We start from the raw sequence: 144,179 nt of genomic DNA, 5'->3' as shown, positions 1-144,179 counted from the left end.
TTTTAGAGTGTCAGCAAAGCGAAATTCTAACCTTGCCAACTTAACCATTTACATGTAACAGGTCACTTCTGAGAGGTATGGTGAGGGTTAGGTCAGATTTGCTTTAAAAAAAATAGCTTCAGAAGAATGAAATGAAAATGCAATCTCATTAAATGCATGTTGGCATCACAGTTCTTCTAAGATTTCTATTTGGGTGTCAGAAAATATGGGCTCAAATTGTGGTCATAAATATTTTGTACTTGTAAATCAGAATTTGTATGTGTAAAAAGAATTTGTGTGTGTGTAAAAAAGATTTGTATGTGTTAAAAGAATTTGTGTGTGCGTAAAAAAGATTTGTATGTGTAAAAAGAATTTGTGTGTACGTAAAAAAGATCGGTATGTGTGAAAAGAATTTGTGTGTGTGTAAAAAAGATTTGTGTGTGGACTTGGCCAAAAAATACGTGTGAAACTCTGCACTCAAGTTTCAAGTTACAAGTACGAATTTTGACCCCAATTTGAGTCCATACTAAAACAGAAAAAAATTCCATTACAAGTGTGGACGGGAACCTAACTCTTACACATCTGCAACACTCAATAGTAACCTGGTGGATGTTAGGAGGTCAGGTATAAACTCACTTTCCCTACTTCATACAGTTTTGACTAGCTTTCTATTTGACAAGGAACATTTCTTTGAACAGAGAGCTGTTGTCCTGCAAATACACACCAAAGGGTTGGAGGCAAATCCTGCCTTGCAGCATTTTCCTACCGCCAACCCAGATTTCATCTATTTCATCTATGAATGCTAAAATAAGAGGATCATTCTTGGCATAATAACAATTTCCACAGGCCTACCTGCTGAGTGTAATTCTGCTGGTGAGAAGGTTTTAACCAGATGCTAGACAACTGCAGATGCTCTGAACAAACCGAGTGCTCGCAACACAAGTTTAATCATCATTAACAGAGAGTGAAGTAAATTACTTTAATGTATGATTTTAAGGGATTTAGTTGGTCTCATTATGCAGAGAAACTCATAATGAAAGCAGTAATAGAACGAAATCTTTATTATTACAACCAGCTAACAGCGTGGGTCAGTTCACTGAGGCAGAAAATGGAACAAATACTGTGTTCAAGTGGTGCAAGTGAAACTTGTGAATTCCATCAAATATATAGAATACTTGAGATACATTTAAATATATGCGTTTATATGTGAGAATTGCAAGTCCTTAACCTTTTTCAATAGTTAGTTTTTTGTCCTGCTTGTTATTTTTGGTCCTCTTCCCCCCTCCTCACCAAAGTGGTTATGGCAGATGACCAGCCCTCCCTGACCAACTGGAAGAAGTGGTGAAAGTCAGCTGTTGTTGTGAACTGACTATAGAAATGTAATTCAGTTTCATTCAATTCAGTTTCATTTATGTAACTCAAATTCACAAGAACAGATGCCCCAAGGTGCTTTACATTGTAAGGTAGACCCTACAATAGTACATACAAAAACCCGAATAATCAAACAAATCTCTTTGAGCAAGCGCTTGGTGACAATAGGAAAAAATCTTCCCTTTTGACAGAAAGAAACCTCTGGAAGAACCAGGGAGGGCAACTGGTTAGGGGTGAAGAGAGGGAAACAGTACAAAAATCAAGCTATGTGAGAGAGAGTCAGAATATAAGTGAATAAATAAAATTGAACTGAATAGTTTGCATCTCTTTTTGATTCCCATTATTGTTGTTTCTCTTTGCACAATGTTAAATCTAGTAGCATTTATTTTTATTCTCTTTACAATCCTATTTAAATGTCTTTGGAGTAATTTTGTCACATGCCTGGTGTTGCATTCATTTATGTTGCTGTGTTGGATCCATTTTCTAGTCACTGTTTTGTTACTGTTTGCTTGACTTTCCAATAAGCAAGCAGGAACAAAACAGTTATGTCAAACTGAAGCTCTAGATAAGAACCCCCATTGCCAAATGACCCCCTGCGTGCCCCATGTAGTCCCATTGTGTAATTACTCTTATGAAGCTTTTGAAGTGTATCTGTTGTTGTGTATAATAAGAACACAAAATGTGATTCTTTGGGGCTCAAATTAAAGGTCGCAAGTAGTTTTTTTTCATTGGCAGCTTATTTTCACAAATACTGCGCTCCAGGCAGAAGATGAACTTAAGACCAAATCTTGTGTTAGTGATTGTCTGAAATCAGAATGTAATTAGAAAGCAATGTGCAAGTGATACAATGTACTCCTCTCCCAGAGCCTAATCATATGTAGTTAGTAATTAGTCTTTCAAAAGGTGCTTTATTGCCTAAAAACTGAGTAGTAATGAAGGGTAACATAAAATATTAAAATTTTCCTTCTGTTGGGAACAAAATGCATAAACACTGAGACAGTGCATGACTAATGACTCGGGGTAACTTGCTTATTTAACTGTTTTGTTTATTATGTCCTTACCTCCAAGTATGAACTGTGCCATCATTAACCTACTTCTTAAACCAGGCAAAGATCCCACACTCCCATCCAGCTACTACCCAATCGCACGGACAACCCAACTGTGAAAGCCCCTCACTTTATACAACCTCTAAGAACAGGACAGGTCACTAACATTCTGGAAACTAAAGATTTAAGAGTGAACATAGACCTTTAAATACCCCTCAAAGCCCTTGCCAGAAGTTTAGAAAAAAATCATTCATTCATAATACGTCCTGATCAGACAGGTTTTATCAAGGGCAGACAACCAACCAATAATACACGCAGACTAATTAATGTAATAGATTATTGCTCCATCAAAAATTTGGAAACCACAGTTGTCTAGTTAGCTTAGGTATACATTTTTCCACCAAGCTCTCAGACTTGGCTCGATTCAATCCTAATTCTCTACTATCAGTGGTAGAAGATTATCTCACACACTGGAATACTTTACCTGTATCACTCATGGGAAGAGTCGCCACAATTAAAATGATGGTTCTGTCTAAAATAAACTAAAAAGACTCAAACATCTTGAATTTTTTTATGGAAAAACAAACCATAAGTTTGAAAACTCCACAAAACCCAAAACACAATGGCGGTCTAGAACTACCAAACTTTTATTATTTCTTATCCAATAGATTGATGCATTTTGAAACATATAGCAAACCAAGCTCACTATAGAGCCCAAGGCTGGACCTAGAGCGAGCATTCTGTGAAAAAGTAGAAATCTCGAATCTGCCTTTCATGAGCTTCAACATTTAGCATCAGAACTGCTTTAAAAGCGTTAACATAAATACCTTTCTGACAGTCTTCCGAGGGACTAAAATAACTAAATCTCAATTTGCTCAGTGTAAACTAATGCACATTTGGAACAATCCAGATATCTGCCAGGAAAGAGAAGGACTATATTTTCCGTCATGGCAACAAAAGGAAATGAAAAAAAAATCATTAAAATGTTATTCAAGATGGAAACTTTATTTCATTTCAGGAACTCATATCAAAATATGGAATCAACAGCAATAGGCGTCTTGAATATCAGCAGCTATAATCCATAACACAGAAGAAATTTCATCTCAGTGAACTGAACTTACAAATAACTACTTGGGTAGCAGAGTTTTTATATTTCAGCACCCATAAATTGTTATCAAAAACATGTGAGTTCTTATTTAAAATTGATCATTCAATCTCCCTCCCAACCACAAAGATCTTTCCATCAATCCAGATCAAAACTTCTGGACACAAATATGTTTAATGAAGTGCTTTCAAAATGACTAAAAGCACCAACTTGTTATGTGAGGGCTGTGTGCAGGCAGGAATGGTGGACCCAAAGTGCAGATGCTCGGAGGCAAAAGGTGAACTCAAAACAGCTTTAATGCTGAACTCAAAAAAAAAAAAAAAAAAAAGGTAACAAAACTGAGACTCCAAATAAACTCAGGCAAGCAGATAGAACACACAGCATAGTAAATGGTAGATTGCAACATGGACACAGAGAAACACAGGGCTTAAATACACAGAAGGAGCAATCAGGGAATGGGTAACAGGAGGGAAACAGCTGGGGCAAATCAGGCCTAACGAGACAAAGGAAGCAAAACCAGACGCATTTACATGAGACACGGACTTTCAAAGTAAAACAGGAAACATTACACAGACTCACAGGCAGGCACTACAACAGAGGGAACAGAGACATGGGACCAGAGCAGACAGACACTGACTGGACATGGGGAGATAGCAACAAAGGATTACACAGAGACATAAACCATAAGACAGAACTCTAACAAAGAAACCAAAGACTAGAAATGATAAATAATATAATAAACTCAAAACCCTGGGTCAACGACCCATGCATCCTAACAGTACCCCCCCCCCTTAAGGACTGGCTCCCAGACAGCCCAAACCTGAACAGCAAAACAAAAAAAACCCAAAAAAAACAAACAAACAAACAACCCAACCAGGGTGGGTGGTGGGGGAAACAGGACGGAGGGGGTCGCAACAGAAAACAAAAGCAGGCCACAGGAAACACCAGAGCCTAAGAAAGTAGCCCAAACACAGTTCAGTTCAGTTGTGCCGACCACACGGAAGGCAGTGGCGGCGACGTGGAAACAGTTCAGGGGGCCGACCGTGCGCACGGCAACGGCGACGACAATGACGACGATGTCCAGCCAATGTCCTGGAAGGCGGCCGGACAGGACGAGAACGTGCAGGCCGGACAGGACGAGGTGAGGCAGAACCACACAGCATGGAGAACTCAGGCGCAGACGAAGCAAGACGGGGTGAGGCAGGACCAGGTGACACTGAAGGCGAAGACAAGGAGGCAGCCGCAGGCGAGGGTGACGAGTCGCAGGCTGGACCAGACGAGGATGGCGCTGCAGGCGACGAAGGCTGGACGGGCCCCTCGGACCCTCCAGCGGAGGCAAACAAAGGCTGGTGCGGTTCTCCAGAACCCCCAGCGGGAACAACAGATGAAGGGCGGACGGGCCCCTCGGACCCTCCAGCAGAAACAGGTAGCTGGACAGGCTCCTCGGGCCCTCCAACGGAGACAGAAGGCTGAACGGGCCCCTTGGGTCCTCCAGCGGAGACAGAAGACAGCTGGAGCGGTTCTCCAGAACCCCCAGCAGAAACAACAGACGAAAGCCAGGCAAGCCCCTCGGACCCTCCAGCAGGAACAGGTGGCAGAACAGGTGACTGAGGAGAGGAGTGGCGGTGGCGAGGGCGCCGTTTCCTTCGGGATGAGGGAACAGGAACTGGTGGAGAAACAGAGACCACGTCCTCACCCTCCGACCAAATAGCTGCCAGGAAAGAGGCTGGTGAACGGACAGGCGAACAAGGTCCCGGCTGGCGTGTGGAAGGAGAGGAAGTCCGTGGCAGCGTAGAGGCAGGTGAGCAGTGTATGTGGCACTGGGGCAGCAATGAGGAAGAGTTAGTGAGAGAGAGAGCAAGCTCACTACCCCTGACTTGCTCTCTCCACGCAGCTATAGTGCTGCCCAGCTTTGTGTCCTTAGCAAACTGGGTAAGCTGAGGGTTATGTCCCTCAGCCCGACTGCCATGGTCCTCAAATCTGGGGATTGGGCGATGCGGTCGAGCAGGCTCATCATCCGCTCCATCTCAGCGTTGTACTCCGAGGCGAAAATGTCTGCGGGGTCCATGTTCTGGCCGCGATCTTCTGTTATGTGAGGGCTGTGTGCAGGCAGGAATGGTGGACCCAAAGTGCAGACGCTCGGAGACAAAAGGTGAACTCAAAACAGCTTTAATGCTAAACTCAAAAAAGGTAACAAAACTGAGACTCCAAATAAACTCAGGCAAGCAGACAGAACACACAGCATAGTAAACGGTAGTTCACAACATGGACACAGAGAAATGCAGGGCTTAAATACACAGAGGGAGCAATCAGGGAATGGGTAACAGGAGGGAAACACAGCTGGGGCAAATCAGGCCTAACGAGACAAAGGAAGCAAAACCAGACGCATTTACATGAGACACGGACTTTCAAAGTAAAACAGGAAACATTACACAGACTCACAGGCAGGCACTACAACAGAGGGAACAGAGACATGGGACCAGAGCAGACACAGACACTGACTGGACATGGGGATATAGCAACTAAGGATTACACAGAGACATAAACCATAAGACAGAACTCTAACAAAGAAACCAAAGACTAGAAATGATAAATAATATAATAAACTCAAAACCCTGGGTCAACGACCCATGCATCCTAACACAACTTATATCTCATACAATACAAAACCCTCCACAGAATGCACTATACAGGACAAAGTATGTTATTATTGCAGTCTCTCACCCTAATTTTTTAAGTACAATCTATGAAAAACACTCATACATAGACACCTTTTCTCTCTCTCACACACACACACACACACAGCAAAATTGTATATATGTTTTTGAACCTCCTGCTGGTTTGTCTTTTGGGTGCTGTGTATCATTTGAGCATTCCGTGTTTAAAAAAAAGCAGCAGTTGGAGACCAAGCATGTCTGTTTACTTCACCCTTGACTTTTTCCTCCATTTCCATTCTTTTCTATTTCTCTGCTGTTTTCTTATCTTTGTTCAAATCTGGCCTTTATCCCCTGTCTGCTCGTGCATAACATCCACCAGACACTAATATGAATAATGAAATAAAGTAAATAAATAAAACAAAAACAAGAGGAGCCTGCAGAGAGTCTACAGTGCTCCTTGAGGGAAAGCAAATATGTCTGGCACTACAAAGCATTCAGACAATACTTCTGCTTGCTACAACTGTTGGACAGGACACGTTTTTAAAAACACAAAAAAGTAAAACTTAAAAGAGATAGATCTAACATTTCTCATCCTTCATGTTTATTAAAGTGACTTTCACTCAAGATGTGAGGCAGTTTAGACTCTGTTTAGGAGAAAATTGGCACATGGCATTAGGTTTTCATTTTCACTCATATCTAGCAGCATTTGTGAGCTCTTTCAGTCAACCAACTGAATTAAATGTAATTGGAGAAAAGTGTCAAGAACAGAGCTACCGATCTTTTTGTCTTCATTCAAAGGCATTTTGTCTCCTCTCTCCTCTTCTTAGCTACAGGAAAGCTGTGAAGACTAATTTATTTCCATTCCACTAATAAGTATGACTGAAAGCAGCAAGGTGACAGTGCAGTGCAGCTTTTGTACACCTAAGACCCACAAGTTCAGTGACTTTGTGTTTCTTTTAGGGTATTATGCTCTTGTAATTGTAATTGACTATATCCAAAAGAATCAATCCAATAATTTCTGAGCTGTATTGACATATATCAACCTTGTGACCAATTCAAATCAATTCAGTTTTATTTTTATAGCACCAAACCACAACTATTGTTGCCTCAAGCTGCTTTATATTGCAGGGTTAAGACCCTACGATATTACAGAAAAAATGGAGAAAACCCCAACAATCATCTGATCCCCTATGAACAAGCACTTTGGTGACAGTGGCAAGGAAAAACTCTCTTTTAACAGGAAGAAACCTTTAGCAGAACCAGGCTCAGGTAGGGGTGGCCAACTGCCATGACTGGTTGAGGTTGACTGGATGAACACAGTACAAACACATGCTGTGCAAGAGAGCCAGAGATTGGTCCTAACACAGAATCCTGTGGAAGTTAACCTCAGTGTGTGAAGAGGACTCTCCATTTACATGAACAAACTGGAGTCTAATAGATAGATATGATTCAAAGCACTGCAGCACAGTACCTTCAATACCTGCTCTAATCACTGTAATAAATTAAACATACCATATGATGCAGTATCCAACGCCGCCCTGAGGCTTAGCACTATAAGCACAGACATGAGTCTTAGGTTTAAGCTTAAGTTTATAAGATCCCCATTAGCTACAGCAATGCAGCACATATTTTATGGGCTCAAAATGTGGTCATAAATATTTTGTACTTGTAAATCAGTTTTGTACTTGTAAATCAGGATTTGTATGTGTAAAAAGAATTTGTGCGTGCATAAAAAAGATTTGTATGTGTAAAAAGAATTTGTGCGTGCGTAAAAAAGATTTGTATGTGTAAAAAAGATTTGTGTGTGTGTAAAAAAGATTTGTATGTGTAAAAAAGATTTGTGTGTGGACTTAGCCAAAAACCCCCCCTGCAAGTCACAATACCAATTTTGACCCTATTTTTCTTCCTTTCATCTGATTGGTCAATGTCATGTCAATCACAAATGTAACAATCCAATCAGAGAACAGATGGGTTTGGCTGTCGGAGGGGCGCTTTTTTTGAACTGCAGGTCTTTGAAGGGAATAAATGCCCTTTTACATGCCAACCCAGCGTTTTCCTTCATCACCACAAAGGAAAACAGTCTGTGGCCGTCCGAGTTTGGTGATTTTTGTGTCAGAGGTCTACGTGTTTAATACAGCGCTGCGGACCGCGGGGGGGGGGGCAGTGTTTTGGAAATGACAGTCTTCATTACAAAGCTTTCTTCGTTATGAATTAGCATACATGTTTTTATTGAAGATTTGAAGAACTAGCAAAAAAATCAGAAACTCTTGTAGAGGACATAAAGTCAGAGATAGAAACGACAAGGAGCAGGTGCATCTAGAGCTGCTGCAAAAACCCACAGAGCTCAGCAGCCAGTGCAAGAAATTCTGGATCGTTTGCTTTTAGTTAGCAGTTAGCATTAGCAGCACATCCTGCGTCCGATGTGAAAGGACCTTTATGCTGCGCACTGTGAGTCACAGCAGTGGTCCCGCGTCAACCCTGACTTTGTGTTAAACTAATCCTAAAGTAATAATGGTATTTCTAACCACTGATATACCACAACTTTATCCTTTCAACAGCTGCTGAAAGTTAGCGGACCTAGCTGCTATCGGATATTTATATAGAGATCCTCCAGCTTCAAACTGTATTACCCTTCAAGGACCTGCAGTTCAAAAAAGTGCCCCTCCGACAGCCAAACCCATCTGTTCTCTGATTGGATTGTTACATTTGTGATTGACATGACATTGACCAATCAGATGACAGGAAGAAAAATAGGGTCAAAATTCGTACTTGTAACTTGCAGGGGGGGGTTTGGCTAAGTCCACACACAAATCTTTTTTACACATACAAATCTTTTTTACGCACGCACAAATTGTTTTTACACATACAAATCTTTTTTACACACTGTTAAAAGATTTTATTATGTTTATGTTTAGAAGTACATTTCATTTAAGGTTTTCTAGATGTGTTTGCTCTTTTTACTAGAGAAGTTACATTGTGCAAGCTCAACAGGAAGCCTGCACACTGTGCAAGCTCAGCAGGAAGTCTGCACAGTTGTATGTTATCTCTTCCTGCATGTTTCTGAGACGCAAAACATGCTTGAGTATAAATAAAGGCTGACAACTGCTCCAGTGTGTGAGTCTCCTTCGAGCTCTCACCCGTGTGCACGTTAATTTGTAAAACCTGTCTGAGTGTCATTTATTCCAACCTGAGTTGCATTACAGGGAAACTCCTCACATTTCTTGGTCCTCCGAGCCGGAGGAACTTAACACTTTTGTGTGATCCCACGGGAAAACCTCATCGAGTCCTGACGTCGTGAGAAGCCCGCGCTGAAGTATGTCGACAGCTCCTGTCTAGGTACAGGATAAAAGACCAGAGACGTGAATTCGGGTTCTGGCCAGCGTTTTTAGAAGTGGTCCACGACGGTGGGGGTCGATGAGGAGGACCTGACAATCCGGCAATAACTCAACAAGCAGGTGAATATTGACACTCTGAGACACGTTGCGTAAAACCGTGTAAGCTCGCCCAGAGGGGCTGGTAGCATGTAAAAGCTCGCCTGAAGAAGGCTGGTAGCATTTTAAAATAAAATAGAGCTCGTCTGAAGTAGGACTGGTAGCTCCCCTATAGTGGGTAAAGTTAGCGCGCGCATAAAGGTATTTATTGTTTTATTTTTGTGTTGATGGAATAAGTTGATTTTACAGCACAATAAGGAGGCTGAACTATTCCACTAATTTCTTTACTGTTGGCCACCCAAGTACTGGTGAAGAGAGAAAAAGGTCGTGTTTTATCACGTAAAGCTGACACCGCTTTTAAGAATAGCTTGAAAGTAGAAGGCCGTGTCAACTACCTCTCTCGATTCTCGTGCCAGAGAAGGTGCCGCAGTTGTGTAGTTGTAAAGGATTAAAATGGGTAACGAAGCTTCAAAACTCACTGCTGATGAGCAGTGGTTATAGAAAAAATGTCCAGGCGCTGGACAAATTAGTGCATGTAGATGGAGAAATCCAAAAAAAACTAAATGTCCCACATGGGAGGGAAAATGTAGCCCCTCCGCATTGACTAAATTAAAAGAAACCCTCCAAGTAGAAATAAATACTGAAAAGAATCCAAAAAAGAAAACAAAACGTATTCAAGAGTTGCAATATTTTAAAGCATGGAAAGAGGAGGAAGAAAGACGTGGTGAAAATAGACAAAAAAAAACAAAAGAAAAAAGAAACAGCGTTACAAAGCCCACAGCCACCCCTTATGTATCAATGCCGTCAGCACCAGAACCGCAATCAAAAAATCCGTTTATCAACCAACCTAACCCCTATGCTCAAGCCCGAAACGCATTAAACTGTATGACTGTAAATAAAAAGCCACAGGAAGACATAGGGAAAGATCCGTCAGGCAGGGACATGGGAGGAAGTGTTGACCCCCCAGGACCCTCTGAATTATTCCCAATGATAGCCACACCTAATCCTAGATTTGGACAGCTGACCGGTGGTGCAAATAATGAGCGAAATGAGAACCCAAACATATTTGTTTTTAGACCATGGTCACAAAAAGATAGACAGAATGTACTCAAAGATGTCCCACCTTTAAATGAAGGCTTCATACAGTGGAGAGAAGCTGTCGAGTTAATTAGAAGACAGTGGTATTTAAATGGCCATGAAATGCTCCAAGTGATACAAGACTTGTTAGGATTAAAAATGGGAACAGTGAGGGAAGATTTTACAGGATCAGACGAACATGGTAGGGCCCTAGCTCCTGTATCTGCTGACTTACAAACTGCCATAACACACTTGTATGAGCGGATTAGAGTCCGCCTGGCCCCCAGAGCAGATTATGCAAAAATAGGAGAAGTAAAACAAAAGGAAGCCGAGACAGCATCAGACTTCCTCGACCGGCTACGCCCGGTTTTTAGACAGCGTTCAGGCCTAGATTATGAAGAAGGCCCAGAGAGACCATACCAACAGCAATTAAAGAATGCATTCTTAAATGGTCTCCTTCCCCCAGTTAGAGCCCATGTTGAAAAACACTGGGTGACAATGAACACCGGTAACCTAACAGATGCTCTGCAGTATGCAGAACATGCAACCCGAGTGCTAAAAAAGAAAGAGAAAGGAGGTGTTTTCACTGTGGATCCTGAAACAGGATTCGTGGCATTTGCTGGTGGATACAGAGGACAGAGACAGGGACAGCAGAGGAACAAAGGAAGGAGAAGAGCAGGTTTCAGAGAAGATAGAAGGGACAAAAATGATAGAGACAATCGCTGTTATAACTGCGGAAAGGAAGGACACTTTGCAAGAGACTGTAGGAATAGAAGTGAGGATCAGAGTAAGTGACTAGAACAGGAAACAGAAGATTAAACAGAAATTTTCAACATAGAACAGTTGCTCCTAGGTTCTGAACACAAACCCACAGTAACAATCCATGTCAGTGACCAACCTATAACCATGTTATGTGACACTGGAGCATGTAAAACCGTGCTAAATCAAAAGCCCAAAAATTTTAAATACTCAAGTGACACCCTGATAGTTAAATCTGCGTCAGGCCACACCAGTGTTAAATCATTAACAGAAAGGATTGTTGCTAGTACACAAAGAAAGCGGCAGAAGTTGTAAGAACCAATGTATATATGACCCATCCTGCCCAGTCAACCTTTTAGGGAGAGATGCTTTAGAAAAACTAAAGATCGGTGTAGTGCCAGGGCCAGAGGGCATGTATGCTAAATTAATGTTGCATGAAGAGCAAAGTCCTGAGGCCCGTCAGCTTACTGTGTGTGAAGGACAGGGTGAACCCCACTATTATTGGACACTAGACCTGCCTCCATTAGAACCCTTGTAGCATATAGCAAATCGCTATTTGCCAACTCATTCAAGAAAGCTAGACTTTACTGATTACCACAACACCTTAAGGTTCAAACAAAGCCCAGGTCATGACTCCATATATGACCAACAAGTGCACAGACTAGGACCACAGAAACTAACACTGCAACACCTTTATGTTACCCAAAGCGGCAACGCAGTGTGTTCTGTAATACAGCCAGAAAAGGTACAAGAGCTAAACAGGATGCCAAAACCACATGTGTCAGTAGCACGCAATGACAATACAGACTGGAAAGACTTAGGCCGCATCCTCACTCAGGTTGAAAGGGACAGATATGAGAAAACTGAAGAAACACATGAAGGGTGGTTTCAGGGCCGTAGAACAGGATGTATGAGGTACACATTAGGGTGGGTACTCACAACACAGCCAGCAACCCACATGACTGACTGCGCAGATGCACACATGCACGAAGTTAGTGAGGATTGATACACACTCTCTTTAGAGCAACATCCAGAACTAGAAGAACTACCTGCAAAGCTGTGGTCTATAGGACCGACAGACGTAGGACTAATTAAAGGAGCAGATCCTGTTGTAGTAAAAACTACCACAACTTACAGGCCAGTAAAACCACAGTATCCCCTCACAACAGAAGCCAAAGCAGGAATAAAACCAGTAATTGCAGACATGGAAAAGGCAGGCATCTTAATAAAAACAACTAAAGTAACCTGTAACACACCTATTTTCCCAGTGAAAAAAGCAAATACGGGAAAGTACCGTCTAGTACATGACCTCAGAGCAATAAATGAAGTAACAGAACAAATCCCGCCTGTGGTAGCAAATCCACACACACTCCTGAATCAAGTGACCCCCAAGGAACAGTGGTTTTCAGTTATAGATCTGTCAAATGCATTCTTTTCTGTACCACTGCACCCTGACTCGCAGCATCTGTTCGGGTTCACCTTTGAGAGTCAAAAGTACACATACACAAGGTTACCTCAGGGTTTTCAGAACAGCCCCACCCTGTACGCAGAGGCTCTAAAAAAGTCCATGTCACTGTGCACACTCCCCGCTCCGGGGCAGTTTCTCTTGTATGTAGATGATATACTCATCACAGGGTACACACAAGCAGACTGCAAAGCAAACACAATGACAGTGTTACACCATTTAGTTGAGCAGGGCCATAAAGTCTCACAGCACAAACTACAACTGTGGAGCCCAAAGGTCACATACCTCGGACACACACTCACAGGGGAAGGGAAAACACTGTTAGACAGCAGAAAACTAGCAGTACAAAATGCTCCAAAACCACTCACGAAGCAACAAATGATGAGCTTTTTAGGTCTTTGCAATTATTGTAGAAGTTGGATACCTGAATATGCTTCCTTAGCTCAGCCTTTGCAGAATCTAATTTATGGTAAAAATCTAGCACTGAAAGATAAATTAGAATGGACACCAGAAGCAGAAAAAGCGTTCAGCAATCTAAAACTCGCACTCCAAACACGTACAGTTTTAGCATTGCCAGATTATGACAAACCTTTCTACTTGCATGTAGACGGAGGTGCAGGCTACATGAAGGCTGTTTTAACGCAGGCCTTCGGGGAAAAGCAACGTCCACTTGCGTTTTACTCGTGCAAATTAGACTCGGTTGCATCAGGTTTGCCTACGTGCGTGCAGGCCTGTGCAGCTGCAGCAGAGGCAGTTAAAAAGTCTGCTGATATCGTTCTGGGACACACATTGATTATCAAAGTCCCACATGCTGTAACCTCCATTTTGTTGCAAGCAAATTTGTCTTATCTCACACATGCAAGACAACTTTCCTATGTAGGCATTTTGCTTTCACAGTCACATATCAAAATTGAGAAGTGTGGCCAGTTAAACCCCAGCACACTTCTCCCCACTCTGCAAGATGGTGACGCACACTGCTGTATAAAGAAGCTAGATGAGGAAACAAAACCACGCGCTGACATTTACAGCACACCACAAGCTGGTTTCGTTAACATGTTTGTAGACGGTTCAGCGTTCAAAAATAGCTTCGGGCGAAACTGTGTAGGTTATGCAGTAACCACAGCAGACACAATTTTAGAAGCAAAAGCATTAACTTCCTCACACTCTGCACAAAGTGCAGAACTTACAGCTGTTATACGTGCGTGTCAGCTGCATGAAGGACAAGACATAAACATACACACTGACAGCCAGTACGTTTTTGCAGCAGTACATCATTTTGCAAAAATTTGGCAGAATAGAGGTATGATTACTTCTACTGGCAATCCAGTGCAACATGGAAATCTTTTAAAGGCACTATTGGAAGTGATAACATTGCCAAAACAGTTAGCATTATGTAAATGTGCTGCACACCAGAAGGACAACTCAGAGGTCACTAAAGGCAATAACTTCGAGATCAAGCATAAAAGCAGCAGCACAACAAACAATAGACACATTAATGTCTGAATCCTCAATGCAAATATCACTTGATGTGCTTAAAAACGAACAAAAAGCCGCACCAACTGCAGAACAAAAGAAATGGTTAAAATGTGGTGCACAGCTAGAAAATGATTTGATGACTTGTAATGGTAAACCAATACTACCAAAATCCCTACACAAAACAGCAGCATTAGTGACACACGGTTTCACTCATGTGTCAACGGGAGGAATGATAGATATACTTTCTAAACATTTCTTTACTCAAAATTTCGAAAATTCAGCAAAGGAATTTGTCAGAACATGCATGATTTGCCAAAAACATAATGCACAGGGAAACCTCAGACCAAGAAGAGGTAACTTTCCCACACCACCTCATCCTTTTCATACAATCCACATGGATTTTATTGAACTAAATGAATGCCAAGGCTCAAAATACGCTCTAGTGATTATAGACGTATTTTCAAAATGGCCAGAAATTTATCCAGTAAAAAAAGCAGACGCCATCTCAGTAGCAAAATGTTTGTGCAACCATTTCATTCCAACATATGGCATCCCCACTCTGATAAGATCAGACAATGGGACACATTTTGTTAATGAAGTAATCAGCAAGGTCTCTGAAGCACTAGGATTCAGCATCAAACACCACTGTGCTTACCACCCACAAAGTGCCGGACTAGTGGAAAGAACTAACGGCACGATAAAACAGAGACTGAGAAAATGCATGGAAGAAACAGGGAGACCATGGCCTTAGTGTATAGGCCTGGTAAAAATGTGGATGAGACTGACACAAAGTTCTCAGAAACTCACACCTTTTGAAATCATTCACGGTAGACCATTTCCACTACCAATCATAAGTGAGCCCATAGATAAGTCAATAAGAGAAACTACACTAGCTGAATGGATGACTAAATTGCTTGAAAATAAAGAGATTGTACTAAACAACCAACTGCCGAGTGATATCTCTCCAGTGTCTTGCAGGTTGAAACCAGGTGATTGGATCCTGATCAAAGTACTCCAAAGGAAAAATTGGAGCTCACCAAGGTGGGAAGGTCCTTATCAAGTGCTACTCACCACACCAACTGCCTGCAAAATAGCAGAAAGACCGTCCTGGATTCATCAAAGCCACTGCAAAAAAGTGAGTGACAACCTAGACGTTTAGACGCTGACACCCCTAACTTCTGATGATCTATTGGTGAAGGGAGGGCTGATCGGGTACACCCCGCCCTCTACTTCTTGCCGGTAGTCTACTCATCAGAGGTCACAGGTGTGTCTGGTCATCATGAAGACGCTCGTCCTCCTAGTGCAGGGCTCTAGACTAACTTTTTGACATGGGCGCACCGGTACGCCTAACGTAAAAAATTTAGGCGTACCGGCACAAAAGTTAGGCGTACCGGCACAAAAGTTAGGCGCACTCAAATTTTTCAACCGCTTCGCTTAACACCGCAGTTTTACATGTGCACCTTCTTTGGGGGGGAAGTCCATACAGACAATATTCATTTCTAAATTATTAACTAACAATCTTGTGCTTAAAGTGCTTTGTCAATATTGTAGAAAATGTTAAACTTAATCATCATCTTGGCCTCCTCTGACGACCTGTTTGCTGTTGCATGCTGCTGAAAGGCAGTGGGGAGAGGGGACACTTGGGCAGTGCATTTATTGCAGCATAAAGTGTGTTTTCTGGATACACTGCTGCTTTTTCAGCATTCAAAGATTGATGGCACCATGTCAGAGCTGGCTATGAATTTCAGACGGATCAGTCCTTAACTTAACACAAAAGTTATCAATAGTTCTTTTCATCTTTTCTTATTACCCACAGCTACATCCACTTCTCTCAGGCCTAGGCTGCTCACTAGGGCTGGGTATCATCACTGATTTCTATAATCCATTCGATTCCGGTTCTCAAAGTCCTGATTCGATTCAGTTTAGCCTCAGACAGTCAGAAATATTATAATTCTGATCATTTATCAGTACTGACACTTGTGAGACTTCATCAGAATTGTGAACATCACAGCAGATGCCTTTGTGTCATAGTAACTGAGAATAAAACACAGAAAAACATGAAGGAGATTTTCCTGGTCTGACTTTTTATAGCAGATAACCTTAAAAATATTCTGCAATATTGTGCAATTTTGCATAATTTTAAGAAGTTTAAATTTCTTCAGTATTGAACAGCAGAAATTAGGCTTTCTTGTCGGACGTCATTTACATGAAAAAGAAAAGACAGCGCTGTAAACAACGGTAGACTGGTGGGTAATAAGCGAATGAATAATCCAGAAAACAGAGATTTGAGACGGGAAACTGTTCTTGAAGTACACACAGGGAGCTGTGTAGGAAGTGTAATTTTTATCGTGGTGGAAGCAAAACAGCAAAAGTCAGAGGGAATTCATGACGACATTGATCAAATGTGAAGCGCAGTTTGCTGCTTCTTTTTGGCTCGGCGAATTTTGGTTGGAGAGACAAAACCTGCAGCTCAGAATCAGCGCAAAAAGACGTAAACACAGCGCGGACCCGACGCATCAGAATCGCTAAGCTCCGACAGCGTGTCCGTGTTCGGGCCGTGGGGTGAGAAAGCCGAGAAAGACAAAGCTGATTCTGATGCGTCGGGTCGCTCTGTGTTTACGTCTTTGTGTGGAATCCGTTAATGAATTGATATCGCCTTATTAAAGCTACTCACCTCCCTCTTCTACCTGCACTTTCCACTGGACCACGGCCAATCAGAGAGGTCCCGCCCCTGACTATCTCTGATTGGTTTAGTCCACGATAGGGGCATAATGTGTGTCTGTTGTTGACCACATGGAGAGTTGCAGAGATTTTTTTTTTGTTACCCAAACAGGTGCAACCAAATGTTGGTAACAGTTGGTCGCACCGGTGCGACCAAATGTTTTTTTTTAGTCGCACCACGGAAAAATTTGGTCGCATTTGCGACCAAATTGGTCGCACTCTAGAGCCCTGTCCTAGTGGCTAGTGTTGCACTCCTGGTGAGTTTATTGACACTCACCGGAAAGAAAGAAGATGAACAACACCACCTGCAGACAAGATGGACACATGACAACTCACACCTCCGTGACATGACACAAGACCGCATTCACCCATGGATGAATAACGCATGGTATCGCTACGTACATGACAGAACTAAGGGAGAGCCTAACAACACTGCATGTTACGTCTGCTCCCACATGCCAAGCACCTCGACACATCCCACCTTTTATGGAGACTACATGAATAAAACACAAGCCAAGTGCGCTGCCAGTTTCGTGGGCATTGGCTATCAACATAAGAAAATCATCATTAATGAGACAAGCTCTACCATTCACTCGCTTAACCTGTTTAGTATGTTTACGGGACCACCACAATATGAGTTGATCACCACTGAAAACGCTGGATTAGATAATGGAACGTGTGATCAACTTTTCTGGATCAACTTCAACGTGACGAACCGGAACACATCCATTCACTTCCCAGTATTCTTGGACCAAACCCCAGGGAAGAACCACTCCATGTGCTACCGGCAAGACAACGGTAACAGACCGCTTGGAAGCACCACTAATTGTAATCAGATCGCTGGAAATGGAGAAGGTGCCCCTGTGAACACAGCCAACTGCTCTAACGGCACTTACTGGGTGCAAGGAATGGCCTGGCTATGTGGACAACGTGCTTATTTCATACTACCCCCAGGCTGGACCGGAGTTTGCGCTCCCATCTTCATATCAGATCACACCTTCAAAATAACTGTGGGAAACACTACGATGCCTCGACGACAACGACGAGACGTCTCTGCAGTCCAACCACACGACCCGATCTGGGGATCAGATGTCCCCCAGGATTTCAAGCTCTGGATCACTGGACAGAAAGTGGTACATGCCCTGTTCCCATGGGTCGGAGTTGGGAAACATGCCCTGCGTATCGAGACATTGGACTACCGTTTTGGACTTTTTCTGAACGCTTCATGTAAAATCAACGACAGACAGAATCAAGAAATTGACGCTCTGCGCATTGCAGTAATGCAACACAGGGTAGCATTAGACATGATTCTCGCTGAGAAAGGAGGACTATGTGTCCTCTTTAACAACACATGCTGCACATACATTCCAGATAATGTACACTCATCCAACATGACTGATGCTCTGAAAACACTTAGACAACTCAGGGATGCACAACAACAAGACTATGTTACAAACACAGAAGACTGGCTCACGTGGTTGTTAAGCGGCTCTTGGAAGTCCCTGCTGATTAAAGGACTTGTTTTAGTTGGTGTTCTACTATTGTTATTATGTCTTTCCACTTCGTGCGTCATACCTTGTTTGAAGAACATGGTGTCAAAAATGGTAACTGCTTCAATTAATGCTTACATCACCCTACCACAGAATGAAGAAGATGATAATGAGATAGACATTTGGATATAACATATTCACAAAACCCACTAATTAATGATGTCCTGGCTAAAAATGTTTTACAAGTGGCCATAGACTGATACAGTGTTAGTGAGTTGCTATGTATACAGGGAGTGCAGAATTATTAGGCAAATGAGTATTTTGTCCACATCATCCTCTTCATGCATGTTGTCTTACTCCAAGCTGTATAGGCTCGAAAGCCTACTACCAATTAAGCATATTAGGTGATGTGCATCTCTGTAATGAGAAGGGGTGTGGTCTAATGACATCAACACCCTATATCAGGTGTGCATAATTATTAGGCAAGTTCCTTTCCTTTGGCAAAATGGGTCAAAAGAAGGACTTGACAGGCTCAGAAAAGTCAAAAATAGTGAGATATCTTGCAGAGGGATGCAGCAGTCTTAAAATTGCAAAGCTTCTGAAGCGTGATCATCAAACAATCAAGCGTTTCATTCAAAATAGTCAACAGGGTCGCAAGAAGCGTGTGGAAAAACCAAGGCGCAAAATAACTGCCCATGAACTGAGAAAAGTCAAGCGTGCAGCTGCCAAGATGCCACTTGCCACCAGTTTGGCCATATTTCAGAGCTGCAACATCACTGGAGTGCCCAAAAGCACAAGGTGTGCAATACTCAGAGACATGGCCAAGGTAAGAAAGGCTGAAAGACGACCACCACTGAACAAGACACACAAGCTGAAACGTCAAGACTGGGCCAGGAAATATCTCAAGACTGATTTTTCTAAGGTTTTATGGACTGATGAAATGAGAGTGAGTCTTGATGGGCCAGATGGATGGGCCCGTGGCTGGACTGGTAAAGGGCAGAGAGCTCCAGTCCGACTCAGACGCCAGCAAGGTGGAGGTGGAGTACTGGTTTGGGCTGGTATCATCAAAGATGAGCTTGTGGGGCCTTTTCGGGTTGAGGATGGAGTCAAGCTCAACTCCCAGTCCTACTGCCAGTTTCTGGAAGACACCTTCTTCAAGCAGTGGTACAGGAAGAAGTCTGCATCCTTCAAGAAAAACATGATTTTCATGCAGGACAATGCTCCATCACACGCGTCCCAAGTACTCCACAGCGTGGCTGGCAAGAAAGGGTATAAAAGAAGAAAAACTAATGACATGGCCTCCTTGTTCACCTGATCTGAACCCCATTGAGAACCTGTGGTCCATCATCAAATGTGAGATTTACAAGGAGGGAAAACGGTACACCTCTCTGAACAGTGTCTGGGAGGCTGTGGTTGCTGCTGCACGCAATGTTGATGGTGAACAGATCAAAACACTGACAGAATCCATGGATGGCAGGCTTTTGAGTGTCCTTGCAAAGAAAGGTGGCTATATTGGTTGCTGATATGTTTTTGTTTTGTTTTTGAATGTCAGAAATGTATATTTGTGAATGTGGAGATGTTATATTGGTTTCACTGGTAAAAATAAATAATTGAAATGGGTATATATTTGTTTTTTGTTAAGTTGCCTAATAATTATGCACAGTAATAGTCACCTGCACACACAGATATCCCCTAAAATAGCTAAAACTAAAACAAACTAAAACTACTTCCAAAAACATTCAGCTTTGATATTAATGAGTTTTTTTGGGTTCATTGAGAACATGGTTGTTGTTCAATAATAAAATTATTCCTCAAAAATACAACTTGCCTAATAATTCTGTACTCCCTGTATATATAGGAGAAAAGATCAAACAACAGGAGAGAATGTTGAAAGATTTTATTATGTTTATGTTTAGAAGTACATTTCATTTAAGGTTTTCTAGATGTGTTTGCTCTTTTTACTAGAGAAGTTACATTGTGCTAGCTCAACAGGAAGCCTGCACACTGTGCAAGCTCAGCAGGAAGTCTGCACAGTTGTATGTTATCTCTTCCTGCATGTTTCTGAGACGCAAACATGCTTGAGTATAAATAAAGGCTGACAACTGCTCCAGTGTGTGTCTCCTTCGAGCTCTCACCCGTGTGCACGTTAATTTGTAAAACCTGTCTGAGTGTCATTTATTCCAACCTGAGTTGCATTACAGGGAAACTCCTCACACACACACACAAATTCTTTTTACACATACAAATCCTGATTTACAAGTACAAAACTGATTTACAAGTACAAAATATTTGTGACCACATTTTGAGCCCATACATATTCCTTCTTACATTTTGACAGTGCATTGTAAGACAGACATATATATATACAATATAACATTCTGACAAGATAAACCTCACATACACACAACAAAACAGCTCCATACAACACAAATTAGACCTCATATCAGGGTACATAACATAAGACTTATGTACCATGGGTTACCACTGTAGCACCATGTCATTATACACACACATAGAGACAGGCTGGAGCCATTCACTCTGTTCTGTTCTGCCCTGACTCCAACTCTGTTCAGTCTCAGTGCGTCTCTGCTCCTCCAGACCCCAGCAGCTACTAAAATAAGGAAAAAAGGTAATTAGTGTGACAGGCATCAGCTGTTTCTGCCAGCATGCTCTTCCCTCCCCCTCCCCCTGCAGCTGAGCCCCAAACCGCACCCTGCCACATACTCCCATCGCTTGGGGAGCCTATGGATAACTTTGAACTTAAAAGCCCGTAAGGCCAGATACCAAGACATGATTCGGGCATTGGCATCCTTCATGCAATAGAGCCACTGCAGCGGAACTTGATCTGAACAGAGGGTGAAAGACCAGCACAGGAGGTAATATCGAAGAGAGTCAATTGCCCACGGGATCGCCAAGCACTCCTACTCAAGTATGCTGCTGACTGCAGGTTTCCCCAACCTTATAAACAGTACTTTTGCACACTGACTGAAACTAGCCCGCTGAATGAACAATGGGCTGTTAGGTCAGTTCCTGGATCATTAATATACATATTGTCATGTTTGAGTGACGAGACATTTCTCCCACTGAAAACGTTACATCCAGATGAACAGAATCAACCTTTTGCGTTTTGAAAGAGTCCATTGGGTGGGAACCAAGAGGACTGATGCTCGGAGTCCACATCCTGTCGTGGCTAAATTCGGACATTTCAAGCAGAAGAAGTAGGTCAAGATTCGGAGCTGGGGGCTGAAAGGAACAGACTTTAGTGTAATGACCAGTCTCCCAAAGACACAAGGTCCTATTCCCAGTCCGACGCAGCTTCAAGCAGATGGGCTTTCATGCTGCCATCGCCGTGAACTGGCTCTACGTCAATGGACAGCTTTACTGCGACCCCAGCACCACTCCTTGATTGTATTAACGCCACTCCAGATAAGTATCTGCAATATTTTTTTATTCTCTGCTTCTGCAAATCTTTGCATATCTGCATGGCACAATCACGTGCATACACACTCAGCATCAGCATGTCCACTACAGCAACACAGGGCACAGACACATAGAGGACACACACACAGGCACGCACACACTTGCTCATATAAGTTAATGGGCACACACATAATTAGACAACACCAAGCACCACTCGGGTCTACGTACTGCACTCTTATTGAACCTCACACCACACTTTTTTACACCTGATGGACTGTTTTTTCTCATTCATTTGAGCATCACATGCAGTGTGCAACACTAGGTACACACACGACGTAGTGTTTTGTAGGAGAAACGTTTCGTCACTCGTCCAAATGACTTCTTCAGTCTCAGCTGACTCCAGGTTTCCCCAATCTTATAAACAGTACATTTGCATAATGACTGAAACCAGCCCACTGAAGGAACAATGGGCTGGGAGGTCAGATCCTTAATCTTAATTATGCAAATTCTCATGACCATTGATCAACAACCACTGACCAAAACCCACTGATCAAAGCCCACTGATCAATGGCCATGAGTACCATTCACAGAGAGTTGGGGAATCGCTGCAGTCACAGCATTGTAAGATGGTGAAAGATGTACCCTTAGGCCCCCTCCTCGATTCAGAGATGGTCTTTCCCTTTTCACGTAAATGGCCCCCTTGATTCCACGCTCAAACCAGCATTCCTCCCTGTCCAAGATGTGTACATCCTCATCATTGAAAGAGTGTCCACTGGCCTGCAGGTGTAAATAAACTGGCCTGACGATGTTTCTCCCACTGAAAACGCTACGTTTAGATGAACAGAATCAACTTTGGGGGAAAAGTTTTCCGGTGGATAAGAACCCGTAGAAAAGTACATGAAAATCTCCTCCCATTTGCTTTCTTTTTTTTTTTTTCCTTTTTTTTTTTTTAAGAATTGCTATAAATGAAAAAATAAACAAGGAAGGAAGTCCTTCAAAGGTTAAATACTGGCCTTTTAAAGAAATCCACCTGGCAACTGCAAACTATAGTATTTTTGTTATTAGATTTAGAGCATAGGTGTCTGCCAGAATATGTAAAAAATGCCAGAATATGTAAATAAACTACCTGGCATAACTGAACATTACTTTAGTCATGGCCTTAACTATTACATGCCCTTAACTTTTACTAAACCACTTTACCAAATAATGCAAAGCAGGTAGGCAACGTGACAGAAGTTAATGCAGGTCTTACTTTTTGCAGGGCCTCTTGCAGTCACATTATAAAATGCTAGTAAAATTATTTCTGAGTAGAAATATGAAAAGACAGGCCAATTTGTGTATTTGGTTTTAACGGGTCAAGACAAGCTTGCATTTCAAATTAATAATGCAGATTTTGGTTTCATCATTGTTAAAAGAAAATTGTACATAATGTGATCAGCTACATGAAATGTGTTCTTTTTTGGATCACTAAGCAAACCACATGTCTACGTGACTTCTCACCTAATAACTCTTGTGATGATGAACTTATTCAGCTACTAACCGCTTCCTGTTTTCAGAGAACATTCAGATGTAGAAAAGGGAAAAACCCGCTGCTCTGAGTGACGCTGTTATCTTTGTACACACACACACACACACACACAGACACACAGACAAATATAAATAAAGCACGCAGACAGTGATGAGACGCAGGTCTTGCGTTCCATGACTGCCCTCGCGAGTAAAAGACAACTGCAGTGTTTGTGTTTTCTAACTCAGGTGTCTCAGCTGAAGAACTACGGGGTGATTTAAAGAAATCCCCTGTCAATCATCGACTACATTCTTGATACTATTTTTTTGTCTTCCCTGAAAAGTGTCTGGCAGTTTCCTCACCGACTAAATTACTTTCATGAAACTGCATTTCTTTTTCCAAAACTGCATTAAAAACGGCTAACTGTGTAAATGCACTTAAAACTGCAAGTGATTTTGATTAAATGTAAAATAATCAGTGTAGAAAGGACAGACTGAGAGCAAGTTTGAGTGTTATCAGTGAAAAATTGCAGATCTTTGTAAGGACTGGTAAAACAGTCACCCTGGAATGTTGAGAACATGAAGACTAAGATCCGGACCAGCATAGGATCATCTTTGCATTCCTGAACCCTTTCTGACTACAACATGCAGAAGGAGTCCAGCCTCTACCTAGTGCTGCGTCTCCATGGAGGAAACAGAAAGAGATGTGTGCCTATTCCAATGTCCAAAGCACTCCTGATTCTATGTCTCAATTCATTAAAAATAAAATTCCAATAAAGTTTACCATTTGTAAATTTTACCTTAACTAAAACTGAAAGTTCACAGGTTTGGTTGTCTAAAATTTGAACGTTGATGAAAGCAGGATAGCTTCTGTCACTTCTGAACCTTCCACTGGGATTTTTTTTTGTACCACTGAACTGGAAGGTTCAGGAAGGTACATCACAGATTCATACATGAGCTAAAACTGCTTCAGAAAATGTAATGGGTCAAATAAGGCATGCTGGTGTTGTGATGGCATGCCATTGCATTGAACTGATTCTTTCATTAGCTGTGATTAGAAGGCCAAGATGTATTTTATATAAAAGTTCAAATTTAATGAACACGCCGCTGCATGCTATCATTTGTTTTACAAATTGAGATTTCATATTACAGAAAGTACTGCATTATACAGTACATTAAGTATCATTTATTCTACAATACAAGTAGGGAAACTCTGGGGAAAGCATTTCCTGACAAGAAAATGAATTGCATGAACGCTGTTATGACAAAAACAAACCAAAAGCTTTTAAATGGATGTTTCTTTTTTTATTTTTTATATCAGGGTTTTACATCAGAAATGTGCATAAACATGTAGATCATGCTTGACCACTCATCAAATACACTGACCTATTAAACTGACCTATTCATCAGTGACCTAATTGCTTCAGAGAGGGATTGTGCATTCATTAATATGCTTTGGTTTTTATCATTGGAACTACAAGAAGCTGGTTTCCAAAGCAGACCTGAGAGCTGATAATTAAAAAAAAATCACTTAAACGATGTTAGACATGATCTGTGATCAGTAAGCAACACTTTGCACCTTTCAACATTCTTTGTTTTTACAAAATGGTTTCAGCACAGGAGTTGTGAAAGTGATCTTGCATTTTCCTGCAAGATTCTTTCTCTATTTTAGGCAGTGGCCGGTCATCAGACAGGTAGACGTTGTGCTGCTGCTGTCTGTAGTGGAAGCCAGACTCCTCGCAATCGGACTCCACACGGATGCTGACCCTGGGCACAGGCTGGTGTTGTGGGTGTTGCAGAGGAGGGCTGAGGCTGAGTTCAGAGTCGGCACGTGAGGGGGGACAGGAGATCTTCAGGTGCAGAGTGATGCTGAGGAACAGTGGTGATGGAACACTTTTACTCTCCATACTCTTTCACAGTTTCTAATTTTCCAATGTTTTAGGAAATCTGACCTCAAACTGAAAGTGCAGTCCTGCAACAAATCATCCCTTTGTAATGTATTTCTATATATTGCCTATTTTTATATATTTAAGGGTATTTATTATCATTCATTTTATAATTTCTTCTGGCTAAAACATCTTTTTATTAGTACCAAAAAATGAAGCTTTATATATATTTCTCTACAGCGGTTGGCAATTACCCTCTGCAAAATGTAACCAAAGGTTTAACCACTGAGGGGCAGTGTTTAATAAGTTGGAGTGTTGAGGGTTTTTCATGTGCTGTTGTTCTTTTAACTTTTAATATTTCTGTATTGCCCCATGTCCTCAAGAGGCTTTGCATTGCACAGGTCATCACTGTAAATGAGAATGTGATCATAACATAGACTGTATATAAATGATGGGCATAGCCACTGTGTCAATAACTAGTGATTACTCTGTGCCACAGTGGCTACATCCTGCCAGAAAACTTGAATGTGAGTGTTTTTGGTATAACCATCTGGTGTTTTGAAGCTGGAAACAAAGAGCACGGGGTAGATCTGACTGTGAAATTAAGGACTCAGGCTCATAAGCTATCAACTTGTAACTGATCAAATCAGTCAATGAGTGTATGCTCGATAATTCTTCTGATTCCAATATTGACCATAATTTATATAATAAACTTCATGTTTTATTGATTGACCTGAAACTAGCAATTGAGTTTACAATTTCATGAAAAAAGAAATTAAGGAATTCATAATTATATATTACCCTCTCGCCCCTGTGGGTCCTCTACAAGAATCCTGGGAGCTTGAGGGTCCTGCACAGCATCTTAGCTGTTCCTAGGACTGTGCTCTTCTGGACAGAGAGCTCAGATGTTGTTCCTGGGATCTCCAGGAGCCACTCGCACCTAGTGCTCCAATTACCACTGGGACCACTGTTACCTTGACCCTCCACATCTTCTCCAGCTCTTCTCGGAGGCCTTGGTACTTCTCCAGCGTCTCGTGTTCCTTCTTCCAGATATTGCTTTCATTCGGTATCGCTACATCTATCACTACCGCCATCTTTCTCTGGTTTTCTACCACTACTATGTCCTGTTGGTTAGCTATCACCATTTTATCTGTCTGTATATGGAAGTCCCACTGGATCTTAGCTTGGTCATTCTTGACCACCATAGGGGGCGTTTCCTATTTTGACCTCAGAGCTTGTTTCTGTATATTATGCCAGCCACTTGGTTCTGGTGTTGCCCTGCATGGCATGGCGTGTATGCCCTGCCTGCTAGCATCTTGCCCCCGGCTGTTATGTCCTGGATTGTTTCAAGGGCATCTTTGGACAGCCTGCACCTGAGGTCTTGCCTGGTGCGATAGACCCCAGGCTCTATGAATCTTGTGCTCAGAGCTTGTTCCTGTGCTGCCATGATTAGCGCCTCTGTGCTGTCTTTTAGTCCAGCCACTGGTAGGACTTCTACATGTCAGCCACTTCATTTATCTGCTGGTGGTACATGCCGTGCCTATCCTTCCATGATGGTTTATATATATTGTGGAATGCCATTTGGGAAAATTTTATATATATAAATTATTTTTAAAAAGTCTGAATATATAGAATGAACAATGAATATATTGATTGAAACATTTATAATATAAGATATATTATATATATTACCAGTCAAAAGTTTGGACACATTCTCATTTATTGTTTTTTCTTTATTTTAATGACTATTTACATTGTAGATTTTCACTGAAGGCATCAAAACTGTGAATGAACAGATATGGAATTATGTAGTAAACAAAAGAAGTGTGAAATAACTCAAAACATTATGGAAAGAACCATTTAGCTAAGTAAAAAGAAAAGACAGTCCATCGTTACTTTAAGAACTGAAGGTCAATCAGTCCAGAAAATTGCTAAAACTAAAAGAATCTAAAATATAAAACATGTTTTGAGTTATTTTAAAGAGTGCAGTGGTGAAAACCATCAAGCACTATGATGAAACTGGCTTACATGCGGACCGCACCAGGAAAGGAAGACCGAGAGTCATCTGCTGGTGAGGATAAATTCATCCAAATCACCAGCCCCAGGAATCACAAGTTAACAGCACCTCTGATTAGAGCCATAATGAATGCCACACAGACTTCCAGTAGCAGACGCATCTCTACAGCAACTGTTCAGAGGAGACTGCACGAATCAGGCCTTTATGATCTAATAATGAAATGGACATTAGACCAGTGGAAGGCTATGCTTTGGTCTGATGAGTCCGAATTTGAGATCTTTGGTTTTACCAAAGAAAAGGTGAACGGATGGCTTCTAAATGCATGGTTCCCACCGTGAAGCATAGGAGGAGGAGGTGTGATGTGTGGGGGTGGTTTGCTGGTGACACTGTTGGGGATTTATTCATAATTGAAGGCAAAATGAACCAGCATGGCTACCAAAGCATCTTACAGCAACATGCCATCCAGTTTGCGCTTAGTTGGGCCATCATTTATTTTTCAACAGGACAGTCACCTCAAACACACCCCGGTGCTGTGTAAGGGCTATTTGACCAAGAAGGAGAGTGATGGAGAGCTGCACCAGATGACCTGGCCTCCAAGGTCAGCTGACCTAAGAGTGTGCAAAGCAGTAATCAAAGCAAAGGGTGGCTTATTTGAAGAATCTAAATTATTAAACATGTTTAGTTTCATAAACATGTTATTTTACACTTTTTTTTTTTTACTGCATAATTCTATATGTGTTCAGGAAACACAAAATGGGTTAATAATTTAAAGCTATTCTGTAGCAATGGAGGGTGATCAAACCTTGAAATGTGGTGTTACTAATTCCTACAGGTGTTCCACTTTTCTGGATTACTTACAACTCTCTCTGTCTGCATAAAAGCAGTGTTGAAACGCACTGTGGTACTGTACCCTCATGAGCTTCAGTTCAACAGTATTCTACTTCAGAAAGTAGTGCGTTGCTACAAAAATGGCGAGAAAAAGGCAATAAACAGTGGAAGCGAGACAGACCATCATAACACTTAAAAATGTAGGTCTTTCCTACAGAGAAATTGCAAAGAAAGTCAAGGTGTCAGTGAGTACAGTTTCTTTCACCATCAAAAGGCACTCAGGAACTGGAGCAAACTCTGACAGGAAGAGGCCTGGCAGACCCGAAATAACAACTGAATCAGAGGGGACAAGTTTCTGAGAGTTAACAGCTTGCAGGATAGGCGGCTCTCAGGACAACAGCTTCAAAGCAGAGCTTAATAGTGGTCATAGTAAGCAAGTCTGTTTCAACTGTGAAGAGAAGACTTCGAGTTGCAGGTTTGACAGGATGAGTTGCAGCAAGAAAGCCATTGTTAAGATGTCAGAATAAGACAAAGAGGCTTTCCTGGGACACGAAACACTGCCACTGGACTACTGAATACAGGAAGTGGGTATTATGGACTGAAAAATCAAAATTTGAAATCTTTGGTTCATCAGGCAGGATCTTTGTATGCCAACGTTAATTCCAATTGCTTATTTGTACTATGCTTTAATTTCAGAGTGGAATGATGATGATGATGATAATTTTATTTTTTTTTAAAATGGAAAAAAAAAAGCTTGTCTGTCTTTCTGTTCTTTCATTATAAAAGATGGATGTAGCTACTGTGACGTCCTCCATTGGTTTCTAAAGTCTAATACTGAAGTCTCAATACAATTTCCACTATTACCATCTTTTTAAAAATTGATTTATATCTCATCATAACAAAACAAGCAGTAAAAAAACTAATAAAGAAAGAAGTTGGCTGAAGTTTTCAGTGCCCTCTTTCACAGATTGTATTTGTCTCTGTCCACCAGGGACCCTCAACATGTTCTTTTTTTAAGAATAGTATAAACCTGATCCTATGTTTCTCTGTGCTATAGTGTTTAGCACAGAGCTAACTACCAGATAGCATGACACTAACCCTCAAAACATCACTGGTAGTTTTTCATTTAGTTTTTGTTGTTTATCTTTTACATTCGAATCCAAAGTTACTGTACAGTATGTTGCATATACTTTTTTCAAATAAGATTTCAGTCACAACATTATCTATATAGATACCAACTGTATAACTAATTTTCTGCTAACTTCTAATCAGCTGGATCTCGTAAATCCTCTCGGATTCCTAAATGCTGCAATTTATTGTGACACCTGGGGGATGTTGTTATTGGAGCTAAAATGGACTGTTTTTAATGTATTTGAAATGGCTAATGACACCAGGCTGAGTGGACTGAGCTGTATGGACGCACATTCAGTCAAAAGCTTCACTTCATCACAAAGCTTTGAGAAAAGATAATTGATTGCAGGACTGTTGTATCAGACTACTAGTTTGAGCTAAACGGAGTGTCATGTGCACATAAACAAGATGTAGGTGTAGTGTGTGTAGTGTGGGGGAATAAAGTTATAGTGGTCTTTTCTTCATCTTCTGGTGTTAATTAGTTTTGAAGAGTTTAAAATGATTTCAATGGACAATTGTGCAATAAGTAATTTTGTTATTGAAGCCTGATTTCTTTTAAGTGTTATACAGTTGTGGGAAAACTCGGCTAAAATTCAGTGAAAAGAATAAAATAAAAAATAATAATAATTGTTGCAGTCACAAACTTACGAGCAATATTTATAGCAGGAATCAGAACAAAGCTATAAAACAATTGTCACGTAGTACCAATGGCTCAGATTTCACTCCTATTGGTGTCAAAATGTCACAGGCGACAACACACGTTTTGCTTATAACGTCTTACTGTTAACAAAATCACAAAGTTACAGTAATGGAGATATCTGTCAAATACCAAACATACAGATCTGCATAGAAATAACAATAATAATAATAACAATTAAAATGACAGTTTCATACACTGCACTACACAGTTTCTATGAAAGCGCACTGAATTACATCTCCTTTGTCTATATACGCCATTGTCTATATACTGTATATCTTTCCAATACAGAAACATTACAAGCTTTCAAATATAAGCTCTACAAATAAAAATGCCTAAGTCTATGATAATCTAAATCATCACCCTACATACTAGGGATAGAAATACAAGTAATACAGAAGCTGATAATTCAATGAAATGTGTGTTTCTGATTTATAACTGTGTTTTGTGGCCCAGAAATAACAGTTTTGTCCCCAATGTTCCTGTCAGGTGAATATATCAGATCACTGTAAGGCACGTGCAATTTCAGCACACAGTACCTGTGGTCTAGCTCATTTTGATCAGATGTGACTGTCGAGTAGGGGTTCATCTCCTGTAAGAAGCCACATGCACACATACGGAGAGAGAACATATGCACAAAACAACACCAAACAAGCATACACAGGCATGTAAACACATAACATAAATACAAACATAGAAACACAAGAAATTAATAAGTACATTCACTGAAAACTGGCAATTACTGTGCATTACTTCAACAGTCAAAGTGAAATCTACAAAAGATCCACTTTCACAAACAAGCTCAAATGCTTTTTGCACCTCATCTGTGTTAGTTAATAACACTGAATATTTACAACATAAATTATGCTGACACATAGGTAATAGAAATGATTAGTGTACTCACAATCTGAGGATAGGCTTTGGGTGGGAGAGTTATTTTGGGAAAGGTCTGACTTTGAGTAGGGCTTTGTGGTCTCCATGTGAATCTTCACTGGAGGGTTTGCAGAGCTGTCAGGCTAAGTGACAAAAAAAGGAAGCAGTTGGCATGCAGGAGAAATTAGAATCTTAAAGGATAAGACTTGATGTTTTTATTAGAGACCTTAAAACCCAGGTACACCAGCATATAGCAGCACGCAGCAACCATCACTCCTGTTCACAAGTCATCTACCTTAAAGTGTCTCAGACCTATCACCTTAATGTCTGCAGTCACGAAATGCTTCGAGAGGCTGATCCTGCAACAAATAAAGGCCTCCCTCCCACAGAACCTAGACTGTCATCAGTTTGCCTACAGCGCAAACAGATCGACAGAGGACGCCATTGCCACAGCCCTCGACACACAGCAATCTGCCACCTAGAGCAACCAGGAAACTATGTTGAAATTCTGTTCATAGAATACAGTTCAGTGGTCAGTACCATTATTATTCCTGGAATACTGGTTGACAACCTGATTAACATCAGTTTACCCCCCTCCACCTGTGCCTGGATCAGGGACTGTCCACCCAAGACTGTCATCAGGCTGGGCCCTGGCTGCCCCAGTCTGCATGCCAAGTATCCTTGGGTAAGGTACTAACCCCAAGCTGCTCTCTGATACATCCATTGAGTCGAGTAGGCAAAAGGATGGTTCCACAGTGTGGGGCCTCAACTTTAAAACATGGAGGAGGAACTGTGATGGTCTGGAGCTGTTTTGCTGGATCTAGGGTAGGTGACTTTTACAAAGTGAGGAGCACCCTGAACCAAAACAGCTACTACAGCATTCTGCAGCGCCATGCAATACCCTCTGGTATATGCCTAGTTGGACGACAAGATAATGACCCAAAACATAAGTCCAAGCAGAACTACCTCAGAAAAAAAGAACAAGATGGTAAGTTCGAAAACATGGAGTGACCAGCACAGACTCCATACTTAAACCCCATTGAGTTGGTTCGGGATGAACTGGACAGTAGAGTGAAACCAAAGCAACCTTCATGTCGCACACATAGGAACTTCTGCAAAAGATATGTGAAGAACTTTCTGAAGAATATTTGATTTCTATTGTAGAAAGAATGCCACAGGTGTGTTCAGCTGTTATATCTGCCAAAGGTGGCTACTGGCAAAGGTGGTTGGCCATCACCATTTTGTCTGTCTGTATCTGGAAGTCCCACAGTATCTTAGCTTGGTCATTCTCGACCACCATATTGACCTCCCATGTCTACCTTGGGACTTCTGTTTATGTATATTATGCTGGCCACTTGGTTCTGGTGTGCCATGTATACCCTGCCTACAAACATTTTGCACCCTGCACCCATTATGTCCTGGATGGTCTCAGTGGCATCTTTACAGGACCTGCACCTGGGATCTTACCTCGTATAGACCCAAGCCACTATGGATCTTGTACTTAGAATTTGTTCCTGTGCTGTCATGATTAGTGTGTCTATGCTGTCTTTCAGTCCAGCATTGTCCAACCACTGGTAGGATTTCTGGATGCCAGCCAGTTCCTCTATCTGCCAGTTGAACATACTGTGCAGGGGCCTCTCCTTCCATAAGGGTTTCCCCTCTTGCTCCTCTTTCTTGGGTTTCTGCTGTCTGAGGCAGCCCAACCTTATGTGTTAAAAAGGTGTTGAAAATGGCCAAACTCCTAAAACAGAGCTTTTCCCTATCTGCTAGTAAATAGATCATCTTTATTGTTAATCAAAGATAAATCAAAGCTATAAGTCTGATCAGTATATTAGTAGAGAGATGTCTGATTATTGAACTATCTGGTGTCTAGATTTTGTGTTTGTAGTCATGATCCATCATCCATCAACTTTTTTATTAAAGTTTTAGTTTGAGAAGATAACAACTGTGTCATCAACCCCTCATTATATTTTTCTTCAAGAAAAATAATTTTAAATGTTGTGAGGGGTAAACACAGAATTATGATTCTTATGTGAATTTGCTGATAGTTAATTATGCTCAATAATGATCAGAACACAATCAGTAAATATAAAGACGTTTGAGTTTGGCTAAAGATGATTAATAGGAATAGAAAGTAAAAAAAGGAAAATAATGAGTTTAGAGACAGGCGTAACTCGGGCTTAGCTGACAGCCTGTGAAGAAATGGTCTTGAGAAATATGTGAGTAGTGTGTGTGAGTAAATGAGAGCACACACAAGACACTACACTCCTGCTACACTGCCTGACTTGTAAAGTGTTTTATTTAGTGAGGAATATAATGTGTATATTCTATAGAGTAAACTGTGATTGACAAACAAAGAGTTTTAAAGAGAAACGTATTTGAATTAAAAGGGACTATGCTAAAGTGAATGTGCTAATGAAATCTGAACTGAAGCTTATTCATATGTGACTAAATGGTCAAATGGAATCGGATTTTCCATGTTACAAGAGAGAGATAGAAAGAGTGAACAAGGTGGGGCTGAACATCAGTGAATCATATGCACTTATTGGGATGCCTGGAGGCATTCTGGGTCAGTCTCCAGCGCCCTGCAAGATGAGCACTTTGAAAGATTGGATTCCATAAGTTCACCGCTGAAGATTCCAGCAGAGGGGACAAAGGGAGATTTGACTCTGTTCCTGCTCATTGCCGTATCGGAAGATAATTCTGAAAAGGATTTGGGCTTCCATCATTTTCCAAGTGGTTTGCAGCTTCCTAAGACTTTCAAAGTTTTCCCTGTTGATTATAACTTTGAGAAGATGTAGGATCTATCAAAGAATTATGTTTTCCCGATTATTTCCCTTAAGACAGAGCACTGACTTGTAACATAACATCAGTGCTGGCCAGCTTGGGGGTCACTGCACCAAGTGCGCCAATTACCACTGGGACCGCTGTCGCCTTAACCCTCCACAACAATACTTTGGAACTTCAGGTTGGGGGTTTGACTCCTGACCAGGACTAACAAGGACTGCGTCAGGTGTTGGGAAACCAGGACACACTGATGAGAAATATCTCTCTCTCTCTCTCTCTCTCTCCCTCTCTCTCTCCATATATATATACATATATATATGTACATGTATTACAAATATGGCGAACTTACAGAGGCTCAGTGTTCCAACATTCAGAAGAAGGAACTGCTCTCACGGCTAGAATGACATTTTTTAAATTTATGTTTTCATGTTGTAAATTCTTTTTTGAATCCACATGCTCTATGTGCCTGTTACTTTTCTGCTGGAACACCTGAATTTCCCTAATGAGGGACAATAAAGAACATTTCTATTCTATTTCTATTCTATCTCAGCCATATTTAGATCTCAGTTCCAGCCCACATCAGCTCATGGTTCAGCTTATACCCTTCCACAGATTTTCAAATCTCAGAGAGGGCCGTTTCAGTTCCTTCAGCCGCAACAAGCTGCTTTGCAACCCACATCCACTCCTGCTCCTCCACTTACTTTCATGTCTGTTTTCATGGATGATCGCTTTGGTCTGTGCTGGGTTTGTGACTGAACTGAAGAGTATAGTTTATTAACTGTGTTGCACAACTCAGTAAAACATCTCCCCCAGGCATGAATAGCAGAGGCTTATGAGACAAGAATTTCATTTTTTTTCAGTGAACTGGGCAAAGTTAATACTGCTGATAGTGACCAAGATAAAGATAGTAATAAAAATTTGATCAATAACACCAGGCTTATCCTTTAAAGCCATTAATGGGCATCACTTGTGCTTCTACACAGCTGTCAAGCAACCCTTTTAGTATAGACAAAGACTTGGATGAAGCATAAATACAAAGGGTACACGTAAGCAAACGCACTGTTTCTAAAGGTTGGAACAAAGTGGGAGAGGTGAAACATGTACTGAAAAGATGATGGACAGACAGGAAGGCTGTAGTAAGAGGGAATGGAGTGCCTTTTCAGCAACACTGTGGGAGAGGAGAAACATACAGTATTAGTTAGAGAACATAAACCCAGGATCGACACATCCACAGCAGATGGAGTGACACACACTTAAATACACAGTTAATACTAAGAAAGACAGATCCACACTTGCCAAATAGTGCATTTCCTCACCTCCTCATCACTCTCAGGCTCTGGTGCTTTCTTGTCTTTCTTCTTCTTCTTCTCATCTTCCTTCTTCTTCTTGTCTTTGTCTGGCAGGATATCATCCAGCCAGGCCAAGTCATGTTGTGAGAACATCAAATCCAGCAGCTTCCGTACAACCATGAGACCGAGAATCTACAAAACCAGGTAGATTAACATTATCTTGTCATTGCTGTAAATTGCAGCTATATAAATAATACAGAATTGAAGAGAATAGTACTACTACTAATACAATTATTATCATCATATCAGTGAATGAGGGCCAGTGGCTCAGTAGCAGACTTTCTGAAATAGAGGGGCCTGGGTTCATTTCTAAACAAAGCAAGTTACCAAGTAAAAATGATACTCCCTGGAGAGATCATTTTAAAGTTGGTTTTGATGTGACAAAAACCAACTTGTTGTACAAGCCACCATTGATTAAGAACACTGGTGATTTACAGTGGCGGATTGTACATGGTATCATTGCGGTTAATGGTTTTGTGTCTATCATTAAGCCTGAGGTTTCAGATAAATATTCCTTTTGCTCAGTAAGAGAAACCATTTTTCATTGTTTTTTTACAATGAAAAATGGATTTATTTTCAGTACTTAGTTGTATTTGGGAACATTTGGAGAATATTTTATGAAAGTGTTTTATTTTCATGTTTTTATATGACAAAAGAAAGAAGAAAAAAGGACGCAAGTTGGAGGAGGAGGCAAGTTGTATACAGTGCTTTGAGTGTTCTGGGAGCATAGAATGATGGTATGTAAGAATCAGTCCATTTACCCAAACAGAAGAACACAGAACACCCTCACCATTAATGGGAAGATGATGGCCAGAAACGTAGACTTAAGGATCCAGAGAACAGCCAGACACACAATCTGGACTAGGGTGAAAAGGTGGACGCGTCTCATAGGGACATGACGCAGGAAGGAGAAGTCTGGCTGGTGTTTTGGTGGCATTAGATACAGCTTGATGCGCTCCCAGAACTGGAACAAAGAAAAGAAGAAAATATTTTCAGGTATTCTTTTATTTAGTGGTTTAGAGTTGAAACAAGGATTACACCAGTCTAGCAAGTTTGGAAAGAAAGTGTCTCACTCCTCATCCTAGATGAGAGGTGAAGTGTAATAATGAAACAAAAGCTGGCTCACTCGACCACAGGCACAATGGCTTCAGTAAATATTGTTCGAACACTTTGAGGAACCTTGAAGTCATTTTTGACCAATATATGTCCTTCAATGCACGTATTAAACAAATATGTAGGACTGCTTTCTTGCATTTGCACAATATCTCTAAAATGAGAAATATCCTATCTCAGAGTGACGCTGAAAACTAGTTAATGCATTTATTACTTCTAGGCTGGACTACTGTAATTCATTATTATGAGGAAGTCCTAAAAACTCCCCAAAAAGCCTCCAATTAATCCAAAATGCTGCAGCAAGAGTACTGACAGGGACTAGAAAGAGAGAGCATATTTCTCCTGTATTGGCTTCCCTTCATTGGCTCCCTGTTAAATCCAGAATTGAATTCAAAATTCTGCTCCTCACATACAAGGTCTTGAATAATCAGGCCCCATCTTATGACCTTGTAGTACCATATCACCCCATTAGAGCACTTCGCTCTCGCACTGTAGGCTTACTTGTTGTTCCTAGAGTATTTAAAAGTAGAATGGGAGGGAGAGCCTTCAGTTTTCAGGCCCCTCTTCTGTGGAACCAGCTTCCAGTTTAGATTCGGGAGACAGACACTATCTCTACTTTTAAGATTAGGCTTAAAACTTTCCTTTTTGCTAAAGCATATAGTTAGGGCTGGACCAGGTGACCCTGAATCCTCCCTTAGTTATGCTGCAATAGACATAGGCTGCTGGGGGACTCACATGATGCATTGAGTTTTTCCTTTTCAGTCAACTTTTTCACTCACTATGTGTTAGTAGACCTCTCTGCATTGAATCGTTCTTGTTATTAATCTCTGTCTCTCTTCCACAGCATGTCTTCTATCCTGTCTTCCTTCTCTCACCCCAACCGGTCGCAGCAGATGGCCGCCCCTCCCTGAGCCTGGTTCTGCTGGAGGTTTCTTCCTGTTAAAAGGAAGTTTTTCCTTCCCACTGTCACCAAAGTGCTTGCTCATAGGGGGTCATTTGATTGTTGGGTTTTTCTCTGTATGTATTATTGTAGGGTCTACCTTACAATATAAAGTGCCTTGAGGCGACTGTTGTTGTGATTTGGCGCTGTATAAATAAAACTGAATTGAAAAACTTAAAGCAGTCCCGTCACTGTCTTCCCAAACTCCTTAGAGCCTGGTTCTAACAGAGGTTTCTTCCGGTTTCCTGTGTAAATCATAAGGAGTCATCAGGGGTCAAGCGGTCATTGGTTTTCTGTTTTCTCTGTAATATTGTAGGGTCTTTAGCTTATAATATAAAGCACCTTGAGGCAACTCTTGTTGTGATTTGGTGCTATATAAATAAAACTGAATTGAGTTTAAGTGCTTTAATTGATATGCAAGTTATATAATATTAGAAGTTATTATAAACTAATTAATATCCATAAGCTTGTACAATCTGGCCCTCTGAGAAAAAACAAAATTGTGGTCCACCTTTTTCTCTTCCAGAAAATAATAATAGTATAACATTTGAAAAAGCAATTTGTGTGAAAATGTGACACATTACAAACACAAATTACTTTTGAGTCTAGACATTCTTAGCAGTTTCTTATTCAGCTGCTATTTCTGCCTATCAAGTAAAGGTCATGTAATGTTTGAAAATTAATTTGTATACACTGAAAAATGCTATGCATGTTGTTATTCCTGTTTTTTTCTTGTCTGAATTTTCATCTATGCACAACTTTCTTTTAGTATATATAGTATAAATCATATAGTACATATAGTTTCCATTAAAAAAAACATATCTATGTATTTTTTGTAGTATACCTGGATGCCACTAAGTGAAGCCACTCCCATGTAGAGGAAGACACCATAAAGGACAGGCATGGGGATGTACTGAAACAAACAGAACAAAAGTTTTAAAATAAAACCACAAGATGCAATGAAAAGTGATCATATAAACTTATCATATAAATATCAGTCTCATCTGCAAACTTACCTGAAGTATAGGTGCAAGAAAGACTGAGAGTCCTGTTAGAACAAACACCAAAGTGCCTGTCAACCTCTGCTCTCTGGAAGTGAAGAATCAAAAGCATAGTATAAAACTTTATTCTAGGTCTACAAAAAAATAGATTTAGGCACCAATGAGAAACCACACAGACCTTAATTTGGAATGAGGACTCTTTTATATGCAGTATATCTTTCAGATCACTGTCTTAAGCCTTCCTTCAAACAGCCAGCAAGGTGACACTCCTCTGGTTCCAAAAGTATGTTTTACAGAATTTATTCCCTCATTTTAGTCCCCCAAATTAATTCCATCAAACTTAATTGATATATTAGCAGCCTATGAGCATGCAATGTCTCTTCGTCAGCAAGAGTCATTTGGTTTCAAAACACCAAGCTGGTGATGGTTAGCTTTTTTTTTTTTTTTTTTGGGGGTCTACCTGACTCAAGGAACTGTGGTTGCTCTCCAGGGCGCTAGATTCACTCTCCATCTTCAGTGAGTCGATATGAGCAATGGAGATAACAGTGGCTGCTACATACCATGGCATGCCCACGAAAGAACACACGGCCATCAGTACACCTACCCAGAACAGGTCCAAGTGGTAGCCACAGCCTTTCTGAAATTGGGTGCAATAACAGGAAATTACCCAGAAGTTCCACTCCATGTAATCCTGAACTGCATAAACAGTTCAAACATTTAAATGTTAGTTACCAAAAAGGCCAATAATAAATTTGCTTTAAATTTGAGAAACAAATCATGACACCTTCATTGCTGTAGTATAGTATTGTATTGAAGCAGTAGCGTAGTACTGTTACAATTCAAGTTACAATTGTTCAAGTTGTAAACATGTATTTTTTCTTGTCATTACCTTCCCCCTCATGACCAGAACAATTCAACAAATATATGTCCAACTGCAAGCTACTTACCAGAACCGATATCTATAATTTTTAACGTTTAGGCAGAAATTAATTTTTTATGTACGCTATATATTTATCTCTTCTGTGACCATTTCATCTTAGGTGTTTGCAGACCTTTAATTTGTTTTCCTTGCGGTTGACAATGACAGCACTAATCTGCTGGTCCATGAAGATGAGGATGGTGACCAGAAGAGCAGGAACGAAACTGGCCAGATACCACCACCAGGGGTTCTTACCAAAGGGCATCACCAGCCAGCCCCGGTCACTACGTGTAGGCTGTATAACAACAAAGAAGAAATATCTTATATTTCAAACCTATATAAATACAGTGAACCTACCATACTAGCAGAAAATAGTGAAAGAGGAAATGAGAGAATTGTGTTACGTTACAACAGCAAAATAAAAATTGCATTTTCTAGAAAACATCAAAATACTGCAGTATCTGGTATAATTTTTAGTTATACAGATGATTAAATGCTCATCAATCAATTAGTCAAGGCAGAGATAACTGGCTCGTCTCAGCCACTATGATGATGTGTCAATTTCTTTCTAGACTACAATTTTTAAACCCCAAAATCTGTGTTTAGCCATTTTATTTATTTGCTTTAACAGGGGTGGAACATTAAGGATTCACCTTTTATCAGATTTGACCGATAATAGTGATTAAGGTGGCATTTACTGATATTTGTCTATTATGCCATATTACTTTTGCATTGAAGAACAGAGACTTAAATGGACACAAAAAGGGGAACATGGAAAAAATAAAGCAACAAAATTGGCCAAAATTTTATTTTAGACACTGAAAAAGAATTGCACATTGTATCTCTGTATGTTTTATAAACATGCACATGATGAGCTGCACATATAAACGATAGCATATTTATGTAGCTTAGATAATTTCTATGGGTTTGTAAAATTCCATTCTAAGTGGGCCAGTGCCATACCTTAGTTAAACTATTTAAGTCTTTTTTCTTTTTGGTGTTAAATTATTTTTAAAAAGTAACTGCAGTTGCCATACACGCTCATTGGTTGTTTAGGTATACCTGTTAAAATGCACACACATCTAGCACAAATATCTAATCAATTAATCATATGACATAAATCAATTGATTTAAGACTGTAGACTTGGTCAAAAATTATTGTAAAATGTTCCCTGGTATGATGAGTGATTATTCTTCTTTGATCAGAATTTGGCACAAACAGCATGAAAGCACGATTCACTCTTGCCTTGTATTAATGGTTCAGGTTGCTGCTGGTGTAACTGCATAGGGGACCATTTCCTGGCACACTTTGGGGACTACCTGACAGCCTACCTGATTATTATTGCTGACCATGTCCATCCCTTTAGGACCACAGTGACTGTATCCTAGTAGCAGGAGTTGGTAGCACCTGCTACTAGCATAATAACGAAGGAGAAATTTTCAGCGTGAAGCCCCGAGCAGCTTAACCTAATTGCAGCATAACAAAGGAAGGATTCAGGGTCACCTGGTCCACCCCTAACTATAAGCTTTGTCAAAAAGGAAAGTTTTAAGCCTAAACTTAAAAGCAGAAAGTGTGCCTGTCTCTCGAATCCAAACTGTGGGCTGGTTCCACAGAAGAGGGCCCTGGAAGAAGAAGGTTCTGCCTCCGTTTCTACTTTTAAATATCTTAGAAACCACAAGTAAGTCCACAGTCTGAGAGCGAAGTGCTCTATTGGAGTGATATAGTAATATGAAGTCTTTAAGATAAGGCCTGATTATTTCAGATCATGCAGTCTTGAGATCATTTACCAGGTGCCTCAACCCCACTCACCCTTGGGACTAATAAATTCTATATGACCTTACTCACATCTTGCATCAGGTGACCTCAATAGGTCACATGATAGGGTGAGGCAAGGTCTCTCAGTGATTTCACCCAAAACCTCTGATGGTAATGACCCATGCCTTTTTTTTTTTTTTTCGCACATTGGCTCATCTAATAATGCACATCATTAATAGTGGGTCAATGACCACCTTCTAAGGGACAACCTCCAGTAGGGCTTTAATACCTGGAACTCTTCACCTTTTGGTTTAAAAAACTGAAGTAACCTCCTGCCTGAGAGGTGAAACATATTCCAAAAGTTTAAAGTCCAATTGCTTTAGCCTACCATGAGCTGGATGAATGAGAACCTATGTAAACATATTTTCCACCACCTTGTTGAATCTATTCTACAAAGCATTAAGACTAAAGCTAAAATGGGGTTTACACTGCAAGGCATATCTAATAAAGTGTCCAGTGAATGTTAATCTGGAATAGTTCCCTCTAAAGAGCTATACATAGATGGCGATATTGGAAGCATAATTCATATCATGTTGAAACTATAAGAACTTGACCAATATGATAACAAGAATATAACAACAACTACATTAATAAACCTGCAAAGTTATTTTCTGACCATTGCTAGCATGCACCCAGAATTAAGGAGGAATAAACCCAAAATTAAACATATATATATATATATATATATATATATATATATATATATATATATATATATACACACACACACACACACACACACACATATATATCTATATATCTATATATCTCTATACATATACACACACACATATATATATATATATATATATATATATATATATATATATATATATATATATATATATATATATATATATATATATATATATATATAGATATATAGATATATACATGTGTCAAGGACACAGCACGTGTGAAAATCAGTAAAAACTTTATATAACCCACTATTTTTTATGGTTTTTAAACTTCACATTAATATACTAGGCCTTGGGGGACATGAGTACCATTTGATGCAGAGTACTATTTGATCTTCACAGTTAAGGCTCAAGGTCAAAGTTGATTTTGGGAGAAAAAAAATTCAAGGAAACATATTGAGTAACTTATTATATGAAACGGCATGGAGAGAGATGTATTTCTATTTTTTCAATGCGACGACCTATGATGTCAGAATAATGCCATGAAGTTCCACAAAAATCATACACTGCATTGGTAAATGGTAAATGGACTGATTCTTATTTTTTTGCTTTTTTACTCTACCTGACCATTCAAAGTGCTTTATACAACAATATACTTTTGAAATATATTAAAATCTCAATTTTTTACAGCTTATAGAAGCCAAAGATTTTAGCCAATTCTGGTCCAAACATATAGGTAAAGATAACAAAACATAAGGTCAGGTTCCCACAAATTAGGAAAAAGCTTTAGTTTCCATTGAATCATTTCCAAACTTTAAAGATTGGGGACATAAGCCCTTTATTTATTTGAGCTCTTCAAAAACTTTTTTCTTTTCCACTACAACATTATGACTTCATAATGACACAAAAAGATTAATATACTGCAAAAGATTTCCATATTGTTCTGACATCAGCACAAATTATCTACGAAAGCAATGCCAATGTCATGATTGGGGATTTCACCATTACCAATGCTGACATCAGTATAAGTTTTAGTATAGCTCTTGCTGTTTGGGGGGAGTTGGGCTCATTGAGTGCTCTTGTTAGAAGTATAAATATTCTTTGAAGTGACAGAATACATATATATTTTAAAAAAATAATTTCGTGAAAAATCAAATACCTTGAACTCTGTTGGCACGATAAGTTTGGGTGTGTCTAACCCCATCAGCATATCGAGACCCACAAAGGACATAATTGACATGAAGATGGCAAAGTCACTGATTAGCTTCCTCAGCTATAGGTCAGCCCATAAACAATAACACAAGACAAAAGGAGGGCAAAGACAAATGTGCACAGTAAAAGTGATGATGGGAAACATACGTTCAAGTATAAGAAAGTGGTAGATACATGAGGAAAGCAAGACAGTGAAAAGAAAAAAGAGATTATTTACTCAGTTAAAGTGTAAAATTGATAAATCCACACACTCCAAAACCTGTTTAGATCTGTAAAAACTACATTGCTGAGGAAAGAAATGAGTGACCAGCAGTGTCCTAAGAACAAGGTCTGACAAGATGGGAGAGGTATTTAGGAAAGGGTGGACCTTGAGTTCAGTGGGTACATGCAGTTTGGGTGTGTCCAGCGCCAACAAACAATCCAACCCACAGAAGACCAGGATAGAAATGATGATGGCAAAATCACTGATCAGTGTGCGAAGCTGGAACACGTACGTGGAGGCAGTGGGGGGAAAACAACATGGAGAGAACATTCTGGTAAACATATGGAAGTGTAAGGTTGGTTGTCTGGATAAAGAGCACGTACTGTGTAGGTGAAGTTTTAAAGTAAAAAGCTGGCAATATTCTACATTTCTAATGAGTATATTTAGATGGACTAAGTAGGTAAGTAGACAAAGTACATATAATTATACATATACATATGTACATATAACCATTCAGATCCCAAAAATAGCTAAACAAGCAGATCATCTCATTTGAAGAGGCTCTAAAACTAGCCTTTTAGTCTAAGTGGCTGATTATAGTAAAAATGAGTTTTACAATAGCCTACTTGGTTGACCTTAAAAGGAATATCACCAGCCTTGTTCTTTAAATGTCACTACTTTGATGCTGTAATTATAGGCATAACACCAAATTAAAGGAAACCAGGATTTCACATGCAGGAATTAAAGGCAGCCTGGGAGAGTTTTCTTCCTGCAGTTATTGAGTATAAGGATTTGCTTACCTTTGTTGGGAAGTAGCGGCTAAACTTGAACTTCTTAAGAGAAACTGTCATGGAGTAGGTGCCAAAGAAGAGGATGAAGGACATGAGGGCCAGGTCAGGAACATACTTACAGGAGTTCCCCACCAGCATACCACCATACTTCACACATTCTTTCTTACTCAGCTGACTCCAGTCCAGATCTGTTAAGTTAAACTAAAAACGACAATGGCAGGAGAAGCAAAAGTAGAGAATCGAGAGGATGAAGGACGGGGGGGTTCAAGAAACCAACAGATGAGGAAGGAAGAAGCATAGCAGAGAAGGGAAAATTGATGGATAGGTAGCGGAGTGGAGAAAAAGCAGACACAAGAAAGAGAAAAAAAACAAGCAATAACAAAAGAAAAAAATACAACACATATAACTGAGAGCCACAGTGCTTTCTGATGGCTGAATTAACACCCCTGTCTCGGCCCATATTTATCAAGCAACTGAACTCAATCATAGGAATCACACTGAACTTCATTCAGGAGCTTTACATTATTTTAAAAAAATGTTGCCACGTAGAAGAAAGCACTGTATCCCAGCTTTATGAAATTTAGAGTTGCAAATTAAAAATCATGATGGAATTTGTATCATTTTCCTGCTGCTTTCTGTGGAATAGACTAATACAGGGAGTGCAGAATTATTAGGCAAATGAGTATTTTGTCCACATCATCCTCTTCATGCATGTTGTCTTACTCCAAGCTGTATAGGCTCGAAAGCCCACTACCAATTAAGCATACTCATTACAGAGGTGATGTGCATCTCTGTAATGAGAAGGGGTGTGGTCTAATGACATCAACACCCTATATCAGGTGTGCATAATTATTAGGCAACTTCCTTTCCTTTGGCAAAATGGGTCAAAAGAAGGACTTGACAGGCTCAGAAAAGTCAAAACTAGTGAGATATCTTGCAGAGGGATGCAGCAGTCTTAAAATTGCAAAGCTTCTGAAGCGTGATCATCGAACAATCAAGCGTTTCATTCAAAATAGTCAACAGGGTCGCAAGAAGCGTGTGGAAAAACCAAGGCGCAAAATAACTGCCCATGAACTGAGAAAAGTCAAGCATGCAGCTGCCAAGATGCCACTTGCCACCAGTTTGGCCATATTTCAGAGCTGCAACATCACTGGAGTGCCCAAAAGCACAAGGTGTGCAATACTCAGAGACATGGCCAAGGTAAGAAAGGCTGAAAGACGACCACCACTGAACAAGACACACAAGCTGAAACGTCAAGACTGGGCCAAGAAATATCTCAAGACTGATTTTTCTAAGGTTTTATGGACTGATGAAATGAGAGTGAGTCTTGATGGGCCAGATGGATGGGCCCGTGGCTGGACTGGTAAAGGGCAGAGAGCTCCAGTCCGACTCAGACGCCAGCAAGGTGGAGGTGGAGTACTGGTTTGGGCTGGTATCATCAAAGATGAGCTTGTGGGGCCTTTTCGGGTTGAGGATGGAGTCAAGCTCAACTCCCAGTCCTACTGCCAGTTTCTGGAAGACACCTTCAAGCAGTGGTACAGGAAGAAGTCTGCATCCTTCAAGAAAAACATGATTTTCATGCAGGACAATGCTCCATCACACGCGCGCCAAGTACTCCACAGCGTGGCTGGCAAGAAAGGGTATAAAAGAAGAAAAACTAATGACATGGCCTCCTTGTTCACCTGATCTGAACCCCATTGAGAACCTGTGGTCCATCATCAAATGTGAGATTTACAAGGAGGGAAAACAGTACACCTCTCTGAACAGTGTCTGGGAGGCTGTGGTTGCTGCTGCACGCAATGTTGATGGTGAACAGATCAAAACACTGACAGAATCCATGGATGGCAGGCTTTTGAGTGTCCTTGCAAAGAAAGGTGGCTATATTGGTCGCTGATTTGTTTTTGTTTTGTTTTGAATGTCAGAAATGTATATTTGTGAATGTGGAGATGTTATATTGGTTTCACTGGTAAAATAAATAATTGAAATGGGTATATATTTGTTTTTTTGTTAAGTTGCCTAATAATTATGCACAGTAATAGTCACCTGCACACACAGATATCCCCTAAAATAGCTAAAACTAAAAACAAACTAAAACTACTTCCAAAACATTCAGCTTTGATATTAATGAGTTTTTGGGTTCATTGAGAACATGGTTGTTGTTCAATAATAAAATTATTCCTCAAAAATACAACTTGCCTAATAATTCTGCACTCCCTGTACTTTTAAATAATGCTTAATGGTATTATACAGTTTTTTAAAAGCTGTATAATAATCAGGGTAGCCATCAGAAAAATCTGCTTTAAAAACACATGCTTGACTTCCAGCCAGCCGAGGTCACCTATAGTCAGTATCAGTACACTGATTCTGAGTATTTAAACACTCTAAAATAACCATCTTTAAACACAAGTCAGCTAAAGCTATTCATTTAATGTAGGTTAATAACAGAGCAAAATTTCATCATTATTCATACAAGAATTGTGAAGCTTTGAGGATCTTATCACACACTATCATTGTTCAAGTTTATGAGTAGCTGGACCCAGGGGAAGAGTGCGTACGCTACATGGCGTGTGCTACCAGCCATATATGATCCTGTGCATAAGTAAGGGTGAAATGCAGCAATCGCTTCACTCAGAGGATTGCAAATCTGCAAGCCGGCTCTATTTCATGTTTGCTCTGACCACGGCACTGACCATGCTGGAGATGTTGATGCGAGCCAAAACTGAATCAGAGGACACGTTTCTGAGAGTTAACAGCTTGCGTGATAGGCGGCTCACAGGACAACAGCTTGAAGCACGGCTTAATAGTGGTCTTAGTAAGCAAGCCTCAGTTTCAACTGTGAAGAGAAGACTTCGAGCTCAGGTTTGACAGGACGAGCCGCAGCATAAAAAGCCATTGGTAAAAAGTCAGAATAAGGCAAAGAGGCTTTCCTGAGACATGAAACACCACCATTGGACTACTGAAGACCGGAAGAAGGTATTATGGACTGATCAATCAAAATTCATCAGTCTGTATATATGTATGTATCACTCTTACAGTAACTCTTTAGTAGTAGTATCTGCCATCTGTAGGCGAACTTTAATGATCATATTTTTTTTCTCTTGTGAATATAGAGCAAAATATAAAAGCTCGTGTTTTTGCCTTTTAACATTAATGAATGCTATGAGTGTCATTCAGGAGGTCGTCCACTATATAAGATTGTCATTAAAACTGTGGCTGCTCCTGTCTACATCGCAATCTCTCTATGTAATATACTTACGATGAAAAGTAGTTTAGTCTCGGCGAAAAACTTCCTGTGTGACTATGGCATGTAGTATAAAAGGAGGTATAATTTTAGATCTGGTAAAACAGAGTTATACTGACCAGCATAGCATTTTGTGGTTGGAAAAAAAAGAGACATCTAGAACTGTACATCATAGGTGTAGCTTCCAAGTCTAAAAATTAAAGCCAAAGTGGAAGTGTCTTAAGCCTCAGCAGTTCTTTCTAATAGCCAGGTGAGGAGTCAATGGAAAAAAATAGATTTTGGTTTCCTTAATTCTCTAATGCCAGTAAAGACTTTAGAGTGAGTTAATGGACTCCATTTCAAGTTGTTTTGAATGCAATGTGATATTCATTTTTTAAAATTATGATCCTTAGGAGTGTCCAGAAGGATGAAGAAATGGGTGGGCCTTCCTTGACAGTTAGTGACAGGTTGCTACTGATTGAGCATGGACTGTCCAGAGCCTCCCCTCACTCCAGTGAAGAGCAAAGATTGCAACACAAACAACATTTAATTCTAGGCCACAAAAACTTGACTTTGCAAATCAATGTGAGATATTTTAGTAACAACATAGAGTTTATGCACACAACATCATAATTCTAAATGCATTAAATATAAACCATTTTGTCTGAAAAAAAGCCAAAGCAATTTGTTAAAAATGGATGACAGCCATTTTTTCTAAATCAAAAGGGTTCACTTTTGTTTAGTAAATGACAAAAAAATAAATAAAAGTTAATTATGATTAAATTAAATTAGGATTCATTACATAATTTAAGAAAGCTGAAAAAGTGTTTAAAGTTGGCAGATCTAAAGAATTATTGTCCCAGGCTAACTTCCTTCACTAAAATGCTTGATAAATAGGGGCCTCAATTACTTCACTCAGTCTTCAGTTCAAATTTGTTCATATCATACCATGTGCAGATCAAAACAGCCAAATAAACTGAGATACAAATTATTTTCACCAATGGGAATAATGAAAATTCATGAAAGTGAAGCCAATTTCACTCTTTGCGGTCTTCTGTCACTTACCAGCAGAGTCATATTATCATCTGCAAGTGGAGCTGAAGCATTCAAGCCCAGTGCAGGTGCTGAAGAGGAAAATGCATAAGTTGAAGAAGAGAAAGAAAAAAAGAATGAATGCTGGATAATATAACAAACAAAACAAATTTCCCACGTGTGGGACTAATAAAGGTTATCTTATAAAATGTAAAGCTTTAAGTAATAGTCAAAGGAGTTTGCAAAGAAAAGCGTCTGGACTTCTTGAGTTGCTTGAAGACGTTTCACCTCTCATCCGAGAAGCTTCTTCAGTTCTAAGGTCAAATGGCCGAGAGTCCCAGATTTAAACCCAGTGGGAGTATCCCCCCAAAGAGGGACAAAGGACCCCCTGGTGATCCTCTAATCACATGAGCCAAGGTGTGAAAGCGGGTGTGGCCACCTCCACAGGACAAGACTCAGCAGTCCATCTGCATCTTAAGGATAAAGGACACTCTTTCGAGGATGCCAATGTTCACATTTTGGACAGAGAGGACAGATGGTTTGAAAGAGGAGTGAAAGAGGCCATCTATGTCCACTGTGAGCGACCATCTTTGAACAGAGGCGGTGGTTTACGACACCAACTGTCTGCCATCTATAATCCAGTTTTGAGATCCCTCCCCAGACGCCTTAACGCCCACTCACATCCTGGGCCATCTGACCTCAGGAATTCACATGATAGGGTGGGGCCAGGTTTCACAATGAGCTCACCCGAAACCCTGGCTGATTGGGACCCACACCCGCTTTCACACCTTGGCTCATGTGATTAGAGGATCACCAGGGGTCCTTTGTCCCTCTTTGGGGATACTCCCACTGGGTTTAAATCTGGGACTCTCGCCATTTGACCTTAGAACTGAAGAAGCTTCTCGGATGAGAGGTGAAACGTCTTCAAGCAACTCAAGAAGTCCAGACGCTTTTCTTTGCAAACTCCTTTGACTACGATGACCTGGATGACTGAGAACCTTCACAGACTTTAAGTAATAGTGTTAATAATGCAATATAACTTTCTATATCCCAGTTCAATCACAATTTTTTCATTATATTGGAATGTTTACAAGAGATATTTAGATGCGTACTCACTTTTTTAGTGAGCATTCAAAAATGAAGCAGAAAAAAAAGTACACAAAATCATGACAGAGTAAAAACTAAACACATGCTTCTTATGCAATCAAATATGTCCATCAGGAACACAGACAACCAAACATGTTTTAATATTAGACAAAGATAAAATAAATAAATACTAATACAGTCTTTGAAATGATGATTTCATCCCTTAAGGAAAAAAAAATATCCAAACCTACCTGATACAATGTGAAAAAGTAATTACCCCTCCTTGTAAATCAAGTTATTTCTCAGGCTTTGGGACTTCACCAAACCATGGTGAGAGCCAAGATCCACAAAGGAAAAACAATTTGGAACAGTGGTCACTGATTTCTTAACAAGAACATTATAGCCATAGTCAAACTTGGTGGTAGTAGTGTGTAGGCTACTTGAAGACCTGGACGATTTACATAATTGATAGAATTAATGAATTTTGCTCCTGAATCCTGAAGGAGAATATCCAGCCATTAATTCATGTCATGATGCTCAAGCACACTTGAGTTATGTAGCAGGACAAAATACACCAGCAAGTCCATCTCTGAATGGCTCAATTAAAAAAAAGAAAAGAAGGTTTTGGCGTGGCCAAGTCAAAGTCCGAACTTAAATCCAATTTAGATGCTTTGGACTCAGATCCAGAGCCATAAGAAAGATTCTCTGGTAGTTATCGCAAATGCGTGATAGCACTTCTTGCTGCCAAAGGTGGCACAACCAGTTATGAGGGGAAAATTACTTTTTCACAGATGGTATTGATTATTTTTTTTTACCTTAGCACGTGCAATAATCATTTAAGAACTGCATTTACTCAGGTTATCTTTGTCTAATGTTAACATTTGTTTGATGATCTGAAACATGCAACAGTGACAAATAGGGGAAAAAAATAAAAATGAAATCAGGAAGGGAGCAAATACTTTTTCACAGTATCCTAATAATTCTTTGCAATGCATTTAAAAAGGTAGAGGGAGTTCCTAAGTCTATTAATGATGCTAAAAAGTAACTTAATTAAATGTATCCAAAATTGATTCCAAACACCTTATATCCACACATTGTATAACACATGGACAAAAGTACTGAGCCATCTACACATTGCCTACAGGGGCTGCTCAAAACCCCATACAACAAAGCTCTTGGTGCACTGTGCTGCTGTTAACTTTTGGTTTTTGGGACGCTGCAGTCAGTGCTGGGAACTATTATTTAATGTGAACTAGTGACAACACTCTGTAAATGTACATGGTTTGTCACTTTATGTCAAATTTGCTGTAGTTTCTAAATGCTTCCACTTTGCAATAAATATCATTTATAGATGATATTGGATATTCCACGATCATCTATAAATGATTGTGAAATTTAGTCTTGGAAGGGATGAAATTTCACAGGTTGAAGTGTTGTGCCAGTGACATCCTGTTACATTACTATCCCCAAATTCAGTGAACTAATTAGAATAACCCAGAGCCAGGCAGACTGCATGGCTAGGTCCCTTACTTTTATACAATTGTGGCAATGGGACCAAAAACAACTGAATTCAAAAACTAAGAGATGTGACCTGGTACTTGTGGCCATTAAGTGTGTATGTCACATAACAATAATAATAATAATAAATTTTATTCGTGGGCCACCATACAAAGCACAGAAGACATCATCTTCTATGTTTTGTACGACATCATCTCATTGCTCGCCCTTTTTCCATACTGACATGGAAAGACCAATATCAATCTCATGGGGATTTCTGATATAATTAGATATATCAACATACAATTAAAGGAGCTCAGCATTGCAAATGGAGTGGAAGCAGGAAGAAACAGGTAACCCTCTATATTTCCAGAGTTCAAAGACACAGCAATCAAATCCTCTGATGCTGATGTATTAACAAGCTCCATCTCATTTCTGTAATCTGTACCTGGTCATTAATGTCCACCCCACCCACAATAACAGAAAATAAAATTAAATAAAATATTAACATAAAATAATAAAAAAAATAGTTTGAAGACTCACCCTGGTCTGGAGCGATGCATTCACACTTATAAGCTGTAATGTAATCAGGTTTGAAGCCACGGTTGATTGGGTAATATTTAAAGGCGCCGACCTGCGAAAAACAAACCATTTTTCTCTTTGTGTAACACCTAAATTCCCATTGTAATTCTTTTTTTTCTTGCACAAGATATTTTTGCACAAATGTATATTCTTCTACACAGAAGATTGGACTATAACTTGTATGCATAAAATAATAATTTTTATGCACAAGATCATCTGTTTTCCTGTAAGAAACTTATCTTGTGAGAAATATTTTTTCCTACAAGATAATTATCTAGTGTGTGCCAGATTTTTTTCGATGTCAGCTTACTGGACTTTATGGGCTCTGTACTATGGTGCATCAAAAGTGTTGTGTCTCTGTTGTGTTAAATGTTTGCAGAGTGTACGATAAAAGGAGATGCAAGGATAAAAGCAAAAAAACATTGGATGCTTAACCATATTAGATTAAAGAATATTACCTACCATCTTCTTGATTGCATCAGAAATGAATATAAAAGAAATGAGGCTGGAGAAACCCTCCTCCGTGAACCGGGTCATATATTTGATGATGTAGCTAGCATCTGAAAAAACCAGTAAAAAACACTGCAGACACGAGTGAAGGCCAATCCACAGACGAAGCTCCATATAGTCCACATCATTGTTTCTGTATTGACAATGATATAAGGTAGAGATGTTTATGTTTATGTTAGACTTTTTTTTTTATATAGAATTCAACTGTGTTCTTGTGCATCTTACTTGCTGAACTCATAAAGCAGTTTTTCAAAGATGAGAATGGGCCCAGTTGAACTCAAAATGATGAGAGGCTGTCCTCCAAACAAGCAAAAGACACTTCCTGCTAAAGCAGTGCCAAGAAAACTCTCCATCACTCCCTATGAGAAAAATAGGGAACAGATAATAATAGGTCAAGTTTTGTGCTATGTGCTATGTATTACTTTGCAGCTCTCTGACCTGGTAATTGTCAGTAGCATCCCCTAGTAGTCCTCCAAAGGTGATAGCATTGGTGATGCAGCCTAGGTAGATGAATAGCACAGCAGAGATGGACTGGATATGGAAACCATCATAAATATCACTGCAATACCATGGGATCTTCCGTTTGATATCCAGCCATAATCCACCACCAATCCTGGTTAAACAGAGTAGGGTGCTCATTTAGAAATGCAGAATTAAACATACTGTAACTGGAGTAGTATAATCCTTTTCAGTTATATACCTCCCAGTGAATTTCAGCTCCTCTCCCAACTCATGTGGGGCTGGAAGCTCCTCATCTTCACCTCCAGCTGCTCCGCCAGCTAAACCATTCACCTGACCCAGCTCATTCAAGTTCAGCACTGACTTTCTGGGATGAATGCGATAGAGAAAGTAGGTTTTAATTCAACTCTGGAATGTTAAATCTCCAGTTTTGACATATTGTCATTTTACATATTATTTTTTTAAAGTCCATTATGGTTTTTAATGTACAAATAATAAAACTGTTTTATCTAAAGAAAGGGCTTTGGGAGAACATGAAGAAGTGGACATTCCTAACATGCACCAGATTACTGGCACCCAATCTAGGACTAGGGGTATTATTTGAACTGGTTAGCAACCTTCCTATTTGCCATTTAGCTAAAATACATTCCAACAGCAATATATCTGAGGTCAAAATTAAAAGGTAATTTCATGCACATGCCTCGTTTCTGCGGATGGAACCTTTTTAGGGGGTTCAATACGGATCTTGGGGTCCCATTCTCCTGGAGGAAGGACAATCACTTCATCCAGAAACTCATCAACACCTGCAATCAAGTCTTCACGGTCCCTTGCCTTATAGGCAACATCACTAAACAACTGAAAAAAAGAAAAAGAAATAACTCATAAAATATATTTGATGCATCCATATCCTGTTGGGTTAGTGCTAGTCACTTACATCATCCACCATGAGTGTAGCAATAGCTCTGCCAATCTCGTTGTAGGATTTGGTTTTGCCATGAGGACCCAGAAGAATGAAGAGAAATCTGCCAGAGGGGGAAAATGTTGATAAATTGGTAAATTAATAAATTCAAAGACACACCCAGATGACAGTGAAGCAGAAAGAACCTACCTGGTTGGTACAGGAACCTCAGTAAGCCCCCCCAGAGTTGTAGCTTGAGCCAAGCGTACAAAGGAGACAAAGGGTTTATCCAGAAAATCAACTTCACCAATCAGGACATTGGATGCTTCTGCATCACGAGGTATCTTCTTCATGAACTTATTCTTAAGCTGTCAAACGAAAGAATAATGCAAAGAAATGAAACCTTTGGGCTAAATGCAGGAGTGTAAGATGTGTTTCAACATAGTTGACATTTTGTAGTTGCTTATGCATGTCATAATCAGCTTGCTTAATCATGTCTATCAGTAGCTAATCAGGTCACATGAGCTAAGTTGAACAAAATGCAACAGCAGCTGGACAACAACAAAGCTCACAAAACTTTCTTATTGACTTCTTTTTTATTGAGGGAACTCCTCAAAAAAACATTTTGACAGATAGTGTCCTGTGGTCCTGCAATGAAATTTCTTGTGACAGATTTGAACAAGTAATATGATAATATGGTACACAGATGTAAACATTCAGGATCTATAGAGGCTGAGTCCTAGATTTTCCTCTATCCCCTTGAGCATTTACCATTTTCACTTGAGACAGCACCAATAAGAAGATGATAATGAGGGAGAATGAAAAGTACTGTGAAGGGGAGAAATATTTTACTGCTATTATTTGTTGCTATTTTTATAATCATCATTACCATTTCATGTTAATAGGGATGTTGCATTCAGATGCACTCAGATGTTCAAATATATTGGTATTATATTAGCCTTTATTACAGGTCCAAGAAGAACCACTTTAAACGGTTGAGTTGAATCTATAATTTAAATGTTTTTAATGCTTTTATGATCTCAGTGTAGAGGGCAGAGACAGGAAAATACACTCTGTGCCAAAATGAGACAGGAAACGCGTCTGCAGAGCATGTTTTTGCAGAAGTGAAACTCAAGCCAGAGTTTAAGTGCAAGCCAAAGAGCAGGGTGTTATTATGCATGTATCGTTGAGACACACACACGCTTAGTTAGAGGGATCACTGATAGGGGAAAGTTCAAATTGCTTTGCTTGGGGTTACTTTTAGACTATATTAGGAGGAGCAAACATATTGGCAGATCTGAGAAGGAAAACCTGTGTTATGAAAATGATTTTAATCTTTTATACATGATTGCATTTGAGCTTATTAAAGAGCTGTGGCTCCTGGTCACGTGAAGGTCAGAAGTGTAACGGGTGAGATGTGAGAGCATTTAAGGGCGAGACATATACATACAGACACAAATAGTGAGAGGTCATGACACGTCGCGGTACACAGCATGCACGCGCCACGCCGCACGCGCACACACACACACATACACACCATGGTAGATCTATTTTGGTAGGGCAGAAGTGAAGATGTGTGCCGACGTACTTAGAGGAAGTGCACCAGATGAGCGACAGCGAAGACGAGCTGAGGGGAAGCACCTGGCGTTGACCCGAAGAAGATGTTCTGTTTTAGACTATGCTAAAGTTCATGGAACATTTTGTGGTTTGGATTGACGTAAGCTGTACTATTGTCTGTTTTGCAAAAGAGGGGGCTTTGTTGTCCTACTCCTATAAAACCTTGTCTAATGATTGTAAGTTCAGTTCGACGCTGAAATCTGCACAGCGGTCGGACTCACACATGTGTTTATTAAAATACTGTCTAATTGCACACCGGACCGGATCTGTGGTTATTAATGGATTCTTCTCTCAACATTGAACCCCAACATTTGGGGGCTTCGTCCGGTGAGAGAGAGGGAGGAACTTTGAGAGATCCGGGGTCCGTGGCAATTGGACGGGCAGACGGTAATCAGTGGTGAAAGTGAGCAGGCATTCCCCGGGGCATTTAAAGGTAAGACACTGCCTGTTGAAATATATTTCCAAAAGGTGTCACATTGGGCATGTCAAATTAAAAGCCTGGTCACTGTAATTACTGGTGAATGTCTGTTTTTTAATTTTGGTGAAGTTTTCATGAAGTTTACCGGTTGAAGTAAGGATAATGAAGTATAAGTGACAGTACTGAGTAATGAGAATAAAGGAATGAAAAGAGAAAGCAGTTGGACTGCTAAGTGAACTCTTAGAATGATAGGGAATTTGGTCATTGTGTGGGGTGAAGCCCCGTTGGTCATTTGATCTACGTGTGATGGTCAGTTCGTGGGTTCAAGTCCCTTATGTCCACAACGGGAGATCTGCCTCAATCTTGATCCTGTGTTGGGTGTAGATTGTTGTTTCAAATTATTCTAAATTTTTCTAGGACGACAGCGGCGTCTGTTAAGAAGCGCATTTTCTTGGAGGTAACGCTCCCTCCTGGATAAAGACGTTTATCCTTGACCTAGCGGCGACTAATGGGATAGTACAGTACGACAAACCGGGGAGAACTGGGGAACCTCCAAAATTGCTAGGAGTTAGAGTCTCCTATTTTTGCGCTTATTGGGTATGCTGGCAAATTAAGTTAGGTTTAGAAATCTGGACAGGACAGTCTGGGACCGCCCTGGTGAATTGAGCACAAAAAGTCTGGGACTGATCGGTTGGAGCCGTTATGTTATATTATCGAAATTACATAGGAGTTGAAAAGGCCTAAAAAAATCTGTGCAGTTGTAATTAAAGACGTCTGTAATATAAAATATGAGATCTATGAGTAAGATCAGTCTCTGTGTCAGTAATGCACAGCCGGATGTGCACTGATGGTGTGTGTAAATGCAAATGAGCAGCGGGGACGCGCAGAGAGGGTGGTTTCAGTTTCGACAGTATTGAGCGTTTTGCCAATTTTCCTGTATATAAGAGGTTGGTTTTGCTTATTATGAGAGTATGAATACAGTTTGAATATATTAGTGTGGATGTATAGAAAATGATTAGAAAATGACTGAATTTTGATAGATGTATATTTCGTGAGCCATAAATGTTGGTGTGTTTTATTTTTCAGTTATGTGTGTGTGGGGAGAAGCGGGGTGTGAGACGGTGAGAGGTTTCAGTTTTCTTTTTCTTTTTTCTTTTGACTTGCTCTTTCTGATCATGGAAGGCATGTCCAAAATACTCGTATGAAAGCGTATTTTGTGTGATTTTAACCGTGTGAATGCTGTCAGTATTTGATTTGAGTGACTCTGCATGATTTGTCTGAGTGAGTGGAAAATGGAAGTTTGAGAGAGAAAAGGCAGTGTGTGTGAGACGAGTCATGGCGTCTGAAAGAGGTTAGAAACATTTAAAAGTGGGTATGAAATATATTTCTTTTGTGATGAAAAGTAGGATGTTTTAAAGTTTGAAAGTGCTTTTAATTCAAGAAATCTATGAGAGATGTTATGACAGGTTGAGTTTATTTTTTCCGATTGAAAACACATAAGTATATACACTTGGGAAACCCAGTTAAGAGATTATTGGGTGACTGATGCTATAAAACTGACCTAAAGAATGGTCCTGTGTGTGAAGGAGTGTTGATTGTCCTGATGTTTGAAAGAGCTCTATTTAAATGTGTGTGAGTGAAATGAAGGTGTATTGTTTTTTAGATCAAGATTTAGTAGAATTAAAGAGGGTTTTTAGACTATAAATATAAAGAGAGACAGACTCTGCAGAGAACAGGAAATAGTGAACAGGAACTCTGCATGCCCATAAAAAGGAACTGAGTGTGTACAGGAAGAACACAGAGAGACAGATGAGGCCCATGAAGCAAATGAAGCCTTTAAGAAAAAATGAATATAATACTAATTGTATGCTTTAGTGTGCCAATACAGGTGGGCATCTTTCAACTTTGCAACCTTGAGTTCAGCAACAGAAGAGCAGATTAACAGAATTGGGAGAAAATAAGCCAGTCTTTGGCTCGAAATTGTGCAGCTTGATCTCTCACTTTGTCCCTGAAACTGAGAAGAAACTCAAAGGACAGTCAAGGACAGTCAATCGCCTGATGAAGACCGACAGAACATCGTGGACTTGAATACAGCAGGCAAACGACAGTGCCACTGATCCATTAACACTGATGACGACTGACGACCAGCAGCAGCATGTAAGAGTAATGCAACATGTACTGTGAAAATACAGGCTGGGCAGTTGAACAGTGGGATAAAGAATTGTGGAAGAGCACTGGACATTGAGTGATATTTTGCCATGCTGGGACTTAACTTAAAAGAAAAGACTGTAAAGAAACAGAGAAGAAGACAACAGCTGAGTTGAGACTGTGTTTGCTGGAGCTTTGAAGCACGAACAGGACACTGTGAATGAAAAAGAGACCGGTGAGAGATGAAGCTGGACGAGTTGGACTGCGAGAATATAGGATATAATTGGATTGAAAGTTGAAAGCCTGAACTCATGACTGTTTAGGGATGTCCACCACAGCATAACAAAGAGGTAAACACTAGAAAAGGTAAGAATAATGAAAGAAATAATTGTCATTACCTTAATGAATAGAAAACACACATACAAATTGTTATATGGGAGATTATTTTTGAAATGAATCAGAAGTGAGATAGTTTGAATCTAAAGCTCAGTGGTGAAATGCATAAATTAAATATGAATATATAGGATGCAATGAAGAAACAGCTTACACGTAGTGTACATTAACATGAATACATAGCAAGGCAACGAAGAACTCAATGAATTAATTCAATGAAGAAGCAGTTTACACTCAATTAACATAAAATGCAAGGAAGAACACGCTTACATGCATGGCATAATTGGTGTTTCTGATCAGAGATAGAGAAATGGGTCATTTAAGCACTTGTGGTAATAATGAAAATGTCTTAGTTTTGTTATTTTCAGGAGTAAAGCAGACTTGGACCAACTCTCCAGCTCCAGCAGTCGGAAGAAAGTTAGAGGTTAACATCAATGGATAAGTTAAGGCAAGTTTCTGGTGGAATTGTTCACAGAATGATGTGTCCAGGAACCTGAAAAGCAAGCCCTAGCTCCTGGCTGAAGACCAGGAGGGATTTTATTTAAGGTGGGAAATCAAAAGTTTCGGTTAGTAATTCGGGGAAAAAGAAAACTGACTGCTTAACTGGAGAATTGGGAAGGAGTTTGGGAGACTGTGAAGCCATAGATGCAAAATAACACATACCCATACACACACAGACAGAAAATGCATTAACCTTATAAAGACAAGCTCCTGAAGCTTAATGAACAGATATTGATTAAAAACCTGGCCAAGAACACAAGCATATGCAATGAAGATCTGCTTGCTGCTTGTATGAGTGGGAGAATGGTGTAATGGTTAATACAATTGATGGAAAGATTTAAAATAGATGGAAAAAACAAAAGAAAAGTGTTTATAAGAGTGACTCAGGAGTGCTCTCGTACTGAGTGATCAAAATCAGTGATTAGTATAGAAAGAAAATGAGAATAATTCAATAATGTGATAAGGTCTAAACATGTATTTTTCTTGTCAAGTTGGCTGTTGAGCTGTGTGTCTATGCAAATTAGCTGGGGCAGAGACACTTCCTGTGTGCGTGTGTGTCGGAGGCTTTCAGTTCAAGAGAGAGCGGTGGCTGTTGAAGAGTATTTGGAGAAATATATAATGGTAAAGTATCAGGATATTTGATTACGGTGGTCAGGTCTGTTCAGAGGGGCAGATTTCGACAGGAAATTTATAATTTAAGGAGGATACGTTGTTGAAATTGGTTTAGATCTTATGCTGAATGAACACATGGCAAAGTGAGGAAGGGAGACATTGTGCAAACGGTCTTTGATCTTTTGACGAGGTTTTCGGTGTGTTGAACGGGTGAAATTTAAGATTGTTTCAGATTTTTGAGGCTGTTGTTTTATTTCGAGAGAGGGAGTTTGATTAAGACATGGATATGTCTGAGAGGGGCCCCAAAAATTTTTTGTAGTAGTAAGTGCACTCAGGAAAAAACCTGTCAGGTGATTTTGTTTGGTACTTTGATGAGCTAATAATCAGCTCTCTTTTTTCATTTTTGTTCTAAGCAGGCCTGGAAGACAGTGAACGGACGGCGTTGACAAAATTACCAAGTACGAAAATCAGGTGGGCTTTACAGAATTATAATTGATTACAATCAGAGACTGAGTGGCGGCAAGTCTCTGTCTAAAAATGATTGCAGCGTGTCAATCCAGTCAAAAATATAGAGAACTATTTTCCTAAAAAGGAAAACGAAATAAAACAAATGATTGAGCTCATTTTGCTGATGTGGAGCATCTGATGACGTGCGCGGAAGGCTGCAGTATCAGCAAAAACATAATGTGTGAATGCATGTGAGTGAATGTGAGTGATGGGACCAAGAGGGGAAATAAATAAAAGGTTGACAAACAGGACAAGTGGGAGACTTAAATCTAGGGATGCTGATTTTGGGATATTGATGTGTGCTGTGAGGTAATTATTTACTGGGGTTAGATTATGGGATTACATTATATTGTTGGGAGAATGCAAAATGCTAAAAGGGAAACACTGTTTGATGAGATTCAAGTTACCATTAACTGAGGTAACTCATGATTAATAACTGTTTTGTTTAAGGTTATTTTTGTCATGACACAGACTGGATCATAGAGGGAGAGTATGAAATGTAAAGTACAGGTTTTGTTTCCAGGAAGTTCCAAGGATCCAGAGTTCAATGGAGCAACGAGTTGGAGAAGATTTGACATGATGATTAAATTGATTTTGTTCCTTAAACACAGGTTTTCAGGGCTGGAGCAAAACACCGGAGAGGAGAATTGCTGAGCTGTTCTGAGAAATGAAATGTCCATCCATCCTCATCCGCTTTATCCGAAGTCGGGTCGCGGGGGCAGCAGCCTAAGCAGAGAAGCCCAGACCTCCCTCTCCCCAGCCACCTCCTCCAGCTCATCCGGGGAACACCAAAGGCGTTCCCAGGCCAGCCGAGAGATATAATCTCCAGCGCGTCCTGGGTCTGCCCTGGGCCTCCTCGGTGGGACATGCCCGAACACCTCACCCAGGAGGCGCCCAGGGGCATCCTTGTCAGATGCCCGAACCACCTCAACTGGCTCCTTTCGATGTGGAGGAGCAGCGGCTCTACTCTGAGCCCCTCCCGGATGGCCGAACTTCTCACCCTATCTCTAAGGGAGAGGCCAGCCACCCTTCGGAGGAAGCTCATTTCTGCCGCTTGTATCCGCGATCTCGTTCTTTCGGTCACTACCCACAGCTCGTGGCCATAGGTGAGGGTCGGGACGTAGATCGACCGGTAAATTGAGAGCTTCGCTTTTACACTCAGCTCCCTCTTCACCACGACGGACCGGTGCAGCGTCCGCATCACTGCAGCCGCAGCACCAATCCGTCTGTCGATCTCCGGCTCCCTTCTCCCATCACTCGCGAACAAGACCCCGAGATACTTGAACTCCTCCACTTGGGGCAGGAACTCATCCCGACCCGGAGTGGGCACTCCACCCTTTTCCGGCTGAGAACCATGGCCTCAGATTTGGAGGTGCTGATCCTCATTCCTGCTGCTTCACACTCGGCTGCGAACTGCTTCCAGTGCGAGCTGGAGGCCCCCACCGATGAAGCCATCAGAACCACATCATCCGCAAAAAGCAGAGATGAGATTCTGAGGCCACCGGGTGGAAGCCCTCCGCCACTTGGCTGCGCCTAGAAATCCTGTCCATAAAAATTATGAACAGAATCGGTGATAAGGGCAGCCCTGGCGGAGCCCATCACTCACCGGAAACAAGTCCGACTTATTGCCGGCAATGCGAACCAAACTCTTACAACGGTTGTATAGGGATCGAATGGCCCGTAGCAGTGGGCCAGACACCCCATACTCCCGCAACACCTCCCACAGGACACCCCGAGGGACACGGTCGAATGCCTTCTCCAAGTCCACAAAACACATGTAGACTGGTTGGGCAAACTCCCATGCACCCTCAAGTATCCTCGAGAGGATAAAGAGCTGGTCCAGTGTTCCGCGACCAGGACGAAAACCGCATTGTTCCTCCTGTATCCGAGGTTCGACTAACGGACGAACTCTCCTTTCCAGCACCCTGGCATAGACTTTCCCAGGGAGGCTGAGGAGTGATCCCCTGTAGTTGGAACACACCCTCCGGTCTCCCCTCTTAAAGATGGGGACCACCACCCCGGTCTGCCAGTCCAGGGTACTGCCCCTGATCTCCACGCAACATTGTAGAGGCGTGTCAACCAGGACAGCCCTACAACGTCCAGAGCCTTCAGGAACTCGGGCGGACCTCATCAACACCAGGGGCTCTGCCACCGAGGAGTTGTTTAACTGCCTCAGTGACCTCGACCCCAGAAATTGGCGGGTCATTCCCTCATCCCCAGACTCTGCTTCCTCCTCGGAAGACGTGTCAGTGGGATTAAGGAGGTCCTCAAGTATTCCTTCCACCGCCTGACAATTTTCTCAGTCGACGTCAGCAGCGCACCGCCAGCACTATACACAGTGCAGGTAGAGCACCGCTTTCCCTCCCGAGACGCCTGACGGTTTGCCAGAATCTCTTCGAGGCAGTCCGAAAGTCTTTTTCCATGGCCTCTCGAACTCCTCCCACACCCGAGTTTTTGCTTCAGCCACTGCCCGAGCCGCATTCCGCTTGGCCTGTCGATACCTGTCAGCTGCCTCTGGAGTCCCACAGGCTAACCAAGCCCGATGGGACTCCTTCTTCAGCCTGGTGGCTCCCTTCACCTCTGGTGTCCACCATTTGGTTCGGGATTACCACCACGGCAGGCACCAACCACCTTGCGGCCGCAGCTCAATGCAGCAGCCCGGCAATGGAGACGCTGAACATGGTCCATTCGGACTCAATGTCCCCCGTCCCCTCGGAATGTTGTTGAAGCTCTGCCGGAGGTGTGCGTTGAAGATCTCGCGGACTGGGGCCTCTGCTAGACGCTCCCAGCACACCCTCACTACGCGTTTAGGTGCACCGGGTCTGTCCAGCGTCCTCCCCGCCACCTGATCCAACTCACCACCAGGTGGTGATCAGTTGACAGCTCAGCCCCTCTCTTTACCCGAGTGTCCAGAACATATGGTCGCAAGTCTGGTGATACGATTACAAAATCGATCATCGACCTGCGGCCTAGAGCATCCTGGTGCCACGTGCACTTATGGACACTCTTATGTTCGAACAAGGTGTTCGTTATGGCCAAACTGTGATTTGCACAGAAGTCCAATAACAAAACACCACTGGTTCAGATCAGGGAGGCCGTTCCTCCCAATCACGCCCTCCAGGTCTCGCTGTCGTTACCCACGTGAGCATTGAAGTCTCCCAGTAGGACAACAGAGTCTCCAGGTGGGGCACCTTCCAGCACCCCCCAGGGACTCTAAGAAGGCTGGGTACTCTGAACTGCTACTCGGCGCATAAGCGCAGATGACAGTCAGGACCCGTTCCCCGACCCTGAGGCGCAGGGAACAAACCCTCTCATCCACTGGGAAAAACCCCAACGTGCCGGCAGCAAGCCGGGGGATATTAGAATACCCACCCCAGCCCGCCGCCTCTCACCAGGGGCAACTCCAGACTGAGACAGAGTCCAGCCCCTCTCCAGGAGACTAGTTCCAGAGCCCAAGCCATGCGTGAGGTGAGCCCGACTATATCTAGCCGGTACTTCTCAACCTCACGCACTAACTCAGGCTCCTTCCCACCAGAGAGGTGACATTCCATGTCCCTATTGCCAGTCTTGGCAGCCGGGATCGGTCCGCCAGGGCCTCCGCTCCTGGCCGCCGCCCGACACACATTGCACCACCCCTATGGCGCCTCCCGCGGGTGGTGGGCCTGCGGGAGGATGGGCCCATGTCTCCTCTTCGAGCTGTGCCCGGCCGGGCCCCATGGACTAAGGCCCGCCACCAGACGCTTCGCCCTCGGGCACCTCCCGGGCCTGGCTCCAGGGCGGGGCCCCGCAACCCTATCCCGGCAGGGTAAACTGTTCCCTCGATGTTCTTTTCATACGGGTCTTCTGAATCGCTCTTTGTCTGGTCCCTCACCCAGGACCAATTTGCCATGGGAGACCCTACCAGGGAGCAAAAGCCCCCAGACAACATAGCCCCTGGGATCCCTGTGACACACAAACCCCTCCACCACGATAAGGTAGCGATTCACGGAGAGGGAATGACTAACCTTTTTTCCTTTTAATTTCCTAAGCTTGGGTGGAGCATTTTGAGTTTTTTGCCACATGAGATGTGTCAAAAAGAGAGGGGTTTAAGATTTAATTTGAAATGGGTTTTAGTATGATTTTATAACTATTGGGGTTGTTTGATAATTTAGATATGGTAAAACTGAGGCAGAGATTGTTAATTCTAAAGAAAGGAGTAAAATGAACTGAATTCTGTTTAGAAGATAAATTGCTGGGGTTAATAAGAAGTTGTACACCAAATTTAGAGGGAAATTGTGGGAATAAAGGATATGCTTTGGGGAAAATAGTGAACATTTTATGAGTAGAAAATGTGGGATTTCTTTTTGATTTTTAGGATAAGTTGTCACAGTGACATAATGTTAGAATGTTGTTATAATGTAGGCTTTAGAAACAGATAGTAAATAGATTTAGTTCTAGGGTAGAGGAGAGCTTTTATGAGGATGTTAAAAGTCTCGCTGACTCAAATGAATAAGATTGGAGATTATATATGTAGAAATGATTTTTTCATACACATTGCATTTTTGTGCCTTTAACGGAGTTGTGGCTCAGAGAGTCGTCTCTTGAGGGTCACAAACTTTTGGTTAGCATTAATGATTAGCCAATCTACTGTGAGAATGACCTGAGTTATTGAAGGATTGCACACGCTTACAGACATATAGAGTTCATTAAGACACATGACAGTATTGATTCCAGGCAAAAGGCCTGAAATCCATTTAGCATTTAACTGAATAGGAGTTTCGTTTGTAACTAAATTGGGTGACATGTAAAATATTGAGATAACACATGCAGCTCTAACTTAGTCCTCTTATATAAAATGTAGTTACAGAATAACAGATGCTTGTTGAAGTGACCAAGTTTTTGTTTAAAACAGAAGCAAAGGGAGAAAGCTTATATATTTTGGTTAAGTCTGATAAAGTATAAGTTAGAAGGAGTCATTACATTAAGAGCAGCAAAATGAAATAAAATGATATATTCAAACAGGTTATCACCCAGGAAATGGGAGTTCAAAATACAGTTAGAGTTCAGCTTTTAGCTATGATGAAGTTTATCTAGGAGCAATTAACTATGTGTTTACGTAATGATTAAAGTGGTTGTTTTTATTATCCTTTTAGTAGAAGAATAAGCCGTTATGATGATTTTCTTGATACATTTTCTTGTGATAGGTGACTTTAGATGAGAGGCCCTTGCAGCAGTGACAGTTTGTGCACAGGATGTGGGTGATCAGATAAGGAACAACAGGAAACATATGACAGCAGTGCTGTAAGACTGTTAAAAGCTGTAGATTGAGATGAGTGATGTTTAAGATTATATAGGAACAAAAGTCAGAAAGTCAAAACATAATTAGGTTTATGCTTTTGAATGAAGAGAACAATTGAGGAAACAGAGTAAGTTAGAGCATAGTAGGGAGAAGGTTCTTATCCATTACAGTTAAGGTGGATCTAGTCTTAGACTAGGATCTACTCCGTGAATTATTAGTTTCGGTCATGCTTTTCGTTGTTTTGGTGACCTCTGGATGTTATCCAGAGGTCAAAAGGGGAAGTGTGAAGGGGAGAAATATTTTACTGCTATTATTTGTTGCTATTTTTATAATCATCATTACCATTTCATGTTAATAGGGATGTTGCATTCAGATGCACTCAGATGCTCAAATATATTGGTATTATATTAGCCTTTATTACAGGTCCAAGAAGAACCACTTTAAACGGTTGAGTTGAATCTATAATTTAAATGTTTTTAATGCTTTTATGATCTCAGTGTAGAGGGCAGAGACAGGAAAATACACTCTGTGCCAAAATGAGACAGGAAACGCGCGTCTGCAGAGCATGTTTTTGCAGAAGTGAAACTCAAGCCAGAGTTTAAGTGCAAGCCAAAGAGCAGGGTGTTATTATGCATGTATCGTTGAGACACACACACGCTTAGTTAGAGGGATCACTGATAGGGGAAAGTTCAAATTGCTTTGCTTGGGGTTACTTTTAGACTATATTAGGAGGAGCAAACATATTGGCAGATCTGAGAAGGAAAACCTGTGTTATGAAAATGATTTTAATCTTTTATACATGATTGCATTTGAGCTTATTAAAGAGCTGTGGCTCCTGGTCACGTGAAGGTCAGAAGTGTAACGGGTGAGATGTGAGAGCATTTAAGGGCGAGACATATACATACAGACACAAATAGTGAGAGGTCATGACACGTCGCAGTACACAGCATGCACGCCCCTCGACGCGTGCACACACACACACACACACACCATGGTAGATCTATTTTGGTAGGGCAGAAGTGAAGATGTGTGCCGGCGTGCTTAGAGGAAGTGCACCAGATGAGCGACAGCGAAGACGAGCTGAGGGGAAGCACCTGGCGTTGACCAAGAAGATGTTCTGTTTTAGACTATGCTAAAGTTCATGGAACATTTTGTGGTTTGGATTGACGTAAGCTGTACTATTGTCTGTTTTGCAAAAGAGGGGGCTTTGTTGTCCTACTCCTATAAAACCTTGTCTAATGATTGTAAGTTCAGTTCGACGCTGAAATCTGCACAGCGGTCGGACTCACACATGTGTTTATTAAAATACTGTCTAATTGCATACCGGACCGGATCTGTGGTTATTAATGGATTCTTCTCTCAACATTGAACCCCAACAGTACTTTATCTGTCCCAAATGTTGGAAAATAACGATGTTACAGCACCAAAAACATCAAAAAACAACTTAGCTCAAAAAACTTAATAAAATCACGAAATAAAATAGTTCAGGGAAGTAGAAAAAACACTAAAGAAGGAGCTCAACTGAACAAAATACAAAAAGTGAAGCGTTAAATCAAAATCTAAATATAATACAATAAGGAGCTTAAAATAAATGCAGAAATTTTGGTATGAGATTGTAAACTTTTATGTATCTGGCCTTGTGACAGCATTATTGATAAATAAAATTTGGACATTATATGGATACAGAGGATTGTCAGAATCCACTGATAAAATCATCCACAGCCATTCATCACAGCCACACTCATTTGGATTACTTCTGCATCAGCTGATGAAGGAATTCTAAACTGTGTGTTGGCTTAAACTAAATTCCACCAGCAACACCATTGAAAAGTTTCTTGGGAAGTAACATAGATGCATTGCCATGGCTAATAGTTAAAATTAAGACCAGAGAAGTGTTCCTTCAGAATAACGTGTCCGGAACTAGACCAGCTTTAGACTGGTATAACCGCTTCACATTTCTATAGCAAGCGCATAATATTAAACTCATCTCCAGCACTGAAACCCTGTTGTTTACTCTTCTTTCTCTGTGATTACAGTAGTTTATTCTAAAGCAGAAACACTTGGTCTTGGAATGGCGTTGCTTAAACTAAAATCTCTTCATAATCTGCTAATGCTGCTCCTAACTTCTTGACACTAAGAAACTATAAACGACACATTTCAAAGCCACGTAACTTGTCACACATTCCAGAATTTTAGTTGCCTTTGGCAGTCATACTGTACACAGTTAACTTATTATTCTCCTTCTTTCAGTTGTTATGGTGTTGTAGAGGGGTTTGGTTAAGCTCAGCTGCAGGAGGTAATATTAGTTTGAGTCATTCAGGGAAAAGGTCAGGTAAAGGGAGTCGAGTTAGTACATGTGGTTTGTCTGGCCTAATCACACTCTAGTTGTGCAGTAGTGTACTGGAATGCACAGCCTTAAGAAAGACACACAGGTAGCAAAATGACTTGTCTGCTTCATTTGAGCAAAATAGCCAAGTTAAACTTGTTGTAGTTACTTTACCTGTGCTTCTACAGGCTGGGTGTCTTAAGACTTGCATGGCCTGCCTTATTTTCTTGTTGTTTCAATAACGATGTTATCTCTGACAATTCTTGAGTACACTCTGCTTTATCCTAAAGAGAAAGTATGCCCAGCAGACACATCTATACCAGTGCAAACCAGTCAGATCAAAGAAAGCTGGAAATGTGATTTACAGCTCTACCAAAATTAGAGAAAAAGAAGAAGAATCCTTTATGCCTTCATAAGATGCACACAACTCTCAAGAGGTACTTTATATATACACTACCAGTCAAAAGTTTGGGCACCTTCTCATTTAATGTTTTTTCAACATTGTTGATACGTACTGAAGACATCAAATATACGAAGCAAGATATGTGGAATTATGTAGCAAAGAAAAAATGGAAAAAATGGATAAATATGTCTTATATTAAGTCGCCACACTTTGCTTTGTTGACAGTGCTACAAACCCTTTGCCTTGAGCTTCATGATGTAGTCACCAGAAATGGTTTTCATTTTACAGGTGTGCCTTGTCAGACAGAATTATGTGGGTTACAGTTGCTCCAAGACAATAACAGTAACAGACTAAATTAATTAAATAATATAATATATTACAAAGTTTACAAAATATAAGAGATAGCTTTAATATATATACAAACAGCTCAATTTAAATATCAAGAGTATTAAAGAGGTGAATTATATATGATTGACATTTACCTCTAACCTGTGAAACTTTTTCATTTCACTGTAGAGCATGTGCAAAAGGGTGTAACTACTGCAGTGCGTACTGTGCATTAGATGGAGGAGTTGTACAGGGAGATAGCCACAGGCAGGAATGACTTCCTGTATCGTTCAGTGGTGCATTTGGCTAATCTCAGTTTCTCACCGAACGTGCTCCTGTGACTGGCCAGCACGTCATGGAGTAGGTGGGAGGTATTATCCAGCATTGTCCTTATTGAACAACATCATGGATTGGACAACATCCGCCTCTCCGACACCACCCTAAGGGACTACAGCTCTGTCCCCACAACATTACTGGCCTTGCGAATCAGTTTATTGAGTGTGTTGGCATCTGCGACCCGTAACCTCCTACGCCATCATGCAATAGCATAGAGGATGGCACTGTCCACAACAGACTCTTAAAACATCCTGAGCATTGTTCGACAGATGTTGATGACTCTGGCCCTTCCTGTAGAGTGCATAGGTGTTTTTAACCCAGTCCATTTTATTTTCTATGTGTACTCCGAGGTATTTATAGTCCTCTACAATGTCCACATCGACCCCCTAGATCACAGGTGTCAAACTCCAGGCCTCGAGGGCCGGTGTCCTGCAGGTTTTAGATGTGTCCTTGATCCAAGACAGCTGATTTAAATGGCTAAATGACCTCCTCAACATGTCTTGAAGTTCTCCAGAGGCCTGGTAATGAACTAATCATTTGATTCTGGTGTGCTGACCCAGGGTGAGATCTAAAACCTGCAGGACACCGGCCCTCGAGGCCTGGAGTTCGACACCCCTGCCCTAGATTGAAACAGAGGTCAAGGGTTTCCTGGTCCTCCTAAAGTCCACAATCAATTCTTCAGTCTTTGTCACTTAGCAGTCAATCACAGCTCGGTATTCCATCTCACCACCATGACTGCTATTGTGGTCTTCCTGTCAGGTAATCAACAATCTATAATGAATGAGTAGTTTATGAAAGACACAAAGCTAGGGAGCATAGGACTGAGGAGATGGGGACTCATTCTGTCTGGGCCGGCAGACTTGCCTGAGCAGAGTCTTCCCATTTGTCTCTGAACCTGGTCGTGAGTGATAGTGACAGATGGAGGAAGGGTGTCAGGACTTTTACAGGAGGCAACGGTGCAATGTGGAAAGGGAGGGAGAGAGAGTGGTGTGGCTGTGGATTGCAGGCTGACTACAGGTAAAACAGTAAGGGGGTGAGCATTAACTGCAGTGTTGAATCTGTTGAAAAACACATTCAACATTCATTACTCTGTCCTCACTGCCCCCAGCTCCCTGGGACTGTCAGACAGTTGTCTAACCTGAAGGTTACTGCATTAACAATCTGTTATGCTCCTGATGCATCTCCACATATTTTGTGGGTTGTTATTGTGGAAGTACTCCTCAGTGCGCTGTTTGTGTTTGTGTTTGTGCATGTAATTTGCCTGCTAAATTTCTTTTTTCAGTTCTTTCCAGGCCCTGGTATAAGCCAGCCTATCACTTGAGCTGTCGGCAGTATCTTGAGCTTTGATCCAGGACCGCACTGCACTGTCCAACCAAGGTTTCTGATCTGGGAAAAAACCTTGGTAGTCTTTGTGGGAAGGACAGCATCTGTACAGAACTAACCCTCAGCCATGATCGGGATGGAGCAGAACTCCCTAACCATTTTGAATGGTTTGCATTTTGCTGCCAAGTATTCTAGGTCAGGAGAGCAGTATGCACCAATAATGTGCTCAATAATGTGTTCATAGCTGTAGACAGGAGTTTTTTATATATAGCGCCAGACTTCCACCATTTAATCAAAGCTGCAGTCCCATCTGCCCAGAACAGAAAGCACCCTTCTAGCTCCACCGCGGCGTCCAATATATTGTTATTTAGCCAGGTCTCGGTAACAATCGCCACACAGCTGTCCATCCTGCATTAGATGATCCCCAGCCAAAGCTTGTCTATTTTGTTGAAGACCGGGCATCAATGAGGAAGAGACTGGGAAGAGCCAGTCTGTGTGGGTTAGCATGTAGCAGAGCGTGCAGGGCACTGCTCTTACCCTGCTTTTGTTTGTGATGTATCCTCCGTCTCCTAAGCCACAGATGGGGAATGTTGACAGCCCCGGGTTGTATCTCTGGTGGAATAAAATCCACCTTTGGGGATGTAAACAGTCTGTACACTTTCCCACTGTACCTTTCATACTTTATTGCAGCTGTTTAATGAGCATGCATTTTAACAAATCAAATCATTGCTTATTGAGGCACAAATAAAAACCAACAGTGGTGGTATTTTCATTGTTATTCTGTTTGAGCAGAGAGCAATTACATTCGGGAGTAGAAGATTTCGGAAATCTGCATATACACCCACATTCATAAGAACAATCATGCTTGCAGTTAATGTTTTCAAGGCTGTTTGGATTATAGGATTTATTACTTCTCATAGCTCTGTATTCTCTAAATAAATGTTTTTCATTAAAAACAAAAACAGTAAAATGAAAAAATAAAAAAATACAGGTACATACCTCACCTCCCAGCCACCTCACACAGCAAAACTGCTTACTGTCACCTCTGTTCATTTCAGAAGTCAGCACCATAGTTATTGCTACCTTACCCAGAGTAAATTAACCAGACAGTCACCCCCTGTCCATCTTCTACACCAAGACAAGCTCATGTAAGTGTTTATGAGCCGTTAAGCCATTGCCTGTAATTTTAAAATCCCGCCATGCGTCACTGTCAGAGCTTCAGTTCAGAGTCAAGCCAAATCGCTACCTGATCAAGGGTTCCCCTCATTCATCTATCAAGGTTTTCAATGTCCAAAATTTCCTTTGACTTCTTCTCCCACCATTCCTTCTTAATTTTCCAAGCTCATCCTCTCCACTCGACCACATTATTAAGCCATGGGCTACTTATCTTTTCTAGCCTGCCTACCAGTTATATTACTGCAGAGGTCTTTGATCTTTGTAATTAGTTATTACTGCTTCTAGGGAATGCCTTCTTTCTTTCTTTCTTTCTTTCTTTCTTTCTTTCTTTCTGTTCATTCCCATTTCCATGCCCCACCCTCCTTCCCCTTTTTCACTTCTTTCACTTGTTCCGTTTCAGTGTTTCAGGAAGCCTTGCTTCACCCATCATTAACAAATATAGAGCAGCCAAGGTAATAATCCTGTTGCTTCCACCAGATATAACTTGAGGGTTTGTTATGTGGTTTTGAATCTAAACAGCAAGATGGAGGCAGCTAACTTTCTCAGAAGCACCTGTACTCTCAGCACATTTACTCTCACACAAAACATTTTTATTATTTTAGGCTCTACCTTACAATATAAATTACCTTGAGGCAACTGTTGTTTTGATTTGAAACTGTACAAATAAAATTGACTTGAAATCAAATATATATCAAATTGATCACAATAGTGACTCTACAGTTGTCATGGTCCTGGGTCTAGTAGTGTTTATGTGTTTGTACTTTTGATCCTGGTTTATTTAATATTCTGAAGTTAAGATTGTGTTCCAGGTTTTGGTTCTTACTATAGTTGTAATTTCACTATACTTGTTGTAGTGGGGGTGTGGTTGGTTGCTCAGTTGAGGGGAGGGGTTGGATAGCGGTTTCAAGGGCAGTGCTTACAGGAGGCTGGACGCCACAGTTTTTTCACCCTATTTCAGTAATATGTCAGGTACTGAAAGGAGGAATGTGTGGAGGATACAGAGTACAGAGCACAAGACAGGCAACATGGCTTCTGAGCAGCTGAAAAGCTACCCCTAGTTAACGTGCATGGACTGAAACAGAAAATAAAATATTGTTGTGTATGGGTCTTGCATTCACACTTAGTATTTATATTTTAGGTTCTTAGTTTGGTTATATAGTTTTCAGATTGGTTTTGTTCTTTAATTTTTGCTATCATGCTCCCCTGTGTTGCCTGTGCCTTCTTGTGTAGTCAGTCTTGTCTCTGTGGTTGTTTCCCTTTCTGTGTGTCAAAGTTGCCTCTTTGCATTCTATACTTCCAGTCTTATTTTGCCAGTGCCTTGTTTTGTGTACCTTGTGTTCGGTTAAAATCGGTCGCTTTCTATGTTCCCTTCCTCCTTTGTCAGTTCCCTTCTGTTTAGTCTATTCATGTTTATATGTTCTCTCTTATTTCCCTTCCCACTTCCTTTGACTATTTCCTGTGTTTCGGCCTTTTGTGTCTGATTGTGCAGCCAGTGGCGTCTCTCTTTACCTTTCGTCTATGTCAAGTTTGTGTGTTTTTGTCTCTGTTTCGGTGGTTATGCTTCTGTTTTATTTTGGGGGCCGGTGTGTCCTGTGCATTATATGCAGTTTTGCCTCACCTGTTACTCCTAATTTTCCCCTGTCGTCTCCACTTTCCTAATCACCCTCCTATGTGTACCTGTTGTCTGAGTCTCTCTTTGTCCCTGATCAGAGTGTCAGCTCACTATTTCCCTGGTGTCTCCTAGTTCACACCCAGTTTAGAGCTTTGTAATTTGACGTTATATATTTTTTCTGTTCTTCATGTTTTGCATTGTATACCACGTTGTCGGCCAAATTAACAGCTCACTTTTTGTTAAACTATCTTGGCTCTGCATTAGGGTCCTCTCACTCTTTGCACCCCACCTGTGACAACAGGTTTCAAGCCTAAATGTCCATCAGTGTCTTACCTGTTGATGATGTTCAGTTATTTGGGTTCTTGAGTAGCTTTGTGTTAGGCTCCTGTCTGTGTAGATCAGGTATCTCCAACTCCAGTCCTCCTAGTTTAATAGTTTTCTTTGCTAATAAAAATGCTACCTCTCTTTCTAAGCTCTATTGCAGCCTTATTTCTCAATATAACACCTATCATGTTGGAACTCATTAGATTTAAATGCTTATGATCACCAGCTGCTCTAGGTACTGTTGGTTTCAGCTAAGCAGAGTGCAAAATAGCCTTTGTTTTCAAGGTTTTCAATTAAAAAGAAAAAAAGTTGCCTGCTGTAACTCAACAACACACCAAGGATGGGTTAAAGCTAAGTGGCGCTCTACAACTCTTTATGAATCTCATGCAGGTTCATGAATTTTAAATTTGTAACTGAGCAAATTGTATGAGCTTAGTGCTAGTTCAGAAGGGCATAATGCCAAGTTTCCACAGTCCCAGCTGGCACCCATTTGGCTGTAGCATGCCTACAATTGCTGTGCCTTTGCAAGCACCTACTCCTTAGCTCTCCTGTTTCAGACTTAATATTGTATTGTTATCACCAATGCCTTCTCTGTTCTGTCATACTTTGCATGTAATCAGCTCCTCCCACCTTACCTCCTTAAAATTAGTCAATCATTTATTATCCAATAGCTTTATTTATTGAAAGTATCCGAAACTTGTAGTTATAGGCTCCTTAAAGTACAACAGTGGCTCAAAAAGCTTTTTCAGATTGTTTCCATATTTGAATGATTTTATATAGAAGGACCCTGATGTATAGCATGAACAAACATGTAAGAGACACATGTAGACAAAAAAATAGAGAGTAGCACACATGTAAAATATTGAAAAATAAGTTACCTGATCAGTGCTTGGTGTGTCTGAAATATCATTCATGCTTCTACTCTGGGCATTATCTGTGAAAGGAGCAAATGAGACCTTTTGGACTAGATAAAAAATAAAAGGAAAATAGGTTTTAATGCTTGAGTGATGTTTCCATCAAGAACATTTTGTTTCATTTAGTGAAAATTGTAAATAAACCCCAATAAATGGTCCTTTGAGCAACAGAAAGAGCAGCTTTGAACTTCATCATGACCAGCCTTTTCTGTTGGGGATTATATTTTAATTATTTGCTTCTCTTTTTCCCCCAAGGAGATTTGGGAACAAATACAATCAAAGCAAAAGAATAAGAACATACTACACAAATCCTTTACTAATCCCTTTCACGCAGATGGCTGCACATAAGAAATCAGCAAAGGTGCACACAATAGGACCAATAATCTCTCAAGTAAACACACTTTTTGCTTAACACATTTCACATATATACATATATACACACACACAAAGCCATCGCAGGTGTTGAAATCATGCAACAGCTGGGAGTTGGCTGGGATAATTTTTCATCAAAAAGAAGATGTAAAGCATAGATATTAAGAAAGGAAGAGCTAAGAATTTAAAATCTGGCCACCAACTGGAAATATTAACAAGTTCTCAGTAATCAAATTTCATGGTGTACTAATACACCAATGAGTACCTATTTAGAAGTAAAAGTCAATCTTGTAAACTTATGTATCCTTGTGTAGTGGTGCATGTATTACATGTGTGTGTTTGTGTGACTCACGCAGGCGGCCAAGGCTGCTTGACTGCCGAGAACGTAGGTCTTCTGTGGAGCGGTGGATCCCAGAAGCTGAACTAGTGCTACGACTCAGATTAACCTGAGGACTACGGCCTGACAGAGCAGCAGCAACAGCAGTGATTTTGTGAGGGAAGGTGAAACAGGTAGTGAGCAACATGGTGGAGAAAACAAAGGTTGTCAGGAGTTGATTAGAAGGTTAGATCACTTTCTTTCATAACTACTAATTGGTACATAAAAAGGCATACACACAGAATACACATGCTTACTAGACGCAGCATTGGATGACTTTCCCATGTCGGCCAGAGAGCGGTGGATTGGCTTCTTGGTCTGATGACGATGCTTCCTGAGCAACACAAAGATAATCTTCTCCTTAAGATCAGGAGGAATGAGACCATCAGCTATCTGCTGTTCCACAATCTCCTCTGAAACAGAAAGATTCCAACACAGTTAATAATGTAACATTATAGTCACATCTTCTCACCAATTTGGTATATGGAAGTCTTATCACTGCTTATCACTCTTATAACTTATTTAAAATTCACCGCAAGGCCACCCGGCCAAACACGGGATCAATATCTGGAGGACTGAGAAGCAGTTAGAGCTTGGCAAGTCTCATTCCTGGCTCCATCTAAGCGCTCTTTGCCTAGTGGGTAATACTCAAAGAATCAGAGACTCTTTAAACAGAGAGTCAGTTCCAGACTTCCCTGTATTCGGGGTGCCTGGTCAAAATTCAACATTTGGAGCCGTTACCCAGATCCAAATTAGAGACCTTTCAACATTAAGTCCCAGAAATGTGGTAGACAACAGCTACAGCCAAGAGAAGGTGTGCAGCCAACTGGATGTCGAGCCAAAAATACAGCTGGGGAAATCACTGCTACAGAGACAAAACCTCGAGATAAAGAAGCAAAGCCTTCCAAACCCACATCAAGGGGACACAAGCCAAGAAATGGGGATGTATAAACACGGGTTGTTTAGGAAACTGATGTAGGAGCAGCAGAAGGTCATCCTAGAGGCCCACCAGGCCACCACCTCAGGGGTTGTGAAATAACGGCTTCAGAGGCATGGGTCATGATGTCTATGGGTCAGAGAGGATATCTGCACATCAGCCTTCAAAAGGAGGAATACAGCGTGTTATGTATTTAGCAATAGCAATACATTGCTTAGTGGCACTATTTTATGTTCTTTGCAGAACAATACCAAATGTGGTGCATGTGTAGATTGATCTGCCTGTGCTCTTCCACAACATGTTTAATAAAGTAAGTCATGTTTGACTAAAAGGTTTTCAATGTATCTAAATAGTTAAGTTATATAAGAGAACATAACAAACTGGTGATGAGGTGTGCCATTATTTGGGCGTGACTGGTTGAAACACATCCACCTCAGCTGGAAATAAATAAAGTCAATGAGACTGGCATGAGGCCTGAGTGCACATTCTGTGGCTCAAAGACTGAAACAGATACTTAATAAAACATGCTCAGATGTTCAAAGAAGGAATTGGCACTCTGAAAAATATTATATACTGGAGGACAACGCATAACCAAGATTTCGCAAGGCACGTCCTGTACCTTATGCTGTACCGCCCCAAAGTCGAAGGAGAGCTCCAACGCTTGGAAGAGCAAGGAATACTTATCATGCATGCACCAGTAACATAAGTAAGCAAGAAAGCAAGAACGTGTCAGGTGGGAGTAACGTGTTATGCTGCTATTATTTGTTGCTATTTTTTATGATCATTATTATTATTCCATTAATTATTAATATTGACAGTGCATTTAGATGTTTAAACATATTGGCACCCAATTAAGTTTTTATTACAGGTCCAAGAAGAACCACTTTAAACTGTTGAGTTGAATCTATAATTTTAAATGTTTTTCAATGCTCCTATAATCTTAAATGTTTCTGTGTAGACTGCAGGGACAGGAAATATACTCTGTGTAAAGACAGGAAGTTACATGTTTTTGAAGTTGCATGCTTTGCAGGAAGGGAAACCGAAAGCAGAGTCTCAGTGCAAGTAATTCTGAGGAGCAGTTTGGATGATGCTATTATCATCTTTGATGCATTTATCTTTGATTAAGCTTTGATTAAGCTTTAAGTAGTTGTATTAGATTGAAACATTTGTTTTATATATATTACATGTAAGTCAAGATTATTACACATACACACACATAGTTTCAGTTGTGTACGGGCTGGCCTTCTGTCTAGTGGAAAGGTTACAAGGTCTAGCTGGGGAGCTGAGAGGTGAAACAAAGGGCAGCAGAAGCTGACACACATACACCCACATACACACACATATTAGGTAGACTCATTTATATAGGTAAGAGTTTAATTATGTTTTGCTTGCAACTGCAAAGTTGTGCCTGAGTGACAGTTTGTGCAGAACGTGGACCTGATGTTCCAGAAGATAAGCCTGGGCAGGATGGTGACAGGAAGCACCTGGGTTCGAGCCGAAGACAATGTTCTTTTTTAAAACTATGTTAAAAGTTGTTAACTGAACGTTTGTGGTTTTGGAGTGACGTATGCTGTATTGAGTCTGCTTGGCAACAGAAGGGGGGGGGAGCAGTATCACCCCCAACCCTATAAAGTCTTTGTTCTGACTATTGTAAGATAGTTCAACACTGAACTGTTGGACTCCACATGTGTACATTAAAATCTTTGTCTAATTGCACCAGGCCGGATCAGTGGTTATTTTGGATTCCACCTCAATATTAGAACCTTAACACAAGTGAAAGTGATTTTAAGGTTTCAGTGAACCCAGTCCTCTGCATAGATCAGTACCCACTTAGTGTGTGATAGAAGTCATATTCACAGCAGTGGCAGGTGGCACACACTTTTGAAAAATTGATCTCGCCCAGGCTTACCTTCAGATGGAAGTAGAAGAGACATCCAGGAAATATCTGATGATAAACACTAACAAAGGCCTATATCAGTACAACAGACTGATATAGACTTTGTTAGTTTCACTGGCAATCAACAAGTTGCCTCGCTTCTAATTTTAGCTAGAAGCGAACCAGGAGCCCAAATGGCCAAGAAATACACCAGACCTCTGAACTGTGGCTAAGCTCTGAACAGGCAGAGCCTTGAAGAAACTGGAATTAAGCCAGGATAAGATAAGAAAGAAAACATATAAGAAAAACAGGCTTGCCCATCAAATGGACGAAGACTAAAAATGGAGTGACAGGAGAGGTAAGTGACGGAAGTGACGTAAAGGTAAGTGACAGAAAGGAAATGCCTTAAGTGAGACTTCCAAAGACTTCAGAACTGAATGGTAGCTCAGAATTAAACAAACATTTTTTAAGCTTCAATTATACCAAAGTATACCAATCTTTTGACAAATGCTTAATCATTTCCAACACGCTGGAGGACATCAATGAGAATTTGAACACTCTTCAAGATCTCCAAGGCCCAGAGCACATCTTCCCTGACCAAGAATGAGATGCCATCTTCCAAGTCACCCAGCTGACCCCCCTGGTACAACATCGCTGGCCGGCAAAGACTTTGCCAACATCCTGAATTAAATCGATAAGCGATTGTCCCGCTTCAATGCAAGGTTGTCCCTAACTGAGATTTTACACCAATTTAAATCCCTGAGGGAATCTCTGAAATTCAGCCATCAGGAAGTGGAAACACTTGCTGCAGTAAAAGCCTCACTATGGGACTCAGTCGGACAAATCTCTGAGAATGTCAACCATCTCCACCAGAGGCCAGCGCGTGGTGGGGTTCTGCACGTTTGGCCAGATGGCTACCCAGCCTCAGTCAGGCGATAGGGGTATGTGACGGGGCGTGGTCTGCAGTGCTGCTGCAGGGGAGGTGGACGCGCCTGCACAGCAACTGCAAACATGGCCTAAAAGACTGAACTAGGTCCCGATCTTTCTAGAGTGAACTAAATTAAACCGCATCCCACTTCAAAAGAAAGTAGAAGACGATCTGGCTAGATGGAAGTCTCCACCCATATCGTGGGAAGGGTTGCTTCAATAAAAACGATGGTCTTGCCAAGAATCAATTATTTATTCTCAATGATCCAGAGTAAACCATCACTAGACTGGGGTTGATCTCTGGATTTGTCTATTTCTATATTCCTTTGGAAAGATAAAGTGTATTAGCTTAAAAATGCTACAGAGGACAGGATAAAGTAGGACTAGGTCTGCCTAACTTGGTTATAAAATACCCTCTTAGAGAAGCCTGGCTAGATGCAGAACTGGCACAATGCAATAATATAGAGATTTTGGATCTACCATTCATTAGCTCAAACATCAAACGACGCTTTAATATTGGTATTGATTTTGATGCTTCAAAAGCAACAAAATCATTCCTTTGACAGCATGGTGGGAATTTCTAAAATTGACTGAGTCTTCACTAATACCATGGAACCATACATTCATTTGGAACAATCCTGATATACTACAGAACAATAATATGATAAACTTCCCAGTTTGGAGTTGTAAATTTCCTTAGGGATTAATAAAGTATTCTGATGTCGATTCTGATTCTTAGAAACGAATGAAATACTTGGAACATATAATGAAAGGTAAAGACTTTTCTGACAGATCAGATTATTGGTAATGTCACAAGAAAAACAATGGTATGCTTGGTTTCAACGTAACTTTATTCTTTCATGAGTTATTTACAAGTTTCTCTTTGTTCACAGCCTTTGACATGTCGAAGAGGTTAACACGTGAGGAGCGGATCGAAATTGTGTTGATATCTGGTGAACGCAGTAACCGGGTCATTGCAGCAGATTTCAATGCAAGACACCCTATGAGACTACCCATCTCCCATGCTACAGTTAGCAAACTGCTTGCTAAGTTTTGTGAAACTGGTTCAGTGTTGGATTTGCCAAAATGTGGATGCAAGAAAACTGTCACTAATGAAGAAACATCAGTGGCTGTCCTAGCTTCATTCAGCAAGAGCCCACAGCGTAGCACTCGCCGCATGTCACTGGAGAGTGGCATTAGTTGAACATCCCTTCAGCGGATATTAGCTACTCACAAATGGCACCCTTACAAACTCCAGCTACTGCAGCATCTCAACGAGGATGACCCAGATCGGCGCACAGAATTTGCAGAATGGGCAAAAAAAAAATTGGAACAGGACCCTCAGTTCACGCAGAAGATTTTGTTCAGTGATGAGGCAAACTTTTATGTGAATGGTGAAGTTGGTGTGGTATATGGGGTACAACGATAGTGGGTCCATTCTTCATCAATAGAAACCTCAAGGCCACTGGATATTTGAAATTGCTACATGATGACGTGTTTCCCTCTTTGTGCACTGAAGCTGGCACGTTCCCTGAGTTTTTCCAGCAAGATGGTGCACCATCACATTATGGGTGCCAGGTCCGAGCATTCCTAGATGAACAGTTTCCTGGAAAGTGGATTGGTCATCGTGGGCCAGTTGAATGGCCCCCCAAGGTCTCCCGATCTGACCCCTTAGACTTTTATCTTTGGGGTCATCTGAAGGCAATTGTCTATGGTGTGAAGATACGAGATGTGCAGCACCTGAAACTACGGATACTGGATGCCTGTGCTGGCATTTCTCCTGCGGTGTTGCTGTCAGTGTGTGAAGAGTGGGAGAAGAGGGTTGCATTGACAATCCAACACAATGGGCAGCACATTGAACACATGTTATAAGTGGTCAGAAACTTGTAAATAACTCATGAAAGAATAAAGTTACATTGAAACCAAGCACACCATTGTTTTTCTTGTGACATTACCAATAAGTTTGATGTGTCACATGGCCCTCTTCCTATTGAAAAAACAAAAGTTTTATCCAAGATGGCCGACTTCTAAATGGCCACCATGGTCACCACCCATCTTGAGGAGTTTGCCCCCTCACATATACTAATGTGCCACAAACAGGACTTTAATATCACCGACCATTCCCATTTTATTACGGTGTATCCATATAAATGGCCCACCCTGTATATATATGTATATATGTGTAAAAAAAAAACAAAAAAAACACCCAACACGCCCCTGCGGGCGGTTTATCCTTCAAGCTCGGGTCCTCTACCAGAGGCCTGGGAGCTTGAGGGTCCTGCGCAGTATCTTAGCTGTTCCCAGGACTGCGCTCTTCTGGACAGAGATGTCCGATGTTGTTCCCGGGATCTGCTGGAGCCACTCGCCTAGCTTGGGAGTCACCGCACCTAGTGCTCTGATTACCACGGGGACCACCGTTACCTTCACCCTCCACATCCTCTCGAGCTCTTCTCTGAGCCCTTGGTATTTCTCCAGCTTCTCGTGTTCCTTCTTCCTGATATTGCTGTCATTCGGAACCGCTACATCGATCACTACGGCCGTCTTCTTCTGTTTGTCTACCACCACTATGTCCGGTTGGTTAGCCACCACCATTTTGTCCGTCTCTATCTGGAAGTCCCACAGGATGTTAGCTCGGTCATTCTCCAACACCCTTGGGGGCATCTCCCATTTTGACCTTGGGACTTCCAGGTTATACTCGGCACAGATGTTCCTGTACACTATGCCGGCCACTTGGTTATGGCGTTCCATGTATGCCTTGCCTGCTAGCATCTTGCACCCTGCTGTTATGTGCTGGATTGTCTCTGGGGCATCTTTACACAGCCTGCACCTGGGGTCTTGCCTGGTGTGATAGACCCCAGCCTCTATGGATCTTGTACTCAGAGCTTGTTCTTGTGCTGCCATGATTAGTGCCTCTGTGCTGTCTTTCAGTCCAGCTTTGTCCAGCCACTGGTAGGATTTCTGGATATCAGCCACCTCCTCTATCTGCCGGTGGTACATACCGTGCAGGGGCCTGTCCTTCCATGATGGTTCCTCGTCTCCCTCCTCTTTCTTGGGTTTCTGCTGCCTGAGGTATTCACTGAGCACTCGGTCAGTTGGGGCCATCTTCCCAATGTATTCTTGGATGTTCATTGTCTCATCCTGGACTGTGGTGCTGACACTCACCAGTCCCTGGACCCCTTCCTTCCGCTTAGCGTACAGCCTCAGGGTGCTGGACTTGGGGTGAAACCCTCAATGCATGGTAAGGAGCTTTCTTGTCTTGATGTCAGTGGCTTCTAGCTCCTCCTTTGGCCAGCCTATTACCCCAGCAGGGTACCTGATCACGGGCAGGGCGTAGGTGTTGATGGCCCGGATCTTGTTCTTACCGTTCAGCTGACTCCTCAGGACTTGCCTGACCCTCTGCAGGTATTTGGTTGTTGCAGCCTTTCTAGCGGCCACTTCATGGTTCCCATTCGCCTGCGGGATCCCCAGGTACTTGTAACTGTCCTCTATGTCTGCAATGTTGCCTTCTGGTAGTTCAATCCCCTCAGTTCTGACTACCTTCCCTCTCTTTGTTACCATGTGTATGTATGTATATATATATATACATATATATATACATATGTGTGTATATATATATATATATGTGTGTGTGTATATATTCTGTATGACTCACCCACGATCTGTGGCAGTGAGTAGCCCTCTAGGTCGAGCAGAATACTTCCTGTCTGCAGGCAGGTTCTCAGCTCAAACAGACTATGGAGGGTGAGTGTGGAAACATGAGGCTTGCTCCATCTTTCTCCTCCCTCCTCCACCTTCTCCTCAAACTTCACCCATCTACAACAAGAAGGGCAAATTAAGTTTTAATTCCCAAATTCAAGAAATAGTTACATTAATGTGTGTATGTGCATACCTTGCAGACTCTTTCCACTCTAATTCACCACCCTCCTGCTGTAATGTATCCATCTCAGTGAATATTGTTGGTGTTGGAGTGCTATCATCTTCTCCCAATATGTGGCGCAGCCTTTCGGCAGCAGGGGACACTACAAACAAAGGTCAAACAAGAAACAAAGTTAGCTTCAGATATCCAGTATATCCCAGTCAGCCAGTTTAAGATGGATTTATGTTCATCATATACAGAAATCATATAAAATTTCCATTGAAGGGTCTGTCTAGGCAAATTACATAACATTACATAATTACATAACAACAATATTTTCATGGGACTTCAGGGACTGAAGAAGTCACTTGGATGAGTGATGAAACATTTCTCCCACTGAAAACGCTACATCCAGATGAACAGAATTGGGAACAACATTTTCATTAAATTCTTATTTTTTTCTGTTGTCATCATTGTTTTTAAGGGAATATTTTAGGGTTTTTTTCTGCTTCTGGAGGATTTAAATCCAGTATTTTCCACAGTATTGGAAGCTCCCAATTGATTACAACACCATCTAGGGGTTAAATATCTTGCTTCAGGTGTTGGTTCATTGCCACAGGGAATAGAATAGAATAGAATAGAATAGAATAGAATAGAAGAGAATAGCCCTACAAAGAAATTGCAGGTGCTCCACACCAACTGTGCTGGAATAAAATATAAAATATAAATATATAAAATATAAACATAGTAGGGCTGGTATTCAATCTGGATTGGCTGTAGGTTTGCTAGATTCTGATGAAGACTCAGTGTCAATACAAACTGGTCTATGCTTTCCTGCTAAATTTCTCCTAAAATAAACTTGTATTAACTTGTAATATAATATAAGGTTAGACTCATATTAAACTTATATTATTTTCCAAAATAAAATAGAATAATCTGCCCCACTGATAAAGCTCTGCACCGCTCACATAAACATTTAGATTCTTACAGCACTTCCTTTTTTCTTTTCTTTTAACGGTAAATAATTATATGTTATATAAACAATCCCCATTAGTTATCTCAAAAAGCAAAACACATGAGTCAGTTCTCTAATGACTATTTGAGAGTAATGTGCACTATTTTCTAATTTTACCCTGAGCAGATCAATCTCTATTAACATCCTTAGCCTAGAGGCACTACTCATTTGCATCCCACTGTTTGTGTGCGTGTGTGTATGTGTGTGTGGGTGTGTGGGCAGGGCGTGGTGGGGGTGGGGGCACTGGTCTCAATTTATTCCTCCTTACAAAGAAGTAAAAAAATAGTCAAAAATCAATAACTCATACAAAGTGATAAATCTGAGAAGTTCCTATTATAAGCACAAGTTTCACAGACCTCTTGCGACAGTGATGTTGACAATTTCAGTTATCTTTTTATTAAAATTATGTAATCTGTGTTACAGTGTGGTGTATATTGAAAATACAATAAAATGTTCCACAGTGCAACCAACAGAAGTTTCCATTACTGAGTTCTGTCACCGAGATTTGATTATGTTCATCTCTAACCAGCCAGTATAACTCTACAGAGGTTGGTCATGGTGAATTATGATTGCAATGTTAAGGATCAATTTGGACCACTGGACAAATACCCTCAAGCCAGAAGCTGACCTAACAGACAAAAGTCATAGATAAAGAAAATTTCGATTCATAAATCACAAAACAAATAACTAAAACTTTAGATAAACATTAGGAGCTCTTTGTATCATAGTCTTCATGAACATAGTTGAATAGGTGTAAATGTTTTCTTTTAGTTCTAAATGCTACATGATAAGGTTATAATAAATCTACTCAGAATTCTGAATTTGTTAAAATCTTAAAATAGAATCTTGTTCCTTCAGGTGCTGTGATTTGTGCTTAATTTAAAATCATGGGGCATACTTTTCATTGTGATGGGCTACTTTATTGATTCAATGATGTTATCAGCCATTAATGCCCTTTCAGAATAATCAAAATCTTTGTATTATCTCCAAAGCTAAGAAAGTGCACACTATCTAAGCACTAGCAATATAAAATGTAATGAAATGCTATGATACTAAAGGTAAAACTAGTTAGCTTCCAGCTTGTGCTTATTTATTTCAGGTTAATACGGTATTTTTTTAATATTACTTTTTTATTCATTTATTCAACTTTACCTATTTGGGAGCCTGGCAATGTCCACTGGGAGGTTGTAATTGATGGAAAAAAGAGCCCAGAGTTTTCCATGCTCACTAAATCCTTAGACCAGAGACGCCAAAATCCCAAAAGTAACGGGTAAGATATCCTCAGAAAAAAAATATAGCCCTCCAACTTACTCTTGTTAAAGTTTACTGTCCTTGGCTCAACACTACTTGAGTGGAGACAAGTGACATACATTCACACTTTTTTCATATGTCTTTTCAGCTTGTCTTTTGGTATTTCAGTTAGCTGCGAATGTTTTGGTGAGCAGACCTGCACCAGTCAAGCAGCTACAAAAAGGTTTCTGTAAGCTGTGAGAGAAATCCACTAAAATCCCAAAAGCTGCAAAGAGCCAGAGGCTTTAAGAGGGCTGATACACACCAGAGAGCCTTCTAGTACTCTGCTCCTGAACAAAACTACTAACACACTCAGTTGCAAGAAAAACAAGGACATTGTCCCCAACATAACTTCTTCTTGTTGTCTCTGATTACTGCATCAGTGCCTTAACCTATCTATGTCAGACCTTGTGTCTGCTCTACATTAATATGAATCCTGATAGGAACAGGTGAAAATAATCTGCATACCACACAAACTTACAGTCACACCAAATAATACACACTGTGTGCGCAGGCTCAGTTTTGAGTTCCTCAGCTCTAATCAGCTTACAGGCTTCAGACTTCATGGCCGCTTGAGAACAGGACCATGCTCCAAAAACATTCATCACATACTGTGCATATACACACCAACTACGTAATTACATTCTGTTCATGCAGGTGAAACTTTGGATTACCTAGCTAATAGCATAGATAAGGCCAGATCTTGTGCCTCCACCACTGCTGTGTATATATTTAGCTGTGTTGTTAAAATACCAGTAAATTCTAATATGTTTCTGTGTTACTTATTTTCTAAATACTAGCCAGATTGCTATGACCCACTTAAGGTTGGAACTGAGGATTTTTTGTTTTAGGGCATTTTTTCAACTACACATGTCATGCTCCTGGTTGTTGTTTCTTGGTTTGTTTAGTCTGTATTTCTTTCATGTATTTATGCATTTTCTTTTTCTGTATTTTCTGCTAGTTTCATCCCTTGTGCCTTGCTTTAGACAAGTCAAGTCACATGGCTTTATTGTCATTTCAACCATGTGCAGTGGTACAGTACACAGTGAAGTGAGACAACATTCCACTAAGACCATGGTGCTACATATTACATATAACAGACAATCAACACAGGGTTACATATAGTGCACGTGTGCAAAAATTGTAAAAAAACAAACAAACAAAAACTAAACAAATACACGGCAACACCAGACAGAACAGAATGATACAGACATAAGACAGTGCAAACACAACAGTAAATTACAAAAGTCCAACAATGACAGTGTGTTGTGCAAAAGACTGAGAATTGTGCAACGCATAATGTGATGTTTGAAGTTGTGCGTGTGCATGTGCGTGCGTGTGTGTGTGTCAGACCAGTCACTGATTCTTTAGTAGTCTGGCGGCTTGGGGGAAGAAACTGTTTCGCAGTCTGGCAGTGAGGGCCCGAATGCTCTGGTACCACTTGCGAGAAGGCAGCAAGGTAAAAAGTGTGTGAGCGATGTGTGGTGTCCTCCACATCGCTGGTGGCTTTGCAGATGCAATGGATGCAATAGGTGTCTGTGATGGAGGGAAGAGAGGTTCCAATGATCTTCTCAGCTGTTCTCACTATCCGTTGTAGGGTCTTGTGATCCAACACGGTGGAGTTAACATACCAGACAGTGATGAAGCTGCTTAGGAAACTCTCGATACTCTTTTCTCAGCTTCCGCAGGAAGTAGGAACGCTGTTGGCCCTTCTTAGTTATGGAGCTGGTGCTGAGGGACCAGGAGAGGTTCTCCATCAGGTGAACACCAAGGAATTTGGTGCTCTTGCGACCTCCACAGAGGATCCACTAATGTTAAGTGGTCAGTGATCTCTCCGTGCTCTACTGAAGTTAGCAATCATCTGTTTTGTTTTGTCCATGTTCAGACACAGGTTGTTGACTCTGCATCAGTCCTTTAGCTGTTGCACCTCCTCTCTCGATGCTGACTCATCATTCTTGCTGATGAGACCCAAAACAGTCATGTCGAACTTGATGATGTGGTTCAAACTGTGCTTTGCTGCACAGTCGTGAGTCTGCAGAGTGAACAGGAGTGGGCTGAGCACACATCCCTGAGGGGCTCCAGTGCTCAGTGTGGCCCTCACTGTTCCTAGGACCGCCTTGTCGTCTGCGCTGAAGGCGGGGTCTCAAGTCTTTAGCAGTTCACGCACCTCTGATCCATAGTTTCTGGTTGGAGAATATTAGGATAGTCTTGGAGACAGTGACATCATCAATGCACTTACTGATGTAGCTGGTCACAGATGATGTGTTGGTGTGGTGTTGCAGCCTCCCTGAACATGTCCCAGTCAGTGTGCTCAAAACAGTCCTGAAGAGCAGAGAGAGCTCCTGCAGGCCAGGTTCTCACTTGTCTCAGAACCGGTTTGCAGCGTTTGATGGGCGATCTGTATGCCAGAATTAGCATGACAGACAAGTGGTCTGAGTAACCAAGGTGGGGGCAGGGCTTCGCTTGGTACGCATTGGGAATGTTTGTGTAAACATGATCCAGCACGTTTTCCCTTCTCGTCACAAAGTCTACATGACGATGAAATTTCGGAAGCACTGACTTGAGATTTGCATGGTTGAAATCTCCAGCGATAATAAACGGTCCAGTTCTGCAGCTTGCTGATAGCCCTGTACAGCTCGCAGAGCGCCTCTTTAGTGTCAGCACTGGGTGGGATGTACACTGCTGTAATGAACATAGTAGTAAATTCCCAAGGTAAATAAAAAGGCCTGCATCTAAAGATGATAAACTCTACCAGCGATGAGCAGTAATTGGAAACTAGTACAGAGTTCTTGCGCCATTTCATGTTGATGTAGACACAGAAGCCACCACCGGGATTCTTACTGGACAAAGCTGCATTTCTATCGGCACGAAATGAGGTGAGTCAGTGTAACTGAATATGATGCTTGTAATTTAGGAGTATTTGCCATTAGTAAACATGAAGACCGCTTGTTATGGTGTCCATGTGGCTCAGAAGTCCAGATGAAAAGGCCATAGAAAGCACTAAAACAACACCATTTTGGTCCGGAGTGGCCACTGCGTGCTATTGCTGCGCCGCTGTGGGAGAATAAGGTTTTACTTGATGGTACAGCCCTGGCCATACTTTGGATCACGGTGGCTGGATTTTATTCTGTGTGTATCCTCTGCCTTTAGGAGTCTCTGCAGGTCCTTCCTGATTGGAGAGCTGGCAGTTGCTGATTGGTTCTGTGATCTGATTCTGTGACTAATTGCTCTTCTGTGTGTATTTATAGTGCTGTGTTTCCCCGGGCAAGATACCAACCCCAAGTTGCTCTCCAATGTGTTTATCAGAGTGTGAATGTTAGATAGAAAGCACTTAAGTATAGAAAAAGTGTTTTTTTGAATGGGAGTGAATGGTTTCAATGAGACACGTTGTATAGAATGCATTTGAGTGCTAAGGTAAAGCAAAATAGCTCTATGTAATTTAATTAATGCTTCAATCGTAAATATGATATGAGGTTACAAATGATTAAGGCCTCTGACAGTTGACTCATCTCTGTGCTTGAGCTGCTATACCTCAGTGTTGACCATGATATTTTATTGCAACAATTAGAGTTTGTTGTAGATATTAAAGCTACTGCACTGCAGTGGTTTGAATCATATGTACTTCCAATAGACTCCAATTTCTTCATGTAAATGAAGTGTCCTTTTCACACACTGTCAGGAGAGGATATTGTACAATGTGATCAGCTATATGAAATGTATCTTTTATTTTATCAGTAAGCACATGTCTATGTGACTTTTCACCTAGTAACTTGTGTGATGAACCTATGCAGCTACTAACTGCTTCCTGTCATCAGAGAACATTTAGATATAGAGAAGTGAAAACCTCAGCTCTTTTACAAGAACATGCAAATGTAGAGAAGGGGAAAAACCCGCTGCTCTGAATGACGTTGTTACCTTTGTACACACACACACACACACACACACACACACACAGAAATATCTTGTATAAATAAAGGACGCAGACAGTCAATAGCCGCAGATCCTGCGTTAATGGCTGCCCTTGCGAGTAAAAGAAAATCTGCAGTGTTTTTGTGTTTTCTAAACTCAGGAGTCTTGGCTAAAGAAAAGAACGGCAGGGTGATTTAAAGAAATCCCGTCACACACTAAAATTAATTATGGAGTTCTACAGGGTTCCTGTAGACAAGGATGACCTCTAATTTTCAGCTTCTAAGTTCAGATAAAACTAAGTTTATTGTATTGGGCCCTAAAAATCTTAGAAATATGGTGTCTAACCAGATGCTTGATCTGGATGGGATTACCTAGGCCTCCAGTAACACTGTGAGGAATCTTGAAGTCATTTTTTGACCAAGATATGTCCTTCAATGTGCCTGTTAAAAACATATGTAGGGTGGCTTTCTTCCATATTCGCAGCATCTCTTAAAATAGAAACAACCTGACTTAAGACTTTTGTTTTTGACAAAGCTTAGTTAGGGCTGATCAGGTGACCCTGAATCCACCCTTTTATGTTAGCAGTGTTGGGCAAGTTACTTTGAAAAAGTAATTAATTACAGTTACTAGTTACTTACTCAAAAAAGTAACTGAGTTAGTAACTAAGTTACAATATTCTAAAAGTAATTAATTACTTGAAAAGTAACTTTTGCGTTACTTTAAAAAAAAAAAAAAAACTCCGGGATCCAGGGTATAATTGCCCATTTTTAACTACTTTTGATTTTCCCTCTACATTTCACCTTTAAAAACGATTTACTTTGCCTTGTTTGGTATCATCCTTTTCAACACAACCTTATGTGTCTGAATTTACAGTTATGTTTTCATTTTGACATACTGTATTAACACAATTGATCTAAAATCAGACAAAAAACATAAAATCCGAGTAGAAAAAGTTATATTTTTTACTGTAACAACCACAAACATGTTTATTGAATCATATTTAAAAACTTTAAATGTAAATATAAATTGTCAATTTTAAAATCATATGCACAAGTTTTGCAAACAACAAAGTTATTTGCAGCCATTTACCTTTTACCCCTTTTTTTTAATAACCATTTCAAACTATTTATAGAACAGTCAGCTGCTCTGCATTCAATAAGATGCCACACAAATTATTTGTGCCACTCCAAATATTTCTGTCTACTATAAAGGAGAACATCACAGTCTGATACCTGCAGGTCTGACAGCAGCAGGTGTATCACTCCTGTTCTCTAACTGGAGACAGCAGTCGCCTCATTGTTCTGACACACAACACAAAACTATCCACAACACTACACACTAACTACAAAAGACAACACATTAACTACACACTCCAAACACGCTAAACTTCACAAATCTCTCACATCTCAAAACTCCCTCTCTCTTTTTTTCTGCTGTCTTTCTCTCTCTCTCCCTAAAACGTCCCCCTCTTCCTAAACAACCATGTCATGTTACCACATCATTTTTGATTTGTTGGCATCGTGCATTTTTCCACCAAGACGAAAGGGCAGGGTGGGGGTTATTTTTGGTTTTTTGGTTTGTTTGTTTTTTGGTTTTTTGGTCATAAGCAGAAAGTGCTTGCTAGCGCTGTCCTTAGACGTTAAACGTGACGAAACTATTCAGGAAAAAACGCTGAGTAAATATATTGTTTATCATGACTCTGGTTTTACGTGGCCTATCAACGCAATTTAAAAACTGGTTTATATCACCGTGTTGCTTTGTCATCTTGAAGTGGTCATGTGATTGGCTTACCACGACTACTTTATTCTTCCTCAGTCAAACAGCAGCACTCATGTGATTGTTTTGCCCCCTAGCTCCAGGTGTTGTGCCGAAAAGTGATCGTCGGGCAGAAAGTGATTGCCGTCCGCGGGAGCGCGCGCAGCTGCTTAAAGCTGTAGCGTCCACATTACTTACATAGACAGCTACTTCCGTGCAACTGATATAAGGTGCGGTAAGCTGAACACAGCTTCAACCGTCTGTTTGCTGAAAAATAGTAACGCGACCGCACCGCATTTTCTTCTTAGTAACGGTAACGGCGTTGTAACGATAGAAATAGTAATTAGTTAGATTACTCGTTACTGAAAAAAGTAACGCCGTTAGTAACACCGTTACTTGTAACGCCGTTATTCCCATCACTGTATGTTAGGCTGCAGAATGCCTTGCCTTGATGAACTCCATCTGCTTTTTTGGGTGCTCAGCTTTACGATAAACTTAGTCTGCATTATCTGCAGACTGTAACAACACACCAAGAAAGCAATTAGGCATAGAAAAAAGTGTTTGTATGAATGTGAAAATGTCAAATTAGAAGTTATTTTTCAAATTCAATTTCATACATGCATTTTGATCTTGAGGTTTTTCTGTTGTTTATGTGGACATGCAAAACAAGTAAAAAATCTAAAAAAGGTGTGGATGTTTACCAGTGAGTCTTGTTGTTAATTTGTGGCACACAGTGGCCACTAATGGATCTGCAGCAGAAAAAATACCTTGTTGCCAAAAAGGGAAAAAAAACAGTACAGTTTGAAGGGCAAAATGAATTTCTCCAGTGCATTCATATAAGTTCCATCTACTTTCTACAAATTATCCAAGTCTGATAATCAGATAATAAACACACATGTACATGTCTCCACCAGAAGGTAACCGGGACACAAATCAATGTTTTTCAGTAATTATCCTAACTTCAGAGTGATGTGTGAAGATCATCTAGATTGACCATTAATGAAGCTTCAAGCTTCACTTTCTTTACCACTAAAAACTACTAAAGCATCCAGTCTGTCCAGCCACCCCTCCACTTGAGGCGGTAATCCAGAAAAAGCACCCTTTTCCTATTGCATACACACAGACTATGAGAGAAAACTATGAGAGAAACAACCACATTAGGCTGTAGGGCTGCCCAATTAATTAAATTGATAAAATTTAGCCTTCCCAAAATTAAATGAGTGAGCAATATTTAAAAGAAATTAAAATACACTCTCTTTAAAATGCAAAGTAAAAGCAACTAGGTGCTCTCAAAATCAGTACTTGGCCATGTGTCTGCATGTGCCAATCACAGCTGTTCCCTGCACCATGCAGCTTGAAGTTTCATGAACTGGGCCCTATACTGTGAAGCTTGTTCAACATACCCAGGATATCTTTCCCTTATCTAGATTCTCTTACCCTAACATTGGCGATAAGAATAAATAGTCACATGAATGGGGTGGTTCACATGAAAAGGGTGACATTGTCAGAATCTAACCAATCATTAAGGGGATTTAACAGATCATATGACTTCCACAAAAATTGTCCGCATGACTACCATACTCCAGAGATGTTACCAAATAGTAATAAAAATCTCTAAAGAACATGAAAATATATCAGTAAAATGGAAATTCCCATGACAATGTGATGTACAATTTGCACTTCATTCAGTAGTTTTAGGAAGGTATAGCTTAACAACTTGCACTTATAAAATGTATTCCCCAAGCAGAGTGTGCTGGGTGTGGTTTATGGCTCAGCTGCAATGGAGGGGTGGAGTGGTGGGTTCAGGGGACAATGCCAGGGAATGCTGGCCAGGACTGCTGATGGTCACCACGTTAACCACACCTTCCCTATTTCAGTAGCTGCTGGGGCCCTGTGGGAGAGCTGGTGTTTGGAAGTGAAGAAAGTGGCTGGAAGCTGCAGAGAGGTCACAAAAGTGAAAAGCATCGTGAATAAACACATACTTACCTTTCAAAACTGTGTATAGTGGGTCTTTTTATCACAGTGGTGCCAAAACCTGGGCTGTGGTATGGTGGACCTGTTGAGGTGCTGGCCCCGATGGTGGTTGAGCTGGTGGCCATGCATTGGGAGCAGGTGGTGGTGCATCATTGGCAATTAGAACAGCTACAAGACCAGTCAAAGAGCCACATAGTTGGAGAGTCTGGTTGCTCTGCTTGTTCCTCCCTGACACCACTAGAGCCGATGGGGGAAGGAGATGATCTTCAGGCTTTCTCAGACTTCTTTCAGGCCATGGCAAAAAGACCTGAGGAAAAGTAAAGGCTGAGAGTATTCCCGCTGCCCAGGTGGTGACTCTCAACTTAGAGAAGCTTTGAAGATGGCCGCTGGCTGGTAGTGGACCAATTAGGCCTCGCACCACCGAATCAGTGAGCGGGGCTCCTTGCAGATACTGCAGAGTGGGTCCACTGCCACTGACTGGGCAGCTTGGATGTTGTTGTGACCCTACCCAAGGATCACCTTTCAGCACAGCTGAGGGAGGTGGTGGGAGTCACAACATCGGCTGGAAGCCGCCCAGTTCTCGGAGGAGGAGGAGACAGAAGGGCCTTCTCTGGAGGCTCTGTCAGCTCCAGCTATCTAGTCCACAGGAGATTTCCCACTACAGTAGTTTGGTGATGACACTACTATAGTTATCATTTGACTAAGTGATAAAAACTGATCACACACGGATCAAAAGTACACTGACGTTATTCTATGAATATGGGATAAGAGGTCATATGGGTTATGACAAAACTTAGGAGCAAATAATGGTCCAATTTTATTGGCCAGCCATTTTGGGAATTCTAAAAGTGTCTTTGTGCTTGACTGTTCTGAGGTTCTGTTTGAGGGCATCAGCTTGGACCTCATATGTCATTTAACCGAGGTGCATGGGGATATATCTTCTTTCTGGTAGATTATGCAACACAATATCAATTCAGTTCAATTCAATTTTATTTATGTAGCGCCAAATCACAACAATATTATGAAGGCTATCCCGAAACAGTGCCGCTGCACACCATTTCTGTAAAGAGTGTGGCACAGGCACTGTTTCAGGAAATCTCCGAGTCGGCATCTTGAAAGAGATACTGACTGACCAGAGCTCATTATTCATGTCTCACACACTAAAAGAACTATGTGAATTACTCTGCAATAAATCTGTTCAAACCAGCTTCTACCATCCACAGAACAAATTCCACCATTCTTGCCTCCCTCCATTGTAATGGCAGTCTCACACAGGCCGAGAGAGCGGATGTTGCTGTAGCGTTTTGCAGATGTGTTCTCCCCCTGCCTGATTATACCAATATCAGAGAGCAACAATGTCTCTCATGTCTGTCAATGTCTCGCATAGCAGAAGGTGAAGAGCCTGCTTCTCAAAGCAGATCACCATACTTCAAAATACCTCAGATTTAGCATAATGAATATTAACCCAAAATATTCAATTGGTTGAAAAGACATCACAAACTGCAGTATAATGAATGTATGAACGCCAAGTGCAATGATTTTTAATGTTAATCGTCCAGTAACAGCTCACAGCTAATGAATTTCAGCCTTTACAGCATGTCAGCATATCCAATTCAGCTTGATAGGCTGAAAAACAATCAATCTCATTACATTTGTGCAAATGATGTTGTACCATCCAATAAACACAGTGGTTAACAAAGACTTCAGGAAAACGTATCAAATGAAAGAGATGTTATCCCCTATACCTACCATGATTTTCCAACCTCCAGACTTCACAGGAGAACACTATAATGTTTCTGGGGTGATGTTCAGTGCGTTTTGACCTTCGAACATGGTGTGTATTTTGGTATCTAAAGAGTTCAGTTTTCCTAGTATTTCACAGGCTTGTCTAAATGCTTCAATATAGTTTTTCTTCAGGAATGGAGTCTTGCATGGTGAGCATGCATACAGACCATTGCAGTTGAGTGTATTGCTTATTGTTTTCTTTGAAACAATTGTACCTGCTGATTCCAGGTCTTTTTGTAGCTCTCCAGAAGTGGTCCTTGGCTCTTGGACAACTCTTCTAATAATTCTTTTTACTCCTCTGCCTTTTCCTAGGGTGAGGAAATCTTGCTTAAATCAGTTGGGACAGAACCAGCTGGTATTAATATTCACTAAGTAGCAGGAATGCTTTCTAATTACTGAGAGAGTTCAGCTGGTGTAATGACTTTTCAAGCCTTTTTGCATGTGCATTTAATCCTTTTTTCCATGTGTCATTTATCATAGTCATAACTTATGAGTACTAATGACAAATAACATGCATGTGTGTACTGGATGGGTTGTTACTGACATCTGGCGAAAATTTTAAGTCAGTAACACATTGGTGACATGTTCAGTTTTACCCACTGTATATATGAATGTATATGATGAACTGACTGTGAAACACAATACTCTTTCACCCATTCACTTATTTCTATGTCAAAGTAATTTCTGTCCAACAGTCACACACACTCACACTCTGATGAATGCATTGGAGCAACTCAGGGTTCAGTATCTTGCCTAGTGATACTTTGGCATGAACTTGTTTTCTGATCTTTTGTGCATAGTGGTTATATTTGTTGCAGTTTAATTACTGTTATTATTAGTTATACAATATTTGTAATTATTATTATATAAATACTGGATGACAGAGTAAATTAAGTATGTCAATCTTAAAAATTCACAAGAAAAAAAAGGCAGACAGTCACTTTTATTTAACACTTATGGATACTTTTATGAAAAACTTATGATTTCTAACCTGTAGGATCGGCATGCTCACGACACTCTTCACCATCCTCTTCATCATTATAGTGCTCGTCTTTGTTATAATATCCTCGATGTGAGTGTTCTCGCTGTGTATGGTGATCATAGTGTGTATGTCGTGAATCACGGTTGGCATCGCTGGCATAGGAGTGATGTCTGCGCCTTTTCCGCCGGTGGGAAACTGGAACACCGATGTAGAATGGCTGGGCCTCTGAGATGGAGAGAGAAAGGGAAACATTTCATTTGGATCTGATCAATGCACTCAGAGCTTGAGGGGTGCTCTGAAAATGGGAACGTATTCTAAAAACTTCTGACTGGTTTCAGCATTATGCAGCATCTAACAGGTTTTAAAAATCAGATATCAAACATGAAATGTATCTGTTTTTCAATTTGTGCTCTGCCCTCCTAGAAGCACAGTTCACAGGTAGATGTATTCAGGGGAATACCACCTAAATTAGTTTTCTGGGTTTTTAACTTAAGTGGAACTATGTTGTCAAGGATAATAAAGCAAAAGGAGGATGTCACCTATGCTTAACAAATTTCTGAAGACACTGGAGAAACTTTTAGCAGTAACTGGAGTAATAGAACAAACAGGGGATAGTGGCAGGAAGAGGTTGAGGAAGCATGTACCTTTTGTGTTTCTCCAAAACAAAGGTTTAGGGTTCAGGGCAAGGGTTGGGATCATCACCAAAGATGACTTAGACCTCAGAGTTTTAAAAAAAATTCAGGGCAGTTCCTCAGTTTTCTCTCTCATGGCAAAACTTTTTTTTCAATTAGTGTTTTTTTCTTACTCACCATCATCATCATCATAGTGCCTATGACCCCTACTTCTTCCCTGTTGCCAGTCATGGTGATCCATCCTGAAACAGAAACAAGATGACAGAAGATTACCTTGGAAATATGCATACTGAAGCACGAGAAAAAGCACCAGGTGGCAATTCCCTATGTGGTCTTTTTTTTTCCATCAACGTTTTATTCAAAATGAAAGTTTGAAGTTTATATAGAGAACATGTCTGCCTCCCAAACCCAAACTTGAAGCTGGTTCCACTGGGGAGGGGCCTGGTACTTGTAAGTTCTGCTTCCATGGTCCTTTTGGAACATCTAAGAATCACAACAATCTTGCACTCTTACAGAGAAGTGCTCTATTGGGATGCTGTGATACTATGAGGTCTTTAAGATGTAATGGGCTTCGTCACACAGGACTCAAGGCGCTGTTAGCAAAATGTTAGAGAGGAAATGGCAAGTGAACCCCTATGAGCACTTTACGACAGTAGGAAGGAAAAATTCCCAGTAGAATCAGGCCATCAATGGCAGATGGCTGCTAGTCTTGTGCACCATTCAAGGCTCTTCAGGTTAAAAGCCATAATTAACCCATTCATTACATAGCCAGTGTACAATCACCCATTAAGCAAACATGCATGTGTTTGGACTGTAAGTGTGAGTTCTCAATGTGTACTCAGTGAGAACCCAAAAAGGAACAAGAAGATCATAAAAACACTACATTCCAGCTGTGAGGTGACAGTGCCAACTGTACCAACTGTTGCTCCAACATACTACCAAAGCTTACAGCAGCTGGTATTCCCAGGTTGTGTCCCATCCAAGTATTAGCCAGTGTTAACCTTGCTTAACTTCCAGGATCAGTCCTGCTAGCCAAGACTACACTTGTCACAGCAGTAAGATCTTGTAAAAGGCAGTAACAAATTCTGTACTGAGATCTAGCAGATGAGTCCATTGTCTGAACTTCAATGCTGTTTCTGTGCTATGATCGGTAGGAACTTATGAATGAATCTCTTCATCATTTCCTCTGCAAAAGATCCAAAGATTTTAAATTGAGAATCAATTGCAAATTATTTACACTTACTATCATAAGTCACCTACCCTCTAAAGGCGGGACAACAGATATCAGTGGCAAATAAACATTTTGTTGACCAGCTTTATAAACCATTTATATGAGCTATTTTGGTTGCAATGTTATGAAATTGTACCCATTTGTATTAGGAGTCTTCTATGAAGTGCTTACATATTACAATATTTACAATGTACAATATTAAAATGGTTAATAAAAACATTTCCTATTACATATATAAAAAAATCATTATTTCAGCATTATGTGCATTATGACATTGACAATGTGCTGTCAGTTGAAAAAATAAAAATCCTAGTTGCACAGACATATCATTGCTTTTAGTACATGGTGAATCTATCACTGGGTGTCTCTTTCCACTAATTACATAACTTTGTCTTTCTAAAGCTATTGCTTTAGGCTGTTTTCTAGGCTGATCAATACATGTCATTTGTAATTACTTCCTAGTTACTGAAGTCTGACCACTGACTGTGAAGGACAGTCACATGAGTGGATTCATGCACGCACACACACACATGCAAACGCACACACACATTCACTCGCACAATAACATGCGTACAACTCGAGTAATGAGAAGCATTGTAAGCATGCAGTTATACTGCGCAATTTCAGAGCTTGTTAGTAATATGTGCATACAGTGAACACCGCAATTAGGTTACAGTAAATAGCTGAATTGTGTTATCTGGGCATTATCACTGCCACATGATCAAATTAAAACAGAAATGTCAGGTTGGAGTCATCCTACTTGAGCTGTCCTTTTGGCATCTGCCCTGATTTGAGCAGTCAAGTGTTGCATATTTTAAGGCTGGGCTGAGTCACAGTTCTCTGCCAGATTGTGCCAACATTGTGATTGCCAGGCCTCCTTTGTTACCTGTTTTGAATTAGTGCTCTTCTTTGTTTAACCCAGTTTTTTGGTCATCCCTCCAGTTATTACTTTAGAGTTCTAGAAACCATTACTTACTTTGTGACTCCAAGACTCCAAGACAAGATATACAATAACCTCATCTTGACCTTTGTAAACATTATCTCTCTTCCCTGTCAGAGATCCTGGTTATGTTCCTGTAGTGAAGTCACTCACCTATTAGCCAAACATGAGTTGAAATGTTGTTGTCATTTCATATTTGCCTGCCTTTCAGTAATTATTTTAAAGCAGCCAATGGTTGCCAGAGTTTACTCCTTGAATCAATTTTAAACCAAACTATGAATCTGTTTAGCAGATTACATGTTGGGGAAAAACAAAATAGTTGTAAATAACTTTGACTTTATTACTTCATAAAGGTAATATCACTTTGTGTTCAGGTTGGGATGCTTTGATTAGAGACATTTGAAGGTTTGATTAGACTAGAATTCCTAAAAAAGGCAATGCTAGCACTTAAAATGTATCAAAATTTTAAATAATGGGTTTAAGGTGTGGTTCAAAGAGGCTTCTCTTGGAAAATTACATGTGTACTCTATTCAGTTCAAATCCATTTTATTTATATAGTGTCACAACAACAGTTGCCTCAAGGTGCTTAATATTATAAGGTAAAGACCCTACAATAATACAGAGAAACCCTAAGAAACAGACGACCCCCTATGACCAAGCACTTTAGTGAACTTGGGAAGGGAAAACTCCCTTTTAAAAAACCAGGCTCAGGGACAGGCAACCATCTGCTGTGACCGGCTGGGGGTAAGATTGTATGTTTATGTAAATAAAATAACACATTTAGGCTATTTCAATGAAAATGTGTTTCCAAATACTCTTAATGTACATGAAAACCAAGAACCACAGAAATTCCAGTTAAGCCACTAATTAAGATATTTTCTGCAAGATTTAAAGTAGACACCCCAAGTTCTACTGCTGCATCCTTGACCTTATGTACAGCTCATACATGCAGCCTCTTATTCCATTTTTCTTACACAGGCTTTTTATTTTTGCAGCATTATATCAAATTAATTTCACTGACACTTTTGTCTAGTTATGGGTACAGTTATGAATTGGATATGTAAAACTGTGCGTTATTTTCTTGAGATAAGCTCATGATTGAGAGAACCATTGGGCATGGTTGAGCTTATCTCAAACATGCCAAATGGTTGAACTTATCCCAAGCAACATGCACTCACCATCACTCTTTTAGTTTATACCTCACACTGTAATTTCCATTGGGAAGCAATCGGTAAAAGGTAAATAAATGTTAGGATATGCAAATGTTGTGCAAAATAAAGTACTAAATTTTATGAGTTTTCGAGTTACTCATTACAAGCCTTAACTTACAAAATTGTGTAGTACAATAACAAACTTATGATTCTATAGACAGAGACAATGTGCAACTTGTCACAGGATTTATATGGGACTGAGTTCATTTAAAACAGTTCTCCACAGAATCTGCATTTGCAACATTAGATTTAACATGTATAGATTATTTTGTTTTGCTGCAGCTGTAGCAGAACCAGAGCTATAATTTTAATGCTCAAAAACCTTGGAAATTACATTTTTCAGTGTAATCCATTCATTCAGCCGTATAGATGCAGGGAAAATTTCCTACTAGTAGCTTAACAAAGCATAACACTTCTGTATCTATAGCCTAGAGCTAATAGCTAAAATGTTCACTGAGCTTTAAAGGTTACAGAGAAAAGCTCTACAACCCGTTTAACTCCTTTTTTTCTGTTGAATTTCTTTAACGTTTAACTAAGTGATCATCTAAAAAAGCTAAGCAGTAGAAAAAACAAATATGCATTCACGCTAATTCTTACGCTTTCCTCTTAAAACTGACAGCTGTCTACTAAACCCTAAATGATTTGTAATTTATGTTCAAGCTACTTAAGATGGAATATAAAATATGTTTTAGCATTATAAAGAGGTAAATATCAAAATATCAATTTAATAGCAAAATACACTGACAAATATGAACAACATGTAGGTAAAGATGACGTTTTAATGTCCTCTTACCTGATGTGACAGAAGCTGAATCTGAGATTGCCTGTGTAGAGAAATTTATATTGCCTTTTGTAAGGTAGAGTAACAAACTACAAGATGCCAAAATTTTCAGTCCTATTCTCTATAGAGCCTGTTAAGGAAAATGCTGCAACTACACACAACCAGACTGTAAATGAATGTACAGATGATCTAAGTATTGACTATTACATGTGACTAGAGTGTGTGTATGTGTTTGTGTGTTTGAACGAGTGCACACCCAATAAGATTAGAGGCATCTATTTTGCTGTTTTAATGGGGACCAATAAGCAGAGCTGCCTCCTGTAGAATTGGTTTATATTGCCTTCTTCATTTCATGAGGACATAAAACACTGGGTTCATTTCTCTCTAAACCTGCTCCTACTATGTTAAAATTCTTGAAAGCAAGGCTTTCATTTTCATTGCTATACAGATTATGTCAAGTTTTATTTACCACTTGCGTTTAACTGTCCATCTACTCTTCCTCTGTTAAACAAACCCTCTATGTGTCACAGTCTGGGTGAGTAGCTGGAAAATTCCACTTTTCTCCTGAGTCACCTAGTATCCGCTCCTGGGCAGGGCTACCATCCTCTCACCTGTTCTCCACAACTGGAGCTGGTTTTGAGACAATCAGGTCGGGAGACTTAAACACCACATTGACGTCCCCTCATGGCTAGTTTGTCAACTATCCAATGTTGGTATGCGGCTCTTATGACCTATGCTTTTGTCGTTAAGAACTTTACTCACCTTCTTCTCTTGTGCTGTAGTTACCTGGAAATCCACTCGACTTAGTGCTGTGGCTCTAGCCCACCTCCCACACTCCTAGATAATTCACTGTCTCGCTTGGAAATCTCTCAGTGCTTCACCTGGCTGCCCTCCTGCCACCACCACTCATCAGAACCTTTGGAACTGAGGTCAGCCCTCTCGTACCATTCTGCTCACCGGACTAACATCACCTCCCCGCAAAGCTCATCTCTCTCCACCTGCAAGTAAGCAGTCAGTTTACTTATAGTCACCATCTCCGGCACTCAGTAGCCATTACCACACTAACCCCTTTCTCCTCTCTCCTCAGTGTGATCACTAGACATTACCTGCCACGCTCCAGTCCCCCACCTCTGGTTCAATTATCCCCCTCTTGGTCCACGCCTAGGTTGCCACATCCCCACACCAAGTTATCCCACACCACGCCATGTCAGTCCTTGTTGTTATTGTGTTAACATCTAGTCAAACAAAAGTTCTTAATCTTTCTTATTAATGTGCTCTCTCCTTTCTGATTTATTTTTAGTGCTGATTGGCTGCAGAAGGCTCACCACACTGTTATAAAGCCAGAGACGGTGGAGCATAGTTGGGTTCTCCCTCACCTCCAACCCTAAACCTAACCATCAAAATAACACAGAAAACAAACACTGAGACAGAGACTGAGATATACAAAACAAGGAGCAGGAGAGTCCCATTGATCCAGGAGGGTGAAGGAGGCCAGAAAGGAGGGAAAGAAAAACAAGAGCTTTGGCCAGAGGCTCAGAACCCTTGGATTGCAGTTTAGGCTTTGGCTTGAGGTTCTTTGGAGACACTGGAGGATTCTCTGGAGGTGCTGGAGGGCACTTTGGAGGATTATCTGGAAGAAGTAGTCTTCTGGAGAAGACTCAGGAAGATCTGGGGGAGGCTGGAGCTTTGCTGGGCTCACAGCTGACTCTAGAGGCTGGGTTAGGACTGTGGGAATACCCATCCATTTCCTCTGTCAGTTGGGGCTGTTGTTAGGGTCTAGCCTTCCTCACTGAATAGATGTGGGTGCTGAGGAAGACTGGATCTTTGCTGTCCTTACTCTGGAATCAGGTAAGTTTAAGCTGGATCTTACTTGCCCCACCTTTGGAGTTGGTATGGGCTTGGGATTAAGCTGGGTCTTAACCATCCTCACTCTAGGAAAAGGCTAAATTGAGCTGGACCTCGACCACCCTTGCCCACCCTTGCCCTTGGAATAGGTACGGGAGTGGGGCTAAGCTGGGTCCTAGCCATCCTCATCCTGGAAAAAGCTATGATATTAGAATGCAAGTAGCTAGAAAGACCTTGGTCACCCCCCCACCCCACCCACCCCAGGAAATGGAATGAGAATAGGGACCCTATCTGCCCTCTCTCTGTCAGTGGCTACAGGTGCAGGCTTAGATAGGGTCCTGACCACCTACTACCCTAGGGACCAGGACAGATGCAGGGACTACCAGGACCCTCATTGCCCTAACTTAAGGAACAGATAGGTGTGTTTCTTTTCATGCAGTCTAGATAATGTTTCTGTTGTAGGTGTCACTGAAACCATTTCCTTCAACTTCAAGAAGTTTGTCATTTTGTATGGTATTACACAGACTGAAATGAAATACTGTTTCTCACCAGCCTCTACAGTGCAATAGTCAGTACAAATTAAAAAGTTTAAACAGAGCAGTAAAAAGGCAATAATAAATCCTTTCCTGTGGAAGAAGAGTCATGATTCATAAAATACCTCTTTTGTAGATTGGTCAGATGCTGCCAACACCACCCTTGTTTGGGGAACATGCCAGGGAAATCCTTGGTTAACGTTTATTCCAATCAACAATCTTAGGGAAAATAAATTCAGATAACAGAAAGATAACCTGGGTATGTTGCATGAGCTTCATAGTATAGGGCCCTGGTAGTCCTACCTTGTCCACCACTACAAGCCAGATTCCCAAGTCTTTACTGGTTTGTTGGAGAACTGCTATCACTGACCTTTGGGCCTATTGTTGCTGTTGCTCTCTCTTTGTGTACCTGGTCTGTCACAACTGAACAGAGCGATTCGGAGTAGACAAATTAAGAGTTTTTCAGCCCATGTTTTCTATTTGCATGCAACATGTAGCATAGATAACCTATCCAAAAAAAAATAATAACAATAATAATAATAATAATAATAATGATAATAATTAAAAGAAAAAAAAGAAGAAGCTTGAATTCAAATATGAAAAACAAAGACACACCACATAATGACAACAGGGACACATTTATACTTAACCTCCATGTTTCTTTTAATTTATTAACTTTTTTTAAGAAGGTGCTTGGCACCAAACTGCATTATTCTCATACATTTCAAGAAATACAGCTTTACAGAATACAGTGATATAGAAACAGGAGTGCAGAGGGCTCTGCTTGACTCAGATTGTCAGACGATTGACAGCTTGAGCCTCGACAAGTAGTTCCAACTTCTCTCTATAATCCTCAGTGCATATGAAAATTAAAGCAGATAAATGCTTTCATGGCACAGGTAAGACAGTTATGTTGGATGGTTCCATTTTTTTAACTCACAGAAACACTTCTTTCAAGTTACCATATAAATAATCACCACAGTAATTATTGCTGACGCATAAAATGGTAAAATTATAAGTTGTTCCATGTCAAATGTGATGATGATCATAACAGGTTCAATGGGTTTAGACTGGCAACTGGAAAGAACAGCCTATTCGTTTTGGAAGATTTTGAAGTAAAGAAAAAAAAAAAAAAAAAAAAAAAAAAAGTGGTTTTCAAATCTTCTCTTGTTCTGCCTTGAGAGACAAAAACAGTTTCAGCCCATGCAGCCCTAAAATAAACGCATACTGAGCTTTAGAGTTTCATAAATCTTATTCTATATGAAAATATAAAGAAGTAAAGCAATAATGCAATATGTATATAAATACACACAATTTGCAAAACCACTTGTGACAGTGTTTCAGTTAAATTATACTTGGAGGATGCTGGTGAGTCCACAACAACAGCTGGATGGGCTTATTTGCACATCATTCAGTTCATGTCATCTTGTAGCAGAGGGTCCCTCTCTTCAGCTGAACTACATTTGATTCCATCCGGTAGGTTGCTTTGGCCAGGTTGATTAGTCTGTGTTAGGAACAAAATAAAAAGGTTATTAGGTGAATAATAAAATCACCCTGTGGTCTAGTCATGGCCAACCTGAAAAGGTTAGAAGTTTGAAGAAATTGTTGATAAATCAATTGGTTGGATGAAAACAAACAAACAAACAAAAACCCATATAAAAGACTTTATAATATCCAGGGGCATTTGAGCAGACACTGTATTCTCTGGAGGTGCTGGAGGGCACTTTGGAGGATTATCTGGAAGAAGTAGTCTTCTGGAGAAGACTCAGGAAGATCTGGGGGAGGCTGGAGCTTTGCTGGGCTCACAGCTGACTCTAGAGGCTGGGTTAGGACTGTGGGAATACCCATCCATTTCCTCTGTCAGTTGGGGCTGTTGTTAGGGTCTAGCCTTCCTCACTGAATAGATGTGGGTGCTGAGGAAGACTGGATCTTTGCTGTCCTTACTCTGGAATCAGGTAAGTTTAAGCTGGATCTTACTTGCCCCACCTTTGGAGTTGGTATGGGCTTGGGATTAAGCTGGGTCTTAACCATCCTCACTCTAGGAAAAGGCTAAATTGAGCTGGACCTCGACCACCCTTGCCCACCCTTGCCCTTGGAATAGGTACGGGAGTGGGGCTAAGCTGGGTCCTAGCCATCCTCATCCTGGAAAAAGCTATGATATTAGAATGCAAGTAGCTAGAAAGACCTTGGTCACCCCCCCACCCCACCCCACCCCCAGGGAAATGGAATGAGAATAGGGACCCTATCTGCCCTCTCTCTGTCAGTGGCTACAGGTGCAGGCTTAGATAGGGTCCTGACCACCCTTACCCTAGGGACCAGGACAGATGCAGGGACTACCAGGACCCTCATTGCCCTAACTTAAGGAACAGATAGGTGTGTTTCTTTTCATGCAGTCTAGATAATGTTTCTGTTGTAGGTGTCACTGAAACCATTTCCTTCAACTTCAAGAAGTTTGTCATTTTGTATGGTATTACACAGACTGAAATGAAATACTGTTTCTCACCAGCCTCTACAGTGCAATAGTCAGTACAAATTAAAAAGTTTAAACAGAGCAGTAAAAAGGCAATAATAAATCCTTTCCTGTGGAAGAAGAGTCATGATTCATAAAATACCTCTTTTGTAGATTGGTCAGATGCTGCCAACACCACCCTTGTTTGGGGAACATGCCAGGAAATCCTTGGTTAACGTTTATTCCAATCAACAATCTTAGGAAAATAAATTCAGATAACAGAAAGATAACCTGGGTATGTTGCATGAGCTTCATAGTATAGGGCCCTGGTAGTCCTACCTTGTCCACCACTACAAGCCAGATTCCCAAGTCTTTACTGGTTTGTTGGAGAACTGCTATCACTGACCTTTGGGCCTATTGTTGCTGTTGCTCTCTCTTTGTGTACCTGGTCTGTCACAACTGAACAGAGCGATTCGAGTAGACAAATTAAGAGTTTTTCAGCCCATGTTTTCTATTTGCATGCAACATGTAGCATAGATAACCTATCCAAAAAAAAATAATAACAATAATAATAATAATAATAATAATGATAATAATTAAAAGAAAAAAAAGAAGAAGCTTGAATTCAAATATGAAAACAAAGACACACCACATAATGACAACAGGGACACATTTATACTTAACCTCCATGTTTCTTTTAATTTATTAACTTTTTTAAGAAGGTGCTTGGCACCAAACTGCATTATTCTCATACATTTCAAGAAATACAGCTTTACAGAATACAGTGATATAGAAACAGGAGTGCAGAGGGCTCTGCTTGACTCAGATTGTCAGACGATTGACAGCTTGAGCCTCGACAAGTAGTTCCAACTTCTCTCTATAATCCTCAGTGCATATGAAAATTAAAGCAGATAAATGCTTTCATGGCACAGGTAAGACAGTTATGTTGGATGGTTCCATTTTTTAACTCACAGAAACACTTCTTTCAAGTTACCATATAAATAATCACCACAGTAATTATTGCTGACGCATAAAATGGTAAAATTATAAGTTGTTCCATGTCAAATGTGATGATGATCATAACAGGTTCAATGGGTTTAGACTGGCAACTGGAAAGAACAGCCTATTCGTTTTGGAAGATTTTGAAGTAAAGAAAAAAAAAAAAAAAAAAAAAAAAAAAAAGTGGTTTTCAAATCTTCTCTTGTTCTGCCTTGAGAGACAAAAACAGTTTCAGCCCATGCAGCCCTAAAATAAACGCATACTGAGCTTTAGAGTTTCATAAATCTTATTCTATATGAAAATATAAAGAAGTAAAGCAATAATGCAATATGTATATAAATACACACAATTTGCAAAACCACTTGTGACAGTGTTTCAGTTAAATTATACTTGGAGGATGCTGGTGAGTCCACAACAACAGCTGGATGGGCTTATTTGCACATCATTCAGTTCATGTCATCTTGTAGCAGAGGGTCCCTCTCTTCAGCTGAACTACATTTGATTCCATCCGGTAGGTTGCTTTGGCCAGGTTGATTAGTCTGTGTTAGGAACAAAATAAAAAGGTTATTAGGTGAATAATAAAATCACCCTGTGGTCTAGTCATGGCCAACCTGAAAAGGTTAGAAGTTTGAAGAAATTGTTGATAAATCAATTGGTTGGATGAAAACAAACAAACAAACAAAAACCCATATAAAAGACTTTATAATATCCAGGGGCATTTGAGCAGACACTGTATACATTCAGCCCCAATAACTGGGCAATAAATGACTGCTTAGACTTTTCTGGATAGTCCAAGGCAGCAGTAATATGAAAAAGAGTAGCCACTGCAACTGCAAAGGGTTAAAACCTCGTCTGACAAACACACTGCCATCTATCCATCCATCCAGCTCTCCTCTCCCTTGCCACCTCCTCTAGCTTGGGACAAGCACACTGAGATATTCCGAGGAAACACAAAAAAAAATATATTCTCTCAAGCGTGTCTTGGGTGTCCGCATCTTTATCAGATACTGAAACCACCTCAATTGGCTCCTTTCAATATGGAGATCAGCAGCTCTACTCTGAGCCCCTCCTGGATAGCTCCTCACCCTCTCTCTAAGGGAGAGACCACCCACTCTTCTGAAAAAGCTAATTTGGCAGAAAGCTGCTTGTATCTGCAATCTTGTTTTTTTGTTCACTACCCAGAGCTTGTGACCATAGGTGAGGGTAGGGACGTAGATTGACCAGTAAATTGAGAACTTCGCTGACGTACTGGTACAGTATCCACATCCATGTAGCCGCAGCTACAGTGATGTGGATTATTATTTTGCAAATTGGAAAAGGTCAAACATCAATATAATAGTACTAGTACTGGGAATTAAAACAGTGTTAATGAAACTGAGTGTGGTCACATTTTGCATTTTCCTAATCAAAAATTCCAGGAAAAGATTCAAATAAGTAATGTTAGGAAAAACGTAATATAAATCCTTGATTTTTATTCCTTTCACTTTCATTAAAGTCACTGTAACACTATAATAAAACAAAAATGAAGACATAAAACACATCAAAAAAGCCAATAAATACCTTTATGCTCAATAACATTGTGCCATGTACCTGAACAAACACTGCTAGGAACTCTAAATCCATGTAGACACTATATTCACTAATTACAGATTACTTTGAATCTGCCACCCGGTCGCGTGCAGAGTTTCCAGGCTCCAGCTGCCTATCTGACCCTTTAATTTACAAGCAGGTCATATGTCAATCAGTAGTATCCTTTGCTCTTATTGGCAGTTTCTCCAGCATAAATTTCACCTGTAGTCGCTTTAAGTCATTGAACATCATTCACTTTCGACGATCTCTGTTTACCACAAGTTGCTTCCAATATGTTCGCTGCTTAAGAAAAATCTGTCCCCAGTTTGGGACAGACTGTGGCTGTAGCTGTCTGTAGGAGGTAGAGCAGGTCAGCTGCTGATTGGAAGGTTTGTTCGACCCCTGGTTCCCCCAGTTTGCATGCCAAATATCTTTGGGCAAGATACTAACCCCGACTTCCTATCCAATGCATCCATTGGAGTATACATGCGTATGAATGACAGTTATCTATACTTTCAGTGCTTTCTAACAGTGCTTGTGTGAATGGGTATGTATGGGTGATTGCGGCGTGTTGTATAGAGCACTTTGAATACTCCAAGAGAGTAGAAAAGTGCTATATAAGGCTACGTCCACACTAATGCGTTTTTGTTTGAAAACGCATCATTTTCTCTCTGTTTGAACCACCCGTCCACACTGAGACGGCATTTTCCTCAAGGAAAAACGCAGCGATTTGGAAACGCTCTCGAAAATGCATACATTTCAAAACGGAGCTGTCCTGTCACAGTGTGGACGCTCGAAAACGCAGACTTTCTAAAACGATGACGCATTTTAGTCATGTAATGCAGTCATGCGACCAATTAAAGATAGCGGAGTGCATTATACAGCAGTTGTTTTGATTGCTCTCAATTTTGACAGCCCTAAAAAAGATTAATATCAGTTTGTACATGCTCCAGATATCTTTTTTTCACATTCTTTAATTCTCACTCGCTTTTGTGCATGCGCAGGACTCAAACGTAAGCGTTTTCAGCCATTTCAATGTGCACAACTCTGTGAAAACGACTGAAAACGCTAGTGTGGACCCGGAGCATTTTCAGACGAAAACGCAGTTTTCAAATCTATCCGGGCTAGTGTGGACGAAGCCTAAGAATGTGTCCATTTACCATTCCCAGCTTCCTGATGACCTTAACACCTTCTACTGCAAATTTTAAAGACAACCATTCACACCTCCCATCTGCTCATACCTACAGAAAAAGACTACCTGCAGCCCTTACAACCCTCACACCTCTCTCCTCTGACCCGTTACTTACTAAAGATCTGTGAGGAGGAAGTGTGTTCCTTCTTCCAAAGAAAGAGTTTTAAAGAGTTTAATGACATGCCAATTTTTGGTCCTCATGAACATGCTTAAAACAAGTACAAAGACACAGGTTTCTTTACATCTGTAGTTAGACAAAATGGTTTTTTTCATAATGGTTTTTTTTACCTATTTAAAAAAAAAAAAAAAAAAAAAAAAAAATCCCTTAAACTAGACCCAGGAAGTATTTTACTGATCACAATGCTGTAAAAGCCCAAAAAGGTGATTGTTCATCCATATTGTCATGGTTGAACTGGAATACTAAATACTCTATCAGTTCGAAAACCATAGTTTGACAGTTAGCTTTTCAGTCTAGGCAGAAAATGTGCTTTTATTGCCAAGGTGTTCTAGGTTTTAAAAAACTTTGAACGTAAATGAACAATACATTTATAGGGTACATGTGTTCACCTGCATGTGTGCACCCACCTGAAGTACTGATACTTTTCTTCTTTGTTTCAAGGCCATGTGAGCCTTTTACCGGCTCTTTCTGGGCTGCCTAAAAGATGACCAAATTGCCTTAAAAATCAGCCAATCCGAAAATTGAAATAGAGTAGGTTGCCAACGGGATTTTGATAGTCATTTGGGTTTTGAATATTAGACTGCTAGAGATTGTGTAGAGAGATACTGTAAGGATTCATGCAGGGAGTCATTTGAGGTGATAATTGATTTCACCATGCAATTAATCAAAGGGACATGCAGTTGGTTAATTTAGTCTTTTTAAAATGATCGGATACTTATGAAAATGGACACTGTCAGTTTGTTTACATGGAAGATTATAATTCAATGCAACATAAAATTAGAATAAATAAATAATAACAGTAATAATTTAATGAAAACTATCAAATCAAATCAAGTGCAAAAAAATGTTCAAGATCCAAGTAAAAAAAGTAGGTTGTAAAATCAAAGCCATAGTATTCGCATCAGAGAACCTAAAGCCAACAAATGTTTGAAGAAATTTGGATTGTTAACACCATTATATTCAGTGTGTACTTTCATGCTAATAACAAAAACCTGAAAGCATGAAATCTCTCCAATTTCAGGATATAAACCACACATCTTTTCCCCTCCATTCTAATCAGTCTTTAAAAACTCCATTCCAAAAATGAACTCAGTCACCACAGTTTAAATCAAATAATCATTTGATCTGGCAAAATGATTTAGGTTTGAATGAGTGAAAAGTTTTACACACCCCAACATTCTCAATAAATGTGGAGCTCACTGAAACATTTAAGTTAGACCGCTGCAAAATAAATAAACAAATTAATTAATTAACAAAAAAAAAAAAATAATTAAGTTTGATATTAACAACTGCCACTACTCACTTAATAACTTTACTGAAATCTGAACTTCTCAGCAAGTACACTTCAGCTCAAACAAAAAGGCAAACCACATTTTGGTGTTACATTTTGGGGCCAGTGTTGCTACTACCTTCTTGACTCTCATAAGCCTAGTGACAATTTTCATACCTTAACAAAATGGGAAAACAATTATCTAAACTGTTAAATGTAAAATAAGAAATAAATACATACATACAATATATGAAGAAATTGGGGGGCATGCCATGTCTACATTTAATTGGCAAGCAAAAAATAAAAATTAGCTTAGTATAAACGGCTACAGCTTTATATCTGGCAATACAATACCTACCTTTTCATGTGCGATCAAATCCAAAAAACTACTTGTGTTTTGGATTTGTTTTTTTAATAACCAAAACAAAAGACAATATAACATGATGACTCAACACAAGACTTTTTCCCTTATGCTTACTGACAAGCACTACTGTTTACTGTGCCACACCTAATTAAGTCATAGCTGATATTTTGCATGGCATTAGTTTGAAGATCAACAGAAAGTAATAGTAATAATGTGATGGAGGTTACCACAGTAACATGAATCGATGTTGAGTCAGTCGGGGCGGGGGTGGGGTGGGGGGGTTAGATATCAAGGTAATGATTCTGTCACATGAATGCCAGAAAAGGAGCAGAAGTGAATGCAACTGATCGAGATACTTTATTAATTTACTAATTAATATTAATTACTACCAATTTACTTTTTTCTCTGTTTATTTACTTATTAACTAATTTACAAATTTTAATCCTGAAACTCAGTGAGAGCATCTTCAGGGCTTGCTTTCCTACTCCTTTTCTTTCATCGCTGTAGGGAAGAAAAAAAAAAAAAACATAACAAAATGCAACGTGCAGTTAAACAAGATAACATGCTGGCCTGAATCCTGTGTGGCAGCTTTACCTTCACTTTGTGATACACCACAGTAGCAACGATGATGGTTGCCAGACCAAGCCCTATGAGGATGTACTGTAGGTATTCCAAAACAGTAGGTAGAACAACCAAGTTTGTACGGAATGTATTGACGATGGGGCCATCAATATATCCGTTCTGAAGAGGATAAATAAAACATTTACAACATTTTAATTTAAACAGAGAACCATTTTGTAGAATTTTAATCTGTGAAAAGAATGCAGAAGAATAGATGTAAAGACACTACATCATCTATATCATTAATAACTCACCTCCTCAAACCAGATCATAGGCATCACCACATCAGAAATCTTTCCAGTTTCACTAGAAGGACAAGGACATTCAGCTTTACACTCCAAGGTTACATAGCAAATGGTAAGAAAGGCAGGAAATATCTAAGACCCTTTCATATTTAATGATCACAACATATAAAACAATACATGACAATGTCTCTGGCGTGATAGTGGTTAAGGGAATAGTTTCTTACGTAATTCCTGAGACTTTTTTCATGTAGAGGTTCAGCTGCAGGCGGATGGACACATTCAGAGGGACACCTGTTTGCTGCAAATAGACAACAAAAATATACAGATCTCACACTGGGAATAAAAAAAAGGAGGGAATTACACCTCAAACACCATAAATGTGCTGGAACATTTAAATCTCCAGGTAACAATTAAAGATATGGTCACATAATTTTAACAATAAACTCAAGGAGGAATTGTTCTGTTTGACTGGTTCATCTGAGGGTGGATTCACATAACTGCTGTTCACTTTTAGCTTCATATTATTTATTTCTAATCTCTACAAAATGGCCTCAAGTAATTTTAACTTTAAAAGCTTTGCCAAACTCAATGTGGGTGAGCCTACAAGCCATTTCCAGTACAGGACATTTTGCATAGTAACTTGAAGCTGAAAGGAACCATTTACTTTTTGAACCCACAGAAAATTACATGTAGCCTAGGCACAGACAGCACTTGCTTTACTCTCTACATGAAAAGAAGTGCTTGAAAGGAGAAAACATGGTCTGCTACACTTAAAAAAAAAAAAAAAAAAAATCTATAGATCTATACACACTGAAAAAAAGTCTCCTCACTAAAAGAAGTGTAATACAATTATCTCAAAAGGCTCAGCTGACAGATTGCAGTGATTTGTAGTGAATCAGCTTTGAAAAGCTAAATAAATAAATATATATGGTCCAGCTTTTCTATTACATTTTGTGAGTTAACTAAACTGTCAAAATATTTTAATCTACTGCTATACACAATTTTCTCATCTTTTATTGACATTTTTTCCAAGAGATTTTAGCTCAATGTGTCCATAAAACAAACTACAAAGTTCACTTCCAGACATGTGGCTCTGATAAAAAGTTAATATGGGCTGAAGGCAGGAGAAAGACGACAGCTGAGGATAGACAATAGGAATGCAGCTGTTGGCAGAGCCAACAGAACAGAACAGAAGATCTAAAAGAAAAATGTGCATAATATACATGTATGACAGAAATGAGTGCCATACATTTTATTGTAATGCTAAAGTTATATTTTTTTAAGTCACGTGTCTCATGTAACATTACATTTTCAAAAATACCACACACAAGTTCCCTATCATTTCCTTGATATTTTATGTCAGCACAAACTAAATGTACCAATCTCTTAAGATTCAAATTTCTGGCACTGAGAGAAAGAGAAGAAAACTAAGAGATAAAACCAGTGTCCTCAGTGCCATGTTCAAGAGTCAGGATACAGAGCCATAAAAATCCCAAGCCATCTGATGTTTCTTAATTATTAACTTAAGTGTCAATGTTGCCCTGCTGAAATCCATTGAACATCTTGTGAGCTTTTATCCGGACAGTAAAAACTCTTTCACTATCAATACTGACTTTTTATTGGTATCATAGAACGTTTTTAATAACCCTTTAACTGACAAACAACAGCAGTTATACAGGAATAACCCAATTTCCAATTACCTTATCTTAATGACCGTTATAGAAAAAAAGATTGTATTAGGAATTCAAGAACAAAATGTACCAATTGTAGTGTTTTAGCAAACTCAACATTTAACATTAGCAATAAAGTTTAAAGACAATGTAATTTTTAAAAGTTGATTATAATACCTTAATGCATAAATGACTTTAAATGTAAAAATATGTTGTACATCTTTTCATAATAAATAAAAAAAAATCTAAAATAATCAGAAAATAATAGTCTCTGAAAAAATCTCTTAGCAGCAATAAAAAAGAAAAACACTTTTTTAGAGTGAAAACATGCTTTTTATAGTTAGTTTTATTAAATGTTCATTTGTTTTTATTGTAAAGAATTAAAAGCCATTTTCTAACAATATTATAATAACAATATTTTCTAATAAGGAAGAGTTCAATTATGTTTTTGATTAAAATGTAATCAGCATCAGGAAATGGTGACAAATGCAAATTATCTAATGAATCCATCAAATTGAGTAAAACCTTGCAATTCATGAGAATCACTCAGCAGCACAAAGTGAAAATGATGATATTCAAGCTCTTGCAGACTTCTTTGCCTGTGAATGTACTGTTAATTGTTTTTTCATTAAGATATTTAAATAAATAACTTTTTTTATGTTTATCAAATCACTATCTTTGCTCTTAAATAACATGGGGCCTTAAGTAAAGAGTGACTCTTCACAGGTGCAGTATTGCCTTTCCCAATCTTCTTTAAACCGCAGTTTTAGCTCAGAAGATGGCCTATAACCATCTTTGTTCTTATATAAATTCATCTTTAGATGAAGAAAGTGCCATTTCTTGTTTTCAAAATTTACACTCTTAGTCACAACAACAAACTAAACACTATACTTAATGGAACCCCATGCCGACTGATGTCCCTTTATTATTAACTTGATATCAACGTGGGCTTGATGGAATCGACTGAACAATCTTGTAAGGTTTAATCTATGAAGCAAAAATCATTTCTGTATCAAGTGTGATTTTTTTATTTTATTGAAGCAAAAGATAATATGGAGAAATAATCCAATTTCCAATTACCTTATCACAACCACAGCTATCACTAAAAACACTGCAGGTGATTTTTACACAGGCAGAGTTGCATAAGGAATGACACATGGGAATATCTTTTTAGTCTTATCAGTCATTGGCTTTTTCTGTACTGTAGCACACAGGTTACTGCGTGATTGTACTGTCATAAAACTATATATCAATTTTCCTATTGCTTTACCATCCAGAAAAATAAACATTAACTTTAAACCTCATCCCCTTAGCTTACCTCTTTATCACTGCTATTTTCCATTAGTGATGACTGAATGATTGCAATGTGATAACACTTCTTTTGTACTCAAAGGAAACTAACTTTAAGTGTTTGAGAAAGACTGAGAAGGTGACTAAGACTTAGATCTTTTCTACAATACAAGACCAACAGTTGGATCTACGTAAGTGATTATGGTACGATACAACCTTTAATCAAAATCTTCCACAAATTTGCTATCAGGATGGCCTCTTATAGGTTAAATGTCAAAATGCACCCTACATGTTTCTCTCTGTGCCATAAAACTTGACGATGACAAATAAAAAGGTCTATGATATGCAAGAGTCCAGCTACACTCGTGATCACAGCAGGTTTCAAGGACAACGGGGCTGACTTCTAACATCCTTGCAAAAATATTGCAGACTAATGACATTCATTTTAAATATAAGCCAGTTTACAAAATGTTACACACTTTTCATTGATCACAAATGCACTTTCACTTGCGAGTCTTGCAAGTTTGTCTGTTCCAAAATAAAATCAAATTTAAAAAAGAGTTGCAGTTTAAGTTTGAGTCTTCACAGTAACATGAAAGCATAAATTAAGTAATACGATTTCTAATAAGCAATGGGACGAGATGTGTTTTTAAAAAAAAACAAACAAACAAAAAAAGCCCACAAATAATTACTGCATTCAGTTTCAGTAGAAAATTGCTTATGTGCTTATGCTAACCTATGAGCTTTGAATCAAAATTATGATGACCAACTGTACACACAGTGTAGAGTTTTAATTACAGTTTACCATCTTTTTAAATGTCTACTTTTAAAACCCTATTTTGTCAACAGCAATTCACATTTTTTATTTATTTTTTTATTAAGATGTATTTTTAAACCATTTTACAATTATTAATTATTATATATCCTGTCCATATATGTAGCTATGTGTGAGTGCTGTGTGTGCTGTGTACTCACTGGGTGAATGTCTATGAAGAGGCCGTGCTTCTCCTCACTGGGATTAAGACCCTGCACGTAGTCCAGCAGCACAGGATCAGCATTAAAGAAGTGAGGATGAGAGATGAAAACTGGAGAGTCTAAAATATTCAAAGAATGGCAACATTAATCAACTGGACCATTGAAAAAAATCTATCAAGTACACTCACAACTCATGGCTTGTTGGCAATCCCTGCCATATCTCTAAGATCACATTGGTTTAAGTTAAGGATGTTTTCACACCTGTGGTGTTGTTTAGCCTGTTTAAATCAAACTGATTTGTTTGCCACTTGGTGTGGTTTGAACATGTGAACACAGCAATCGCAATGAAAAAAAAAAAAAAAAAAAAAAAGGTTGCTTTTGGGGTTTTCTTTGTTTTCTTTGTATTATTGTGGAGTCTTTACCTTACAATATGAAGCGCTTTGAGGGAAAAGTAAATGAACAATAGGTGTGAAAATACCCTAAATCCATTTAAAATTTATATTTCAGCAACGTTAGCCAAAGGGACAATAATTTTTGGAAACTTATGAGGTTTTTAGGCATTTTCATGCAATGCCTAACCTTGCATGAAAATGCTAGAAATTGCTCCAATTGCTGAGAACCACCGGCAAAAGCCAGCTCACATGGTTCTAACACTGTTTCGAAGCTCAACAGAGCGATTAGCTTTAGCCCCTTTTCCATTAGTGCCTGCTCTTATCGACTGTTTTCCACTCCAATCGAGTGCCATCGAATGTGCGTGGCCATCATCATAGCAACGCAGCTGAGTGTCCCATGATATAATGAGTATGTGACATGAAGGCTACAACAAAGGTGGATGTCGAGGCAACTATATACCTGCTGCTAGATCAGATTCGGGGACCACAGTGTTGTTTTTGGTAGCCACTTCCCTTGTTGCCTCGGGTTTCAAAATTGGCAGTTTTTATTTTCGTGGACAAAAATAAAATTTCGTGTTCTGTGTACACACAAGACAACTTTTTAAAATTCCATCTTTAAGAATTTTATTACCAAGAGCCTGTGAAAAAAAATAAAGAAATAACATAAATTGTTCCAGAAATGTCTTTAGACGAATCTACGAAAAATTCCAAAAAGTCTAGCATTTTGTCAGTGCATAGTTTTGTGCCATCAAGGTGATTCAAAAAGTGGTATTAACTGAAAAGTTAATAAGCCTTGGCATACCAACTTGTGTGTAGTGAGTTCTTATAAAGATGTTAGGAAACTGGACAGGCAGAGGACCAAATAAGAATAAAAAATAATCAGGGTTTAAAAACAAAACAAACAAACAAAAAAAAACAAAAAAAAAAAAAACAAAACAAAGAACGACTCGACAGCAGACAATCATTATCTAAAAGTCATGCCCTTATGACATAGGAAAAAAAAAAATCCAGCAGAGACCTTAGATGGGACCTGAGAAATACATCTGTACCATGAGCTAACTGAAAATCAGTGGCAACAGGTTTCATGGAGTGATTAATCTAAATTTGGGATTTCAACACCCCAAACTTCCAACACTATTGTACTAATTTCGTATTTTTCATTTTTCAAAATATAAAGAAATGGGTAGTGGCTCAAGACTTTTACACAGTCAAAGTCTGTTAGCCATTTTAAGACCTTTCTAATAACCTCTGGGAATGCTATGATGGAATTAATATTTATTTCTCCTACACTGATCATCATTACTCACTGTGGCGGCATGTGCTAACATTGAGGAGTCCAGACTGTCTACAGGGGCAGAAGCCTTCATTGGGAGCATAATCTGTCCCATTGGCAAAAAGGGTCTTGGGTGCAACATATCGATATAGAGGGATCCCGTACATCTCTCCAGGACGCTGATAAACCAGCTCCATAGACCTGGAGAAACAATGGGTAAGTATATGAAGGAATAATGGGAGAGGCAGAATTGAGAAAAAGTACAATTCTGCAAAGCATTTTACCTGCAGGCGTCAGGGCTGTAGAAAGGCAAAGTGCTCTCTTTTGTCATGAAAGGAGGCCACATCTGCCCAGCTGTTCCATTGATCATGTTAGACTGAGCAGTCCTCCAGTACGGCAGCTGTCACCAAAGAGAAAGAGGCCAGTTACAGTGTGAAAAATAAAATGGTGTGAGGTGAAGACAAAAAACAGCAACAAAACACAATCTGCTGGCATCATACCTCTGTCAGACCATTCCAAGAGTCCACTCTGTGGACTTTTCTAATGTCATCTTTTCCAGTAAAGACAGTGAACAGGCCAGTGTTGGAGTTGTTGAACTAAAGAAAGCATAAAAGGCAGACACCTTTCTTTACCTGCTCAAAGAAATTTCATGCCAAAGACAAAACTGTTCTTTAAACTGAAACTATTATGCTCATAGTAATCAGATAGATAGAGAGCATAACGAAGCATTTCTAATAGTTACCTCTGAAAAGAGGCCAAATTTTCCTGATGTGGGAATCATTCCTGGCAGGTATTGATTTAGAAAATCCACTAGTCCACTGTCATAACCCCACATAAGCTCCCCTACAGGCTTGGTCAGGAAGGCACCTTCTTTAAAAGTTTTAAAGGTTGCACTCATCATGAGGCGCAGCACGTAGGGCAAGTTTTCCATCATCACTGATGCACCCTAAAATTACAGAAGCCACAGGCAGTGAAAAAGCAGAAAACTGAGGAAATTATTGAACCAAACAATAAGAAGTGAGGAGGTGGCAACAATGTCTTACCAACACCAACATGTTTGGAATTGTGACAACATCAGACTCGTTTCCAGCAGACATGGAGGGCTCGAAGTGGTACTGTCTGTATTCCCTGTAGGACACTGTACCATTGGGATGGAACGTAATGTTTTCCTTCTGACACTGCTTTCTGGAAGAAAGGTAATATGTCGACTCAAAACCTGTGCTTCAAGTCCACCTCTGTACACACATCTTAAGGGTTAATGGATTCAGTTATAGACCTCAAAACATCAGACACAGAAAAGACAACAAACCATAAAAAATAAAAAGCTCTTCTGGTGTCTCTGTCTTGTTGCAGCTAAATCATTTTAATTTATTTCTGGAATGTCCTGAAAATTGTTTTCAATAGAAGAGTCTGAAGTGGTCTACCATTTGCAACCTCTCTCCTTTAAATAAGAATCACATCCTTCCAGAATGTTTTTTCCCCCCATTCAAATCCCAAGAGGTGCACAAAAGGTGAACACATGCTCTTGTGGACATGACCAAAAATATTGGACTGAAACATGCTCACTGTCATATTACAATATGTAAAAACAGTTTAGCCATATATTTAAAAAAAAAATGTATGATTCTTAAACACCTTTTGGATAGATATAAATTGTAGCTCATGCTTATAACGCTTGTTTAAAAAAATTTTTTAATTAGTTTTCACTTTTACGTTCGCTAGCTGGATAGGTTCAGAAGAAAAAAAATAAAGTTTTGGTTAAATTGGGTAAGGCTTCAGTTTAACGTTATCTGTTATACTGATGAATGGCATTCAATGAGATCTGTAGGTGGCAATAGTTGCAATTAACATCTAACCACCGATTCCTCAACCAGTTTCTTAAAGGCAAACAGGAGCAAAAATTGAGTATTTAAGATGAAGTTGTAAAAGAGATCCTGCTGCAATTTAAAACAAAAAATGTGGGGGTTTTTATTGTAGCAAGGGATGTAAACTCCTAGAACAGTAATAAGTCTATCGAAAGCAATTAAACAGTCATTATTATTGACATTAATAATAAATTTCTTTTGCTGGTGTCTTTCAAAAACACTCAAAGTCCACTTACTGCACATAATTAACAATATCATAAATTAGCAAAATAGCTAGAAAGATTTAAAATCCAGAAATAATGCACAAAACATAAACAGCTGGAGCACTGATTTTAACTGAGTCTAGTTTCATAATAACCTGTACAACATACACCTCCAACCCAGCATTATCTAGCCACCCTACACTATGCTATCATGGTCACTTAGCTCCAGTTTACCAATGAAGTTTCTTCCAGTAAAATGGACCTTTAATTCTTTTACATTTTTTAAAAACAGAAGTTTTCTGGGACATACAGAGTATTATACCATTCATAAAATTTCTAATTTATTAATATTATTATTAATTTTATCTAACTTTACTACAAAAAATAAGTACATTTGGAGTTTCACTGTAGCAAACTTTATTGAAGTTTAAGTATCTAACAATTAAAAGTTTTTAACTGATAGTTAAGGTTGTCCTCAGGAGTTAAATTGTGTACCTGTAAACATAAGGTCCTCTCTGCTCCACCATCGGCTTTTCTCCCTTCAGTATCTCAGCAGGATTGAGGACATTGAAGAAGTAGACCGACATAAAGAACGGCACAGGGATGTCTTTCCACATGGTGTATGTGAGATCATTCTTTGGATCAATTACTGTGTTCTGATGTGAAAGGGAGGGGAAAAAACAAAAGCAAAAGAATGAGCATTTTCTGGTTGGTTGGTTTTTATACATTTCCACAAACTAATAGAGAAAAAAAAAAAATCTGAATTCAAAGTGACACCTTCAAATTGCTTTTTTCTTATTTTATTTACCTAAAAGGTCCCAAATCCAGAGATTGTGGTTCATCATCTTAAAAGTTAAAAAACATTACATTTCATTATAATTTTACTCAATTATTTAAATTTAGGTTTTGTTGTTATAGTCACAAATGTTCAAATATGATATGATATGAACCTATTCCTTTTAAGAATACTTCTTCGTGCTGCTTCTTATGTAATTACTGAATTGAGTACGTTGAGTGATTAGTTAGAAAGTAAAAACACTATGTAACTGTATGCTTTTTGGACTTCTATAAGTGAAAAATGAAAATAAAATAATTGAATACATCCAGTCTTTGAAAATGCAGTACAGTTCAAACACCTGGTATGTAGAAATGCGTTATTTCTCACCATGTTTATATGTTTTGTAGCCTCATATTTAGCTCAAACAGGGTAGGATGACAGCGGTCTGCATGTGCCCTAACTGCAAAAGTCATTTACCTTAGTTTGCAACTTACAGAGTTAGCTGCTAACGGGCAAAAGCAGCACTGTGAATCGACAACAGAAGCAAAGCAAACTAAGGAAGTAGGCAATACTTTTGCACGTATTTTTCCCTATTCTGCACATTTAAATAATAATATTACTGGTATCGTTGTACCGGGATATATTGAGTGAAAAGAAAGTTGAAGAACCTCTGTTGTGATTTTTAATATGGAAATAAATGACATTACCAATAATAGTTTAGTTAGTTAATCAAATCATTTTACTAACATTGGGCATGCTTGGCTCTTTAAAAGCCTCAGAAAGTTTTTCCGGAGCTATTAGCATTGTTACTTAATCTGACTACATATATTTAGTGATTAGCTTATCTGCACGCGCCTGTTATCATTTACTGGTTAACTCTCGAGGCTCTTTGAAGTACTTGAGTCCTCGAGTACGATTAAAGGTGAATCTTGCTTGACTCAGCACATTAAAGCACAGGTTTAAAACATGCTAACTATCCGTGTCAGGACGTTTCTTACCTTTACTATTTGATCGTCGATGACTAATGGTACCACAAAACACATAATTGTGCCGAAAACCACCATCAGCACACCTGCCACTATGAATCCAATAGCGACTTTAGGTCGTTTAATTGCCATATTGACAGGCTATCAGTGAGTCTTCGTAGCTTTGTTTTGTCCGTGTTCTCACTTTTTGTCGGTAAAGATAAACGGAGTCAGCTTAATGACTCCACCAGAGTCTCGGCATGAAACAAAACTTATAATTAAACGTATATTTCCCCTGAGATCTCTGCGGGTCGCTCATCTCTCTGATCGATATTGTTGTGACCTGCTTTTTATTGTCGCTGAATTGCACAGTTTGACACGCCTACCGAGGATTCTGGGAAATGGAGTTCCCGCTCTCTATATCAGGTTGGGAAAGAACGCCTTAATTTTTCCAGATATGGCTTGCGATTCTTTACGTGTATTTTTATGTCTGGGTTTCCATAGAAATGAAAGCCATAACTAAAAGTTTAAGTAACTGCCAGATCTTTCAAGATGTCTCCCAAGTGGCAAGAGCTTTTGGTATGCTGTAAGCTTAGTGTATGCTTACATTCACTTTAGTATTAAAGGAGGAAAATAAGAAAGAGCTCAGAAATGAGCAGAGCTGCTGTAACAGTCTGCCACACACGAGGCGCGCCGGAAGTAACCATATTATTGTATCATTCAAGTACAATTTCAAAGACAGTCTGTGGTTACATACTTTTATTCAGATTTATTTGATATTCTTCAAGGAAAAATATTTTGCCACCTTTCATCTATAATTCTACTTTAATTTTAAAAGTTTAATATTCAGATCAAGTATTGCATTTGAGGATGTTTTTTTTAATTAACCGAACTCAGGACCTTCCTGCTGTGAGGCAACGGGGTGCTATGGCTTATGGCGGTCTGATCCTGAATATTAAGCAGCGTCGGGCCTGGACAGCACATGGATGGGATACCGCCCGGGAATACCAGATGCTGTTTTTATGTGTTAGGCTGGCAACCTGTGCAGAGTGTACCCTGCTTCTCGCCCTATGGAAGCTGGGACAGGCTCTAGCCACCCTGCGACCCTGACCTGAGTTGGATAAGCAGAAGAGAATGGATGAATTGATAGTCCATAAAAGCTCACATGAGGTTCAATCTCCTGCCAAAAAGATTTCTGCCTCATTTAGATAAAGCAGTGGGTCCAGATATAAGAACGTGTTTGAAGCAGCTTTTAAGAACACTTAAGAGCCTCCTTTTTTAGATTGCAGATGTTTTACTGGAAATATCATTCCATCTAGATAAGATAAGACTTTATTGATCCCACGGCGGGGAAATTTGTGCGCTACCTCAGCTCAGGTACAAATAGCAGGAGAAAAATATAAAAATACTAATAAAATAAAAACAAATACAAAATAAGGAGGATAATACACTATATACAACGGTAGCATACACAGTATGGGATTATGGATAGAGGGTTGTGGAAATATGCAAGACATAAATTTAACTCTTCTACTGCTACTATTACTATGTAAGTAATAGATATCTATAAGTATCTATAAGTATAGACATGTACACAGACACACACATGTACACACTAAATATACATATGTATACATATACATACACATATACCTGCACATATATGTATCTAAAATAGATAACTGTAGTCTGGACATGTGAACATTCAGCTAACAGATCATAAGTCAGTGCCATGATGTCTGCAACCTTCATGCTTGGAAAAATTGGTTCATCATTGGTGAAACATTGGTATTTTATTTTTTTGTTAAATAAAATTTTAATAGGAGTAAACAGACTTTATATGCAAATACCTGACACAATAAATATGTAGTCAAAGACAAGTGCTCTTTTTAGATAATAGATAAGCTATTTAAACACTCCATATACAATAAGATGGTTGCTATACCTGCAAATGTCAACCTGAATGAGTCTAAATCTTTTGTGAAGAAACTTTGCCTTTATGCAAAATAAAGAAAAACAAGAACTTATATTCGCTTAAGCAAAAGAAAAAAGACAAAGAAATTAAAATGGAACAGGAAATAAAAAGAACACCCTGATTATAAAACTCTGAAGTATTATAACAATAATACTTACCTTCACAACTTGGCTGCTTATTACTGTTGGTCCCACAATTACAGAAATTGCCCCAAAAATCAAAGTCAGACTGCCTGCCACTATAAATCCAAAAGCTACTTTGGATTTATTGATGGCCATGGTTGCTTCTTAGCAATGATCAGTGGTGTCTGATAATAAAAGAAGACACTGTTTTGCTCTTCTTGCTTCTGAGTCTGCAACCCAACAGGCTGAATGAGTGTGTGGTGTTTTAAAGCCAAGCCACTGGTAGTGATGTATTCAAAGGAAATAGCAGTTGAGTGAACAGCTTGAGTTTATTCTCCGCAGACCCCACCCCTCCTTGTATATGCACATCTTCACTACTTTCAGAGCACTACAAAAAATATATGGAAAAAAATGCAAAAAATACCGTGCATCCCAAAAGTATTGACAGCCCTTCACATTCCACATTTTTCCATGTTGCAGCCTTGTTCCAAAATAGTTTAAATCCATTCCACCTCAAAATTCTACAAGCAATACCCTACCCTAGTGACAAATGAAAAAAGCTGACGCTTGTAATTCTTGCAAATTTATTAAAAAGAAAAGAAAATATAACATGTTAAATGGACTGGTTCCTATATACACTTTACTATGATATCTGAGCACTCAAAATGCTTTATACAACTTGCCTCATACATACTTTTTTTCTATGTGTTTTCTACATAAGTTCTTTCTATCTAACATTCACACACATTCATACGCTGGTGAACACATGGGAGAGCAATTTGGGGTTAGTATGTTGCCCAAGGATATTAGACTGGAGCAACCAGGTATTGACCTCATCTGCCTCCTGAGCTACAGCCACCCCTAACATGTACATAAGTATTCACAGCCTAGGCTCAATGCTAGCACCTTTGGCAGCAATTACAGCAACAAGTATTTTTTGAGTATGATGCTACAAGTTTGGCACACCTATTTTGGGGCAGTTTCTCACACTCTTTTTTGTAGAACTTGTCAAACAAGCTCCATCAAGTTGGATGGAGAGCATTGGTTTTCAGATCTCTCCAGATATGTTAAATCAGGTTCAAGTCTAGCCTCTGGCTTGGCCACTCAAGGACATTCACAGAGTGGTCCCAAAGCCACTCCTTTGTTATCTTGGCTATGTGCTTAGGATCATTGTCCTGTTGGAATATAACCCTTCTCCTTAGTCCAAGGTCCAAAGCACTCTGGAGCAAGTTGTATCAAGCATAATGCTATACATTGCTGCATTTATCTTTCCCCTCATCATTCCTGCTGCTGAAAAACATTCCCAAGGCAAAATGTTGCTGTGCTTGGTTTCCTTCAGGCATGACGTTTGGTATTCAGGTCAAAGAGTTCAATGTTTGATTCATCAGACCAGAGAATTTTGTTTCTTATGTCTGAGAGCCTTTCAGGTTCCTTTAGGCAAACTCCAGGCAGGGTGTCATGTGCCTTGTAATTCAGTTCAATTAAATTTTACTTACATAGCACCAAATCACAATAACACTCACCTCAAGGTGCTTTTACTGATGAGTTACATTATCCGTTGATGGATAACGTAAAATGATGTGCTAATTGGGACCCTCAATGTTGCAGAATTTTTTCTGTACCCTTCCCCAGATCTGTGCCTTGATACAAACCTGTCTTGGACATCCACAGGCAGTTCTTTGGGCTTCATGGCTTGGTTTGTCCTTTAACATGCACTGTCATCTGATGGACCTTATATAGACCAGTTTATGCCTTTCCAAATTATGTCCAGTCAACTGAAATTACCAGAGATGGACTCCAATCAAGTTGTAGAAACATCTGACAGATGATTAGTGGAATCAGGATGCACCTGAGCTTAATTCTTAGTATCATGGAAAAGGCTGTGAATACTTATGTACATATTAGAATAGTTTTTTGGTTTGTTTATTAAATAAACATATTTATTAAATGAAACATATTTATTACATGAATTTTTAAGCAAACATTTTCACATTGTCACTACGGCGTAGTGTGTCTAATATTTTAAGGTTACAATTAATTTAATCAATTTTGGAATAACGCTGTACAAAATGTGGAACAAGTGAAGTGCTGTGAATACTTTCCGGATGCACTGTATATAAAAGATACATAGTCATCAGTTTTTGGTTCCTGAAGTCCATTTGTCAAGCTCAAGTTGACTGTTATTGCTCTTGCCATGCTGGTGTTTTTAGAATGGAGATGAAGAGCAGTCAGACTGTGAAACTGATACTGCTTATGTTATCACAAGCTTGTCAATCTCATTATTAGGTATAGTCTGTTTTATCTTCTTTTCTGACTCTGATGGGGGACACTAATTTACAAAATATACATCATGTTGTATTCAATAACACTTGAGAATAATAATTGGGACATAACAGAAAAATGTTTAATGTTAAAGATGCAACTTTTTTTTTTTTTTTACTTGATGTTCTTGAGTCTAGGAAATGACTAAAGACCTCACATTTTACAAATGGATAGTTCAGGGTTGTTTCACCAGATTTCTTGTGGAAAACATGAGGAACTTCCATCATTTCATTTTCTTTATCCAACTCAGGGTCACAGGGTGGCTGGAACCTATCCCAGCTACCATAGGGCGATAGGCAGGATACACCCTGGACAGGTTGTCAGTCTGTCACAGGGCTATCAGGAACTTTAAAAAATAAATAAATAAAACAATTGGTATGGGAAAGGGAAATGGAAGTAATTAAAGATTGAGGAAGACATTTAAACAGGATGCAAAACCCATTGCAGAGGTATTACAAAAGATCGTGCTCAAATACTGAAATGAAATGTCACAAATACGCATGACAAACAGGATAGAAGTTATTACCTAAGTTATTGTTTAAGGGCTTCTTATATTAAGAAGTCACTTAAACAATTAATTCTTATATTATTGAGGATGTGGAGGTGTCTTTTAAGGTCACTTCTGAATAGGCAGTACTTGTATGTGGAAATGTTCTTTAAGAGGAGGAAACAGGATTGGGCAGTGTTTCTGAGATTACAGCTATTGTTCAAAACTAACTATCCTGTTATTTTTCTGTTGATACAGTGTTTAAAAGATACAAGGTCACTTCTGAGAGTACATTTCCAGTTTGGAAGACCTAGTTAAAATAAAAAGGATAAGAAAAAGCTCTATTACTTTTTGCTTGCCATTATAATTAAAGTTGCCTCACTTTAGAATCTGATATTCTTTTTCCAAAATATATTTCATTTCAACAAAATAATTTATACAATTTCTTGATACAGACAGAAAGACAGGTTACATGGCATCAACACATGACATTACTGGTCTTGTTCAAAGACCAGTAATGTCATGTGGCTGCAAAAATTATAACAATATTATAATATACTACTACTACTGCTGATAATAATAATAGTAATAATAATAATAATATACACCTCAAGTGTAAATAAATTTGTTTACATTCATGAAACATTGTCAGTTAATGAAGCACCTGTACTTAAATTTATGTATTTCTTTTAATTGAGTCTCTTTAACATTGTATTTGTTGTCTGATGTAAAAGTGCTGTGTTATTTGTTGATAAACAGGTGCAACTCTTACTTCATTTTCTTAAAGACAAACAGCTAGATTTAGTTGGAAACAGTTGAATGACTGCCTACACTCTGAGGCAGTCGTACAACTGTTGACTGCCACAGAGGCCCTGAAGGATTAAAGTGTGTCTCCCTGACCCCTTATTTGACATTTGATCGCGCTCAAAGATAACTGAATCTCACCTTTATTTTACCTAAAGCACAATAATATTTTACCACTGCACCATCATTTACAACACAGAGTATGAATGGCCTGAGATGTGCTATAAAAAATTGTGCAGTTTTAAAAATCTCACTTTTTTCACATTAATCGTACTGTAAATACATGTGTGTTCCGATTTACAGCTCACACTGACTTTAAAAAGGCAGATCACACTGCACTGCAATGTCAGGATATGAAACATTTCAGTTGTGATATTCAATGCTGTACATCCATTTTTTTTATGGATTTGGTAAATTTGGATGATAAAGAAGTTCTTTCTTCCTGAGAAGACACATGATGTCTTCATACATAATGAAGGGAAAAAAGGCCAGATAGCCACAGACCACGACAGCTCCTCATCTGACTATGCTGTGAAATCTGTTGTCCTCATTTAACATTTCACAAGCAGGAATTGTATTCTTGCCTCATTCCTCACTAAACTTACTAAACTAAGCGTTTCCTCACATGCCTTCCATCCCAAATGCTGATGGTGTCTTTTAATAGAAGGAAGTTTAGAAAAAGATGCTTTGAGCTTCCCTAAAACATCATGTGTTTGCAATGTGATTTGTGTGTATTGCTGCCGTAACCATTATGGCTAATATCTGTCATTATAATGTTTTCTTTTTTCTCATGTTGCTCAGTTTTTGATAGCCACAGTTTTTGATATTTCACAGCTTTGGCCTTGTGTTTAAATGCACATATTCTGATCATGTACGAATCACATGGCACATGAAGTGTGTTTAAAGATTAAAATCCTGATTTTACAAATACATTGAATTTGTGGAAAAAAGAAAAAAAAAACAGTGTAACTGGATGTTTTGAAAACACTTAACACCAACCTACCTATGAATCATCATCAAGCACACAAAAAGGCACCTAACTCATGGAATGAAGCAGTATTGTGTCTATGCATAACAGATGACCAATTTGAAAGTTTGAAACTTGAGCTCTCTATAATTAGGAGCCTGTCACAAAAACATAATTTGTTCCCACTTTTTTATTTGACAGGCATAAAATGATATTTTTTAACCAACAAGGTGATTCCCAAAGAGTGGCTTATTTATGCTTTCATCACTTTTACTTTCCAGTGCTGTCAAGTTCATTACTGACATCACTAGTCTAGTCCAATCATCTTTCTGCCTGCCTTCTGAAAGAGTTATGCCACTGCCCTTGCCTCCATGTCTTCCCAGCACTTCACTCTGGTATCTGCTTCTCCCTCCTTCTCACTGGGCTGACCCTACAATCTTTAGGCTGCCAACATTTCTCCTAGCCCATGCTCTAAAATCCATCAAGCTAAAGACATCAGTTTAGTTTGCCTCCTGCTGCCTTCTTCCTAATCCTTCAAATGCCAATTTAGCAGCTGTGCTGAAGTCATCCGATCCTCAACTGTCCATCAACAAGTTTCTCATTGCTTTTGGAATTTTTCAAGACATAACCTGCTTGGTTTATCCTGGACACAGGCAAGAGTTAGATTCTTATTCAGTGCTTATCGGGGATATCCAGCCGAAATACAGCAAAAATTTGTTTTATCAGTATCGCAAAGCTTACTCCAGTAAAACTACATTTCCCAGTTAAACCCTTGAAATAAATGGTCCATCCTGGCCCCTGCTCTACACATGGCATAATTGGGCACCCTGCTTTGTTGTGTCCTAGACAGCGTTTTGAATCTTCAGCTCTGTTCAATCCATCTGCCCCCCCTCTGCTTCCATCTCCATCTGCTCTTGCTGATCATCTTGGGCAGCTGGTATTCCTGTTTAACAACAAGCGGCTTTGCAATAATTTATCTATCTCTAAATGGTAGCTGCTTTCACTGTTATGTCACCTGAATTTCACTATCCATGTAAATCAAATCAAATCAAAATCAAATCACTTTTATTGTCATATTCCCCGAGGTTGCTCCTTCATCTCTCTAACCCCAACCTTGATGAAATGCTGAAGAGGCAATTCATCCATTTGATTCAGCTGTTTTGGAGTAATGCTGCACCTAAAAGCTGCAGGACAGTAGCTCTTGACGACTGGAGTTGTGAACCCTTGGTCTATGATAAACTACCACACCCTTACCAGTACCTTTTTTAAGTCATATGGCCATAATCATATGTTAGCATGTATTCAGAGAGTTTATAGATTTTCAAATCTCTGCTTTTTCCTTTGAAACTAAAAGCTCTGTTTTCGTATACAGGGAGTGCAGAATTATTAGGCAAATGAGTATTTTGTCCACATCATCCTCTTCATGCATGTTGTCTTACTCCAAGCTGTATAGGCTCGAAAGCCTACTACCAATTAAGCATATTAGGTGATGTGCATCTCTGTAATGAGAAGGGGTGTGGTCTAATGACATCAACACCCTATATCAGGTGTGCATAATTATTAGGCAACTTCCTTTCCTTTGGCAAAATGGGTCAAAAGAAGGACTTGACAGGCTCGGAAAAGTCAAAAATAGTGAGATATCTTGCAGAGGGATGCAGCAGTCTTAAAATTGCAAAGCTTCTGAAGCGTGATCATCGAACAATCAAGCGTTTATTCAAAATAGTCAACAGGGTCGCAAGAAGCGTGTGGAAAAACCAAGGCGCAAAATAACTGCCCATGAACTGAGAAAAGTCAAGCGTGCAGCTGCCAAGATGCCACTTGCCACCAGTTTGGCCATATTTCAGAGCTGCAACATCACTGGAGTGCCCAAAAGCACAAGGTGTGCAATACTCAGAGACATGGCCAAGGTAAGAAAGGCTGAAAGACGCGACCACCACTGAACAAGACACACAAGCTGAAACGTCAAGACTGGGCCAAGAAATATCTCAAGACTGATTTTTCTAAGGTTTTATGGACTGATGAAATGAGAGTGAGTCTTGATGGGCCAGATGGATGGGCCCGTGGCTGGATTGGTAAAGGGCAGAGAGCTCCAGTCCGACTCAGACGCCAGCAAGGTGGAGGTGGAGTACTGGTTTGGGCTGGTATCATCAAAGATGAGCTTGTGGGGCCTTTTTCGGGTTGAGGATGGAGTCAAGCTCAACTCCCAGTCCTACTGCCAGTTTCTGGAAGACACCTTCTTCAAGCAGTGGTACAGGAAGAAGTCTGCATCCTTCAAGAAAAACATGATTTTCATGCAGGACAATGCTCCATCACACGCGTCCAAGTACTCCACAGCGTGGCTGGCAAGAAAGGGTATAAAAGAAGAAAAACTAATGACATGGCCTCCTTGTTCACCTGATCTGAACCCCATTGAGAACCTGTGGTCCATCATCAAATGTGAGATTTACAAGGAGGAAAACAGTACACCTCTCTGAACAGTGTCTGGGAGGCTGTGGTTGCTGCTGCACGCAATGTTGATGGTGAACAGATCAAAACACTGACAGAATCCATGGATGGCAGGCTTTTGAGTGTCCTTGCAAAGAAAGGTGGCTATATTGGTCGCTGATTTGTTTTTGTTTTGTTTTTGAATGTCAGAAATGTATATTTGTGAATGTGGAGATGTTATATTGGTTTCACTGGTAAAAATAAATAATTGAAATGGGTATATATTTGTTTTTTGTTAAGTTGCCTAATAATTATGCACAGTACTAGTCACCTGCACACACAGATATCCCCCTAAAATAGCTAAAACTAAAAACAAACTACAAACTACTTCCAAAAACATTCAGCTTTAATATTAATGAGTATAGGGGGGTTCATTGAGAACATGGTTGTTGTTCAATAATAAAATTATTCCTCAAAAATACAACTTGCCTAATAATTCTGCACTCCCTGTAGGTAACGCAGGTATACAGTGGAAGCCCACATGCCCCAGCTTTACACTGGCGCTTTAACGCATCTTCCATTTGCGGATCTGGGAATCTGGGTGATGCTTTGACAGAGAGAGAAATTCACAAATATTTTTAGACATTTGTATGCACAGGAAGCTGTTTTGAAAGTGACAAAGATCATAGTAGAACAACAATCTCAAAACACACAGCCAAAGAAAGTCTCAATTGGTTTCAGAGAAAGAAATTAAAAGTACTAGAACTACTAAAAGTACTATGCAAAACCAACCACTTCTGTTGCTGAGTTGGCCCCTTTTATGCACTCTAAAGCTCAGATTTTATAGAAGGGGCCAACTGAACCTTCAGGATTTGAATACTGGTTGTCTGGAAGAATGGACCAAAATCACACCTGAGCAATGCATGTCAGCAAGGGTTGCTTGAAACTGTCATCAGCAACAAAGGTAAATACATTTCAGTAATTGTTCTGAGACACACTCTCTGGGTTGGTAGGTTCAACATATAGACCTTAAGTCCTTAATACCACCCCAGAAAACCCTGCAAACAGGACTCTGGATCTTTTTTTGATTATATTTTGGAGGAGACTCCTTTCCTAGTCCAAGGACAGACCAGTGACATGCAAATCCAAATTGTATAAAGGTAAGGGATCCTTTTGATAACCCACTTATTGCTGTGTACAGTTGCCTGCATCTCTGTGGAAATGGAGTCCTAAAGAAGGTGACACCATCCTGAATTTTAAGTGAATTTTCTGTATGTATTACTACTTAGATACTTACAAAAACCCTGGACACATTTTCTTCTAATGTTATGGAAGACTTTTGACATTATATATCTATAGCTGATAACATCAGATTGTATAAGTAAAATCTCATATGCTGTGTAAGCTGCTTGAGCCTTCATATGCTACTCTGCCAGATACTTTGCACAACAACCTTCTTCATTTGCCTCTTTTGTACGCCTCATTGTGAGTTTTTTAAAATTATAAATAGAGCGGGGGTATTCTACCAGAGCACTCAAAGCACTCTTATACAATTTGCCTCATTCACCCATTCATACAAGCACTTTTTTCTGCTTTCTTCAGACAGGAGCAGCAAGTGATCAAACTACCAACCTTCCAATTAGTAGATAACCTCTGATCATACAGCCACTCACCAAGGCAACGGCACTCCGTCAAGACAAACCTAAAAATATACATAAATTGAAATGTGCCAAAGTAAATTGATCTATCCCTCCTTTCAGCTCCTCATCTGTTCACCTCCATTCTTTATATCGCTTCCATCTTGTGGCCACAGTTGGCAATTGTTGCTAATTTTCATCCTCATTGAAGACTGTGGTTCTCTGTGTTATATGGGTGTGTCAGCAGCTTTTCTTCTGATGATTTAGGTTGAGGTTTACAGCCTGTGCTTTGTATGGAAACACAGCTAGCATTAGAAAGCAAACATAACAATGTAACGCTGATGGTGAACATTTTTCTGCAGTATAACAATCATTTCACACTTATTTGTACTGAAGTGTTTTCAAAGTGTTTGATTGCTTCTTTTCCTAAAGAAATGATTAGGAAAAAAATCCTACATCACTTGTCATTGTCAGCAAATAGCAAATAATTTTTGATAATAATAGATATTTATTTAGCTATAGAATGAATAATATTTTTAAATTCTTCAGCAAAGAAGGCCCACAGAAAGGTGATGACATCCATGTGCTGATGTAGAGTACAAATTTAATGTTTAAAATTGATCAAATGTATCTTGAATTGCTAGATTGTGGAGGATGTTTTTGTTTGTTTGAATCTGCCACTTTTGAAGATTTCTATAAAGTCATTTGTTGTAAATACACTGCCAGTCTTCCTCTTTGTTCTTCCTCTCAGCCTTCCATACTGTCAAAAATTAAACTGATTTCAGCTTTGAAAGCAAAGTTACCCACAAGAGCATTAAACTGCTGCAGTGCTTGCCACACAGACACCCACGTGTGATACCTGTTTTGTGTGCTTAAATTTTAAGCATGCAGGGTGTTAATTTTACATGCAAGGAATTTAATTGTTTGATGTGCCTTTGAAATTGAATTCTTTTCTGGTGATAGCTTCCCTCTATGCCATATTGCTGATTCCATCTGACAAATATTTTTCAAATAAAAAAGTATTTTGCATTTCTTTTTACATGTAAAATTACGAAATGTTTTTGTGCATAGTTCAACTGTAATTTGATTAGCAATATTTAAATCATGTACACAACTGTGAGATTAAGGATGACCCCTGTGGTTAAAGGTTAAGAGCACGCACAACATAATTTTGGAAAATAATTTTGGATAGCAGTAATATTTGTTTGCTGCCTCCAGCCTCATTTCTGTCATGGGCCGATTGGGCCAAAATGGTCAAAAATGACTGAGGGTAATTTTTCGTTTTCTTGGTTTACTTGCACACAGACAGAAAAGGGAGATGGACAACACAGAAAGTCCTCTCAAAGTGACCACAAGTTTCCACAAAAACTGAAAGTCATGTTGCCTCTGAAAGAGAGCATATTTTTCTCATATTGGAGAAATAAGGTCTGTCAGTGCATGAAGAAAGGTTTAATTCTTTAAGTAAGAAGCTAACAAACAGCTTTCTGCTTGTAAACTATCGGAGATCAAAGAAACATATGGTTTATGCCTCCATCGTACATATCTATACGTAGGACGTTCAGATGGCCAAATCACACTTAAAAACATGCTTCCTGCTTGGATTTATTTAGGTAGGACATTCAGACGGCCAAATAACACTATCAAAACGTGCTTCCTGCTTGGATTTATTTAGGTAGGACATTCAGATGGCCAAATAACACTTAAAAACATGCCTCCAGCACACATTCATCTAATGTTGACACAGAATACAAGGAGAAATGGAGAGGAAAAGACAGCTGTTTTTATTCGAAGTTGTTACATGTTTTTCTCACATTTTTTGCATTTATATTCTCGGTTACTCTCCTTATATTTTGCACATTCAAAATGTGCCCATCTTTGGCAAGAATCACACTGCACCTGGAAAGGAAAAATAAATAGCTCATGTTATATTTGGTAAATACTATTAGATAACATTTTAAACATGATTAGCAAGTAATGATACTAAGACTTTTGTGTTTTTTTGGTTTTTTGGTTTTTTTTACCATTTCAATCATGCTGCGGTCAGCGTCAGCATCTAACATAGAGCAAACAATGCAGTACTCCTCAGCGTTCCCTGAAACACATACATGGCCATTTGCTTTTAATCAAACATTATTTATTGAATAATTAAAAAATAATACTACATTTTTTCCACAAATACTTCATGGCAAATTAGTCTCCTGAATTTTTTAAATTAGAGTTTAAGAAAGGGCTTATCAGAAAGTGTTTGAAAAGTACTATTTGTACTGTGCTGTTTGAAAAGCACTATTTAGATTGGAAGTACACACTCTAACGTGATAAGGACATTACTGGACTTACCTCGATGTTCAAGTAGGGTGCAAGCTATCTGCATTCGCTCCAGCACAACTGCTTCTGTAGTGATTAACACCTCACTGACCTCTCCAAAAGCAAGGTAGTGTTCTGTAAACTGTGAGATTTATAATAATTATAATATAAAGTCTTAATTATAGCTAACAATAAATGGAATTATTTGAATAAGGGTTACCTTTAATAGTAAAACTCTGCAACTGCTGGAATCCTGTTGCTTGTTGTGTTGCATAGTCTGTAACTGCCACTCCATGGTGTCTTCATGCCCTCTCATCCTCAGAATATTCCTAGTTGAAAAAACAGTTTATAATGAAACAAGAAATGTTTTATCTAAGAATAATACCTCAGTATCATACATACCTCCAGTTGCACAGAATTTTCCTGTCATAAACACCTTCATTCCCCATGGGGTCTATGAGCAATATTTTTTGTGCAGAAATGTTGACAATCTAAAAAAAAAAAAAAAAAAACAGTAAATAAATTAAAACTTAAAATAGTTTTTGCCACTGAAAACCTATTTAAAAATAACACTTTGAGCAAGAAACAGCTTCACAACAAATTACGCTAATTAGTAACTAAATGAACACATACCACAAGAATCCAGTGTGTACCAAGGTTCACAGGGCACAGCCACGTGTCTTCAATTGGGAACTTCATCTGTGGGATTGGAAGTTTAGAATAATTTCGATTTACTTAGGTACCATGCGTCTCAGGGTGTTTTCAAATATAGTCTTCTTTAAAGGAACCGAACTCTGTCCTCAGAAATAGAAAGGAGTCAACTTTTTGCACCACTTCCGAACTTCCAACTTACCTTGGTGAGGCATCTGAACTGCCCAGAAAACAACGTGCTTGCAACTACTGAACAGAGCAGGTGTGCAGCATTCTGTATAAGTATACAAAAATGTTATAGAACAGTAAATACATTTTTTGTATTTCAAAATAAGTGGGCAAACAACACTTCTTACTTACCTTTCGTCTCTCAGTGAGACGGTGCAGGTATGCATCAATGACCTGCAGCCAATATCGATATGCACGCTTTCCAATTAAGATTACATTTAATTTATGCATTATCATAGTTGTTGCATAAACAGAATTCCTTAAAAACAGTTACCGGGACTTCAACGGGAACTTCAGAAGAATACGTAGCTTCTCTCCCATACATTAAATGGAATGGTGTGTATTTGGTTGTGGTGTGGACCTTGGACCTCAAAGAAAACAGTGTAGTATCCAGATACACATCCCAGTCATTCTGTTCACTAATTTTCTCAGGGCTCTACATGTGGACATAAAAAAACAAACACAATAGTGACGGTGTCTTAAAAGCTACTGAAATGTTACATACAAATAAAACATACCTTTTTATGTTGTCATTTGTCTTTTCGTCGAGGCCATTTGTCTGAGAGTGATACGCTGCTGTGACACTCCTTTCTATTTTCATTAAGCTGCAAAGTCTTGAGTTGAGCTTCAAAGAAAAAAGAAAATAGTTTCTCAAACACAATCACACAAAACCTTTGGCCTGGCAGCTACTTGGCACACTGTGGCCAATGATTTACCTTTAGGTATGGAAAAGTAAACTTAACACTTACCTCGTTAACAAATTCTCTTCCTTGGTCGGATAAAATTCTTTTTGGGCAGCCATCTCTATATATGATTGAGCACAACTGATGAGCTACCTCAGCAGCACTTTTGCTTTTTAATGGAAAAGCCAGATAATATAGACATTTTCTCCATTTTTATTGATAGTAGCAGCATAGGATTTTATTGTAATGTTGAAATGTTTACTTTAAAGTTTGAAGGTAGCTCAATCAAATTTAAGATGTCATCTTCATAAAAATAATAATAATACGCTTTACTATTTTTTCTGCTTTTTGCAAAATAGCACATTTTAAAATTCGTGCATGGTGGTCTGATATATTTGTTAAGCTGTGGAGGTATGGTAGAGACGACACAGGAGCTGTAACTTTCCATTCTGACTTTATTCATCTCCAAACAACAACTGAACAGATTGCGCCAAAAACCAGCAGAACCCCTCCTCCCGACCTGGGTGTGAGTGGAGCCCTCTGGTGGGCCATCACAAAGCAATATATAACAAAAATGTGATTGTTGTTTGGTGTTATTGCATCCCCAGAAATGTAGTGCCATGTCACTGCAACCAGGGCTGGAAAAGAAAGGTGGGTTTTGGTCCACTGTCTTTGAAACACTGTCATTGACTGCAGCCATGCAGATATATGAGTGGTTGGAGTCAATAACAGTGCAGTGTACATATGTATTGTTTTAAAATAAGTTTTGACACACCACAGCTAAAGTGTAGTTTTTAATTACTGTCACCTGCTACAGTGTAACTAAGAATAGAAAGTGATACATTAAAATTTCGGGGGTCACCATGAAGAGCTTACTTCCTTTCTTGCTCAGTGTGTAAAATGTGGTACTTAATGGATTGAAAAGCAAAAAATGGCACCCTTGTAGTTCACACAAGTGGTGATGATTCAGGGTTTTAATTTGTAAGGTTTTAATTTTGAGCCGTCATAAATTTTTAACAGGAAAGTATGCTATTTAACATATGTTAAGCCAAAGCTAATATAGCTGCTTATATATAGCTACTTATAATTTGAAGATGAGTAGACTTCCCAGAATGGGAACAGCGCCCTTTGTGTAGTTTGAGAAAACAGTCAAGTTGTTAAGAACTATGACTGAGAAGAATCCGCCTGTGTACAGCAGCAGGCTGCCTTCCTAGAATTTGGATATCCCCCCGTGCGCTCGTCTCTGCATTATGTGCATTACCGCTCTTGGAAAAGTAAAACTACAGCAGCTTTTTATGGTTTTTTTCATTCACTATCAGCTTACACCAAAGGTCTACTCTGAAGAAGATTATTCAAAACATGCAACACAGTCGCCAATCTTTCTAGGAGTGGAAATCCCAGCAAATTCACCCCTAAGTCAGACTGTACAATACAGAAAATAAAAGAGCTACATCTCAGACTCTACAGGCTTCAGTTAGCATATTAAATGTGAAAGTTCAGTTAGAAAAAGACTGAACAAAAACGGCCTGAGTTGAGCAATTAACTAAAGTGACAAAAATTGCTCTAAATAATACTCCCCTAATTCAAGTAGTCACCCAAACCTGGATGTGGATTTAGAGGCCTGAGGGCCATCTCACACATTTAAAAATAAAACAGGTTGTTGTGTTTGTGTCATGGAGGATGTCAACATAACATCTACAAGTACCCAGTAAACATCAGTGTAGACAGCTGTTCATAAAAATCACAGCGTAACACATTCTATATTTGACCTGGATTTTCACTTTATGTATATTAAGAAATCCAAATGAAATCATGTTAAAGAAGCAAACACTCATGTGAGCTGTGATAATGAGCAATTGTCATTCAAGATATTTAAGCTGCCTGTTGATTGAAGAAAAAAACTAGAATATAAAAAACTGAATTTCAGCACAAACACATCAAAATCTTGTGGACGTATGCCTTTTACATGTTGGTAAAATGTTTAGGATGAGATGGAGATATAACACTTATGCACCCTGAAAATTATGAAGGTCTAAATATGTATCAAAGGGACTCACTGAACATCAGTGGATTTCTATGAGGCAAATGTACTTAAACCAGCCACTGTGACCATTGCTGCAGAACAGAATGAATGATACTGATGGGGACTATGAGGGTTTGTAGTTTAATTCCTGCTCTTACAGGATCAGTGAGTGTCTGTTTAAAGATTATGAACATACTTTTACATCACTACAGGGAGTGCAGAATTATTAGGCAAATGAGTATTTTGTCCACATCATCCTCTTCATGCATGTTGTCTTACTCCAAGCTGTATAGGCTCGAAAGCCCACTACCAATTAAGCATATTAGGTGATGTGCATCTCTGTAATGAGAAGGGGTGTGGTCTAATGACATCAACACCCTATATCAGGTGTGCATAATTATTAGGCAACTTCCTTTCCTTTGGCAAAATGGGTCAAAAGAAGGACTTGACAGGCTCGGAAAAGTCAAAAATAGTGAGATATCTTGCAGAGGGATGCAGCAGTCTTAAAATTGCAAAGCTTCTGAAGCGTGATCATCGAACAATCAAGCGTTTCATTCAAAATAGTCAACAGGGTCGCAAGAAGCGTGTGGAAAAACCAAGGCGCAAAATAACTGCCCATGAACTGAGAAAAGTCAAGCATGCAGCTGCCAAGATGCCACTTGCCACCAGTTTGGCCATATTTCAGAGCTGCAACATCACTGGAGTGCCCAAAAGCACAAGGTGTGCAATACTCAGAGACATGGCCAAGGTAAGAAAGGCTGAAAGACGACCACCACTGAACAAGACACACAAGCTGAAACGTCAAGACTGGGCCAAGAAATATCTCAAGACTGATTTTTCTAAGGTTTTATGGACTGATGAAATGAGAGTGAGTCTTGATGGGCCAGATGGATGGGCCCGTGGCTGGATTGGTAAAGGGCAGAGAGCTCCAGTCCGACTCAGACGCCAGCAAGGTGGAGGTGGAGTACTGGTTTGGGCTGGTATCATCAAAGATGAGCTTGTGGGGCCTTTTCAGGTTGAGGATGGAGTCAAGCTCAACTCCCAGTCCTACTGCCAGTTTCTGGAAGACACCTTCTTCAAGCAGTGGTACAGGAAGAAGTCTGCATCCTTCAAGAAAAACATGATTTTCATGCAGGACAATGCTCCATCACACGCGTCCAAGTACTCCACAGCGTGGCTGGCAAGAAAGGGTATAAAAAGAAGAAAAACTAATGACATGGCCTCCTTGTTCACCTGATCTGAACCCCATTGAGAACCTGTGGTCCATCATCAAATGTGAGATTTACAAGGAGGGAAAACAGTACACCTCTCTGTCTGGGAGGCTGTGGTTGCTGCTGCACGCAATGTTGATGGTGAACAGATCAAAACACTGACAGAATCCATGGATGGCAGGCTTTTGAGTGTCCTTGCAAAGAAAGGTGGCTATATTGGTCGCCGATTTGTTTTTGTTTTGTTTTTGAATGTCAGAAATGTATATTTGTGAATGTGGAGACGTTATATTGGTTTCACTGGTAAAAATAAATAATTGAAATGGGTATATATTTGTTTTTTGTTAAGTTGCCTAATAATTATGCACAGTACTAGTCACCTGCACACACAGATATCCCCCTAAAATAGCTAAAACTAAAAACAAACTACAAACTACTTCCAAAAATATTCAGCTTTAATATTAATGAGTATAGGGGGGTTCATTGAGAACATGGTTGTTGTTCAATAACAAAATTATTCCTCAAAAATACAACTTGCCTAATAATTCTGCACTCCCTGTATGGAACAACAGCACTTCTGCAGAGGACAGAACCCCCTGCTTTAATCTACCATGATGCTCTGTGTTATGTCGTCATGGCAATATGAAGTCAAATAAATACAAATATACAAAAATGCACATTTAAAGGAGGAGAAGAAGACAGGCAACTGGAAGAGCTTTTGAAGCAGGAAACCTTTCCTGGATTTCTCTTAATTTAACTGGAAATTTTGCTAATACGAGTCAGGGAGGAAACAAGGAGGCAGCTGGTTGGATTATATCTGAGGACAGGACGCATGAAGGAGAAGCATGAGGAGAGAGAAAACAGCAGAGCGATGGTGCAGAGCTAATCATGGATCAAGTGGAAGAAGCAAGCATCAAAACTGTGAGTAAACATAACACACGAAGAGTTAAAAATTACTGTGCTAATTAAGGAAACATTAAATTTGGTTAGTTTTGGGTCTGGAGCTTCAGGTTTGTGGGTTCAGTTGGTCTCAAAATTGAAGAAAGACAAAAAAATGTTTCTTTTGAAAGGTTGTTGGAGGATTCTTACTGTAAGAAATATCTGGGTGCATCTGCTTTTATTTAAAAAAAAAAATAAAGTTGAATTTGGTTTAGTCACATTGCAAAGGGAAAATTGGAGGATCAGGACAATAATGTGGTCAAATTTACTGTTTCCTTAATCAGAACAATAATTTTGATCTGAACTAGAAATTTTGGAAGGGGTCATTTTCTTTCTTCCTTCTCTACTGATGACTGTGTTGAATGTTTAGTTACTTGTCAGTCTACATTAATGTTAATGGTACTTTTAAAAAATGCAGTTTAATCGTAATTTTGTAGAAAAAGGCTCTGCACCTGTGAAAAAAAATAGGTATCCACACCCCCCAAATCACTGTAGATCACAGTAGCTAAGCCCTGGATAACTGCAATTGTATTACAGGAGATGAAAAATATTGGAATGATTGAAAGAAACAAAGATTGCTTTAGGGTCTGAAGATTTGACTTTCTTATTGAAAGATAATAAAGATCTTAAAAGATCTGGAGGTCCAACTGTTGTTATACAAATGTGCAACTTGTTTTAATGACAATAGAAAGAAAAAAGTGAGATGTTTAAAAAGGTAAGATAGAAAATAGATTTTTATATTACTTGAAAAAACTGATGTTGGTTAGCGCTGCTGTATTTGGAAAAATGTTGGGTCACTATTAAGCTGAGATTTTATGTGATAAACTAAGAGTAAGTAATATAATCTACACACTCGCTATTATTATAGTAATCCATACACCTGTTGCATCCACACACCAGTTAATATTTTAAAAAACATCAATCATAATGTGTGATCAATGCAAGTTTTGAGCAATAATATTTATTTGCATTCCCTACTAATTTACAAAATATAAAAAAGAGCAGGCAGGATTGAATGATGCTCCGCCTCTCTGGTCAAGTACAGACATAGGCCTTAAGCAACCATGAGCCACTGATGAGCGTGACAGATTAGGAAACATGCATAAAGTGGACTAGTTAGACTCCTATGAGCCACTAATAGGAGAAAATGAGCACGCAATAAAGTGGACTTGTTAGGGAGAGATTGCCATCAGAGTTAAAACACTCCAACTCAATTTTTGATGATAGACACAGCTAAAAAATGAGTGTTTTGTTGACACTGATGACAAAATCCTGATCAGATACAGACAGACACATGCATACAACACACACTACTGCTCAAAAGTTTGTGATCAGATTCAAACATTCTTCTTTTAATTAATAATTTACATTTGGTTTAACGTCGTATTACATGACGTTTATCAGAAATGTTTTCACAGATGTGTGTTGAATGAATCATTTATGTTAAATCACCCATGATGCATTAGGAAATGTCTACACAGTTATGCATTGGCCCAGTTTTAGTAACAATCACTCCTGTATGGAGTGATCACATGATTATAAACCAGATGAAACTTGACTTCAGACTTTTGAGCTGTAGTGTAGATTGCAATGATAGTGTATAGTTATCTATTACAGAAGAATATATAGAAGTATGAGGACAGGGAGACACTGTTAAAAAGTTATGAGCTGTCTTGCTGCAGAGAAAGTGGAGTCTGTCATCCTTGGAAAGCTCCCAAGATAGGCAGCTGGCAGGATTGAATGATGCTCTGCCTCTGTGGTCAAGTACAGACATAGGCCTTAAGCAACCATGAGCCACTGATAAGCGTGACAGATTACGAAACATGCATACATTGCATTAGTTAGACTCCTGTGAGCCATTAATAGGAGAAAATGAGCACGCAATAAAGTGGACTTGTTAGGGAGAGATTGCCATCAGACTTAAAACACTCCAACTCAATTTTTGATGATAGACACAGCTAAAAAAATGAGGTTTTTGTTGACACTGATGACAAAATCCTGATCAGATACAGACAGACACATGCATACAACACACACTACTGCTCAAAGGTTTGTGGTCAGATTCAAACATTCTTGTCTTAATGGTAAATTTACATTTGCTTTAACGTAATATTACACAAAGTTTATCAGTAATGTTTTCACAGATGTGTGTTGAATGAATCATTTATGTTAAATCACCCTACTAGGAAATGTCTACACAGTTATACATGGGCCCATTTTTAGTAACAATCAATCCTGTGTGGACAGATCACATGGTTATAAACCAGGTACAAATTTGATTTAATCAGATTAAAAACAGAAAATTGGATGATCCATCACCAACCTCGACAATTTACTGTTTTTAATCCACACAATGATTTTGGTTTGTGCTGATATCTTTGGAAAATGTTTCTTGACTGACAAGTTGGGATCTAACATCACAAACTGATATCTGGTAACACAATGTACCGAATGAAAATGGGCCTCTGTAGATGTCATGGTTCCCTTGCCCTCTTTTGCTGGCCTGCTTTTTTCTCTCTCCTCTTTCGGTGTGTGTCTGTGTTGTTGTCCGTGTGTTTGTCTTTTTTAGGGGATGCTCCTCCACCTAAACAAACAACCTAAACTGGGGAATCTAAAAATACAAAGTTACCTGGGACATGAACCGTGGAACACTGAAACCTAGGAGCATAGCATGGAAAACAACAGACAACCTGACAAAGGCTAAATGAGAAAACACAGACTAAATACACACAGGAGGCTAATGAGGGAAGAGGGAACACATGGGGAAACAGCTGACACACATGCACATAACGACATCACAGGGGAAACATAAAACTAAAAACATTGAAAACACGAACACAGGACCTCTTCAAAATAAAACAGGAAACATAATGACAACATGAACTTGACAACAAAAGATATGCAGACATGAAACACATAAAGGACAAAGGAGACTTCAAACAGGGGTTGAAAACACAAGGGGAATCCAATAAACAAAATAACTTAGATAACCTAATGAACTTAAACATAAATCATAAACATCAAAAATACACTAAAACTCAAGAAGAAGAAATGATGATATCATTAATTAGATTATACAACACCAGAATCAGATTTTAGAGGAAGAGTTCACACCATACGCCCTATAATGTTATGGCTTTGTTCTAAGACATCTGCTAAGGAAATGCCAGCCTCCTCTCCAATAAAACTGAAAAAAAAAAAAAGATTAAAATGCTAGTTTCTTCATGGCTCTTAAAGCAGCAAAAATCAAAAAATTGAAAAACATTTGGAAAAACTGAGCAGCAATATCTCTTTGCAGAAATGATAAACTGGTGACTTAAGGGCTGGGGGTGGGGTGCTCTGGAACAGTTTTCGTCATGTAATTGGATTGCACTTTGTCAGGCCTCTACCCTAACACCTGACCAACTTGGATGTCCCACCTGAAGGCAAAGCTTCTGCTGATCTAGCTTTTAGGGTCACTGAGGCACGCAAACCCCCTGACCACGTTAAGGTGGTAATCCCTCAGACAGAAAAAAAAAAAAAAAAAAACCCAAAACAACAAAAAATAAAATAAAATATTGCTCATCAGATTCTAACAACTAAAAACATTACATTTACCTTAACTGGATGGCCAATATATTAAATATATTCGAACCCAACAATAGTACTTCACACTATTGCCAATATTAACAAAACTAAAAAGGGTAAGCCAACATATAAAAAAAAGTCTTGGCTTTTTTTTATAAACTGAAAAGTATAAATAAAGAATAAAAATCCTCAATCCACTCTATAACAACAGTCTCCTGCTTCCCTTTCCAAAAACAGATTCATCCATATCCAAGTTATATGTTATGGACTTCTCATGGGACAAATTTCTCTTTCCTTTATGTAACAAGAGTAAATAAGCCCTACTAAAATCGGTGTAATTACATCAGTATATGAAACGAGGTAACTGTTGAGTGCAGAGTTGAAAGCTGGTCTGATAAACACAGGTGCCTCTGTGCAGACAGGCTCACAGTGGGATTGAGAAATTAACATTTCTCTACCAGACTGAAACTGTGAGAAGAACAATGGCCTAGTCCCCCACTGCCTGTACAAATATAGATGTATTTTTTAGTTGTAAATTATCGTACTGGCGCTCTGTGCATGTAGTGTGATACTATATAACGTATGAAGAATGCATGTCGCCAATTAGTGAGCATCAGCGCCGTCTGCAGTTTGTGTGGAGAAGTGAAAAACGTTACAGCACCTGGTATTCCCAGGCAGTCTCCCATCCAAGTACTGACCAGGCCCGACTGTGCTCAGCTTCCAAGATCAGACAAGATTGGGGGTGTTCAGGGTGGTATGGCCATAAGTGAGAATGTTGTAACATAAAAAGCCTTTTATAGGTGGCAAATGTCACACAGTGACATGGGTGTAGGGGTGGACACCAGTCACTCCCACCCAAGGAGTAGGTACGGGTGCAGAAACTGACAGAGCCTCAGCCGGCCTGGAAGCCAGAGCAGGGACCAACTGGGCCCTAGCCCCCCTCACTCGGGAAACTGATACAAGTGCAGGAGAAGACTTGACCACAACCGCCGTGGAAATGGGAACACGAGGCAGAGGCACAATATATATTATTGTGTTTTAAAGCGAAAACATGCAAACCTTCGTTATTAAGCTTCAACATTGAGCTGCAAAAATGCTTTTCAGTAACATCTCAATAATAACCCTTGTTAGTTTATTACAGCACAGTGTTAAAGTGACAGAGAGCACACAGTGTGTTAGGACGATTTGCAGCTTCTCCTAATTTCTTTTTATGAAGGTACGTCTGTGTATATCAGTGATCATTATATAACTAACCTGACAAACTGCTTTAGCTTTGTTTGCTTTTATTTTCTGATTTCCCATCATCTCTACCTTGGTGCTACTGGACCTCCCTGCATTTCTCTCACGTCCTTCCATGGGCCACCCCATTTTAAAAATCCTGCTAAATTTTTCTTAATAGCTCTGTAATGTGACTTTAAAAAAAAAAAAAAAAAAAAAAAAAGTAACTTAATACCAAGGACACAGACATAATTGTTTATTTTCTACATTTTGCCTTTCTTTTCTGGTGTGCAACAAGCATACAGGTTATTTATGGTTTTGGACTCAATAGTAGAAGATGTAGACTGTTATCATGATAAAGCGTGCAGAACAAATGAACAATAAATGTAGTGGGAAACTAGGTTTAAGACTAGATAAAAGGTTTAGTGAGTTCCCAGGGAAGCAAAATATTTAAAATCCATATTATTTTTCATGAACTTCACTTTATTGTTTTTATTTATTTAATTTTACTTAATTTTGTTTTGCTTTTTATCCATTTTATTTTGACTTATAAATTAAGGTCATAAATATGAAAGCTTGTTTGATAAAAACTAAAAAAAAAAATCATTATTCATTATCATTTATTTTTTAACTAAAATTTCATGTTATTATCTCAAAAGTTTGGCCTTTCTCCATTTCAGTTTCAGTTAGTTAGACAAAATTTTGGATAGATGGTTAAGAAAAGAAGAAGCTGTTTTTGTTTGATTGTCTTTTTTTCTTTTTTTCAGAAACAAGTTTGCAAAATAACTGCATGCTTATGTCCTGCTTTCCTTTTTATCTTACTATCTCATATACCATTTCTTATTTTATTTGTATTGAATTTACTATTTTTACCCCACCTACTAATCCCACTT

The 144,179-nt window shown here is 39.7% G+C and overlaps 3 protein-coding genes and 1 pseudogene across 6 annotated transcripts; all 4 read right to left on the bottom strand.

Annotated features, from left to right (window-relative positions):
- Positions 1 to 24,882: 24,882 nt before the first annotated feature.
- On the bottom strand, positions 24,883 to 99,195 carry slc4a5b (solute carrier family 4 member 5b). The gene is given in 30 exon segments (XM_039614280.1): positions 24,883 to 25,372; positions 30,602 to 30,654; positions 35,039 to 35,203; positions 35,862 to 36,035; positions 37,969 to 38,037; positions 38,141 to 38,213; positions 38,248 to 38,253; positions 38,591 to 38,618; positions 38,621 to 38,762; positions 39,178 to 39,339; positions 43,078 to 43,191; positions 43,713 to 43,904; positions 47,989 to 48,047; positions 51,082 to 51,172; positions 51,583 to 51,763; positions 51,856 to 51,989; positions 52,069 to 52,243; positions 52,331 to 52,456; positions 52,790 to 52,944; positions 53,024 to 53,111; positions 53,198 to 53,355; positions 73,167 to 73,211; positions 73,904 to 74,034; positions 74,208 to 74,363; positions 81,343 to 81,503; positions 81,580 to 81,709; positions 93,490 to 93,582; positions 94,266 to 94,481; positions 95,066 to 95,130; positions 99,064 to 99,195. Coding segments are annotated over 29 exon segments (3,612 nt in total). The 5' UTR covers position 95,130; positions 99,064 to 99,195; the 3' UTR covers positions 24,883 to 25,101.
- A 5,823-nt stretch (positions 99,196 to 105,018) lies between these two features.
- On the bottom strand, positions 105,019 to 122,074 carry scarb1 (scavenger receptor class B, member 1). 4 transcript variants are annotated; one of them, XM_031751328.2, is made up of 13 exons: positions 119,761 to 120,106; positions 118,480 to 118,640; positions 116,960 to 117,101; positions 116,659 to 116,862; positions 116,417 to 116,512; positions 116,201 to 116,316; positions 115,951 to 116,117; positions 114,252 to 114,370; positions 110,541 to 110,614; positions 110,326 to 110,377; positions 110,045 to 110,191; positions 108,224 to 108,293; positions 105,019 to 105,416 (listed from the first exon to the last, which is right to left on the bottom strand). In XM_031751328.2, exons 1-13 carry the CDS (start codon positions 119,878 to 119,880, stop codon positions 105,412 to 105,414), a joined length of 1,473 nt encoding a protein of 490 aa, XP_031607188.1. In that variant the 5' UTR covers positions 119,881 to 120,106; the 3' UTR covers positions 105,019 to 105,411. The 4 variants fall into 4 exon arrangements, with proteins under 4 accessions (XP_031607188.1, XP_031607187.1, XP_031607186.1 ...); XM_031751327.2 differs by lacking the exons at positions 108,224 to 108,293; positions 119,761 to 120,106 and adding an exon at positions 121,861 to 122,074; XM_031751326.2 differs by lacking the exon at positions 108,224 to 108,293.
- A 10,168-nt stretch (positions 122,075 to 132,242) lies between these two features.
- LOC120441275 lies at positions 132,243 to 136,337 on the bottom strand. Its single transcript, XM_039615680.1, has 11 exons — positions 134,398 to 136,337; positions 134,167 to 134,273; positions 133,923 to 134,084; positions 133,781 to 133,822; positions 133,623 to 133,694; positions 133,403 to 133,468; positions 133,172 to 133,260; positions 132,990 to 133,098; positions 132,803 to 132,911; positions 132,487 to 132,557; positions 132,243 to 132,361 (listed from the first exon to the last, which is right to left on the bottom strand). The coding sequence occupies exons 3-11, from the start codon at positions 133,971 to 133,973 to the stop codon at positions 132,260 to 132,262; spliced, it is 711 nt and encodes a 236-aa protein (XP_039471614.1). The 5' UTR covers positions 133,974 to 134,084; positions 134,167 to 134,273; positions 134,398 to 136,337; the 3' UTR covers positions 132,243 to 132,259.
- A 6,380-nt stretch (positions 136,338 to 142,717) lies between these two features.
- LOC116329332 lies at positions 142,718 to 142,836 on the bottom strand (annotated as a pseudogene).
- Positions 142,837 to 144,179: the final 1,343 nt, after the last annotated feature.

This window comes from Oreochromis aureus, linkage group 7, assembly GCF_013358895.1.
Source record: "Oreochromis aureus strain Israel breed Guangdong linkage group 7, ZZ_aureus, whole genome shotgun sequence".
NCBI classification, from domain to species: Eukaryota; Metazoa; Chordata; class Actinopteri; order Cichliformes; family Cichlidae; genus Oreochromis; species Oreochromis aureus.
Note: the sequence above shows the minus strand (reverse complement) of the source record. Positions and strands in the feature narration are given on the sequence as shown.

Bases quoted from the DNA above. Each gene is read 5' to 3' on its own strand.
- scarb1 (XM_031751327.2), bottom strand. From the start codon at position 121,980: ATGGCCATCAATAAATCCAAAGTAGCTTTTGGATTTATAGTGGCAGGC. The intron at 116,317-116,416 runs GTATGATGCCAG...CTTTGGTGACAG, and splicing joins CTTGGAATGGTCTGACAGAG to CTGCCGTACTGGAGGACTGC. The intron at 114,371-115,950 runs GTGAGTAATGAT...TGAATATTTTAG, and splicing joins TGTTAGCACATGCCGCCACA to ACTCTCCAGTTTTCATCTCT.
- LOC120441275 (XM_039615680.1), bottom strand. From the start codon at position 133,973: ATGTATGGGAGAGAAGCTACGTATTCTTCTGAAGTTCCCGTTGAAGTC. The intron at 133,469-133,622 runs GTAAGTTGGAAG...CCAATCCCACAG, and splicing joins AGTTCAGATGCCTCACCAAG to ATGAAGTTCCCAATTGAAGA. The intron at 133,261-133,402 runs GTATGTGTTCAT...TTTTTTTTTTAG, and splicing joins GTACACACTGGATTCTTGTG to ATTGTCAACATTTCTGCACA.